The sequence below is a fragment of the Elgaria multicarinata genome, chromosome 1 (genome assembly GCF_023053635.1).
Source record: "Elgaria multicarinata webbii isolate HBS135686 ecotype San Diego chromosome 1, rElgMul1.1.pri, whole genome shotgun sequence".
In the NCBI taxonomy this organism is placed as follows: Eukaryota; Metazoa; Chordata; class Lepidosauria; order Squamata; family Anguidae; genus Elgaria; species Elgaria multicarinata.
Window position 1 is genome coordinate 206,087,980 of NC_086171.1, and position 144,179 is coordinate 206,232,158.

The window sequence follows — 144,179 nt, forward strand, 5'->3', positions numbered from 1 at the left end:
GGAGAGAGAGAGAGAGAGAGAGAGAGAGAGAGAGAGAGAGAGAGAGAGAGAGAGAGAGAGAGAGAGAGAGAGAGAGAGAGAGGCAGACACCATTCCTTTCAGGCTTGCAGAAATTCTCCCAGCCAAATTGCGGTGAGTGCATCTGCATTGTCCTTGTATTTAGCACTTGTCAGCCACACCAGTGTCTGCATAGTGGATGGAATGGGGAGGGGAGGTCCACTCAGGGCTGGCATCAGAACCTGGCATGCTTGGGCAGCTGCCAAGGGCCCAACATCCTGTCAGGGGCCCACTGCCCTGCCCTCCCCCTGAATTTGTACCCCACCCCCGGCTTGGCACCCCAAGCAGTGCCAGGGGGCTGGATCCAGCCACGCTTTTAATTTCCCACAATTTGCTTCACCTAGCATCATTGGAGTACCCTTGGGAATTAAAATGCTGGCAAGACCCAGCTGCCCAGTGCTACCACCACAGCCAGGGGGCACTGACAGAAGAGGGGGTCCACAGAGCACTCTCTGCCCAGGGGGTTGCTCCAACCAACCAGTAGCCAGCCCAAGGTCTGAAGATCCTGTCCAAAAGACACGATCTTTTGTGCCTTTGTTTTAATGTAGAATATTGGTTTGGCTTTTCAGTCCACCTTTTCCTTGAAAGAGGATAGCATTCAGATGCATAAATTATTATTATTATTATTATTATTATTATTATTATTATTATTATTCACAAAAAAGTCATTTTGACCGCAAAGTATTTCCCCAAATACCTCTTCTAGCACAACATGAGGTGGTGAAACCAATAATTTCTTAACTGCCCAGAGCACTTCAGCTATGGGGTGGAATAGAAAATGTAAATAATAATAATGAATCAATAATAATAATAATAATAATAAAAATAATAATGCATCCCTGGAAACTTCCAGTCTTCCATACCCTTAAGTATTCGGGGGGATTTCCCCTGAATGCATCTGAAACCAACCATCTCTGATCCCTGGAGAACTTCTGTCTTCACTCTTATCTCAGTGCCTGAGAAAAGCTGAATTTCCACCCTGCTGAATGGAAAAGTGTGCTGCAGGTGTGCTCTGCATTCAAAGGCATCTCTACCCTGAAGGGCTGGTTGTCCTTCATTTTTTATTTTATTTCTTTGTAAGTGGCCCTTGTTTTCTTGATTCTCTTCTGCCATCTGACCTTGATCACTTGCTCTCTTTGGCTCCCGAGAAGCTGTTATCCATCATCCAAGGTGTTCAGTCATTTGTCCTCTGCTATGACACATGAAGACCACCTCCTCTTTACTTATGCCTTTAGTTTCCAGTTTTGAATGCAGGGCAGTTCTCACAATGACATCTCAATGACATCACAGCGTGTTGTAGTGGCTAAAGTGTTGGACTGCGAGTCGGGAGATCTGGGTTCTAGTCCCCACTTGGCCATGGAAACCCACTGGGCGACTTTGGGCCAATCACAGACTCTCACCCCAAACCGACCTCACAGGGTTGTTGTTGTGAAGATAAAATGGAGAGGAAGAGATTATGTACGCCGCCTTGGATTCCTCAGAGGAAAAAAGGCAGGATATAAATGCAACAATAAAATAAATAAAATTAGACCTTCGATTTCCCCAATTGCAACTTTTTGCTGTTAGATGAATTAAAGGATTCTGCTGTAACAACATATCATAGCAGGAAAAGTGGCAAGTAGTTTGTTTCGCATTCCCCCTTCTACGAGCAATGCAAAGCTCAAGATGTAGCTTTAGAAAGGCACTTTTGCTTTTCAAGACAGAGTGCTGCATTTAAAGGAGTCTTTGTAAACTGTTTATTCTGTCACCCGAAATCTAACATATACCCCACGGCCAAATTCAGTCTGCTTATTGCATCTCTCTTCACATTTCGTTTCCGTAGTCACAAATCAGTTTTGGTCTTTTCCCACCTTGTAGGCATATGTGAGCCAAAGCAGTAGCCTAATTGAACATCCGTATCCACTATCTGTCACCAATTATCAGTCTCTGCAAAACCTAAAGGGAGAGGCCCAAATTTCATAACTGAACAGCTTGGGTAGAAAAGTATTGCAAAAGAGATGTCACTCAAGCATTTGGTCATTGTGCAGCTCATGCAAAATGCAGCGGCCAGATTGATAACAGGGACAAGAAGATCGGAACATATAACACCGATTCTGGCCCACTTGCAATGGCTGCCTGTATGTTTCCAGGCCCAATTCAGGGTGCTGGTTTTGACCTATAAAGCCTTACATGGCTTGGAACCCTAATACCTGATGGAGTGCTTCTCCCATCATGAACCTACCTGTACACTATGTTCATCATCTAAGGCCCTCCTTCAGATGCCTCTTCTGAGGAAGTCTCAGGAGATGGCAAGATGGGAGAAGGCCTTCTTGGTGGTGCCCCCTCCAGAGATGGAGAACCCACAACCTCTATAAGTAGACTATTCCACTGTTGTACAGATCTTACCAACAAGAACTTTTTCCTTATATTTAATTAGACTCTTCTTAAACGGTATTAATACATGTGTGGATTCTTCCCCTATATGGACTAGGACCAAACTACCTTCTTCCATAAAAATGTCCCTGGGTTTTAAGACCTTCTGGAGAGGTGCTTCTCAGAAAAGACCACCTCGAGCGCCCCCCTGCCACCCCTTTGCCTCTTAGCGCCCCTTACCTCTTAACGCCCCCTATGCAATCCAACCACCCCCAAGGGGGCAGTACCGCACACTTTGGGAACCACTGCTCTAACTTATACCCATTATTTCAGGTCCTAATTTCTGCAGCAATGGAAATAGTTCTTGACCGTCCATCTTCCCTGTGGCATCCTTTTATGTCCCTGAACACTGCCAACTCAGTGTAAGACAACTTCCTATATGCATAAGCCATGGGAATTTTGCTCTCTGTCCTAAATACAAAATTTACCCCAATATTCAGTTTTCTGGTACAGAAAACAAGGTGAAAGAATGGAAATGTATTTTAAAATGTGATCATGTTAAAGTCAATCATCAGGGCCTAAATGGAAATTTGGGGTTCTTCTGACATTATAAAAGCTGCAGCAGCAATTGTATGGGGAGAGAGAATTAGAAATCAAGGTGGAAGAACCTCTTTACCACTGTCCTGTTTCTTCATGTTGGCAGGTCAGAAAGTGGGAGGCCTGGTAGTTCTTCTCCCATTCCAGGACATCTTGGGAGCATGAAAGGGCTTTGGATCCAGCAGATGCACAGTCTCCCCCATGTGGAGGAATGAAGACATGACTGTCTGGTGCAACACAGATTCCATTTTGGATTTCTTCCATACTCAGTATGTCCACTGAACATCTATGGCATGCCCCTGGAATGCCTTCTTTTTGTGCTCTCCGGTGTCATTTTTCCCCCTGACATTGGACAAGCACCAGCTGCTGAATTTTCCACATGGAGGACGCTTGTGAGGTCAGGTCTCAATTGAGGAGGACAGATTTCTCTCACCATGCTCAAAGGGGGAGATCACACTGTGGCGTTACCCCACAATTGATAATCTTGTATATGTCTAGGTTAGTATGTCTGATAAGTATGGAATGTTAGAACTGAGAGGGTGTGGTTTATGATGTAATAGGGTGGGGGGAAAGAGTATATAAGGAGAGTGTTGGGCGTTTGAGTAGGGTGACCATATGGAAAGGAGGACTGGGCTCCTGTATCTTTAACAGTTGCATAGAAAAGGGAATTTCAGCAGGTGTCATTTGTATACATGGAGAACCTGGTGAAATTCCCTCTTCATCGCAACAGTTAAAGCTGCAGGAGCTACACTAGACTGACCAGATTTAAAAGAGGGCAGGACACCTGCAGCTTTAACTGGTGTGATGAAGAGGAAATTTCACTAGGTTCCCCATATATAAAAATGACACCTGCTAAAATTCCCTTTTCAATACAACTGTTAAAGATACAAGAGCCCTGTCCTCCTTTTCATATGGTCACCCTAAGTTTGAGTAGTATGAGTGTCAGAGTGTGAGAGAGTTGTTTATTTGTAGAGTAAGAAGAGTTTGGATTCTAGAGACTTACGATTGGTGCAAAGAGAGTGAGGTGGTTGGTGTGTGGAGAGTTTAGTTTAGGCAGGATTGAAAGAATTACATTTTTATTTAAAGCTTTTACATAACAATAAACTTATTATTATTTTGTTAGCTACCAAATACCACATGTCAGCTTGGCATTATTTACCTGCCTTATAGTTATTAAACACCCACTCCAGATTATACTGACAGTATATTTAGAGCAGATCCTATATTAAACCTGTTTCCCTCATAGCTAGGGGAAAGGTCTAAAATAACCCTCCGTCAGTTTTTCAAGAGGTGGTGCTTTGCCTGAGAAGGGTTTTTGTGACGGGCCTAGTGTAAGGGTCTGTTACGTCACACACACACCCAAAATCCTATGACTCCTGGGATAGCTTTCCAGGTAACATAAGACTGCATCTAAGAAAAGCATTTCTGTTTTTGTACCCTGATCCTACAGTACATAGTTGAGTCTTCTTTTAAGACGACAGAAGAGCGAGTATAAAATATTCCACTATACTGATTTCTCCAAGTTGCAGCTCACATGTTCTTTCACTAAAATGATTTCAGTTTGTCTTAAAAGTTCATCTGGGCAGGGCCGGTGCTACCATAGAGGCCACTCAGGCAGCCGCCTAGAGCGCCAAGGTAAGGGGGGCGCCGAACGCCACACCCGGAAGCCGCTCTCCCACAGCGGCTTTGAGAGGGCGGCTTCTGGGTACGCCGTTCCAAAGCCGCCCACTTGCCCCAGCATCCTGGCTTCGCTTCAGCTGGGCACCCACCCAGCCAAAGCAAAGCCACGCCTGCCCCCCCCCCACTCCAGCATCCTGGCTTTGCTTCGGTTGGGTGGGCGCCAAGCTGAAGCGAAGCCAGAATGCTGGGGGGGGGCGGGGGGGGCGGCTTTGGAACAGCATGCCTGAAAGTCGCTCTCCCAGAGTGGCTTCTAGCTGGGCACGCCATTCCAAAGCCACCCCACCCATGCTGGCTTCGCTTCGGCTGGGCAGGCGATATGGCATCCTGTGCCTAGGTACACTGGGGTGGGGGTGGGGTGGGGGTGGGTGAAAGCAGCTCAACTGCCTAGGGCTCAAAATATGTCAGGTTTTTAGCCTGTGTAAGTTTTTACTGGAACTAGAGTCCTAAGAAGGGTTAATTGGGATACTCATCTCAAGGCCTTGGAAAGAGGCCAGGATACGCAGGTGGAGGGTATCTGGGCAGAACAGCAAACTAGCTGATGCAATCCAGTGTTCACATTGCATGAGAACACTGTGATTGGTTCGCATCTGTATAAATATGTCATTGATAATGAATCAGTGTGGAGAGTTTACTGGAGTTTTGTTGGAGTGTTATTCTGAATTGTTCTCTGTATATACTTGTACAGTAAACTTAGATAAGTAGTTAAAAGAGCTACTGTGTCTGAGTCTTTCTTCTTCATTGGACTGTTCATTTGCTACTTGGATCCTCTGGTTCAGCTTGCGTTATTTGCACTCTGTGCATGCTCTGCTGATGTGAAACACATCACCCTCCTGACAAAATAGTCTGGCACCGGCCCTGCATCTGGGCTTCCTGTCTTTTCTCTTCCCCCACCGACCCAAATATCTGTTAATCGTGTCAACAATTGGCAAAGGATTCAGTGGAAACCTGTTAAGATGATAATGGGTTTAGAGGAAGAGCTGAAAAAATCAGTTATGTTTAGCCAAAGAAAAGCAGATTAGGAGTGAATGTTTATCCTTTCCAAATATTGCCTCAGATGTCAGAAATCATGGTGGGGGGGGGGGGGGAATTATTCATCTGATCTAAGAATAGAACAAGAAGCTTGATTCTACAAGAGGATAGTTTTAAGCTTAACTCAGGTTGGGGAAAGGTTCATAAGTGCAAATTCAGCAATGCACAAAAACTACCTAAGGACGTTGTTCATGATCTCTCCTTGAGGATTTTCAAGATAAGGTTGGATGGACATATGTCAGAGACGCTTTTGGCATAGGACTAGGCTCGAAATTCAGTTTTGGTCATGTAGGTTGGCCCACCAGGTCCGTGAGAGTGTTGGCATGGCATAGCGATGATGAGACTGAGTTATGAATCAAGTCGTTCTGGGAACAAATCTCACCTCTGCTGTGTCCTTGCTGGATGGCTTTAGGCACGCCAACGGCTACCTCAGTTTCTCCCCCCCCCCAAATAAATCTTCAGTATAGGAAGTAGCAATCACTTTACAGCAGTTTTCCCCTGATGCATTCCAGATGTGTTTGATTGCAACTCCCATCATTCCCTGCCAACATGACCACTGGCCCTGCTGACTGCAAATGATGGGAGTTGTAGCCCAACACATCTAAAAGGCACCTGGTTGGGAAAAGCTACCTTAGAAGGTTGTTGTAAGGATTGAACATAAGAAGAGCCATGCTGGATCAGACCAAAGGTCCATCTAGTCCAGCATTCTGTTCACACAGGAGCCAACCAGCTGTCCAACAGGGACCCACAGGCAAGATGTGATGCAACAGCACCCTCCCACCCATGTTCCCCAGCAAATGGTGTATACAAGCTTAAACTGCCTCTGATACTGGAGGTAACACAAAGCCATCAGGGCTAGCATCCATTGAGAGCCTTGCAACAAGATCATGCCTGAAAAGCACTTTGAACAGCTTGAAAGCACTCTAATAAATGTTAATTATGTTGTGTTATTAATGAGCATCCTAATTTGCCACTTTCCGCGTCAGATAAAACAGGGGTGAGGGGTGTCAAGCCATAGGCAGGCCACAATACTTGCGGGTGTTCAGGCTTGGGGAAAGGGATGATCACACAACATGTGTAGGTTATCCTATAGTGAAACTTTCCTTCAGTAAATATGTTGTAATCCAGGTGTTTTGTTACGTAGGAAGCTGCCTTTCAAGTTGTTTGTCCATCTAGAATCTCTCCAGGATTGCAGGCAATGGTTGGGAAGGTGAACTTAATGCAGATTTCTCCAACCTGGTGCCCCCCCCCCAAATGTGTTGGACCATGCTGACTGGGGGTACTGGAAGATGCGAGGGAGACTGGAGCAGGCAGGGACCATCAGAGCCTGCTTCAGTTGGAAACACACACACACACCCAGGGCTAATATCTTTACCTTGTGGGGAAGAAGGAGCTGTTGGTTTGCCCCTCCATTGGGAGATGAGAGGACGGAGCAGGGCCTTCCCACCAGCCTAAACAGTCTCCTTAATTTCTCCCTCTTCCCTCCCCATCCACTTTTCCTTGTGTTTCATGTCTTTTTTTTAGAATGTAAGCCTGAGGGTAGGGACTGTCTTCTTTATTGAAACATTGTAAGCCACTCCAAGAGCCTTTTGGCTGAGGTGCGGGATAAAAATACTCTAAATAAATAAATAATAAATAAATAAATAATACTGGGAGTTGTAGTCCAACATCAGGTTGGGAAAGGCCACCTTAATGAATGCACAATACTTATTCCTTGACTTATCTTAATTTTACCGTATGTATGTATTATTGCATTTATATCCTGCCTTATTTTTCCTCCAAGGAACCCAAGGCAGCATACATAATCTTCCTCCTCTCCATTTTATCCTCACTACAACAAACCTACCAAAGGTAGGTTGGGCTGAGAGTCTGTGACTGGCCCAAAGTCATCCAGTGAGCTTTTGTGGCTGAGTGGGGACTAGAACCCAGATTGCCCGACGCCTGGTCCAACACTCTAACCACTACACCACACTGTGCTTCCGATTCTGCCATCTCCATTAAAGCAGGATTCGGATTTGCAAATGGGGAAGTGGGAATGTAGCTCACCATTTTGTAGCTCACCATACTGACAAGCCTTCTCAAGATGGCTTACATAAAAAGGGGGGGAAATACAATTCTAATGAAATGCAATCATATTACGACAGCAGTTAACAACACATACCGAAAGCCAGCACAATTGTCTAAAATTAATCTAAATGGTCAAAAAGAAGCAATATAAAATCGAACAGCTTAAAATCAGCAGTGTTATAAGCCTAGGGTGACCATTTGAAAAGGAGGACAGGGCTCCTGTATCGTTAACAGTTGCATTGAAAAGGGAATTTCAGCAGGTGTCATTTGTATATATGGGGAACCTGGTGAAATTTCCTCTTCATCACGGCAGTTAAAGCTGCAGGTGACCTGCCCTCTGTTAAATCTGGTCACAGTATAGCTGCAGTATAGCGCCTGCAGCTTTAACTGTTGTGATGAAGAGGAAATTTCACCAGGTGCAATATGCATACAAATGACACCTGCTGACATTCCCTTTTCTATGTACCTGTTAAAGGTACAGGAGCCCTGTCCTCCTTTTCATATGGTCACCCTATATAAGCCATTAAAATGTTCAGCAGAACAACAACCAAAAGGCAGCTCAAAATGAACAGGTATTCAAAGCCCTTTTAAAATCTACCAATGACGAGGCCAAATGTATGTCCCTTCTAATTGATCTTAAAGAGGCTGATCTTAAGGCCCTGGCAGGTTCATGTGGGTGCAGGTGGCACTTCAGATAACCTAGCCCCAAACTAGATTATCTGAGGTCAATGCCAGTGATTTAAAATGAGCCCAGAAATGCACTGTTATTATTATTATTTATTTATTTATATAGCACCATCAATGTACATGGTTCTGTACAGAGTAAAACAGTAAATAGGCTTACTATTAGACCCTGCCGCATAGGCTTACATTCTAATAAAGTCATAGTAAAGCAATAAGGAGGGGGAGAGAATGCAAACAGGCACAGGGTAGGGTAAACAGGCACTGGGTAGGGTAAAACTAACAGTATAAAGTCAGAACAAAATCAAGTTTTAAAAGCTTTAGGAAAAAGAAAAGTTTTTAGCTGAGCTTTAAAAGCTGCGATTGAACTTGTAGTTCGCAAATGTTCTGGAAGAGCGTTCCAGGCGTAAGGGGCAGCAGAAGAAAATGGACGAAGCCGAGCAAGGGAAGTGGAGGCCCTTGGGCAGGCGAGAAGCATGGCATCAGAGGAGCGAAGAGCAAGAGCGGGGCGATAGTGTGAGATGAGAGAGGAGAGATAGGAAGGAGCTAGACAGTGAAAAGCTTTGTAGGTCAACAGGAGAAGTTTATATTGGATTCTGAAGTGAATTGGAAGCCAATGAAGAGATTTCAGAAGTGGAGTTACATGGTCAGAGCGGCGAGCCACCCAATCAATTCCACCCAATTCCACCCAATCAATTCCACTGGCAATCAATTCATCCAGTGCTATCCCAGTATAACCTGCTCAAACAAGCGCCTGGGTGGCCACTTTCTGGGCCATTTGACATTTCCAAATCATCTTTAAAAGCAGCCCCAAACAGAGTGATTCAGGGGGGATTCTACACGCCGTACTGAGGCCGCTTCCATGTGCCCCCAGTGCGGCCCCAAAGCGATCGTGTAACTTGCCTGGAGAAGAGACGAGGAAGAGGCGTCCTTGCCGCCGCCGCCACCCACCTACCTCTGACCCAGCCGGGTCGGAGAGCTCGCCCCGCCTTCTTCCACCGAGCTCTCCGTCCCGGCCGGTGAGAAAGTAGGTGGGTGGCGGCGGCAAGGACGCCTCTTCCTCGTCTCTTCTCCAGGCAAGTTACACAATCGCTTTGGGGCTGCACTGGGGGCACATGGAAGCGCCTTCAGTACGGCGTGTAGAATCCCCCCAGTGGTCCAGTTTGGCTGTCACTAGCACATAAAAACATAAGGAGAGCCATGCTGGATGAGACCAAGGGTCCATCTAGTTCACACAGTGGCCAACCAGCTGCAGACCAGGGAATCACAAGCAGGCCATGGTTCAACAGCATGGTGCAACAGCACGCACACACACGCATGTTCCCCAACAACTAGTGTATACAGGCTTACTGCCTCTAACACTGGGGGTGGTAGCCATTGATATAGCGTTCTTCTCCAAGGGGACTAGTTACATGGGTAACTGAAGCCAGTCCTTAGTGGCCTCCTAAATCACCCCTGATGCCCTTCTAAAAACAGTGGCTAAGTGTCATCATAAAAGGTAAAAGAGCTGGACTGCTCTGCTGGCCCCATCTTGCCCTGTGCAGCCTCATTTCCAAGTAAAACTGTTTATTATTTATTATTATTATTTAGCGTTTAGGCATTAAGGAACTGGCTGCTTTCTTGCCTTGCCCTTATGATACCGTCAGAGAAACTTTGCTTCAGCTGGTTCAGAACAGTTGTATTACTTCCACAAACTGCAGAAACAAAATCCCATGGTTAACCCGTGAATAAACAACTCCTAGCCAATGTCTAGGGTGACCATATGAAAAGGAGGATAGGGCTCCTGTATCTTTAACAGTAATATAGAAAAGGGAATTTCAGCAGGTGTCAATTGAAGAGAGTGAAATTCACTCTTCATCACATCAGTTAAAGCTGCAGAAGCCCTGCCCTCTTTTGTATCTGGCCACTCTACTATAGCTAGTGTAGCTTTAACTGTTGTGATGAAGAGGGAATTTCACCCACTTCAATTGACACCTGTTGCAGTTCCCTTTTCTAGATTACTGTTAAAGATACAGGAGCCCTGTCTTCCTTTTCATATGGTCACCCTAAGCCAATGCCTAAACAATTACATTTATGACTTTTACCTCTAACAAAAAAACAAAAAACAAAGATTATCTAAATGTTTTATAACTTCCTTCAGCCTGGATTCCTTTCAAGATTCGTATCTCAAAATGGCATTAAACTTTGCAAAGCCTGTTAACACTTTTCATTGTCAGGGGAATATACTCGACTTGTTCTAATTCTGCATACTAATTTGGGATTTCTTTGGACCAACTTTCTTTCTGTACCCCCAAGCCAGACATAGAACAAGAGGCCTGCAAAGTCCAGCCAAACAATTGTTGCTCTGAAATGTGTTGCAGCAAGCTTTCCACGAGTAGCTTTTTTATTTTTGTTATTCTACTAGCAAAAGAACCATCAAGCCTGATGGGTCAGGTAAGGAGGTGGATGGAAAGGCAATTGCCATGGGACCAGATCTGCTTTTCAAAGGCTGGCCTTGCCACCTCTTTTCCCCAAAATTGACATAGCCAGTGTCAGCACCAGAAAAATATATTTATTTGAAAGTGCAAAGTACATTTCAAATGGGATTGAACTTTGCAAGTCTTATTGATTTGTTGTTGGTTTTAAATTTCAAGGAAGCATGCTAAAGACTGCAGCCGTGATTTTATTTCCAGATTATGGTTCAGTTATAAGTTGGATATCAAAAGTGCCTTTTTATTGTAACTAAAGGGATCTAGCAATGTGGGAGTAGAACTGCTTGTCTGACACGGGGAGGAAACGCCTTCTAGGGGGACCATATGAAAAAGAGGACAGAGCTCCTGTATCTTTAACAGTTGCATAGAAAAGGGAGTTTCACAGGTGCCATTTATATGCAGGCAGCACCTGGTGAAATTCCCTCCATCACAACAGTTAAAGCTGCAGGAGTGCCCAGATTTTTTTTTAAAAAAAAAGAGGGCAGGGCTCCTGCAGCTTTAACTGTTGTCATGAAAAGGGAATTTCACTTCCATGCATACAAGTGACACATGCTGAAACTCCCTTTTCTACACAACTGCTACATATATAGGAGCCCTGTCCCCCTTTTCATATGGTCACCCTAGAAGGCATTTCCTCCTGGAGGAGAAGGCTATCAATGACGTCTAGACCTGGTGGCTATGTGCTACCTTCAGTATCAGAGGCAGGAAGCCTATATACATCAGTTGTTGGGGAACATGGGTAGGAGGGTGCTGTTGCCTCGTGTCCTGCTTGGGGATCCCTGTTCAACAGCCAGTTGGTCACTGTGTGGACAGAATGCTGGACTAGATGGACCCTTGCTCTGATCTAGGGTGACCATATGAAAAGGAGGACAGGGCTCCTGTATCTAACAGTTGCATGGGAAAGGGGATTTCAGCAGGTGTCATTTGTATATATGGAGAACCTGGTGAAATTCCCTCTTCATCACAACAGTTAAAGCTGCAGGAGCTATACTAGAGGGACCAGATTTAAAAGAGGACCTGCAGCTTTAACTGTGGTGATGAAGAGGGAATTTCACCAGGTTCCCCATATATACAAATGACACCTGCTGACATTCCCTTTTCTATGTACCTGTTAAAGGTACAGGAGCCCTGTCCTCCTTTTCATATGGTCACCCTAGTACAAGTGTTAAAAATACAGGAGCCCTGTCCTCCTTTCCATATAGTCACCGTAGTCTGATCCAGCACAGGTCTTTTTGTGTTCTTATGTTCTTAAGGTGGGATGCAAATGTAAGAGCTAAATTAATAAACATTTTGAGCTACTGGTGGCTGTCTAAACATCATTGTGTGTTTAAATTCACCCCAGGACTGGACCGAGGTGTGCGAGCCTGTTGTCTCCGTGGACCCATGATGTTCTCACCGACACTTTTAAGTTGCCCAATCACTCCCTTGTCTGCCTGCCTGCCCTCAGCTGCCCAGTGTTATCCTCTGACTCCCTAGAGAAGGAAATATCATGTTGCATGTTTGCTAGGAATGATTTATGTATGCAGATGGTGATGCACCTCCACTTACTGCTAATGATGTTCCTTCTCCCTCTAATACCCTTCCTCTCTGAAACAGTGTGTGTGATCAGCCAGCTTAATAAACCTCTCTCCCACTGTCAGACTTGATAAAACCGTGGCTTGTTTTTTCTATTAGCAAATCCAGCCAACTAATACCTTTACATTCCAAAGGGGTGGCGTCTGCTTCGGAGTATGTCACATCTCCTAAGTGTCTTAAAGTAATACTTGATGATATTTCCCCAACCAGGAAACAGACTGATGATATTACAAATACGATTACCTTTCCACAGGGCCCTTTGAAATGAGGGAATGACAACGCGAAGGGGCGGAGGGGGGGGGGGGGGTCTGGTCAGTTTCTTTTCCTTCCTGACAAAAAAGAAGAGGCTTGACTCCATCTGTTAAGCAATATCTTGATGGTTCTAATGCTGGACGATCGTTTATTTCCCAGTAAGTGAGGGAACAAAGAGATCTGAACACACGGGCTTTGGAAGAAGTGGGTTGTGTGATTTAACGCAAGTTTTATTTATTTTTTAAAGGTCATGGGGATGTAATAACCTGGAAAATGAAACAAATCTTTGAAACAGAGATTTGAGCCTTATTCAGTCAGTATAAAATTCTACCCAGGTGGTGATATGTGCGCTGACTCTGATCTTGCCTCAGAGGCAGCAAGCCTATGTACACCAGTTGCTGGGGAACATGGGTGAGAGGGTGGTCTTGTACCCATGTCCTGCTTGTGGTTCCCTGGTTGACAGATGATTGGCCACTGTGTGAACAGAGTGCTGGACTAGATAGTAGGGCTGTGCACTGCCTTGGGCCGAATCCCCAAAACCGAGGTGAGGCGGGCTGATTTCGGCCCACCTCGCCTCGGTTCTGAGTTGATTCCAGGTCAGCCCGAGGTGCCCCGAAGCTGATCGGCACCGAAGCTTCAGGGCACCTTGGGCCACTTTGGAGCAGATCTGGGCCGCTCTCCCTGTTCACCTGCCACCATCGCCGCTGCTGCCACTGCATTGCTCCTGCCACTGCTGCTGCAATGGTCATGCTGCCATCACCACTGCTACTGCATTGGTCATGTCGCCATCACCACTGCTGCATTGGTCCTGCCACCATCGCCGCCACCATTGCATCTCTCCTGCTGCCATCGCCGCCACCGCCGCATCGCTACTGTTGCCATTGCCACCGCCACATATGAGAACCAGGCTATGATTTTAAGATGTCACAGGGGCTCTGTTTAGTACCTCTATGGCCACAAACTACGGTGGCCATAGAGGTACTAATCAGAGCCCCCATGATATCTTAAAGTCATGGCCTGGTTCTGAGATGTGGCAGCGATGGCGGCAGGAGCGATGCAGTGGCGATGACGATGGCGGCAGGAGCAAGGCAGCAGCGGCAGCAGGAGCAAGGCAACAGCGGCAGCAGGAACAAGGTGGCAGCGATGGTGATAGGAGCGAGGAAGTGGCAGCAGGAGTGAGGCGATGGTGATGGTGGCAGGAGTGAGGCGGCTTGTGGAAGCCACTGCTCTATCTGCATGCAAAGGTAAAGGCATTGCTTGAATGGGTATGGGGTAGAATCATACAGAATCATACAGAATCATAGAATAGTAAAGTTGGAAGGGGGCTCTAAGGCCATCAAGTCCACCCCCTTGGTCAGTGCTGACCTGAGCTGGAAGAACCAGTTTTATGAGCATGTTCATGCCCCTCAAAATATGTACCTTGCTAGTTTGGGGCTAGTTTGGTGGGGGCACTCAAATGGGTATAAACATGTTCATTGGGGGGAGAAAAAAGGGGAAATGCACTTCCATTGCTGTGATAAATAGGCTGCTGATCGCTGTTTCACCCTGCTGTGCTGCCACAGTGAAAGAGTTGCAGTGATGGTATATTTGGAGATGCAGCAGAAATGCAAATCTGAATATCGAAGCTTACTTGAATGCATATTCCAACCCATCTTCAAATGTCCATTCCATTGCACATTCTGGCATAACTGTAAGGGTCATGTTATCTTTCACTGATGTCTCTCTCCCCCCCACCCCCAGCCAAATGTGATTGTCTACGTGGTGCCATCATATCCTCATGTTCAGCACATGATCCCTGATTGGCTGGGATCCCAGAGTGAAGAAGAAACCAGATCTGCCCATGAAGGAGATGCCAAGGCAGAGCAGACTGGGCTGTGATCAGCAACAAAAAGAAGATGAAAGACTGGAAAGCAAGGAGTTTTTCACAGAACATTTTGGCTTCTTCCAAACTGAGTTGTTCACCTTGAAATCAGGGGACTTACGCACAGCAGGTGGTGATGGGAACACCTGCCACTGCCACGCAGCTCCTTCATGTTCTCGTTGCCAGTGTCAGCACGTGCTTGTGCATAGTGGTGCCGGCAATGGAAATCCAAAATCTGGCCCAACTCGCACAAGTCAAGTCCAGCCAGCGCACAGACAAGTGAGCCAGAGTCTGGGAGAGCAAGCCACGAAAACCTTGGTGAAGTTGACCCCGCCTCCACCCACCCCCGGATGGATCTTATTGATGTAGGGTGGGATATAAATGTTTTAAATAAAATAAAATAAATAAATAAATTATTCCATCATCCCTCAGACAATGGTTATTCCATGATTTAAGTGAAGACTATTTCCCACTTTAAAACTTTTATCTACTTGTTTAATATTATTCTTCATTCATTCATAATCCTCATTATTTACACTACTAAAGGTGCAATCCTATGTATGTTTAGACAGAAAGAAGTCCTACAACTCCCAGCATTCCCCAGCAAGCATGAATGGGATTGCCCTTTAAGTGTCTTTCTAAGCAGGAGAACCCAATAGCCTCTGTAGCAGGAAGATCCTGGTTTGATTCAAAAATTCTTAGAGCCTTTTGCAACACTGACAAAATTGTTTATGTTCATGATTATTACATTCCCTTTCTTCGATGCTGTCTTCTTCTTCTTCTTCTCCCCCCACCCTTTCTTTTTTAACACCATGACGTTATATGTTTTATTCACTGACTTGGCTTCTACCGAACTTCTAACCTCATTATTTTCTTTAAAGTCTCCCGTTGCTTTCAGAAGTCATTTTAACCTGCTAGACCATCATTTATCAAACCATTCTTTGAAACTTCCTCTGTTTTGTTTTGGATGATGCAGCTTTACAAGCATCCATTCAAAGCTTTCTTGAGACCTAAAATAACAGTCCTTTGGTTCCAGAAGAGCATCCCTTTTTGGACCACCACCCCCTGCTATGACCTCCAGAAACTGACCCCTGTCCTCTTGCAGCCGCCACGGAAAGAACCACGGCAGCTGCTTTCAGGGACTGGCCGACGAGACCACATTACGCCAGTCCTTTTCCAGCTTCATTGGCTGCCAGTCCAGGTCCAGGCCCGATTCAAAGTGCTGGTATTAACATTTAAAGCCCTAAACGGCTTGGAGCCAGGCTATCTGAAGGAACGCCTCCTCCCATATGTACCTGCCCGGACCCTAAGGTCATCCTCAGGGGTCCTTCTCCGCGAGCCCCTGCCAAAGGAAGAGAGGCAGGTGGCTACCAGGAGGAGGGCCTTCTCTGCTGTGGCACCCCGGCTGTGGAATGAGCTCCCTAAGGAGGTTCGCTTGGCACCTACATTATATGCTTTTAGATGCCAGGTGAAGAGCTTTTTATTCTCCCAGCATTTTAACAGTCTATAAATAAATTTCAACTTGGTGTTTTGAATTTGTAATTTTGCATTGCTGCTGTTTTTATCTGGTTGAGCTTTTATATTGTATTTTATATTATGGTTTTATACTGTTGTTTCATACTTTGAATGTTTTTAATTTTTGTGAACCGCCCAGAGAGCTCCGGCTATAGGGCGGTATAGAAATGTAATAAATAAATAAATTTCTGAGGTCACAAAAGCAGCCTTGGAGAGGTCAAAAGGGGGCAGGGAGGAGAGGGGAAGAGAAAGGCCAGGATATGAGGAATTGTGTGGTCTCTTCAGCTCCAGTCTCACCCCTACCAGCATGCCCTCTTGAGACAGGCTCAGAGGCCCATCTAGAGACAAGCACAGAGAACGGAGACATGAAAATTGCTTCCATTGTTCTTTCTCCCTTGCTTGCAGCGCCTTGGCAGGGCCCAGGAGACACAGAAGCTTCTGAAATCAGAGGCTTCCATCTAGTAAGCTAACAGTTGGTTCACTCATTCAGGCAGAACGCCCAAAATGCTTGTGGCAGTTGTAGTGAGTAGGACACCAGAAGAAGAGCCATGCTGGATCAGAGTAAGGGTCCATCTAGTCCAGCACTCTGTTCACACAGTGGACCACCAGCTGTTGACCAGGGACCCACAAGCAGGGCATGAGTGCAACATCACCCTCCCACTCATGTTCCCCAGCAACTGGTTCCCCAGCAACTGCCTCTGATACAGGAAGTAGCTCAGCCGTCAGGACTAGTAGCCCATTGATAGCCTTCTCCTCCAGGAATTTATCCAATCCCCTTTTAAAGCCATCCAGATTGTTGGACATCATTACATCCTGTGGTACTGGATGATAAGTAATAGGGGTGGATCCATAGCTCAGTGGTTGAGCACATGCGTTGAGTGAAGAAGGTCCCAGAGTTCAATCACGGGCGTCTCCAACCCCCTCCCATCTGTGGTCTCCAGCAACAGGTGTATATAGGCTTATTAGAATCATAGAATCATACGCCAGCTGCGCCCCTTCTTAGACTCAGAAAACCTAAAGACGGTTATGCACGCACTGGTAACCTCAAGGCTTGACTTCTGCAATGCACTCTACATAGGGCTACCATTGTAACTAGTTCGGAAACTTCAACTAGTTCAAAACGTGGCAGCCAGGTTGGTCACCAGTACATCTAGGGGTGAACATATTACCCCAACATTAAAATCACTCCACTGGCTGCCAATTAGTTTCCGGGCAAAGTACGAAGTGTTGTTCATTACCTTTAAAGCCCTAAATGGTTTGGGTCCAGGTTACCTGCAAGATCGCCTTCTCCCATACAGTCTGCCCTGCACACTCAGGTCCTCTGGGGTGAACTTACTTCAGTCAGCTAAAACTAGTCTGACATCAGTTTCCCAGAGGACCTTTTCTTCTGTCGCCCCCAGATTGTGGAATGGCCTGCCGGAGGAGATTCATAAAATTAATTCTCTGTGTGATTTTAAGGCAGCTTTAAAGACTAGCCTTTTCCGGCAGGCCTATCCTGTTAAATGTTAAATCAAGAATTTTTAAGATGTATAGATTCCTGTTCTAATGTTGTTCCCCGCCTCGATCCAAAGGGAGAGGCGGGTAAGAAATAAATATATTATTATTGTTGTTGTTGTTGTTGTCTCTGATACTGGAAGCAGAAGTGGTCCTATATGCTCTGTATTAAATGCTTAAAGAGCTGTTTTCTCGTTCCTTAGAGTAGGCCTCTGCAGCCTTCTCATAAAGAGAGATATGTATCAGGCAAGCAGGCATCAATACACAGGAAAACAATTGCTAGTTGTCTGACGCTGATAAGGGTGTAATCCCTGAGTCAACACTTCAGCTGCCTAATTTCCTCGGTTTGCTTCACTGGGTTTCTTCACCCCCTGTGTTGGAGAGTTTGAATCTGTTAATCATAGGGCAGGTAACTCATTGTCTGCCTGCGATGCTTTGGGGCATACTCAGTGGAATTGGAAAATTGGTGGCCATTTCCTCTCCTGTTGCCAACACAGATAGAGGACATTTTGCTGGAGTGAGGTACAGAGTAGCAGCGTGTGTGTGCTCTCTCTTAGCCCCCACCCTGAGAAAAAATCTTTCTTTCGTTCTTTCTTTTCTTTCTTTCTTTTTTTCTCCTGGCCCCCGTCTATACGACAAAGGGATTGCTCCTCATTGAATATAAACCTGAATTTTCATTGACTCGAATCTAGGTAAAGGGTGTCACACTGCAGCAGCAACAGCGATTTATCTCCTGAATTACTTTTTTGTAGTGTAGTTGTTAATGCACACATGCGCATTATCGCATCTATGAGGCTATGGAGTAAAGATGAGCAAAGCTATACATTCTATCTGTGGAGCTCCGCAGTTTCATAGAAGAGGAAAAGCAAGTGGAGAAAGGAACGAGGCAGCAGAGGAGGATGAGAGAGGGGGGCTGAATCTCCTGTCTCTTGCTGCCCGTTCCCCCCTCTTAGTTTTCATTTTAAAAGCTGTATCTGCCTGTTCCCCATATAGGAGGAAAAGCAAGTGGGGAAAGGAATGAGGCAGCAGGCGAGGATGCGAGTGGGGGACTGAACACATCTTCTGTCTCTCGCTGCCCATTCCCCTCTCTTTGTTTTCATTTTAAAAGCTCCATCTCAATTCAACATGAAAATGGCGGGAAGGAAAGAGGCAGCCAGAGGACGTGATGGGAGGGAAGGCGGGTGGGAAGGCAATTCAAGAAAGACGCAGACAAACTGGAGCGTGTTCAGAGGAGGGCAACCAGGTCTGGAAACAAAGCCCTATGAAGAGAGACTATTTATTTATTTATTTATTTATTTATTACATTTTTATACCGCCCAATAGCCGAAGCTCTCTGGGTGGTTCACAAAAATTAAAATCATCATAAAACAACCAACAAGTTAAAAATACAAATACAAAATACAATATAAAAAGCACAACCAGGATAAAACCATGCAGCAAAATTGATATAAGGTTAAAATACCGAGTTAAAACAGTATAATTTAAATTTAAGTTAAAATTAAGTGTTAAAATACTGAGTGAATAAAAAGGTCTTCAGCTGGCGACGAAAGGAGTACAGTGTAGGCGCCAGGCGGACCTCTCTGGGGAGCTCATTCCACAACCGGGGTGCCACAGCGGAGAAAGCCCTCCTCTGAAAGAACTGGGCCTGTTTAGCCTGGAGAAGAGAAAATTGAGGGGAGACATGATAGCACGCTTCAAATACTTAAAAGGTTGTCACACAGAGGAGGGTCAGGATCTCTTCTCGATCCTCCCAGAGTGCAGGACACAGAATAACGGGCTCAAGTTAAAGGAAGCCAGATTCCAGCTGGACATCAGGAAAAACTTCCTGACTGTTAGAGCAGTATGACAATGGAATCAGTTACCTAGGGAGGTTGTGGGCTCTCCCACACTAGAGGCCTTCAAGAGGCAGCTGGACAAGCATCTGTCAGGGATGCTTTAGGGTGGATTCCTGCATTGAGCAGGGGGTTGGACTCGATGGCCTTGTAGGCCCCTTCCAACTCTACTATTCTATGATTCTATGATTCTATGAAATCAGCCAATCACTTTGTCCTGCCCTCAAAGTTACACCCACATGTCAAAATGCGATTTAACTCCACAGATCTGTGATGTGGTGCAAACTCGGACGTTGATCAAAAGTCGCAGTAAATCGCAAATGCAAATATGAGCATTATCGTGTGAAAAACCCGGTGCTGCGGCGAATGGATGGCTGCGTCATGTGTCCTAAAATGTGAATATGCGCATTTAGGTCAGGGTAAAGAAGCTGTATAGACATGCCCCTAGAGATATTGTGAGTGTGGCCTTAACTAGACCTAAGGTTTATCCCGGGATCATCCCTGGGTCATCCCTGTTCATGTAAATGACACACAGGGGACTCCGGGAGCAGGCAAGGACAACCCTGGGATGATCCCGGAATAAACCTTAGGTCTAGCTAAGGCCCCCGTGTGTGACAAAGGAGGCAGCAGCTGCCAGCAGGTAAGGGCATTCCTAACTGACTAGGAAGTATTATTCCATGCTACCTGTTATATCTAACCCTACTGTCCCTGTTTTGGGAGAAGATGTTTCAGGTAATCAATCAGAATCAGATTCAGAACTAAAAGACACAGCGCCAGACACCAGCCAGCCCATACCAGTGGGGAAGGAAGCTCTCACGGGCGATTCCCCAGCTGGAAGTCAGCCCTCTCCAGAGCTTATTTCCTCAAAGCCAAATCCTACACACTCAGTGGGAAGTGAGCTTTCTTCTGGAGGAGAGCATCCCAACAAGCTAGCTGATGCTAGGGTCCACCGGAAGCTCAAACACATGGAGCTGAAGGAAGGCGTGAGAAAGTCAGTTCGATTACGCCAGAACCTGCCTCCACACCAGGCTCTCCGAAGTTACAAGTGTTTGGAAAGTGGCTTCCTATTCTTCTTGAGTGGACAATTGTCTTGCTTAGTTTGTATAGTTTTGCCTAGGGAGACGTTTCCAAGAGGTTAGACTCTCTTCAGGTAGAAGAGATGTTAGTTGTTTAATAAAAGCTTTGTAGATTACTTAGCAAGCCTCGTCATTTGCCTTCCATCGGAAGCAGGAGTTTTCTGAGAAACACAACACTACCGTTCAGTTGTGGAAAGGCCTTGAACTGATTTTCATCACAAGCATGACAGGGTAGGGATAAAGACCAGGACTTTCCACAGCTCAGCTGACTTGCAGAGAGGTCCTGCTCTCTAAACATCCTGGCGCGCTGGACTGTGAAGCATAAGCCTTTCCATCCAACCTGCCACAGTGGATCTGCTGCAGGGCTGGGCAGTTCTGCAAAGGGGTGGGGTGAACAGTGTGTAGGTGTGTGGATGAATCTGGACATGGAGAAGGAGAGCAATCTCTAGTTTCCCCATGTCCTGGTCACTGGACTTCCGTGCTGCAGGTAGAGGAAAGAAGATGCCTCCTCCTCACAGCACAGCACAGTAACTCTGGGATCTAGACAGGGAGGATGGGGCTGCTTGTGTAATCTACTTGAAACAGAAGGAGCTGGAGGGCAGGCAGGACCTTATTTAGGATTTACAGTTTTGGAATTTCAACTCCCATGTGGTGTTGAAGGCAGATAAAAGATTTCAGAGTATTAGCCCTGCAATAATATAATTAATACAATATCAAAAATGCAAAAAAGAAAAAATGATTCTCCACCCCTTTGAATTGCTACTGTACACAATTAACAGTTCAATTTACCTTCTACAAGGTGATTAGAGCTTATAATTAAACAGAAATTCTTCTAATATTCAGCTTTCAGCAGAACTGGTTCTCTTTCTTTTTGCTGTTTCCTCTCTAGCCCTCCCTCTGAGTGAGAGTCCCACCCAAGGGACTAAACCATCTACTCCATAGGGGTTACACTTGCTCTCTTTCTCCTTGTCCAGATAACTTGACATCGATGTAAAAGCCAGAATGGACTCAAATAGCCTCTTGGTTTAAAAAAACAAAACAAAAAACCAACTATGCCAAAATCTGTGGCATGTGTTAGAGACTCTTGAAAACAATATTTTTAGGACTGAAACCCTTGCAATATATTGTTGTTGTTGTTGTTGTCATTCCCAAAATGCCCAGAACCCATACAGAACAGAACCAGGGGGGAGCTAAACTGGAAAGCTTAAACTTGTCTAGGAGTAAAGGCCTTGGGGGACTTCAGGTTGTGCATCCCTGCTATACACAAATACTATGCGTCTGCATTCACAATACAATAAATGACCACACATTGTGCATCTGCTTGCTCTGATCAATCCCCAGATCTCGCTGAGCTCCATGCATTGAGCCCAATTCTCGGCAACATCGCGATTATCAACGTCCGTGAAGGATGCTTGCTTTGTGCTGGAGGCCATTGCAAATTGGTTTTCTTAGACAACAGTAAAATAAGAAGTTAGCAAAAACAATGACTGAGAACAGTGGTTCTCAAAGGTTGTTTTTTTCCTCCCTGGACCACTTGAAAATTCTTCAATGGACCACTTGATAACACCCCTTATTTTTTTGTTCTACAAATCAAAGCACACACATAACTCACATTTTAATTTCAATGTCATCATCATCATCATCATCAAAAACCTGTGGCATATTATGTAAATAACAAGCCACGTCTCTGTGAAGGGCCCCTTTGACTGGTAAATGTTTAGGGAACAATTCATAGAGTGCACCAGTGCCATGGTTATGAAAATCACAGGACCTTAGCCAGGGCCTTGTTACTCTGTTCAATAATCTGGTCTGGTCAAAAAGTAGACTCAGTTCCTGTCATCGGAAAGGGAAGTTTGTTGAATAACATATATAACAAGTGATTCATCTATGGTCACAGAAAATGGGGCAATTTTTTAAAAAAGTTGGATATTATGAAGGAACAACTTCAGCTAGAATGTCGTTGGTGGGGAAATTCTCAGAAGTGGATATGTATTTTATCAGGCTTTAATTAAAAGTGAGGAGCAGATATAAAACAAAAGCAGCAGAACAAAAATAGACCAAACTACAGCCTTAGGCCTGACTGCAACCTTGGTGAAGCTAAGCAGGTCTAGGCCCGGTTAGTTTCTGGAAGGGTGACTACCTGGGAACTCCATGTACATCGATTCCTGCATTGAGCAGGGGGGTTTATTTATTTATTTATTTATTTATTTATTACATTTTTATACCGCCCAATAGCCAAAGGGTTGGACTCGATGGCCTTGTAGGCCCCTTCCAACTCTACTATTCTATGATTCTGGACAGGAAATTATGTAAGATTGGTGCCACAACCGAAAAAGCTCTGGTAGACACCTGCTGAGCTCTAGTTGAGGTTTTTCAGTTGTGGCACCAATCTCACATAATTTCCTCTCCAGAATCATAGAATAGTAGAGTTGGAAGGGGCCTACAAGGCCATCGAGTCCAACCCTTTGGCTATTGGGCGGTATAAAAATGTAATAAATAAATAAATAAATAAATAAATAAATAAATAAATAAATAAATAAACCCCCTTGCTCAATGCAGGAATCGATGTACATGGAGTTCCCAGGTAGTCATCCTTCCAGAAACTAACCAGGCCTAGACCTGCTTAGCTTCACCAAGGTTGCAGTCAGGCCTAAGGCTGTAGTTTGATCTATTTTTGTTCTGCTGCTTTTGTTTTATATCTGCTCCTCACTTTTAATTAAAGCCTGATAAAATACATATCCACTTCTGAGAATTTCCCCACCAACGACATTCTAGCTGAAGTCGTTCCTTCATAATATCCAACTTTTTAAAAAAATTGCCCCATTTTCTGTGACCATAGATGAATCACTTGTTATATATGTTATTCAACAAACTTCCCTTTCCCTTCCCAACAAGCTGTCTCTTACCAAACAGGGAGCCAGAAAGTATAGCTTCTTTAAAGAAAGTATAACTTCTATGCACAGATGTGGGTAAGGCACACTTATTTTTTTATGTGTGGGCTGTTAGCACCACTTGCTGTCCAAAGAAAGAAATGCCAGGAGATGGTTATATAATAATGACTCTATCTAGTTATATACTCTGACATTATTTTAAAGTGCCCAATTTGTTTTCACTGTCCTTCCTCTCTTTTTTAAATGCAGAAACGTTGGTTCCTGATTCATTCTTTGTATTAGAAACTCTGGCACCCAAGCAGAGCTGAAATAAAATAATTATAATTAAAAAAAAACTAGGTCGGCTATTTGAATTTACGTTCCTGTGAAGTTGCCATTTTTTCCTTGACAGAAGCTCTGCTCCTTTAACAAGTGGACAGCAGCACTCAGGACTAGACCTATTATTACAAGCACAATGCATTGAAGCAGGAGTGGGCAGTAAGTAGGTTTCCTGTTTCTTTAGACTTCAACTCCCAGAATTCCTGACCATTAGCCATGCTAGCAGGAGTTTCTGGGTGTTGGAGCCCAAAACCTCTCAAGATCTACCCTCTACCCAGTCCTGGGTTGATGACCATAAGGAAAGGAAGACAGGGTTCCTGTACCTTTAATAGTTGTATTGACAACATAATTCCACCAGGTGTCATTTGTATTCATGCAGCACCTGGTGAAATTTCCTCATCATCACAACAGTTAAAGCTGCAGGAGCCCTGCCCTCTTTTCTATCTGGCCACTCTAGTATAGCTCCAGCAGCTTTACCTGTTGTGATGAAGAGGGAAATTCACCTGGTGCTGCATGCATACAAATGACACTTGCTGAAATTCCCTTTTCTACACAACTTTTGAAGATACTGGAGCCCTGTCCTCCTTTCCATATGGTCACCCTAGATAAAAAATGTCTTCCTATCCACATTGATTTGAGGTGTCATGAAAGGGCAGCAAATTCTTATTTAGTTGTTTTAAATTATATCTGTAGCCCCAGAGAAAGGACTTGTAGGATTTTCTGTCTCAGGTGCCAAAATAACTTGGTCACCCTTACATCTTGACTTGGGTGGTATTTGCTGTTCCACCATCTCAGGCAGAAAAAAGATCTTTTGGGCCTGCCCTGGATATCTTCACATAACGTATCACTTAGGACTCAAAATGTGTACTACCAGGCCACCTTCGCTGCTGAACTGACAGACAAACATGCCAGCAAACTGAATGCTAGTTCTGTATCTTGGGCCTTCTGCCCCATATGGGGGAAATTAACAATGCCTGAGAAAGAAGATTCCCTCCACCAGGTATTTGGTTACAGGGAGCGTTGTTAATTTTTATCAGCCAGAGCAAGAGGAAATGGAAGAAGAGGCCAAGTGAAGAAATGTAATAAGGCCTGGGAATGTGGGGTGTGACAAGTAGGTAGGACTTGGAAAGGAGGGGGGAAAGAATGGGATACTATCGTTGCTCAGCAGGTAGAGGAACAAAGCGGAGAAAAACAGTTGAGGAGAAGCAGAGAAGGCCAAGACCAGCACTACCATTTGGCAAAGTGAGGCAGATGGCTCAGGTGGCAAATGCTGGCAGACAGCAACAAGATGTTGGGGGAGAGGACTGTGTGCCCCATGGCCTGCCCTGCACCTCCTAAACTAGCCTTCTGAATTCAGATGTCGTGAAAGATGGTGCCACATCTTCTGTGTTGATTTAACTGACAATCCTGTTGGCTTTTGTACGTGGAATGGGTGGCGGGGGTGCCATCTTGTTCTTCACCTCAGGCAGAAAAATGTTCCAGGTCTGCCCTGCCGAGGAGGGAAAGACGAGAGAAGGCAGCTGAGGAGAAAGACAAGAGAAGGCAGCAGAGTCCTGAATATAGAAAGAAAGAGAGAAGTAGAACAGCCCTCAGCCAGTGGGGAATGGGAAAACTCAACAGCAGAGGAGCCCCCAAAATGTGGAAGTGGCTGTCAATGTCCTAATAACTGTAACACTGGATTTGTAATCAGCTGTAATTTAAGGTTAAGGTTTGCTGTTAAGTGTGTGTGTGTGTGTGTGTGCGTGCGTGCGTGCGTGCGTGCGCGTGCGTGTGCATGTAAATAATCTGGCACCTGAGTTATTGCCAATCTGCCCTACTGATCTATTTCTATTAACAGTTCTATTAATAATTCTACTAATATTAATATTGTAGAAAAAGCTGAAATTATCAGAGAGATACAGCAGGGGGTGGCGAAAAGGAGCAAGTTTCCCAGGTAATGGGGGGGGGGAATGTTGGCAGTTGATGTGGAGGGAGGGGTAGAGAAGGAAGACCTGGAATGAGGGAGTAATGGCTGACAGATAAGGAAGCTAAAGAAAGTCTTCATGAGACAAAGAAGAAAGCAGGTGAAGAAGTCGAGAATAAGCACCTGAGACAGCGGAAGACCAAGCGTGAAAGATCTGACAGAGAAAGAAACAGTTACCGTTAACAGGCACAGCGTCTGTTCCTGAAAGAACCAAAGATCTGTGCAGTACATCAGGCCTGACTGAAGCTGAAGGGGTGACTTTTAGGGGTTCGTATTTTGTGAAGGGACACCTCCGCAGGTGGAGAGACAGAGCTGTAACAGACTCACTGTGGTATAAGTGTCACTGCTGTTGAAACTGTATTTATTTAAATGATAGAAGCACTTATTTATTCTGGCATCATTGTTCTATGTATTGACTTCCCTTTCTTTATTATCTGAATTCTGTACTTAGCCTTTCCTTTATTTTATACATTGGTGTCCACCTTGCCCTGTTGTTTAGACCTAATTACATTCCTAGGAAACTGAAGTTGACTACGATGTTTAATATTACACAGTTGAGAAAGGAGAAAGGGCCCTCTTCATCTCTGCGTGTCTCCCAGCCCTGAATCATGGCACATGGAGAAGTGGTACTAAGTGTGGGACCTCCTAGCCCTGCTCCACTTGTGTCTCCCTGTGTGTGTCTACATGTGTCGGTTGGGAAGGGGGAGAAGACCAAAGTCCCCACCCCACAGAGAAACAACCCCAGAAACTGCAAAGCTAGGGTGACCCTATGAAAAGGAGGACAGGGCTCCTGTATCTTTAACAGTTGTATTGAAAAGGGAATTTCAGCAGGTGTCATTTGTATATATGGAGAACCTGGTGAAATTCCCTCTTCATCACCACAATTAAAGCTGCAGAAGCTATACTAGAGTGACCAGATTTAAACGAGGGCAGGGCACCAGCAACTTTATCTGTTGTGTTGAAGAGGGAATTTCACCAGGTTCTCCATATATACAAATGACACCTGCTGAAATTTCCTTTTCCATGCAACTGTTAAAGATACAGGAGTCCTGTCCTCCTTTTCATATGGTCACCCTATGCAAAGCAGATGCAGAAACAGAGCCAGCTTCATTCTGCCATGACCCCTGCCACTTCTCTTTGCTTTCTTTAGGCATCCTCTGACCCTGTTCAGACAACACGCTAAACCATGCTGCTTAACCACAAAATGGTTAACAGAATGCTTAACCATGGTTTACGGTGTCACCTGACACAGGTTTTCCCTAACCATCTGCCCCGTTAACCACATTGTGGTTAGGCTCACTAAGGAAAACTTAACCACAAAAGGGTTAAAAGTGTTGTCTGCAAGCATTCCACATGTGGTTAGCATTAACCACAGCTGAACATGGTTAAGCTAACCAGAAAGATCAGAGTGTTGTCTGAACCAGGCCAATAGCCCCATTCAGACAACACACTAAACCATGCTGCTTAACCACAAAATGGTTAGCCATCAATACTAAACTCTGTGGCTTTTCTGCAGTGCACGCTCCTGGAACTTGATATCAGCTGAAGCATTTTCTACTAGAGTGACCATATGAAAAGGAGGACAGGGCTCCTGTATCTTTAACAGTTGCATAGAAAAGGGAATTTCAGCAATTGTCATTTGTCTATATGGAGAACCTGGTGAAATTCCCTCTTCATCACAACAGTTAAAGCTGCAGGAGCTATACTAGAGTGACCAGATTTAAAAGAGGGCAGGGCACCTGCAGCTTTAACTGTTGTGATGAAGAAGGAATTTCACCAGGTTCTCCATATATACAAATGACACCTGCAGAAATTCCCTTTCCAATACAACTGTTAAAGATACAGGACCCCTGTCCTCCTTTTCATATGGCCACCCTATTTCTACCCATTTTGTGACTTGCAACTTGCCACAGGAGGGAAGGCAGGTGAGAAGCCCCCATCAAGAGAGGTTTGGAGGGAAGTCGGGGATCTCCAAAGGTGACTGTAGCAATTGTTTGAACCTTTGGCTCCTACAATCACCTGGAGGCATAAGCGTGCGCAGCTCATTTCATTAGGATGTGCACCTGAAAGGCTGCAATTGCAGCAGAGAAGGGGAAAGCATGCTTTTGGGGCCTCCGGAAAGTGCATAGTTCCCCTGGGGATGCTAATGGTGGCCGCACTTTCCCGTCCTCCTTAAAAGCCCCAATTCAAGCAGTGGGGGTGCAGGAAAGTGGTGGTGGCCCTGGGAAATTAGGGTGTGCCTGGGCACACCCAGCACACCCTGTGTGCATGCCTATGCCTGGAGGCTTCTTGCCACCTGAAGTCTTCTTCAAAGCCTGCTACATCAATTAATACCACTTAATATGCCACGACACAGACTCTGAACAACAGGCCCGGCCACGGACACTCCCTGCTCAAGCCAAGCACCACCGCTTGATACTCCTGAGGCGAGGGACAAACACCGCCTTTCTCCAGACTATGTGGAGAAAGGGGTTAAATGGAGAATTTCAATAATAAAATAATGCGCTGTGAATTATATGTGCTGAGGTGAATTATTGTCAGAGTGGGTGTTAAATGAATAAACTTCAGATGATAAATGCCAAACAGATACGTGGGATATACCGGACCTTGGGATATCAGGCTGCAACGCTGTCTAGACTGGAAACCAAGCCCTTTGCAGTGCAGTCACTTAATACCCTATGAGACCCCATTACAAAATTATGCAAAACAACAGCAAGCCCCAATACATATTCACTTTGTTTAGTCTGCTGAACCCTAATATTACCTTTTCTATCCCCTGCCTGCATCCTTTTTCCCTTGCAGCTCTGCATCACAGGAAAGCCTTCCAGCTGACAGCCAATTCTCTTCACTCTTATTTTACATTCAAGCACCTCGTTCCAGCCTGGCTTTCCCCCAAAGACCCGCCTTTCCTTTCCCTTTCCTCCCCTACTGTATCTTGCTTCTAGCTTCCTATTCAAAGCACATAGGCCGCGCTTGCTTTATTTTTGTACAGTGCCTATCAAGTAGAGGTGCATGGTAAACCACAGTCAGACACCTAGTTTATATAGGTCACAGAATTCAGCTGCTTTATATATCTACTTCCCCACCACCACTTCCATAGGGTGACCATATGAAAAAGAGGACAGGGCTCCTATATCTTTAACAGTTGCATAGAAAGGGGAATTTCAGCAGGTGTCATTTGTATATATGGAGAACCTGGTGAAATTCCCTCTTCATCACAGCAGTTAAAGTGCAGGAGCTATACTAGAGTGACCAGATTTAAAAGAGGGCAGGGCACCTGCAGCTTTAACTGTTGTGATGAAGAGGAAATTTCCCCAGGTTCCCCATATATACAAATGACACCTGCTGAAATTCCCTTTTCCATGCAACTGTTAAAGATACAGGAACCCTGTCCTCCTTTTCATATGGTCACCCTAAAGACTTCCATCTCCTTCCATTAGAATTGCGCTCTAAGGTGGAACATTGGTGGTCACATCCATTTAATAAATTGCTATGAATGGTGCTGGTCCCTTTCCATTACTTAGTGCAGCTGCATGTTGCTCAGTCTTGTACCAACTTTGGTCAGGACATGGAATTTCCAAAATGGAAGGGAACAGGTGGGGTTGGGGTTAGGAATACTTGCACTGACATCCCAAGTTTATGCTTTGCATACAAGTATGGACATTAATACTTCTATTGTAAATCTTCCGGCGGGGTGGGTGGGGGGTGGCGTTATTGTTAAAATAAAATTACTTTAGCCCTCGCTATTGAAGGGAAGTATAACCAAAGTTGAAAGATACTGTATACATTTCTTTGGGAGTAAGTCCTTTTGATCTCAGTAGGGCTTACTTGTGGGTAAACATGCATAAGACCAGGCTGAAACATTGTACTGTCTCTTGGAGCTCAGACAGCTTTAGGGCACAGTCTTACGCATGTTTATAAAGAGAGAGAAATCCTATAGTTCCCAACGTTCCCCAGCCAGCTTGTATGACTTTTTCTCTGTCTAAACATGCTTAGGATTGCACCCTTACAGTACAATCCTTACAAATGGTTACTCAAAGTAATCTTCATTCCAGGCTTAAATTTCAACACCCTTCATGATGTCCTGCTCATCCCACTTACCTCTCCTCCAGGTACATTTGCCTCCATCTGAGGGCCATTCTGCCCACCTCTGCTCTGAACAGTGTGTATTCCCCAACATTGATACAAGGATAGAAATTGATATTGGGGAGAGGTCAGCATCTTGGAAAATATCACCTATTCTTTTGTATGTTTCTATCCATTAAGGCTGGGGTGGGCTTGTCGCTCTTGAAGGTTTTTGGCCTAAAACTCTTAAGAACATAAGAAGAGTTCTGCTAGATCAGACCAAGGGTCCATCTAGTCCAGCACTCTGTTCTCACAATGGCCAACCAGCTGTTTACCAGGTACCCACAAGCAGGACATGGTGCAACAGCACTCTCCCACCCATGTTTCCCAGCAACTGGTGTATATAAGCTTACTGCCTCTAATAATGGAGGTAACACATAGCCATCAGGGCTAGAAGCCATTGATAGCCTTCTCCTCCAGGAATTTATCCAACCCTCTTTTAAAGCCATCCAAATTGGTGGCCATTACTACATCTTGTGTTAGGAAATTCCATAGTTTAGCTATGCGCTGTGTGAAGAAGTCCTTCCTTTTATCTGTTCTGACTCTCCCACCACTCAAGCTTCATGGGATGACCCCGGATTCTCGTATTATGGGAGAGGGATAAAAGAGAGTGACCATATGAAAAGGAGGAGAGGGCGCCTGTATCTTTAATAGTTGTATTGAAGGGAGAATTTCAGCAGGTGTCATTTGTATATATGGAGAACCTGGTGAAATTCCCACTCCATCACAGCAGTTAAAGTGCAGGAGCTATACTAGAGTGACCAGATACTAAATATGACAGGGCTCCTGCAGCTTTAACTGTTGTGGTGAAGGGGGAATTTCACCAGGTGCTGCATGCATGCAAATGACACCTGCTGAAATTCCCTTTTCTACACAACTGTTAATGATACAGAAGCCCTGTCCTCCTTTTCATAAGGTCACCCTAGATAAAAATGTCTTCCTATCCACATTCTCCACACCATGCATATTCTGTACATCTCTATCAGGTCCTTCTGTTATCTCTCCTATCATCCATCACCACTGGCTATGCTAGCTAAGACCAAACATCTGGAGGGTCACACACTGCCCATCCCCGCCTTAAGGCAATGAACATACATTTGACAGCATGTAGACAGCGCCTGGTAAATCTCAGAAGCCAGTTTGTAGGGGACCGAGTAGGATTTCCATGCTCAGAAAGTAGGGTGTTGGAGTCTCCCATAGCTCCTGCGCTCGTCTGCGTTAGCAAAGGCAGAATTAATTATGAAATATGTTTATATATTTCATTTGCATAGCTACCACAAGATGTTGTGATGGCCACCATTTTGGATGGCTTTAAAAGGGGGTTGGATAAATTCCTGGAGAAGGCTATCAATGGCTACTAGCCCTGATGGTTATGTGCTACCTCCAGTAGCAGAAGCAGTAAACTTATATACATCAGTTGCTGGGGAACATGGGTGGGGGGTTGCTGTTGCACCATGTCCTGTTTGTGGGTCCCTAGTCAACAGCTGGTTGGCCACTGTGTGAACAGAGTGCTGGACTAGATGGACCCTCGGTCTGACCCACCATGTGCAGTTACATGTCAATATCCAATCAACTTGTGCCATTTTCTATTCCCCCAAGAGCTCAGGGAGGTATACATCGTGTCCTTTCCTCCCCATTTTGTTCTCTCAATAATTCAAGTAGGCTAGGCTGAGAAAGAGCAACTGGCCCAAAGTCACTCATTTAGCTTTTGTGACTTTGAAGGGATTTGCACTCAAGTCTTCATGGACTAGGTCCTACACTCTAACTGCTATGCCACTCTGGCTGAACATTAGATTTAGAATTAATTAAGCAAAGAACCTGTTTGCAAGTTTACATAACTGGCATAATTCATTCCAAGTGCAGAATTTCCTTGATGCACAATTTTGATTTGTCTTTTAATTTTAGGCACAGTGCACCTGGCTAATTGTAACTTTTCAACACTGCTTTAAAATCAAGGGGGAGTTTCCTGGAAGTTTTGTTTTGGTAGCTTTGCCAAAGTGGGAGAGGGTTAAATTAATCCAGAGATGGAAATACTTTTATAGAGCAAAAATACATACACAGATACAGATAAATTTGTTTTTAATAAAGGAGTTAATTTTCTTTCAATCCTATATAAAACAATAGCAATTAAAAACTTCATTTTTGAAAGTAAATATTTACATATGAACAAGGAACTGTGCAAAATTTACATGAAAAAAAAATGGAAAGACAGGATTTTTTTTCCCTAAAAGACAAAATAAAAAGGTGTAACAGTTTGTTGGGTGTTGATAAAAATACTGATCAGCATTCAGTTTACACACAAAAAGAGTTAAGGTGCAATCCACAGGAAACGCTTCTCACACAAGGCTCCGTTGAAATCAATGCCAGTTCATGTAAAGCTCCCTTCATTTCAATAGGATTTGCACAGGAAACGTTTACGGTGGCCCCTGCCCTTAAAATCTAACATGAGAGTTCACACAAAGAAAGCCGACATATTTACAGTCATAAAAGTACTATCAATAGACAATTTAATACAATAACCTCTGAAAATATAAAGAACCAATTAGTATATTTGTAATAAAAAAATAGGTACAAAGAGGGGAATTTTGCTCTGGACATCTTTAAAGTAAGCCCACAGCTTGCATACAGTCTTTTAGCAAAATAATTATAGTTTACATAGCCATTTTTTTTTAATGTTATGTGCCAAAAATTATGTACAATTACTGACAAAATACACCAATCATTTTTCAACACTTGATTTCACACTGAGAAACTGTCTTTTTGATGATTCCTCTTAACTTTGATTTTTATTTAATCTAAGCTTTCACTTCCGCTAAAAAACACAGTGCAAGTAAAATATATTTATGCTGAAAAGGTTTTTCTTTTTTTTTCTTTTTTCTTTTTTTGTTTTAAACTTTACAGCTTTACAAACTATAGCAAATAAAATGCATTTCTTTTTTTCCTTTTTTTTCTTCCTTTTTTTTTTTTTACAGATGCTGATAAAACATTCAGAAGTAACCCTCCTTTTGTGGGTCTTCAGAGTGGGTGGGGTGCCTCTAATAAGCGATTATAACGAGATTAAAAGAATTGAGGTTACGCTTAAAATTAAGTGTAAACTACAATTTGAACAATTTTGGGGCAGGAAAAGATAAATATTTTATTAAAATCAGTTTGCTTTGCTAACTGACTCCTTTTAAAAGCTAAAATAAAATGAGGTCATCTGCTGTAGGCATATACCTATATAATCGATTTAGTTAAGTAAAACTGAACTAAAATGCACAATTAATGTTGAAATTGCTACAGGATCTGACACAGAGTAGCTGGTTATTTGCTAAACGGTTCCATCAGTCTCTAATATGGCTTGTTTGGCAAGAAGGCCACTCAATCAAAGAGATGAGTTAAACTTTAAATTGTCCTCTTATCGTCTCCTCAGGCCTTTGCAAGTTTCCTTACGGTCAAAGAAAGGGTTCTCTTATACCAAAGAGTTTATGATAAATGGGAATAGAAAACGCTTCCTTGTACAGAGGTGGTTGTCTCAGAGTGGTCGTGGTTGTCTTCGATGGGGTGTGTATGTGTTGTTTTTTTAAACAGTATCCCATATGCTCGTTACAAAAAGGCGTAATCTGCAAATATATATAAAAAAAGTGTCCCCAGGTGTCTTCTCCGCCAAAAAATACCTTGATCTTCTCCACTTTTACTTAAGGAATGCTTTGTATAGCAATAATGAATGGCTTGTCTCTCGCTCATTTTCTAAACAAAATATGAGGTCCCTGAGGTTCACCCGCGTTATCCTTTGCCGTGTAAACTGCCTGGTCGTTCCAACTCCAGAGCTGCCTGGGACTGCGACGCTTGTACTGGATCCCTGCGAACAGAAAGAGAAGAAGTCATATTTTTATTTTATATATATATATATACACATCACAAACACACAATCTTTACACCACATATAATACATACAAACAAAGGTATACACAAAACTAGGGATGTGCTCTGCTTCTCTTCGGTTCAGAGAAGCAGGAGCGAGGCAGCCTAATTCGCCTCCAAAAAAGGCAGAGGCGAAGAGAGTCAGGGGGGCTGCGGATCAAGGCGAAGAGGATCGCCTCAATCCGGAGCGTCACCTGCAGTTAAGTGGGGGGGAGGGGGACTAATCTGGCGTTGCCGGCGCCGCCATCCATCAGGGAGGAGGGACACTTGCCTTCCTCCGTCGCAGGCTTCAATTGAGGCCCCGGTTGAAGCCAGAAGTGAAGGCCGAGGCCTCTTCCGGCTTCAACCGGGGCCTCAATTGAAGCCCGCGACGGAGGAAGGTAAGGGGGCGGGGTGGGTGGGTGGCTTATCTTGCACCGCCGCTGCCGCCGCCGTCCATATAGTGATGGCGGCGAAGCTGGATCTCGCTCCGCAGAGCGGGAGCGGGAGACAGGTGGAGCAGCGCGAAGAGGATTGGGCCCGATCCGGATTTTCCGGATCAGGCCACGAAGCGGATTGGGGGGTCCGTGCACACCCCTACACAAAACAACTACACTAAAATACAATTTAAAAAATTTAAGGATAAGGTTAAAGTATATTTTTGGCCCTCTTCATGCCAGAAATGCTAACTAACTTCTCAATTACTATTAATATGTTAATCAAATTCAATTCTTTCTTATGACTTATCTGAATCTCATACACTGGATTCACAGAATCATACTCCATTTCTCTCTAAATTCTTTAATTACAATTAATACATCAATCAAATTTACAAGAAGTCGTATTTCTTAAGGCCTCTGAAAGAATCCTTCATAATGCCAACTTCAGCCATGTAGCATATGGAGCATGGGAACAGGATAACATGAAATTCTGACAAGCTAGCTATATAGCTCAGTGAGAAACAGACACCCCCATAGGTTTCTCTGCATAAATGTATGGAACTGAATAAGTTCATCTAGCACAGCATTGTCTTCTCCAGCCTTCCCCAACGTAGTGCCATCCAGATGTATCAAACTACAACTCCCAGCATCCCCAGCCAGCATGGCCAATGGCCAGGGATTTATTTATTTTTATTTATTTATTTATTACACTTATATACTGCCCCCATAGCCAGAGCTCTCTGGGCGGTTTACAGAAATTCTAAAATTGAGATAAAAACAAGTATACAAAGTTTAAAATTTTAAAACACAGAACATACACACATAAAGCATTAAAAACCGTTAAAAAACTAAAACATGTGGGTAATTAAGATGTGCCGAGTGGGGACTAGAACCCAGATCTCCCGACTCCCAGTCCAACACCTTAGCCACTACACCACACTGGCTTAAGCTTTAAGCAGCTCCTCTGGTTTACTTTTGACTTTGAAAAAGAGTGCTATGGAAGCTTCAGTCCTTCCCATCTACATTACTATTCAAGACTATTATTTACTGTTTCTTCAGTAGCTTTCATTTCTTATCCCATTCATCCTTGAAACAACTGGATTAGGCAATTAGACTATAGGCCTCTCCGCCTGTATTTTCAAGGGCACAGCAGCTGATCCCTCTGGAAAACCCTCCCTCATGCAGTTTGGGAGGCAGAAAACGTAACATCCTTTAAACATCTCCTGAACACATACCTTTTCACACAGGCTCTCCCTGGACTTTTAACTTAGCTGGTTTTATATTGCCTTTTTTAAAAAAACAAAACTTTTAATGTTTTGAATTTATCTGATACGTTGAATTTTATGGTTTTAATTGTGCACTGCCCAGAAGAGAGCCTCGGCTAATGGGAGGTATAAAAAAAAAACGTAATAAAATAAATAAATAAATAAATAATCTAAGCCACCACTATCATGAGCATAAGTAGGCATGTGACAGGTTATAGCATACGCAACGCTCTATATGCAAGACTGACTTGGTCACACTTAGGTCCCATTGAAATCAATGCAAAAAGTTATGACGTAACTTTAAGTCCCACTGATCTCAGTGGGAATGAAGCAAAATGGACATAGCCTTGGTCCAACACATCATTCTTTGGCATGCCCCTTCAAAACACCAGTTCTGGACATTTACATCTCGATGTATTCACAGTTTCCCCTCTTCCCGCCCGTCACCGCACACACACTTGTGTTTGTGGCAATGTCAATCACACAAAAAGGCCCCTAAGACACAGGTGACCACTCAAGGTTATCTAAAAATTTCAACCGGGATATCCTATCTCAAAAACCAACACTATGCTACTATACACACACAACACTGCTTGCATATTGGTTGATTTTTTTATGTTACTTATTAAGATTATTTAAGATCCTGCACTTTCTATCTCAAAAGAGATACTAAAAAGCATCCTACAACACTAAAAAGTAAAAATAAATTCATAAAACATTAAATCCATTAAAATAGAATTAAAATGAAGAATGGGGGCAGCACGTAAAAAGCAAGTACAATTTTACAAAAAACCCTAAAAATTTCTAGTGTGGAAGACTGAATGCCTGCTGAAATTTAATGTGGCAGAGAAGGATAAATATTGTTATTGTTAGTGTGATGCTGCTCTGCCTTAGCATCTATGGGACATACATTTCTTTTATTCCATGCACAAAAAAATATTATGGGAACTGTAGTTTCCATACAGGTGTGTTGAGGGAGACTTTAAGACACATCCCAGGATTTTGAATCTTCAAGAGTAGGGGCAACCTGGTGTCCTCCAGATGTTTTAGACTACTACTTTCATAATCCCTGGCTGTGCTGGATGGGCGATATGGGAATTGTAGTCCAAAACATTTGGAGGGCACCAGGTTGCCTACTCCTGCTCTAGGGAGTTCCTTTAACATGCACTGGACATGGAATTCACTACCACAAGATATGGTGTTGGCCACCAATTTGAATGGCTTTAGAAGAGGGTTGGATAAATTCCTGGAGAAGGCTGTCAATGGCTACTAGTCCTGATGGCTATGTGCTACCTTTAGTATCAGAGGCAGTAAGCCTGTGGGCACCAGTTGTTGGGGAACATGGGTGGGAGGGTGCTGTTGCACCATGTCCTGCTTGTTTATCCCTGGCCGATGGCTGTTTGGCCACTGTATGAACAGAGTGCTGGACTAGATGGACCCTTGGTCTGATCCAGTTTGGCCCTTATGTTCTTAATACTAATATTTGCAGTACAGCAAGATAAATGATGCCACATCTACAGGAGAAGGAGAAATTTTAATATAAATTCTGCAATTACTGGATCCTTTTTTCTTTCCTTTTTTTGGTGGTAAGAATGGTTTGTGATGTTATCACATAACAAAGGCCTTCTTATGAGTTTATGCAAAGAACTTTAAAGGGGACAGAAAACATCTGGCACACTGCAAAAGGCTTAGCGTCCCACCTCCAAAGTTAGTTAACTTGTAGATGAATGAAAGGCTAACGGAATGCAACAACAACAGTCCATGAGATATTATAGAGACAGTGGAAAGCTATGTGTACAAGTTGGGTAAGGAACTAAATAAGGAAGGGACAGTGTTCTGCTTACAAATATCCAATGATATCAGAACCTATTAATGTAGCAAAGACATTGGAAACTTATGCTGATTGAGGCCAATGCATATGTGTTTATAAAAGCCACGAAAGAGCAAGGTGATCTTAAGGTAAAAACTGTTGCTCCAGGAAGGTACAAAATTTCCTCTCTATCTGCACCCTCCACCCTCAAAGTGGAGTTTCCAAATGTTTGGGGAATCCAAGTGTTGACTCAGCCACTTTCACTCAAGCCTAGGAAGGCTGTGTCATCCTCCCTCCTGGACACACTTGTGGTGATAGACAATGCTGAGTGTCAGTGAGCACCTGCTGAGTCTCAACAGTCATTTTGCTTCACTGAGGCCCCTCCATTAGCTTATAAGTATCATGAGGACAGATACAGCCTGCATTTCACCTTGAGGTGCAGGAAGGCCCAGTATCCAGAGAGGGGGACTTCACTCTGGAGACCTGGACTCAATCCAACCTCTTCTATGTATACATTGACTTGATACCAAAATATTGGGGGGGGGGGGGAATATGTGTTACACCCCCTGAAACTATATCACTTCAGTCATGCTTAAACCAACGTCAAGTACTTCTCACTGAATACTAGGTTAGGACATGTCTCCATGACCAGTTAGCTTTTGATCTGGGTGACTATTCTGACATTTGCCAGACATAGGGCTCATCTACACCAAGCAGGATATTCCACTATGAAAGCGGTCTATAAAAGGCAGGAGCCACACTGCTGCTTTATAGTGGTAATGAAGTGCACTGACAAGTGTTGGGGCCCATGACACATCTATACCAAGCAGGATATAACACTGTGAAAGTGGTATGAAAGCGGTACATGGTTTGTGTCATGGGCCCCAACAGTTGTCAGTGCGCTTCAATACTACCATATGACAGTAGTGTGGCTCCTACCTTTCATATACCTCTTTCATTGTGGAATATCCTGCTGGTGTAGATGAGCCCATAAAGTCTTTTATAAACACATGATACAGGACTTCCTGGGATTGCACAAGTTGAGAATATGGTACTTTTTGCAAATTAAGGGAGCTCTATAAATGAGAGGTAGCAGCAGACGCTTTGGTCTAGGATAAAAGTAAGTAGTCATGGAGTGGTGAATCTGAATTTGTTTATCAGTGTTATATTTGGTTAAACTCAACCTTTAAAGCAGGGAGGGGGGAAGGGGGTATAATCATGGCACAGCTACAGAAGTCGTATTCTAAACCCATGTACAGCCCACACGTATGGAAGCAGAGCGCACCATTGCTATGCAAAACGGTTATTAAGAGGTGAGTCTATTTCGGTACCAATGTTATACAATAGTAACAAAAATTACAACAAAAATAGGAGTGAATTATTTATGTCAAGACTAGGAATGAATGAGGATTTTGTTGTTGTTGTTGTTGTTATTATTATTAGCATTTTTATACCACCCAACAGCCAAAGCTCCCTGGGCAGGTCACAAAAACTAAAACCATTCAAAGTATAAAACAAACAGTATAAAAACATGATATAAAATACATTTTTTAATAAGAATTTACCCAAATCCCCCACATTTCCTCATAAATGGGATAGAAAGTGCTTGAGATTGGGCGGGGGGATCTCTAATACTGGAGAAAATGAAACCGATATGTTGGTCCATCCAGGCCCAGGACTTTCAGTGCTTAGCTCTTAAAAAACTGGGTTTGAATCCCAGTGTATTCAACCATTTTTGTGGTGCGGCATTAGGTTTGCCAGCTTTTTTTCCCCATCATAGGCTCCTCGGCTACATGGCAGGCAGCTTGGTCCTCTGCATGTTGTAAATACCTGTACCTATTGAATTTGGCAAGTGTAAATGGGCGAGAATTCTACTTCTGTTCGTTTTTGTTAAGAATTTACCAACATCCGCATATCTCTTCATATAGCAGATGAAAGGGCTTCAGGTTTAAATAATCTGAATGCAGAATAAAGGGAAACTGATAGATTCAGCCATCCCTAATCAGAACAGAAATGTGGTTTCCCAGTGCCTGATTCTCTGGGAAAATATGTGGAGAGGCAGTAATGAACTGTAACCAGCAGGTGGCATATATAGTCCAGAGAATCTGATTTTCCAAAAAAGAATCAAAGGAAGAACTATTAACATATGATGTTTGCCTTGAAAGATTGCTAATTGATGTGCAAGTTGAAGTTATAGTTTGTGCAAGTTTATTTATTTATTTATTTACAGTATTTATATCCCGCTCCCCATTCAAAATTTCAGAGCCGTGTACAAGATAAAATAAAATAAAAACAGAATGAAACACGTTAAAATAGATTTTAAAAGAAGCAAAATGTACAGTGAACCGTGGCTGGTCATTAAGGAAAAATTTCCTGGAATAATGACATTTCCAGGAGGCGCTGAAAAGAATACAAAGTTGGCGCCTGTCTGACCTCCAGAGACAGGGGTTTCCATAGGAGGGGGGCCACCACACTGAAGGCTGGTGGACTCCAATCGGAGGATGGTTCTAGGTGGAACCACCAGGAGCAGGCCCTCGGATGACCTCAGTGACCAGGCAGGTTGGTAGGGGAGAAGGAGCTCTCTCAGGTATCCTGGTCCCAAGTTGTTTAGAGCTTTGTACACAAGTACCAGAACCTTATACCTGGCTCGGTAGCGAATAGGCAGCCAGTGCAGTTCCCTCAGCAGAGGAGTTACAAGTTGGAAAGGGGCAGATCCTGACAACAGCCGAGCTGCAGCATTCTGCAGCTGCAGCACCTGGAGCAGCTTTAAGGGCAGCCCCATATAGAGCGCACTGCAGTAATCCAACCTTGAGGTTACCAACGCCTGTACCACGGTGGCCAAGCTATCCCTGTCCAGGAGAGGCCGTAGTTGGCGAACCAGCTGAAGCTGGAAAAAGGCACTCCGAGCCACCGTGGCCACTCGAGCCTCCAGCAACAGAGATGGGTCTAAGAGAACCCCCAAACTACAAACCTGATCTTTCAGAGGGAGTGGAACCCCATCCGGAACAGGCAATGAGCCTCTCTCTCAGACTAGGGAACCTCAATGCTATTTGTTTTAGCAGAGTCATCTTCAGGCATTTTGGAGAAACGGTGGGAATGTTTATTGCATTGTGATGCATCTTCCCTACTCCCCTCAATCTTCTACATTCCTGGTCCTCAGTACTCCCATCATCCAGTTCATAGGGGCATTAATGAGTTTCCTCACCCCACCTCTGGCTTCACAGAGAAGCCAAAGGTTCACATACCTCATCCATCTCTTCATGTTTAAACCCCTTGGCTTCAGGCAGGACCATGCACCCCATTCCACAATTTCATGGCTTCCTAACAGCATCAGATTCGTTCCCCTTATTTCACTTTCTGATGAAGCACAGCTTTCAAAAAGGAAATGGAACATCACAGTGGCTGCTGCAGTACAAACACTGCCTTAAGTTGCCAGCTTGTGGTATAATCAGTCCAGCACCTTCCATCAGAAGTCACCTTTCACTCCCCCCAGAGTGAACAAGAATTTCTTCCAGGAAATTCAGCTGCCAGACCTACTGGTTCCAGCCTACTGTGGCGCCAAGATGCACATGAGTGGTGAGATGCACATGAGTGGTGAGATAAGAGATCCCACGAGCTGGTGAATTCTTCATGTTCCCGCACTTACTGTGTTCAGGTGCACAGAATTGTGAAGCAGCTAGACTGCGTATCCTATACATGCCTGGCATATTGTAAGGAGCAAGGCAGAAAGAGGAAGGTAGTTTTCAGAAGACAGACGGCTGCATTCCTGTTGAGCAGACAGGTTGGCTGTTGCATGGCAATCCTTTGCATTTTTATCACAATATGTGTGGGACCACGAACAACTGCTCTGTGACATTTACTGTAGTGCCACCTAGATGGACTTAAAGAAAGCTAGGTAGGGAAATAAATAGTATTTCATCTTAGGCAAGTGGGATCTGATGTTCATGGCTAATCTTCTAATCAGAAGATTTTACAGCACAGATTCACTGGAAGCTTCTCCTGCACCAATGAAAAGAAATCAAGGATTTCTGTAAAACTTTTAACAGGCGTAATGTTGGTGGGCTTTGAGCCTTAGATCAAAGACGAAAAATCCACAATACAGATAAGATTAACAGCCTTAGTCAAATTGCCTAAAACGTCTGGATGATAAGTCTGAAGAAAGCCTTGTCAGAATATATTATTGCCAAAGCTTTCTGAAGATCGTAAAAAGGGGCTTGGAGAAGCCCCAAACTTCCCAAGAGCCAAGATTGATCATCCTTTCAGGAGCAAGAAACAAAAGTTGGGAGAAGAGGAAGACAGAGATGTTAAGGTAAGTTTTGGAAGCAAATTTAGGACAGTCCTGAACCTACATTCAACTCTGGAGAGCAAATCCTTGCCCGGATAGCATTAAAAGTAATAGAGCTTGTGCTCTAGCCAAAGCCAACTAAAGGGGTGCTACAGATACATCTTCCTTTTTCTTCAAGGACATCCACTCTAAAATTAACCTCAAGAGCAAAGTAGATCTAGGAACTTCCGAAATCTGTTTCAGAGGGAGTCTGACTTTGCCATGTGTTACCAAAGAGCTCAGGCCTTGCTGCTGTTTTAAGTATCTCATTAGCATCTCGTGTCCAGATATCTCCATTTTTCTGGGAAGGTTGAATCAAGCAAAGTCTTGTGGAACCAGGGCAAGATCACCCAAGATGTAGTCGCTGCCCTTATTTTACAGTGTATACTAGGAGTGGCACACCCTTCCATAAAAAGACGTATCAGGATTTCAGGTATATACTGATGCCTTACTCTATTTCAATCAAGCCATCGTGGTTGCACCCTTTTTGAACTGGCTGACCCAGAACTCTGATGAGGGAAAGCGCTATGCCAAAACCAATGCCACCATCAGTCAACACATTTAAAACTCATTCGCATCTGCTAAGGTTAGGGATCTACACCCAAAGGACCTACACTCGCCCTCAGTTCCCCCACTGGGGTTTCACAGAAGGACACTCTTGTGGTCCAGCACAAGGGGAAGCCCTCAGTCTGCAGCACTCAACCCCTCTCCATAAGAGAAGCCCCTTTCCCCTCCTGCTCTGAAAAAAGATAATATTTGCACTGTACTTTCTTTTCGCCAACTGCGATTTGCACGACTTCATCTGAAAACTCTTGCCCTCCCCTCTGCTTATTTGGCATCACTCATTCTTCCCTCTGACTCTCTCCATCTTCTCGTCTCCCCACCTCCCCGTAGATGTAATTAAATAGTTGCCAGTTCCATTTGAACGCCGCTCATGTATATTCTCTTTTTATTTTTGTAATGAACTATATACTTGCTTATGCTAATCTTTGGCTCTTCGTCTTTGTTGCCAGTTCCCCCATTTTAGAGAGGTCAGGTTTAGATCAGCTGCTTTTTCCCACTGGGGCATCCTAATTCCTGCTGCCCCCTACATGCAAGGCTAAAGATTATATTGAAAAATGTTCCTCCTGTACACACAAACAAGGTGAACAAAGGTATGCAGCAAAACCTGAGAACTCAGGATCTCTCCTGTCCCTACATACCAAGTTCTCAAACATTTGCGTAGGCCATGAAATGGGGTGAAGTTTCAGGGAGGAAGCAGAATCTATTCCCCAACCCCACTGCCATTTCCCTCGGCAAGAGCTGCTGCTGATTTTGGATGTTACCCTGTGTGTGGCTTAAGGAGCAGGTCAAATGGCATGTTCTATTACCCTTCAAATGCCAGCACTGAAGCAAAACCCCACCCACAGTTCCTTGCACATAACCTGCACTGCACATGAAGATTCATAGAATCATAGAATAGCAGAGTTGGAAGGGGGCTACAAGGCCATCGAGTCCAATCCCCTGCTCAATGCAGGAATCCACCTTAAAGCATCCCTGACAGATGGTTGTCCAGCTGCCTCTTGAAGGCCTCTAGTGTGGGAGAGACCACAACCTCCCTAGGTAACTGATTCCATTGTGCCACTGCTCTAACAGTCAGGAAGTTTTTCCTGATGTCCAGCCAGAATCTGGCTTCCTTTAACTTGAGCCTGTTATTCTGTGTCCTGCACTCTGGGAGGATCGAGAAGAGATCCTGGCCCTCCTCTGTGTGACAACATTTCAAGTATTTGAAGAGTGCAATCATGTCTCCCCTCAATCTTCTCTTCTCCAGGCTAAACATGCCCAGTTCTTTCAGTCTCTCTTCATAGGGCTTTGTTTCCAGACCCCTGATCATCCTGGTTGCCCTCCTCTGAACACGCTCCAGCTTGTCTGCGTCCTTCTTGAATTGTGGAGCCCAGAACTGGACGCAGTACTCTAGATGAGGCCTAACCAGGGCCGAACCAGTACCTCACGTGATTTGGAATCTATACTTCTATTAATGCAGCCCAAAATAGCATTTGCCTTTCTTGCAGCCATATCACACTGTTGGCTCATATTCAGCTTGTAATCTACAACAATTCCAAGATCCTTCTCGTTTGTAGTATTGCTGAGCCAAGTATCCCCCCATCTTGTAACTGTGCCTTTGGTTTCTATTTCCTAAATGAACTGCACACAAGAATCTATCCCGGCTCATCTCTTAGCAGATAATGATGCAAGGTTGGCAGATGGTTTAGAAGCAGGAGTACAGTTCAAAAAGCTTGAGAAACACTGACTGCCATATATACGAGGAAGCTGGAAGCTTCCAGGCAGGTCTTGGGGGCATACTCCTACTGCAATTTCAATGCCTTTTTCAAGGGCTACCTACTCTCATGGTATGAGTAGGGTAACCATAAGAAAAAGAGAACAGAGCTCCTCTATTTTAACAGTTACATAGAAAACGGAATGTTAGCAGGTGTCATTTGTATGCATGCAGCACCTGGTGAAATTCCCTCTTCATCACAACAGTTAAAGCTGCAGGAGCCCTGCCCTCTTTTGTATCTGACAGCAAAACAAGAGGAGTCCTTACTATACATAAGCAAGCAGAGTTGACTGAAGAAGTATCGACATGCATATTGTAATCCGGAGTTGCCGTTTTAGCATTCTGGACATTGTCTTGTTCACTTACAGCAAATACATTTGCTTCTATTTCAAGTTCTACAATTTTTACAATGTTTAATGTTTTAACACATATTTGTAATATTTATGTCATATGTGATATATAATTTGTTTCTCAATACAGCTATGATTTGTACAGTTCTTTTTGCAGTGTGTACCATTTGTACAGGTCCTATCTGCTTTGCTCCCTTTTGTACCTGGTCAAGAGGGCAGAGCTCCTGCAGCTTTAACCATTGTGATGAAGAAGGAATTTCATCAGGTTCTACATGCACACAAGTGACCCCTGCTGAAATTAGCTATGACCCATTCAATGAAATATGGTCTCCTTTTCTCGATTACATCAATGGTACAGATGTGGCATCCAACTCTGGTTTAACAAATCTTCCTCTGACCACAGTAAATTGAAGGAAACAAGCTCGGTTCGGCATCTACAGAAATCGTGTTTGTGTATTTATTAGAAACGCTGTCTGACTTGTATATTTTTATATATATTTTTAACTTTTTAAAAACTGCTTTGTTAAATAGAGTTTAATAAATATTATAAAAAAAAAAATCCCCTTTCTATGAAACTGTTAAAGATTCAGGAGCCCTGTCCTCCTTTCCATATGGTCACCCTACTCATAGGACCTGAAACTGTGGATCATGAGGAGCATCCTGTTTGGCTGCTCCTACTCAGAGAAAGGAACTCTTCATCACTCCTTCGTCAACCGGGTCATGGCCAAGAAAGCACAGGTGAGTACCATATTATGGGAACCTCTACATATGCAGGGGATCTTGCCATAATATATTTAGAAGCTTCCTCAAAAACGCTCAAGCAACCAAATTCACACAGTAAGAGCAAACACTTGATTTGCCAAGATAAAAAGTGGGTCCTTCGTGTTCCTCTAATATTGAAAATTATGTCCACATGTTAATTATGCAATTGCACAGGAGAGATTTTTCTTGGCTTTTGCTGCTCTTGTTTTTAGCGTTTTGTTTAGTAGCTAAACAGATAATGAATTTCTCCCTCATTTTGTATTATTAATATTCAACATTCCTTGAACCTTAGCATGCCAATCTGAGCCAACTATTTTGGCAGCTTTTGTTTTCACTGCAAACCCCGAAGACACGTGTACACTTAGAGAGACGAGGAAAGATCCGTTTAACTGCAACAGCAGCCGCACAGCTGCGAGTCAATTAGATCCAAAGCAGCTGGTTCTTAATTAAGCAAACAAAAGCTTCGATTCAGGAAGTCTGCAGTTGATTTGGCCATCCAGCAACTGATTAATCTAAGATAACTAAATTAATCAGAGTTCGCTGAAGTGAAAACAAGATGTCCTGCAGGAAATAAAAACAAATTCCTGGTCTTAAAGGGAATGCGAAGCTCAATGTTGATGCAAGCGTTTGTAGGCGGGCGTGCACATGAATCCACGCACACATTAAGCAGCCCACACAGCACTTAAAAACAACTTTGGTTAAATATGCAGCAACCCTCTGTTCAAACGAAAGTTGCTTTCAGATATTACATAAGGAGCAGCAGCAATGCAGCCCAGCGTAACAATCAGCGATCCATCGCAGGAGAGAAGTATTGATGACAGGGCTTTTTGGTATGATGCACTTGGGCGGCGGGGAGGGGCATGTAAAAATACAGCTCTCCCTGGCATGTACATTGCTGGGTGACAACATGGGGCATACGGACACAGGTTTCCATGATTATTTGTAAGGCATGCAGAAGTCCTTTTCTTTGGCATACACAGAACCACTGACCCTTAACAGATTTACTAGAAAAGAGGGGTGTAGCTGCTCCCACCCCCAGCAACACAGTCTGGGAATGAACTTTATTGTTCAAGGTCCAAAGAGCAAAGAAATGGGGTGAGTGCCTTGCATTTTAATCCTTCCTTTCCCCCACTTAAGGGAAGTGGGAGAGGGTGACAGTCCTGTTTCCATTCCTTTATGCTAGGGGGGGGGCATATAGAAAGGAGGACTGGACTCCTGTATCTTTAAGTTATTTATTATTATTATTTGCATTTTTATGCCACCCAATAGCCGAAGCTCCCTGGGCGGTTCACAACAACTAAAACCATTCAAAGCATAAAACAAACAGTATAAAAAGATGATATAAAATACACATTAAAAACTGATTAAAAACATACCATACATGATTAAAGGAAAAAGAGATTTCAGCAGGTGCCCTTTGTATGCATGAAGCACCTGGTGAAATTCCCTCTTCATCACAACAGTGAAAGCTGCAGCAGCCCTGCCCTCTTTTGTATCTGGTCAAGAGGGCAGAGCTCCTGCAGCTTTAACTGTTGTGCATGGAAATGCCTGGAAATTACACTTGCTGAAATTCGCTTTTCTATACAATTGCTAAAGATACAGAAGCCCTATCCTCCTTTCCATATGGCCACCCTACTTTATACTGCTAGGAATGAGGGCAGCGATTAACAAGGTGATTACATTATAGCCTCCTTTCCATACTAGGTTGGTAGGAGTGCAATAGGAAGGACAGCAGTCATTAATAAACCCACTTCACCTGTAGCTCAAGGTATGTCCCCTCCCCACTTACATACTCAAGACTAAACATGTCCCCAGTGTGGCATACAGCTAAAAAAAAAGCCAACTCTAATTAGACAATTGAGATCCAGTAATTTATTCTGATCCATAAAGTCCGGCACTAAGAGGTTTTATGCTGAAATCCTAGACACACTTACTTAGAAGTAAGCCCCACTGAGCATAGTTTACTTTCCTCTGAGTAAACATGCCTAGGATTGTGCTGCATATCAATCAGTCTTGGACACCGTGATGCTCCACTTTTTGATCAGAGGTATTTTATTAACTGTATTGTATTTAATTTTTATTAGTACTTTTTTATGTCACTTCAGGTGCTACTATTTCCAAGAATGCAACTAACATGTTTTAGAAAAAATAAAATAAAGCTTAAGCTTCATAGAATCATAGAATAGCAGAGTTGGAAGGGGCCTACAAGGCCATCGAGTCCAACCCCCTGCTCAATGCAGGAATCCACCCTAAAGCATCCCCGACAGATGCTTGTCCAGCTGCCTCTTGAAGGCCTCTAGTGTGGGAGAGCCCACAACCTCCCTAGGCAACTGATTCCATTGTCGTACTGCTCTAACAGTCAGGAAGTTTTCCCTGACGTCCAGCTGGAATCTGGCTTCCTTTAACTTGAGCCCGTTATTCCGTGTCCTGCACTCTGGGAGGATCGAGAAGAGATCCTGGCCCTCCTCTGTGTGACAACCTTTTAAGTATTTGAAGAGTGCTATCATGTCTCCCCTCAAATTTAACTCAATTTCACTGTCTCCATGGCTTTGTAACTATGGCCCCAGTGATTTCAAGGTCAATGTCCTATACAGTATTTGTACTTGGAGTAGGTGGTAGTTCAAACCTAGGTAGATGCCTCATGGATGTCTAAAATTCTAAGCAAGACATATAAAATATTTACCAGCAACAATATAAACACACCAACCATACTTTTATCATATATATGTTACACGAGCTTGCATTTCCTACTGGAGAGCATTTTGCTGTGATATTTCAATATTTATTTATTTATTGCATTTATATACCACCCCACAGCCGAAGCTCTCTGTGCAGTTTATGAGGTTGTCAGCTTATGTTCCTCCCAAAGATTTTGCATCTTCAACATGCAGGAATCCAGTAGGTCTCCAGGACAAAAAGTCTGCATCAGTTGAATTTCTTCCTCTCTCTAGACCCTCTATCAGGATGGGGATGGTGGATATTTTGTGACTGGCCATTTGAAAGAATTGGACTCGATGGCCTTATAGGCCCCTTCCAACTCTACTATTCTATGATAGAATAGTAGAGGAAGGAAGTGAGGCAGGTGGCTACTAGGAGGAGGGCTTTCTCTGCTGTGGCACCCCAGTTGTGGAACGAGCTCCCCAGAGAGGTCTGCCTAGCGCCTACACTGTACTGCTTTCGTCGCCAGCTGAAGACCTTTTTATTCACTCAGTATTTTAACACTTAATTTTAACTTAAATTTAAATTTTACTGTTTTAACTCTGTATTTTAAACTTATATCAATTTTGCTGTGTGGTTTTATCCTGGTTGCGCTATACTGTATTTCGTAATTGTGTTTTTAACCTGTTGGGTGTTTTATTGTGGTTTTAATTTCTGTGAACCGCCCAGAGAGCTTCCGCTATTGGGCGGTATAAAAATCTAATAAATAAATAAAATAAATAAAATAAATATGATTCTACTATTCTCATGGAAACCTACAATATGACAAAGCATAATTTCTTCAAGAACTAAATATATAGAAGCAGCCCGTTATGTTATTGTCTTCTATGCTACAAGCCTTCCCCAACCTGGTGTTCTCTAAATGTTTTGGACTACTAGTCCCAAACATCTGGAGGGCACTAGGTTGGGGAAGGCTGTACTATAACAGTACAGAAAACAAACGGTCAGAAATGCCTGCTTTTATATGACTATCAATTTCCCGTGAGGCATCTGGAATTGCAAACTAAATATATCAAGGCTCCGCCCTGTTTGCTTTAAGAGAACTACAACTGTTTGTTATCAAGCATTCCAGAAGTCACATCTCACCCACCCACACATGAAATGCCAACTTCATTTCCTGTCTTATCTCAAAGAACGAAAAAGAAAAAGCTTGCGCCGTTAAGGAAACACAGATGAAGAAGCAATCTCTACTCCGATTCATCTTGAAGTTATCAGTCTTAAACACATTTGGATAATCTTAAAGGTAAAGCCCCTTAAAATGGTCTAGCTGTCAAAACTTAAGACACGCACAGTTATAGGGGATGGAAATGGCATTTTAAAGACATTTGAAAATATGTAACAAAATCCACTAAGGGTAATTAGAAGATGAAGGGGCACCTTGGGGAATCCTGAAGCATACAAACAATCTACTGTATGAATTCCTAGAACACTGGCACAGGGAGGTGAGCTCCATCGAGTGTGGCAAGGGTAATTCTAACTCTCATTTTTTTTTCACAAGTGAAAGCGGTTTCGAACAAGAAGCGTGCTTTTAATTTTAATTTGTGGGGTGGGGATATGCCTGGGCTATTAGAAGTCTGAATTTCAACAGTGCACATATATATGTATATACATATACAAAGGCAGTATTGTACCTCTGTCCCTGAACCAGAGCCTGGAGAGTCCACTTTCCTCTTTTTTCTGGGCCCTATTGCGGCCAATGCAGTTAAGTTGGCGTCCCTCTGTCTCATTTGTGCTAGTTCTTGTTGTTGCATCTGTGTGTGGCAAAAACAGAAAGTTACAATTTCCTTTTGCGTTTTAGTTCTCTCTTATGCCTCTTGGAAAGCAGTCATTATTACATAGTTGAAAATATGATGAAGAGTGTTAAAATATAGCTGAAAACATACCTCCTTGGCCTTTTGTTTCAACCTAAGCTGCTCTGGATCTTCTTGTCTAGATCGAGACTGTTTTGGTAAAGAAAGGAGTGGAAGGAATTGCAGGAAGGGGGGAGAACAAAAAAAATAAAGGTGAGATTAAAGCAGAAACATTTTGTTTCACTGAGTTTAGCTACACTTTAAGTTTTACATTTTAATTATCTTGAATATATAGATAAATATCGTACATTCTTATATTGTTAGCCTTTGCATTTTAATTATCTTGAATAAATAGATAAATACCGTACATTCTTATATTGTTAGCCTTAAATGCAATGGGCTACCTTGAGCCTTAAGAATAGATCTTAAGAGCATACATTTGAAATGTGTTACACCATTGGTGCAGAGGTGGGGGTGGGGTGGGGTGGCAGACTTGATAAAAACCAAATCCCCAGACCCCCACCAACCCAAACACATTCTCCTAGCCCAAGGAAGCTCTGGTCTAGCTTTATTTAAGAAGGAGAAAACAGTCTGAATGAGGGTTTTTGTGGTGGTCTTGCTCCTCCATCAAGGCCCTAGTAATTCATTCCTTTTCTGGCTTCCAGATTGCTTCACATGCACTGAAAATAAAGCCTTATTATCCTCAAACAAATTCTGGAACCGAAAGAGAGCCAAATCAGCCCCATACTTTAGGACTGGGGCAGGCTGCTGGTGTCTCCCTTATATACACACTTGCAAACCATACTTCCTTTAAGGAGCCCAGGGTGGTGAATATGGTCTGTTTTTTTATCCTCATATCAACCCCTGCCAGGTTGGTTAGGCTGAGACAAAGTGATTGATCCAAAGTCATCCATTGAGCGTTGTGGTGACTGTCAATTCAAATCCAGTGACTCTCTTGTTTTAAAAGGACTTTGTGCCTTTACACGGTGAATACAGGAGGTTCCGCACTGTTACTTTTGTGCCTGGCTCTATAAAATGCATTTACCTCTTAAAACAGGGCCCAAGCATTGGGGTGTGTGGGAGGGTATACTTTACCATGGGGCAGAGATCCAGAGGGGCTGGTTATGAAAACTTACTTCCCAGTATCTATGTATCTATTGTCCAGATCTTGTGGGATTAGCTGGAGCCAAATCAGAGTCCCTGTTAAGCAACTTTCCGATCAATGAGTTACTGGCCTTCGCCCTTATTTATTTATATATTTATTTATTAGATTTATATACCGTCCCATAGCCAAAGCTCTCTGGGCGGTTTACAGCAGTTAAAAACAGTGAGCATTAAAAAAGTATGCAAAATTTTAAACCATCAAAAATATAAAAACAACGGTATCCGTTTTAAAAACAACAGTTCCGGGGTCTGTTAAAAAACAAACAAGCTTAGCGTTGTTAAATGCTGTTAAATGCCTAGGAGAAGAGAAAAGTCTTGACCTGGCGCCAAAAAGATAACGTAACTTTAGAACAGAGTGTGCTTGTGAAGTTAAACCAGGACTTGTAGTTTGAGCTGCAGAGAGGTGTGTGCTTCCCTATGTGACAAGCTCTCTGAAAAACTACCAGCCCCAGAGTTCCTTGTGGATAGGCAGGAGGGCAGGCCAGAGCACCATCATAATCAGGGATATTGATCCCAGGGGCAGTGGGAGCCAATACTGCTGGTAGGATCTATAAACCCCAAACATATGTGAGCAAATATTTAGTTTCTCAAGTTCCCTCATACACACGTGTACCTCATACTGCCATGTCTGGCTATAAATTTAAAAAACATCAGCCAGAAATGTAAGGAGGTTAAACAATGGGAACTTAAAGAAACTAAAGGATACCAATCAAGCATTCAGTTTTTCATGATTTTGCAAGTACAACAGAAACTTTTCTTTCAGGACTCATGAGATTATATATATGAGGTGGAATCATGGTATTTGTGTGGGAGGGCGTCCATATTATAAGTTTGAACTGCCCCCCCCCAAAAAAAAAACATGTTGAGGCACTATTTGCAAGGTGTTTTCTTCTCTTTCCCCTTTCCTTAGAACAGGAGACCAGGTTCATCAGCCATCAAGAACCAATAAAGTTGTGAACTGCCATATAATTCAATCTCCTTGTCAAAGCATTTTCCACTTAAATTTCACTTTGCCTGAGGGTCAAAGGATTACAATAGCTAGAGTGACCATATGAAAAGGAGGACAGGGCTCCTGTATCTTTAACAGTAATGTAGAAAAGGGAATTTCAGCAGGTGTCAATTGAAAAGGGTGAAATTCCCTCTTCATCACAACAGTTAAAGTTGCAGAAGCCCTGCCCTCTTTTGTATCTGGTCACTCTACTATAGCTAGTGTAGCTTTAACTGTTGTGATGAAGAGGGAAGTTCACCCTCTTCAATTGACACCTGCTGAAATTCCCTTTTCTACATTACTGTTAAAGATACAGGAGCCCTGTCCTCCTTTTCATATGGTCACCCTAACAATAGCATAAATGAATGCCAATACATAGAGTTATAGTTACAAGCTGGGATCCAAGAACCTCCCTCTGACATGGGAAAGCGCTTCCATGTACACCAGGGTTTCCCAGTTGATTTTGTCAGAGCCCAGCTCCACATGCTGCTGAAGATTATTCCAAAACGTTGCAGAATGGCTTCTGGATGGTGCAGGATGCTGACACACAATTAGGAGGGGAATAGTGTAGCCCTACTATGTGTATGCAACTCCATACGTAGCCCTTTACTGGCACTGGACTGAGGCTAGTGTTCAAAAGGGCAACATCACACTGTGTTAGTGTCTCCCATCTGATTCCAAGGCCCGCAGAACAGAAGAACCTTTGTCCTTTCAACGCTAAGTGCGACACTTTGTCAACCTATTAGGGGTAAACCCCCAAAGCACTTGCCTTTGCTGCGCGCATTAAAATTTCCCTTTCTTGTTCATCTTTCCGCTGTTTTTCTATTTGATCAAGTTGTTCAAAGAATTTGAGCTGCGCCCGAACGTCACTTGCTGGCTCGTATCTTTCATCGTCCTGAAAAATGCGATAAAATGCTTTTCATTAGAAATTCGGGGTGGGAGGGAGGGATCACAAAGCCGCTCACTTGTACGATGTAGCTAAAAAGAAAAGAAAAATATACGCTCAAAATGTTCATTCAATCGTCTTCAAACAGCAAGTTAATCTTTAAACCCATATACCTGGCTGAATGATTTTTAAAAAAAAATCCATTTTTTTCTATGATCCCATAACGGTACAACTTTTAAGTAATATTTTCAACTAACTTCTTTTTCAAAGGAGATTTCTTTTTAAAAAAGCAGTTATTTGGTGCATGGGATTCTATCAAGTCAGCTCAACACGTACCCAACATTTATCCTTCCTTTTTTCTTAGTTTCCCTCCTTCCAGAGCTCAGTGTTAGGGAACAAAGGAAAGGGGCCAGAAGGGTAATGCTGCCCTCATGGGCCCAGGAGGATTTTCACCCCAACACTAGTCAGGGTACCTTAGTGGGCTCCAAAAAAGAGGTCCAATATGCATTGGTGCCTACAGGTACCAGATTGCTTACCCCTGCACGAGCAAGTCACAGGCTCAATTAAGACACAATGGGCTCAAGTTAAAGGAAGCCAGATTCCGGCTGGACATCAGGAAAAACGGTGCGACGGTGGAATCAGTTACCTAGGGAGGTTGTGGGCTCTCCCACACTAGAGGCCTTCAAGAGGCAGCTGGACAAGCATCTGTCAAGGATGCTTTAGGGTGGATTCCTGCATTGAGCAGGGGGTTGGACTTGATGGCCTTGTAGGCCCCTTCCAACTCTGCTATTCTATGATTCTATGATAATAACAAACCATGATTTGAAATTATGAGTAGCGGTGAGACTCAGATTTGTGCATTCCCTCTTCTCCTTCCCCGTTCCTTCACACACCAGGAGGAGGAAGCTAGGAGCTTTCTGCTTCTAGTTATTATTAATAATTATTACCATTATTTATATAGCGCCATCAACGTTCATGGTGCTGTACAGACTACCATTTCACTCAAATGCAACAAACTATGGTTTGTCCTCAAACCAGAATCAGAACATGACGTGCACTTAAGTCTCCCTGGAAGTTTAAAAGGGGAGGGAAATTCAGATTATTTGTTTATTTATTTATTTATCACCATCAATGTACATGGTGCTGTACATAGTAAAAGAATAAAACAGCAACACCCTGCCACATAGGCTTACGTTCTAATAAAATCATAATAAAGCAATCAGAGAGGTAAGAGAATGCACCAAATAGGCTCAGAGAACAATAAAACTAACAGTGTAAAAGTAAGAACAGAGTCAAGCTCTAAAAGCTGTAGAAAAAAGAAAAGTTTTCAATTGAGCTTTAAAAATAGTAATTGTTTATAGTCAGCCTCCCCAATTTTTTCTGCACTGCACATTTTCTTAATGTCCTGAATAAGTATGTCTGATTTCTTACCATATCTGCGAGAATCTGCATGCTTTTAACTTTGAAACTTAACAAACTGTCCTGAATGGGCCACCCAGAAGCTAAACCTAATTAACGGCTGTTTTAAGCCACCATTTCTATTTGCAAATGCGTGATTTATTAATTTAATAAAAGCCATCGAACCCTCTGAAAGTCACTGAGAGTTTAACTTGATAGCAGGTTTCAGTAACTCAGACTAGGCATTTCCCTTCTTGCCCGTGGAATTGATGTGCACATTTCACAGTAAAGGAGCAGCCTTGGCAGAGTTATTAAATATAAAACCTAGTTGTTTTCTTCCCATACTGCCTCCACTGCACCTACAAAGACCTTGATGCCTTTGTTCATCAGACAAGGCTCCCTATGAGGACAGCTGCAAAAGCTGCTAGTCACTGGCCAGAGGAAAAACTCCTAGGAATGCATCTAAACCTATTTAGCCAGAGCTCAAAAGAATCAAATATTGCCCAACACCCTCACAATAAAGAAGACAGTTACCTTGTAAGAAATATTCTTTTGCTGGGCAGTCTCCGATACCTTTTCGACCAGGTTTTGTAACCTTTGTTGCGTCGCGTGCGATACATAACTAACTACATCGGGGTGGATTTCCATTATTCCATGCTTTTTACCTGAGTTTCCAAGAAAAGTGAAGGCATTGTGTAAGAAACCCAAACATCCATTGCTAATGCAGAGCCAGGTTCACATAAGCAGTTGCATGACTTGATTCCTCATCACTTCACTTGCAGGTGAATGTGTAAGCTGACTCCATTGAAAAGCACTGGGTTCAAGGAATTCTGAAAGTTCTCCCAGCGGCGTTTGACCCATGATGGTCCATTCACACATGCATATCATCACTTGATACTGCAGGCACCCAAGCAATGGACTGACAAGCACAAACCAGCCCCTACAAATACGTTGCACAACTGTGACTTACAAATCAGGAAGCAATCTCTTGAGTAACGTGTTTTTCTCAAATATAACTCTGCAGTTTCTAATAGACTATGCACCTAGGCAGGTTATATTCTAGAGTTCTAGTGCCAAGAGGATTCTGCTCTTACTAAAAGCTGTGTTCTACTTAGCTGTGATGTTATTTAAAATTATTTCTATTGCTCATGTGTGTGCATGCACACGCTCAAAGTGCTTTATCCTCAAATCTTTATTGCACAGCCAAAGGCCATCATTCAATAGTACAATAAAAAAGGTAGGGCATACCAACTGAAACATAATTAAACATAAACTAATATCTTAATCCTTTACTATATCCATTATCTTTAACCATGGAAACAACTATAACAAAAGTGACTAAAGTAGGCCCCTACCCATCTATAATTGACAGTCCCCTACTATCCAACAGTTTTCTCATCCTCCTTCATTGCTCTAAATCATATTGGCAGGCAGTCGTATGAAATCCAGGCCAATCCTTTTTAACGGACAAAACCACAACTAGAACACTAGCCAGTTCAAAGAGATTTATGATCGCCATTGTGCTCCTTTTAGCAAAACAACCGTGTGAGGTAGGTCACTATGATCCCCGTTTTAGAGATGGACAACTGCACTCAGAGACAGATAAACCCAACGCTACACAGGGGGATAAGGGCAATGCAGGAGTTTAAACCCAGATCTCCTAGTTCCAAGCTCATAATTCTGCCACATGGTGACTAGAGTTGAAAAAGCTGAGAGTGTATGCCATCTGCTTACTACAGGCAATTGCTTTTGCTAGCCGAGAGAGAGAGAGAGAGAGAGAGAGAGAGAGAGAGAGATGGTAGTCATCAGCCATATCACCAATTGGGCCATTACAATGGCATAGTCATTCCCACACTCAAAATTACCATTTATTTGCTGACACGGCAGCTCACAGGTTCAGAATTGCAACACAGCAACAACACAGGAGAAACACATGACTATTTCAACAGGTCTGATGTCAATTTGCCCTGAACTTTTAGGTCTCTTTCAGAATCAGATGTTCATCTGAGATTTTTTTAAACGTTAACCTAAAAGTTAACTGTGTGAATGTCATAAAGACTAGTTTGGAAATGTAGAAGTACACTTAGGAGAGAGCAAAGATTAGCTGCAGCTCCCCATCAAGCACAGATTCATCAGCAAGCCTGGGTAACATATAGAACAACCCAACATAGACAAGACTAAAGGAACTTTCTACCAAGGGCTCTCACTGGTGTAATCTGCCTGTCTGTCAAGTTACACATAGGAGCAACCCACCTATTTCTAATATCCTTCTTTGCAAAGGTGCTGGGAGAAGAAAGGTTTCGTCTTTACATGATCTTGTTAACGTGCCCACCAATTCAGAATTCGTGGCCAATATACGTGCACTCTCTTCTGAAAGGTTAACTCCTGCCATCGATGCAACATCGTTAATATCGTCATCATCCCTTCAGAAACAGAAAACATTCGAGTCAACATAAATCTTTTCTCACATGGAATTAAAAAACACACACCAAGAATTTGCAAAGCAGTTTTGCAAGACCAAATTAAAAATAGATATCTATCTAGTCTCTTTCGGCAGGCCAACCCAAATGAATTTTAAACCTAAGAATTTTAAGATGCTGTGATTGATATTTTAATATTGTATTGATTTTATACGCTCTTTTAACTAATTTTATGTATTATATTGTATTTAGTGTTGTTACCTGCCTCAATACAGAGGGAGAGGCGGGTAATAAATATATTATATTATTATTTTTATTATTATTATTACTATATATTCCTACTCCACATAAAATATGAATTCAATTTTCACCTTCACTGGCCTGATTCACACATCACAAGAAGCCACAATTTTTTTAAATCGTTGGTTGTCATGACCGAGGCTGGTGTGTGCTGTGCGATCATTCACATTGCAAGTGGAAGCGACTAAGGCCTTAGCTAGACCAGGTGAAATCCCGGGGCAAACCCCAGGATCGTCCCTGTGCACCCACATGACACACAGGGGATCCCGGGATCAGGGAGGGATGATTCCCTCCCTTGCCCCGGGATCTCGTCCTCCCCTTTGAGCCCGCTTTTTCCATGGTCCCAGGCTGAGCCCAAGACCACGGAATGTACGGCCCGTTGCTGCGGAGCCGGGAGCCACGCACAAGGCACAGCGTTCCTCAGGAATGCTGTGCCCACTGGGGGTAGGGTGGGGGGAGCGGGAAAAGTAATTAAAATTTTAGAAAAACCTTACCTTTAGCGCACGAGAGTTTGTGCGCTCCTTCCTCTTAAAAAAAAAAAAAAGGTGGTCGCGACGCCTCACTTCCTGAGGTCATCACGCCTCACGTGGAAACGGAGGAGGGATCTCGCGTTAATCACAATGCAAGAACTTCCTTCCTCCATCGCGGACTATGAGGTAGGTCTAGCTAAGGCCTAAATAAACCAAGGATGTTCTGCCCTGGGTAGCTTAGTGTTGCATCCAAGCCCAATTCTCTAGCTTGTCTCTCCCCCAAAAAGCCAGAATTCTAGGACTATTCTTCTGGCTTGTCAGTGGAGAGGCAAGCCATAGGTCTGGGTTCGAACACAATGCTAAGGAACGGAGCATCCATGGGTTGTTTAGATGCTCCCACTTGCAGCTGGAGCAATCTGGCAGCATGCAACACCATTTAAAAAAATTTAATTGATTTTAAAAACAGATTGATTTAAAGATTGATTGAAATTTAAAACATTTTAAAAATTGTGGGTTGTTGTGATGTGTGAAAGAGGCCACTGTCTCACTGAAATGGGATGCTGAGAAAGCGACATTAACCAGAGAAAACGACCAAGTAAGTATCCATTATAGACACAGGTGTGTTCCCTAGCATGTCCCCCCACCCTCATCCAATTCTCCTCCTGCAAGTCTTTTTGCACAAACGCACAATTCCATGGGATTACTTACCTAAAAGAACCTCCCCCAGGTTCTTTGAGTTTATTTTTTTGAGCGGCGGCAGCTTGGGTTGAGAGAGTAGAAAGAGCTTTGGTTCCAGGTAATACTGTCTGTTTTACCACAGGGACTGCAAGAAAAGGGAATCAAGGTAGATGCTCTATATGCAGTATTATCACATGAAAACGTGCAGAACAGGCCATGCAAAATAAGGGAACCTGTGCAAATTTGCTCACTGTGCGTGGTTTACGGGGTGCAAATTTGCTCATTATGCGTGGTTTATGTAGGTAACAGAATCCAGCTTAATTTGGGACAGTACTAAGAGGAAAGGGAATTAAGTACAGAGTACACACTGCCCGTCCTAAGGATCTTTCACTAGTTATGCTTGCTCAGAAAGACAATGGACAATGTGCACAGCGTGTTGATAGCTCCAGATCCAATTCTTTAGCAAGACATTTCTCGTGCAAGTTTTCTCCATTCAAGAATCCAGCTAAAAGCATCTCTCCCCGAAACCAGTCGTGTTCCAACGAAGGGTGCTTGCCTTCACACATTATTTCCCAGCTGCAATTTTATGACGAGGCACTAGATGGTGCTTTGGTATTTTATAAAATATCCCATCATCATAATTAGGGGTGACTGGGAATTACATCTCAGCTTGCAAAAATGACTCAGAAATGCCCCGTTTGCAACCCCAAACACAAAAAGGAGTGCATGTTCTCCAAAAACGTTGTCAAATCCCTGAATTTGGGTTCAAAAAATGGACACATTCGCACTTCAGAACGGAGGGAAAGTGTGCACTTTTGAAACACGCACATAGAAATGCACACTTTTCCCATTTGAACAAACCGATGAAATGGGTCACAAACAAGAGCGGGCGTGACCAAACCATGCCTTGAAGTTCTCCCCTGCCTAATCCTACTAGGAATGCTCCCCTCTTACCTGTCTGAAGTTGGTTCAGCTGAATTTGTTGAGGAGTAGTAAGCATAATACGGTTGTGTGGTGGCCGCAAGGCCACCATCGGGGTCTGTGTCAACGTCACCTGCGGAGGCCTAATCAACGTGCCTGGTTTTTGAGGTTGCTGGATAACCTGGAAATATTTGGAGAGACAGTACTCATCTTACTAAATTGGGCGAGGGTAAGAAGGCTGTTAAAAGAGCCGATAAGGAAGACAGCACTCAAATTTGCTTGAGAGTAGTTAGAAAAGTGGTTCCCAAACTTTTTCAGGTCACCGCCCCCTTGGTTCCACAAACTCATGCCCAGTGCCCCCTACCCTACCCTATAAAAATCATTATTCAGAATAGCGCTTTTCAACGACCCACTAAGGAAGATAATAACAAACAGTAACAATTAATTGAATACCGTATTTCTTCGATTGTAAGACACCATCAATTGTAAGACGCACACTAATTTCAATACCACTAACAGAAAAAAAGCTTTGATTCTAAGAATAATAATTGCACCCGCGATTCTAAGACGCACCCCATTTTTAGAGATGTTTATATGGGAGGAAAAGTGCGTCTTAGAATTGAAGAAATACGGTATTTATTCAAAATCCAATTAAATTTTTTAGTTTATTCAATTAAACATAATTGATGAACTTGATCCAGTGATATCATCTTTTCAAAGTCTGATAGTCATTTAGCAAGAATATTAGATATCACATTTAGTAACTAGGGTAGAGTACCCACTATTCTGTAAATTCTTAATGTGATGGGCTTCTTAAACGGTATTAATACATGTGTGGATTCTTCCCCTATATGGCTTGGGACCAAACTACCTTCTCCCATAAAAATGTCCCTGGGTTTTCAGACCTTCTGGAGAGACGCTTCTCGGAAAAGACCACCTCAAGCACCCCCCTGCCGCCCCCTTGCCTCTTAACGCCCCCCTATGCAATCCCACCGCTCCCAAGGGGGCAGTACCGCCCACTTTGGGAACCACTGAGTTAGAACAACGAAGTGTCCTGTGGCACCTTAAAGATGAACTGTTAGTCCTGAAGGTGCCACAAGACGCTGTTGTTGTTTTGGCTGCAACAGATGAACACGGATATCCTTCTGGGAACTGAGAGTAGCTGGGGTTGACTAAGTATGGCTACTTCAACCTATTTTGCTTCTGGAGCTCTTCAAACATGCAGCTAGTCTCTCAAATTAAAACACGAAGTTGGAGAGATCAAACTTAAAATTAATGGGGTATGCAGGCCTACAAGCTGCACGGGCATCCCTGATGTGTTTTATGGAGCCCTGGAGTAAATTCCCACATGAATTTATGCTGCATGCACTCGGCAGAGACTCTGGGTGTGTTTGGACGCATGCACAGGGAGGAGACACCGTCATGGCTTCTCACCCACCCCACCCTCTCCATTTGCATAATCCCCATGATACAGCGCAGGTTGCCATGTTGTCTGAATCTGGCACCTGGCGCAGCAGAGATAAATCCGTACCCGCTCTTCAACCCCTCCTGCACATTGTGGGTTGTAGGGTAAGTACGAAGCCTCCCCCCTCCCCGGCGCCTCATGCCAGCTTCGGACAACGCACCAAGCAACCTGTGCTGCATCACAAGGAATGATGCAAATGGTGGTCGCACAGGGGTCTGGGGGTGGGGGAAACACAATGGCTTATTCCCCCTGCACGATCGTCCAAACCCAGTGTCCTTGTTTCATGATACTACTGAAGCCCTTCATAGTCAGTGAGGTCCCTGCGCCATACTTTGGTGGCAGGAGTCAGCAGAAGCTTCTCCCCTTGTAATGCATGATTTAAATGCATCCTCTCTGGCCTTGCCACAAACCCGCCATCCTTTGTAGAACCTGAGCAGAGGCTGCTTCTGGAACACCGGCGGTGGGCCGAAGAATTACTATAAGAAGAGTGTCCCTGCAGGTTCAAGAGCTGACCACCCCCACAGTTCAATAGATGAAGAGAAACAGATTCGTCTTTCAAACAAGAGGTGACAGCAGGCAAGGTCAGGGACTCAAAACAAAAGGTTTCAATCTTAATACACTTTTAAAACCAAATTAAAGAATAAAGAACTGCCTTACTTTTATTAAGAATATAGTCTCCTTTCAAAATGTCGCCAACACAATAATCGCCTCGCAATTCATTTAGTACATTGTTCTGTTTGTTTTATTTATTTATTTATTTATTTCATTTTTATATCGCCCAATAGCCGAAGCTCTCTGTTTCATTTAGTGGCCAGCCAAATCCTTATTGGAAACCCACAATCAATGGCTAGCCCATACTGCTTGCCTCTAGCATATGGCAATCAGTGTTATACTACCTCTGGACGTATACTATTCTTACCTGCTACAGTTAATTATCGCTGACAAACCTATTCCCCATTAACTTTTTTTTTTTAAACCATCTATGCCAGAACTCCTCTTGTGCCAACGAATCTATTAAGATGGTTTTGTACTATATGGAGCACTGCTTCCTTTCATTTTTATCCTGGGCTGCTAATAAATTAAATTAAATTTCATCTTCAGAGGGCATGTAAAAAGGTAACCCTCATCCAAAGTCTGAAGACCAGAAAATTATTGCTAGAATAAGGCCACATATAACTAGACATTATATGCAAATAATGTGTAATATACCCCCCGATTGTCTGTCTTTTCTTTTCTTTTCTTGGGAGGGGCACATGAAGCAGAGAAGAGGTTTGGGAAGGGTGGGGGAGGAATCCTCATCCACCACTTTTCCACTCCAAATCACTGCCCCCCCAGCTACTTTCCCCTTCCAAATACACCTTTGGAACACAGCTGTTTTTCTGCTTCACATGGTCCCCTCCCAAAGAGGCATTTCCTGGCATGGGGGAGCATTGTCGTGTGAACGTCTAATTTGGTCCTGAACCCGCATGAAATGCTAATAAGGTATCTGTTTTGCATTTATGACACGCTGCCGGCTAGCTTTAGGAAGGAAAAGGTTCCATTTTCTGGGAGAGCAACAACAGTATTAATTCATTTTGGTTTACACACCACCTGCGTGGGCTGCCCTTGCTTGCCAACCCCAACTTGCGTCGGCTGTGTTAGACTGATGACTGGCTGCTGTAAGGTACTTGTTACGGTGGCCGTGGTCTTTCCCGCTGTACGCTGAACTGAGCCACTCAGCATCACGGCCGTTAAAGCAGTGGTAGGCTGCGTCGTGGGCTGCTGATGCTGGCTTTGCTGAATGAAAGCCGCCGAGTCTGGAGTCAGCTGTCTCAAGGCAGGTAAGCTCCGCTGTAAGAAGGAAAGAGGAATTGGCATGATACTTCTCGGCATTAAATGCTAATAAAATTCAAAATGCTTACCCGGAAAAAATACATATGCAGCGATTACCCCAGTAAGAAATCTGAAACATGTAGTAGTCCCATGAAACATACTACTGGACAGATGGTATGCTACACAGTCAAGAATCAGAAGTTATCTAAAGTCTGTTATCTGGAGATAAAAATCCATGCCTGGGTGAACAAGGTAACCCGGGATATATTTGCCATATTTCCTCCTTCCTTTGTTGAATCATTCATAGGAAACAGTGTCTCTCTGTGGAACAGTGAACTCTATCCAACCAGGCTACAATTTTTCATAAGAGAGGTGAATCAATAGCCCCTGATTGTGCCAGTGTTATCTTTCAACTCACTTCCACCACCAGTTCACAACAACGAGAATGGGTGTAACGTAGGAGCTAGGAGTGCTACATGTGAACCTGGCTGTCTCAAGTTCAAATCTCACTTCTGCCATGAACTCAATAGGTGGCCATACGCAAGCTACACAAACCCTGCACTAGGGGATAACTGGCTGATCAGACTTAAGTGCTTTCCCTTGCTGAGCACTGAGAAAGAGAGCCTTTTTCAGTGCTAAGCAGGAAAAACATTTATATTCAGTATAACTATTTGTGAAATATTGCTAGGCAACAAGACACTTTATTACTTGTAGGCAGCAATGAAATTGCCAATTAGTAACTACTTTGGGAATCTTGATATACTACCTACAAGCATTAATTTTGAACAATTAATAGTATAATGGTATCAATTCATCTTATTAATTTTGTTGTAGAAGACTCTAACATAATAATAAATAGCAAATCATCTGTGTACAAAGCCATTTTTTACTCAACCTGCACATGCACAAAGCCGAAAAAACTCTAACTTACTTAAGGTGAATATCTTGCCATTGGTGATTTATGCATTACATAGTATTCCTTTATATATTTCCCTAACATATTTTCAAAAACTTTATGCATTATTTTGGAAGCTTATGGGGGTGGTGTATAAAACTATTTGGTACCGCTTTCTGGCTGGAAGGTCTTAGGATCTAAGTATATTAAAGAGTAATGAAAGGCTCCACTAACAATTTTAGCAGCCGCAGAGACTTGGAATGCATCAGCTGCAGTTTGATCCATATTGTCATGCTAAATTAATTTTATGGGAGAATCCAGTTTTGAAAATAGAGATTATATGGAGGAGTTGGGCCAATGATGGAATTAATACTTTAGGTCAGGTAACATGTTTGGATGACTAATTTTACCATTTTACCATTTTCAGTATTGCGGATATCGTTTGCCATCTAGTGCTGGTTGGCAATACATTCAGCTTCAGCCTTTGTTGGAGGCTACTGCATATATAAGCCATCAGCAATGAGTGCTTCTGCAGTTCCTGCATTGCTGGAGGAATTAATTGGCTCCTTACAGAAAGGTAAGCCTGCAATAGCTGTTTATAAAAGTCTTTTGGAATGCAGTGAAGTAGATGTTCAGAAGGTTAGAAATCAACAGAATAAGGAACTGGAATGCTCTATACAGTGTAATCAATGGAATGTTGCCTTAGATTCCATATGTATTATTTCGGTGGATTTAAAACGAAGACTTGATTCAACAAAAAAGCAATGTTTCGCATATTCTGGACACCACAGAGGTGTGTTAAGAAGAAGCTGGCTAGCTCAGTTAAGATGCTGGTGATGTAATGAAGACAATGCCTCATTGAGGCATATGATGTGGACATGTCCTGTAGTGCCTTTTTGGTTGGAACTTATTGCTCATATAAATTTTGTTCTTGAAATAGCAGATCTGCGTCCACTTTTGCTGTCCATCTATTCATCCCCAGATGTGGGGATGAATAGATGGACAGCAAAAGTGAATTCTGAGCACCCTGGCAGTTGCAAAGTTACCATCTGTCAGGGATGCTTTAGGGTGGATTCCTGCATTGAGCAGGGGGTTGGACTCGATGGCCTTGTAGGCCCCCTCCAACTCTGCTATTCTATGATTCTATGATTCTACTTCAATCTTAGAAGGAAAAACACCCACCACCTACCACACAATGGACTGAAGATCTCACTGCTCTTGTTATATTGGAGTGTATCTCCTACAACAGTCAAAGTAGTATGGATGCTTACTGAGATATATGGACTGCTTATATTAATGTATATATTTGAAATGGAAGTGTTAAATCCTTTCTTTCCCCTTCTGTGCTTTATGATATGTTTCTCTCCCCCTCCCATTTTTTGCTTCTTGTTGAAGTTGTATTGTAAATAAAAACATTTTTTTAAAAGCAGGGGAAAGCACTTATCTCGGATCAGCTGCTGATACATGCCAGAGGGGGCAGGGCCAGGGGAAAAAACTATTGGACCAGATGGGAAACCCCACAGGCCCTACCAGGCCCATGGTCAGAGGTTCCCTATCCCTCTATAAAGCACTACAGATATTCAAATTGTTATTCATATTGATTAAAGCCTTGAACATGTCAACAACAACAAAAAACCTCAGAAACTTTGGGTTCAAGATTGCTGTCCCAGGATACCTGTTCATCTAAACAGCCTCAAAGACTGAGGCCTAGTTCTCACTAAGATGCAAACTTGTGTCTGAATTGTACTACCTCAGATACAGGAGGAAGCTCACAAGACTGGCTCCTCCCTACAAAAAGTAACCCCTGCACATATCTGGAAGAAAGCTAAGCTCAAACCAATATCCCTAATGTGCTAGTTTACTATTCCGTGGTATGGACGAGCAATTCGATCATGTGAATTCTTGTGGTTTGCAGGTACAGCCAAAACACAGGTTTTCCACCACAGTGAGGACTAGGCCAGAGTCATACATTTCCCCCCCCTCCCCAAAGCATGGTAATTTCTGCTCCCACCCTAAAATGAGAATCACAAAAATCCCTTCATTACTGAGTTCCATATAGATATCACAATGGCATGTCCATGATCATCACCGCACACCAGGGAAAGGTAACTATACAAAGCCGTATGAACAATGTGCAATAGACATGAATCAGAACACCAAAACGTCATGTATAGTGTGTCGGTATCCATTTATGTATCCAAAATTCTTCACGAGAACAGACGTTTTGCTAATCCCACACACAGAGACACAAATACCCAACACATCCTGACCATGCTCACTACGACCACAAGAATGTCCTCCCAATTCCATTGGGATCTAGTAATATGATATGGAGGAGACCAGGTAAGACCAACCCCCTCCCTGCCTCACTTCCCTCAAGCCTTGCTGCTGCCACTGTCAACAAACCACCTGGATCAACCTCTCCCTCACATCTTATGCATCTTTAGGGAATACACAAATGCTTACTATATGAGGTTAATAAAATGATTAATAAAATGACTAGCTACCATAATTCACTATTATTCCAGAATGGCTTGACTAACCATGCATTATTCTTCATCATTAAATGTCTTGCTTTCACAGCACCCACATGCACAGTCCAACAGTTATTTAACTAATCCCTTTTGATGCACAAGGTGTGGTACAAAAGGGCATTATGGCTATATTTTTATGCCGAAGCTCTGTAGGAGAGCCGAAGCTCTCTAGGAGGCTCACAATATTTAAGACAACACAATACAGATGATAAAATATAATATTTAAACGTTTAAAACTTTAAAACTACAATATAAAAATAATAACTGAACAGAAGCTGGCAGCGGTGCAAAAATTTAAAATACAATACCCAATATAAAACCCACCGAAAAGCTAAAAGAAAAAAAATATTCACATGGCACTGCAACAAGCACAATGTAGGCACCAGGAGAACCTGTCTGGCATGCTCATTCCACAACCAGGGTGCCACAGCAGAAAAGGCCCTCCTCTTAGTAGCCATGCACCTCACTTCCTTTGGTGGGAGCTCACGGGAGAAGGACCGCTGTAGCTGATCTTAGGGTCTGAGCTTCTTTGCATAGTTCAAATCTAGTGCACTGAACCTTTCTATTCTTTGCACCTCCTGCCAATACTTTACGTCACCTTTTTATTCTCTCAGTATTTTAACATTTAATTTTAACTTAAATTTAAATTTTACTGTTCTAACTGTATTTTAATCTTATACCAATTTTGCTGCGTGGTTTTATCCTGGTTGTGCTTTTTATACTGTATTTTGTATTTGTGCTTTTAACCTGTTGGCTGTTTTATTATGGTTTTGATTTTTGTGAACCGCCCAGAGAGCTTCGGCTATTGGGCGGTATAAAAATGTAATAAATAAATAAAGTTAAGTTGGAGTGGCACGCATCTCTCACCGCTCCCAAAATGACAACCATATTTGGGAATCTACCTCAAGCTAGGGGAAAGCTCATCCTCAAAAAGAAAAGGAAAAAATCTACAATCTCTGACCCTGATTGCACAGGCTTGTCAGGAAAGCTCGAGGCACTGACATCTGACAAGGAGTCTCTTATGAGCATGCACGTTATCTTTTTCGTGTGGATTCCCCAGGTTAGTCTGGAGATACTGTGGATTTTAACACAATTTCAGCAGGAATCAAAGAAAAATAGAAATGTATCCTGCACTGTAGTTAAACCCAACACTATCCTGCAATTATAAATACCGTATTTCTTCGATTGCAAGACGCACACTAATTTCAGTACCACCAACAGAAAAAAAAAACCCTAAGACACACCTGCGATTCTAAGACACACCCCATTTTTAAAGATGTTTATATGGGGAAAAAAGTGCGTCTTAGAATCGAAGAAATAGGGTAATCCCTAGGATTTCTTTATAGAACTGCTATCTGAAAATCACAGCATGTGGCTTTGCATCAAGCTTGTATATGCATATGTGCGCATACCTTACATATACAACGTAACATCTGACATGGCATATGCGCATACCCTAAATTCCTAGAATTCTTGACTACGCACCTTTCTATTTAAAGAAAAGACAGTTGGGAATGAACATATGTGTGAATAAATGCAGCAGCCAGGTTGGTCAAGGGGCTCCCAAAGTGGTCTTCTATCACTTTGGTGCTTCAAGAGCTCCATTGGCTGCCAGTGGCTGCTAGGATGCACTACAAGGTCTTGTTGACCATGTATAAAGCCCTGCATTGCTTGGGTCCTGGATACCTGAGCACTCGCCTTTCTCCTGTGTCTCACCATTGGCAGACTCGTTCTCAGGAGCAGGGTGCCCTGATGGTCCCCTGCTACAAATTGGAATGTGCGGGGGCCAGGGCTTTTTCAGTGGCTGGCCCCCGGTTATGGAATAATGTGCCATTGGAGATTAGACAGGCTCCCACTCTCAATTGCTTCAAACGCCTTTGTAAGGTGTTTTTATTTTCACAAGAGTTTGGGGAGGGGGTGGTTTAAATTGGGTTGAGGGCTTTTAATGGTTTGAGGGTGAGGGTTTTAATGGAATTGTTTTATATGTTATTGTAAAGTGCCTCGATGCCAGAAATGGTGAAGCAGCGCTATAAAAATGCTTTAAATAAAAAAATAAATAAATACCCTGCATCACACAGTATGCTCTCACAACATAGGCTGCAGCGTCTCACCTGGTGTGCAGGATTTCCAGACAACAATTGTGTATACTAGCCCCTTTATTCATTTACAACGTTTATATACCACTCCACATCTAAACAGATTCCAGAGCAGTTCAACATATTTCAGAATAGTTCAATATTCTGTTTACAGTTCTTCACAAAGCTCTGGACTCCATGATCAGTTACTAAATCGCCAAATCTCCCTACGATTCCTCTAAAATCTTACAAAGGAACAGAGAAAGAGAGAAGAATTGATATTCTAGTAGTCAGACAGTCATGCTTACTATTCTAAACCAATACGATTTTTAACAAAATCTCTTGCATGTAGCTTCTTTACTGAGAAGGGCAGGGACAATCACTACAAGAGCTGGAACAAGAATGAAGGGGTATTATTACCTTCAAGAAAGGCACAAGGTAAGGTTGAGGTAAAGAATTAAGTTCCCGGTACAGCCTGCTGGTGAAATCTTCTGCTTCAATTTTTCCATCCTGTGGAATACATTTCAGATTCAGAATCTCTACATAATGAACGATGGACATTAAGGTTTCATACATTTAAAATACTAGGAAATCTGTTAACATGATTTTTTATCAGATAAATTTTTAAAAAAACTAACATTTATTTAAGGCATTTTCCAAAAAGGAAGCTACAAATCCAAATTAAAAATATGAACCTCACTGCTACTAGCAAGTCCACCTAAACTCATTAAAATCCATCTGATCTGCTGTTATTTTCTATGCTCACACAGCTCACATGTGCTTTTCCTTTTTTTATAAGAATAGAATAGACATTTCACTTTTGCTTCAGAATAAATCATAGTTCCATGTCATGTTTGGACTCAAGGAACTGTGATATGTTCCATTTAAGTTGTTAAAAACAAACCAAGGTTAAACCGCGGTTTTAGATCCTGGTTTGTTAAGTAACTTCGGTGAGAACAAACCACAGTTCACTGAACCTGGATGCAAAGCAAAAATGTGGTTTGTTCTTCAGCGAAAGAAGAACCTTTCACTCTGCTCCTCTTGTGCACAAAGGAGGTGTAGAGGAAAGAAGCTTACCACAGCTCATTCCCAATCACTTATGCCTTGGTTTAGGTAATCATCTGAACCAATCCTGCATTCGTCTTACCAGCAAGTTCTGGACTAGTTCTTTCACATTAGCTGCAGTCTCTGTGGACTGCTTTCCAGAAGAGGCCAGTTTTATTAATGTTGAGAGAAAATTCTTGCATTTCTTCACATTTTCCATGGTTTCCTGTTGGAGGGAAAGATAGGAAAGCAGTCTTAAAAATGGAATTTATTTGAATTCTGCTTGAGCATTCTAGAACCCAGGTCAATCCCACCATTTGGCAACTCTGCTATTCAAACATGGATGTTCTGTGCATACACAGAAACATGCACTTAAGGTAGCATTGGGAGAAGTTTGGCTTCCTGAGAATCCCAGCCTTTTTTCCTTTCTTTTTTTAAATGGACCATGTTTCTAGCCCTTATTACCACAAAGATAGGCCTGATGGTGTGCAGGCAAGGAATCTTAGTAGATGAATAAGCTTTCCAGCAGTTAAGTGGGGAGAGGGCTGGGGAGGTTTCAGAGCCCTGCACAGCTCTTTGCTCCTCCCTACATCGTTGGGAGTAGAATGTATGTATGTAGTATTGCATTTATATCCCGCCTTTTTTCCTCCAAGGAACCCAAGGCGACGTACATAATCCTCCTCCTCTCCAGTTTATCCTCACAACAACAACAACCCTGGGAGGTGGGTTGGGCTGAGAGTCTGTGATTGGTCCAGCGTCACCCAGAGGGTTTCCAAAGCTGAGTGGGGACTAGAACCCGGATCTCCCAACTACACCACACTGGCTAAATACACTGAATTGTGTCTAACAGGCAAAAATATGCAAAGTGCAATTTGAATACTTTACATGGGTCACAAAATTCAGCTTTTCTTGGGCTCAGAAGTTAGGTTTCTTTGGTGCAGAACCTTTATGTATTAAATTTATTTTCACACGGCATGTTTGCAGCCCGGTAATATTTACCATAACTCCCACAAACAGTCACAGGATCACAGCATAACCAACTCACTTAGGCAGTTTCGTACTCATTAGGGATATCACGGACAGAAACATTGTGCCAGTGGAGTAATCAGCACGCCCCACACTGAGCATTTATTTGATAGCAATTAATGGCTTCTTCTCTTGGGGAGCTGGAAAGATTTAGGGTTTTGACTTGCAGCAAACAGTCATCAGGATCTTACTGTGGTCGTGGTTGAGGTCGCTGTAGCTCCTTGCACCGTCCTCTGAGGCGTTCCAGTCTGCACAGCCGTTGCCGTTCCTAACGCTGTCGTTTGTGCAGGACTGCCCAGAACAATCTGAGGCTGCAACATACACAGATATTAAGCGATTATACAGAGAGCCACAAACAAAGAGAGAAGGTCTTGTCATCAGAGCGTCCTCCACAACAGTGTTACAACATGCGCCAAAAGAAGAAGAAGAAAAAAGATACCTGCTCTGGTACCCACTTGATGCCGTTTAATGAAACGACCACCAGGTGGCACAAAGCCCTGTACATTCAAAACTGAAAACTCTGGATGTTGATTAAAGAAAGCATGTGTTTTGCTTAAAAGGTAGAAGGCAGTAGAACATTGTACAAAGATGAGAATTAAATGGGCTATACTCCTGCTAGTACAGCCACACAAAACTGTTTCACTTCTGCGTCTTAAGATTTGATTTTATACAACCAATTATTAAAGGGGTACTGTGCACATGAACAGAACAGCCAGGATCTCTTCTCGATCCTCCCAGAGTGCAGGACACGGAACAACAGGCTCAAGTTAAAGGAAGCCAGATTCCAGCTGGACATCAGGAAAAGCTTCCTGACTGTTAGAGCAGTACGACAATGGAATCAGTTACCTAGGGAGGTTGTGGGCTCTCCCACACTGGAAGCATTCAAGAGGCAGCTGGACAACCATCTGTCAGGGATGCTTTAGGGTGGATTCCTGCATTGAGCAGGGAGTTGGACTTGATGGCCTTGTAGGCCCTTTCCAACTCTGCTGTTCAATGACTGTATGATTCTATGAAGAGATTAATCAGAGGGGGGATTGTCTTTTGTTTACACGCTACATCAGTAGCACAAGAGGGTGGCATCCAATCAATGAAAGTCAAGGAGGAATTCGAATAACAGGTACAAATGAAAATGTTTCAAGTTGTTAAAAGCTCTAATTCAAAAGGTGGGGCGGACCCAAAGGTCTTAAGGGAAAGTGTAGACTCTACAAAAGAAAGCTCTTCACTGCACCCCACTGTCCAATAGCTATCAAAAGTCTAAAGAACTAATTCACAAGGATTAATCCAAACCAATAGCAACAACAGATGCATTAAGAGGACTGAGAAGATAGAAGGTAGGGGGAGAGAGAGAGAGATGTACACGATGAACCTACTTTAACAAGGTGATAGAACTATTACAACACACATCATAGTTATTGGAGTATGACTACATTAAGGCACAAGAAACTGACAGGGGGACAGGCCACAAATTAATGATTTTTCACTGTTATATTTCAGTGAGTTTCAAGTTTTCTACCATTAGGATATCCTACCCAATTAAATCTGTCTGTCATGGACAATGACCAAGTACACTGCAGAGGTTTCTGGGGTATGGCTAGTATCTACCCTGTTTGCATGGAATGCTAGCTAGGTTGGTGCCTAGCCATTGCCCCATTTAATCTGAGAATGCTCTCTAGAAAGAGCCCAACTATCCTGTGAGGCAGGATTCATGGAGGATAAGGCAATCAATGGCTATTTGTCATGATGGCTGTATATTACCTCCAATATCAGTGGCAGTTTGCCTCTAAATACTAGTTGCAGGGGAAGTTTACTCTAAGTAGGACTTCTGTCAGATTATACCCAGTATGCTGGACTAGATAGGTCTTTGTTCCAATCCAGTAGGCTCTTGTTATGCTCATTGCAGGGGAAGAATATTAATGGCAGACAAAGTATCTTTCAGGGAAGCTAATCCACCATTGCCAATAGTCATGTGAAAGTACCACTGTTAAATTTCCAAGAAGCCCAAGATTCCCTTGAACAGTGTTGTGAAACCAAAAGCCCCATAATGTTTGATAAGGCTCATGCACATACTTTGGAGGATGCCCCAATGAAATCAGTGGGGTTTACTTCTGATTAAACATGCATGAGAGTGTGGTAGAAAACAGGTTGTTCACAGCTGAGGATGAGGAATCTGGTTGTTTTGCATCTCAATCTGCCATTCCCATAAAAATGAAGCCTGCAACTTGGGACTAATTGCCCACTTCAGCACTAGAAGGTATAACATGCCGTTCTTGAGAAACTCACCTGAACTACGGGCGGCCTCTGTAACGTGGTTGTGGGTTGGACAGTTGTCTGTGCCTGAGACACTTGCTTGATTATAGTGGTCGGTGCCACCTGCCGTGCAATTATAGGCGTTCCAGGAGCCTGCAAAAAGAATCCCAGGTAAATTTGTCAAGAAGTAAATTTGCCCAGCTTAACCCAGCATTCCGAGAAAGTTGCACACACACAATAATCTAGAAGGAAAAATAACAGCACTTTAGGAAAGGTGGCTTAAATTTAACTTCTTGTTAAATTTAACTTAGTATTTATTTATTTGTGGAATTTAAACCCTCTTTCAATGGCCAATTGGCATTCCCAGAACAAATTACAAAAGCAGAAAGAAACAAATATTACAAAAACATCTAAAACAAACCAATAAAAACTCACCATAGCATAAGCAAGTTAAAAACATTAAAAGATCAGAAATGACTGGGAAAACAGGAAGGACTTTACCCGGCACCAAAGTGCTTAACCTTGGGTCATTTTCCCACTCAAAACAGCATTCACACATCCCAAACTGCTTTTCTGCCTGCCCTCGAGAAGGAGATATATCTTTTCCATCTGCAGGTAGAAAAGTAGCTTGGGTGGGGTAGGGTGCAATTCTGAGCAGAAGCACAACCGGAGAGGACAGGGTCAAAGCAACGGCTGTCCTTCCACTCCCCTTTTATCCCCTCCTGACTGCAGCTTCCTTTGGCTGCTTTTTATTTAAAAAAAAAGGGGGGGGGAAGAAAAAAGATACAATTGAGTAGACTGTTGCATGCATCATCCATGTAATAACTACTTTGGGCCTTAGTCAAGACCCTTAAAATCTCACAATTCCTTCTAAACCTTACTTCTTCTAAAGCAAGGGTCTGTTATTAGATTCATGCCAAGTCACATGTTCAGCCATCTTGCTTTAAGGACTAGTTCTGAGAGTGATATTAACATGAATTTGACCTCCATCTAACCACTAAAACGTGGGTCAAGATCTATGTAAAAGTCTGCCACAGACCTCAGTTTAATTTTTGAAGAGAGAGAGTTAGTTCTAGGTGGGAATTCCAATAGCTGAGCTGGGATTTTTAATAACACAACTATCAGCTTTTTCACATAGGTCCTGAGCGCATACACACAGACGTGCACACACACACACGAACCCAGAGAGAGTAAGACATTCAGACACACACTTTCCCATTCTTTGGCAGTCCTTCCCAAAACGAAAAATTGGATGCTATATTGAAATACACAAATAATATTATGCACGTGTATTAAACAAATCTTTGCATATTTAGGGCATTACGTTCAGCTATGGAATTTAATTTCAAGCCACTTTCAACACAATGGCTGAGGCTCTAGGGTCGAAAGAAAATGCAGAGGGCATAAACAGGCACTGCTTTCTTTCAGTAATAAAGGCTTCACTCCATATCTAAAGCAGAGTTGGGAAAAGTGTAGCATCTGATCCCTGAAAGAGAAGACGGCCAGGGGCTTAAGAATCCTGTTACAGAACAAATGTAGAATAGGGACGTAGCAAGCACACAGAATACATTGTGGGGCATATCGGGCTAGAGGCTCAAACCTCTGGAGGCAGCCAGCTGAGATACCCTCAAATGTTAAAAAAAAGATATATTTTACTTACATTTCTCAGTGAACTGACCTGCACAGTCGAGAGCTGGACCGGAGAAGCACTGGTGGGTGTGGCAGGGCGAGGAGTCATGGTAGTTTGAGGCTGGGACTGTGCATGTGCTTGGGCCTGCATCTGCGCTAAAGCATGTTGAGGGATCACCAATAACTGACCATTCTCGCTACGCACAAGGACCATGCCTAAGGAGAAGGAAAAAGAGGAAGCACCCATCAGGAACAGCTTGGGAAATAGAAAGTTATTCCAGACTCAAAAGCAATTTAGATTGTAAGCCTATGCGGCAGGGTCTTGCTATTTACTGTGTTATCTGTACAGCACCATGTACATTGATGGTGCTATATAAATAAATAATAATAATAATAATAATAATAAGATGCAACTCAGTTATCATTCACTGAAACAAGTGAATCCACAGCACTTCCAAGTTAAAAGAACGTCCCCAACCTGCTGTTCCCTGGCTATTTTGGATTACAACTCCTAGGACTCCTGACCTCTGGCCATGCTGGCTGACACCAATAGGAGTTAAAGTTCTCAACATTTATTTTATTTATTTATTTTTCATTTATTTATTACATTTATATACTGCCCCATAGCCGAAGCTCTATGGAGGGCATGAGGTTGGGGAAGGCTGAAACAGACGTTCCTGGGCTACATGGGCCAGTGATCTGGATCATTATAAGGCAGCTTCATATAAAGTAATTTGTTCAGAGCAAGGGAGAAAAGGTGTTGCATTTCACTTTCTATCTTGGAGCAAAGCGGTATTTAGTTAGGTATTTAAATGTATCTTGAATCCTCAGAACAGGTAACAACAACAACAAGCAGGCATGTAAACCACGTGAAAATATAATAATGCAGAGTCAAATTCAAGCCCATTCTTGCAGCAGCAGCAGGGAGTATTTCTTCAGTGAGGCTACTGCTGTGGTAGGTTGGCCTTAGTCTACATGTTATGCCACAGGCCAATGCAAGCAGTCCCTGTCAGTATCGTGCAGGAGTTCCTAGCCCAGAAAAACCTTCACTGTTCCTCTCCCAGTCTGAGCAAGATTATACAACATATCATTTCAACTAGCTTTGGCTTTTTCCTTACAGCAATGCCATTGTGAAAGGGGTGGGGGGGTAAGGAAGAGAACAGAACTGGCAAAGAAATCTACAGACCTGGCTTAAAGAAATGAAGGTGCATGCTACAAGGGGCAGGACACAATTCCCCAAGGCACCGAAAAACATTTGAAGGACCATGAAGACCCCTTAGCTGCAAAGTCATCCACAAACTGAAATTTGTGTGTGTGTGTGTTAACTTGCACATGTGAATCCTACCCTTCTTCCATGAAACCCAGGGCAGTATATATGAGAGCCATTCAGTTTGAACCTCACAACTTTGTGAAACGGTTTATTTATTTATTACATTTATATACCGCCCCATAGCTGAAGCTCTCTGGGTGGTTTAGGCCAATGAATGGCTCAAAAGTCCCATAGGGCTTTTCCCCTCTCCCAAGGAATCTGAATCCAGATCTCCTCAACTCAAGTCTAACATTATTTTCAACCACACTGTGCTGGATTTCACACTGAGTTACATATCTTGAAGAACTATTCAGCTTTTCCCATGTTACTCCCTTCTGAATACAACAGCAGAAGGGGGGAAAAACTGCTATTAAGCACAATTTCTATTTGACCAGCCTTAAAAGCCGCCAGCCAATTAAACACAGCTTTAGTCAGAAATGGGAGCACAAATTGTCTAACTTCTAAATTAATTTTCCATAACACATTTAGTCACAAAAGTGGTTATAAAAACCGTAACTGGCCTCCAGTGCATCTGTAGCAGACGGTGCAGCACTGAATTACATCCCAAAAGAAAAATAAAACGGAGGCAAATAAGGCAACTGTTCCCTGCTTAGCCACACATATCTACACTCTTAACCCATTATATCACCTATGATATAATGGAATTGTTGTTTTTAAATGGATATTGTTGTTTTTAAATGGATACTGTAGTTTTTATGTTTTTTAAATTTTTGTATACTTTTAATGTTTACTATTTTTAATTGTTGTAAACCACCCAGAGTGCTTCGGCTGTGGGGCGGTATATAAATGTAATTAAATAAATAAATAAATACATAAATATGATGGGGAGAGGGCTGAAAAACTAAACCTACAAGTACTGGCCTCAACTCTTATGAGCAGGACTAGGATAACAGAAAATGTAATATACTTAGGGTGCAATCCTATGCATGTTTAGACAGGAAAATGCCCTACAAACTGGCTCCTCAGGCTGGCCGGGGAATGCTAGAAATCGTAGGGACATTTTTCTGTCTAAACATGCATAGGATTGCACCCTTAGTCAAGTATTCATTCACTATAACTCATTAAAGAATAGGGCTAGTTCAGATAGGCACATTCATCTCTTGCTCACTCACAGGTATGAATGAAACATGACATAAACAGACTGAACTCTCACATAACCTCAAAACACAATGCATTTCAGCTACGTGAGTTCACACATTCAGCCATGAGTGTGGCTCCTAAATAGGTTAGTTTGGGTTAGGGAGAGTATTGGTTTAAATGGGAAAACCAGGTATGTGACAATGAATTTGGTATCATGAGGATCTCTGCTTTCACTTTTAAAAACATTTGTAATCTATTTGCTGTGCTCACACATAACACTAGGCCAAGGATTATATTAACCATAGTTTTGTTTCCTTAATCATGAATTGTCTTGCAGATCAGCAAACAAACCACAGATTGTTCCCCTATTTCTAGTTTGTTTCTCTCTTGCCCATTTTGTCAACCTTCAGAGACATTTCATTTTCAGAATGCTCATGCAGGCGTCCTTGTTTCAAGGCAAACAACAAAGGTTTGATTTAAATATCCTATATTATTGCATTTATATCCTGCCTTTTTTCCTCCAAGGAACTCAAGGCAGCGTACATAATCCTCCTTCTCTCCACTTTTATCCTCGCAACAACCACCCTGTGAGGTAGGCTGGGCTGAGAGTCTGTGACTGGCCCAAAGTCACCCAGTGGGTTTCCATGGCTGAGTGGGGACTAGAACCCAGATCTCCCGACTCCCAGTCCAACACTCTAGCCACTTCACTGCACTGGCTCTCAAGATTTCCTTCCCCATGATTTGCCTAATTTCTCCTAAATAAGACCGTGGTCTTAATTTACGTAACAAATAAATGTCACATAATCCAGGTTTTCTTGGCACAGGATTCTTATTCTGTCCTGACTAGGTAGGAGGAAAACATAAGTACTGCCCACATACTTCTGGCAGTAGCTACATCATTTAAGCATATGTCTTCTCTGTTCTTAACTGGAATGGAAATGTGGCTGAACACCACTCCCAAGCCCTGACAGTACTTTAACCAATGACTGCCATCCCATTCTACTAGTCCAAGATACTCCCCTACAATTCATCACATGTGCTAGTTAGTCAACCCAATCCCTGAAGGACCTTAGCTCACCCATTTATCAGAGGTGATAATTGATGCCAATTAGGAAGCAAGGAGGCATTAATCATTCTAGTTGAGTCAATACTTTGAAGCTGTAGCCATGTGTTTATCGAGTCATTCAATGGTCAAGAGATGTGCCATGTTTATATCTGTCTTCACGGAGCAGCAGAGAAGCCATCAGCTCAATTAGTTTTATAGACTGTAAAAACGATAACTACATTTGTTGCTGCTATTTGGATGAAACTGAACATTTAGGCATAAACTACATACCTTGATCAAAGGTCATTTGGGGAATATAAACTGGAAGGTCTAAGCTAGTACCATCACCACCACTCTACCCCGGTGATATGCAATTAACATGCCATGCATGGTATGTTGTATGATTGTGATGATGTCAAGCCACTAACAATAGATGTGGAACTCTAAAATTTCTTGAATAAGCATAACATACAAATACTACAATTAGCCTGTTGGAAGTTCAGGGAAAGGTTGTAGAAATGAAGAGATTTGAAAACCAATGGATCAAGGGTTTGTATCCTTTTCTTAGCCTAACCATTTAGAACACAGCACCAGTACATCCTTAGGGTTATCTCTGCAACCATGAAGGCTTGACACTTAGAAGATGACAAAGTCTGCTCCAATTTGAAGGATTTCTAAGAAGCTCAGGTTCAACACAAAAGTAGCATGAGGATAGTACTCCAGGGAGCTCACACCCTTCATTCTGACTCTCCCACCACCACTACTTTCCAGGACAATTATGAATGAATAGTTTTTGAAGGCAATTTCAATACTATATCAAAAAAGGCAGATACTCTTTACGAATGGAATTGACAGGACAAATACTCTTTAACACTGGCAATTGACAGCAGAATCCTATGCATGTTTACTCAAAAAATAAGTCCACTACCAAGCAATTGTGCACGGGATTGCATCACTGATATAGGTAATTTTCTAGAACATGTTTACCAGCTTTTTTAGAACAGACATTTACTGCAGCTGTTTCAGCAAAAATTAAAAGCCATCCCTTTTAATAAGGGCATGATACAGCCAACGGTAAGCACTTTTAAGTCCCATCAGTCTTAATGGAAATGATAAGCACGTTCTTAAATGTTTATCACTGAAATCATAGGGATTTAGAAATGCCTACAGCAGAGCAACAAATCAAGTGTTAATATAAAAACGTAAGTGCACCTCACTCCAGAACTCAGTATTTTTAATCCGGCATGTAAATATGAAATAGTTAAACAAACAAACAATTTCTGCTCACTCTCTGACACACTCTTTTTCACTTTTATTTTTTATTTAAAATTATTTTTAGGTGGCATTTAAGGTTGGAATGCACATTCTTGCATTCATTAAGCCTAGAAAGAAACAGTGAATCAGCATAGATCTTCAACACACTCAGAACTGAAAACAAACACCTGCTGCTCTTGAAATTATATATCAAGTACCACTTTCAAAAACTGGTCACCAACACTGAGGCTTCAGAGGGAAATTAGCAATAGTACAGAAGTGAATGAAACAGAAAACATAAATGGCCTCCAGGTAGAAAGTACAGCAAACCCAGGGTACATAATAAATTCAGAGTATTTACAACTCAGTATCTATCCTGTGCTTTTCAGACTTTCTGTTCTGTCATCTGTTCTGCTCAGGATTCCTCTCGGCGTTAACCATGAAATCCCTGTGGCCCTGTTTAGAAGACACCTTAAACCACAACTTTAACAAAACCGGGCTGTGTTCAGAAGACACCTTAAACCACAGCTTTAACCATTGTGACTAAGGCAAAAAGGCTTATTCACCATGGTTAAAACCATGGTTAAGGTGTATTCTGAACATGGCCTGGCTTTCTGGCTTAACCACCATGGTTAAAGCCGTGGTTTAAGGTTTCTTCTGAACGGGGCCAGAGTTTTGTAGAGAGTTCTGGGCATATTCTAGCATGCATGCTGCCCACTTCAAGCTTACTCTGAGCCTGCAGAGGTTCACCATCGCCCTGCATGAACTGAGAGTATGCCCTAAAAGCTATCCTATCCCCCCCTGCACAAATCAGTGGTGGCAAACAAGGGTGTTTGTTCTCCTTTAATGAACTTTTCTTTGAGGAGCCCATGGATTCCTCAAAACAGAGTCTGAAAACCACTGGTTGAAGCATTTCAGAACACGGCTACGTATACATCCAGTCCCTGCTATATGCAAAGTGCATTAGCTGCCTGCAACTGAGCGCCGGAATGCAGTAACAACTATAATATTTTAATCTGGATCCCAGTAAGTGGTTTAGATCACAATTCTAAACCAATATAGTCAGTGTAAGTGAACTCAGTGGGATTTACTTTTGAGTCAACACACTAAGGATTGCACTACAAGAGATGGTGATGCTGCAATTCTAATTTTGGTACACATTCCATTTTAACAGGCTATTGAAAACATAATTCACCTTTCCTGTACTAATTTGCTTTAAAAAGAAACTTAAGTTGTCTTTAATTTCACCTTGATCTGAGACACTTCTCTCTTTATAAAATTATTTCAAAATTACCACATTGTTACAAAACAGCTGAACATGAATGAATAGGTAGCTAAATTTGACAACAATATATTTTTGCAAGTCAAAACAAAGCTCTTTTCCTGGACTGTTTCTTGAAGAGAATGTACATAGCCTGGGACCCCGCCCCCCCTTGATGCTATAAAATAGTGTTAACAACATTAATAATTACAGAACCCGCTACCTACTTCAAACAGTGCTATAGAAGATCAATTGGGCTATAATCTTGCAACAGCATGACATTAAATTTAAAGGGTCTGAAACTACTCATAAACTAAGGATTAGTTGCTGTTGCTATAAGAATAAATTACAGAAACATTCGAAGTTCCACCAAACATGATCATCCACTCAAGAAAGAGGTCTGGGTATGGATATCTTGCCATTGTGGAACTGCACTGCTGACAGAATTCTAGAAAGGCACTGAACAATTGCATGACACAGAAAATCATTGCCATATTAGCCCAAGATAATTTGGAACAATTTACACCTTTTTTTTTTCCAAGTGAAGCAGTCACCAGTACTCAAAAATGGTCTTATGAATGTACATGCTGTATGTTAAGATGCAAAATAGATAATATTTTGTACTGGACCCTAAAATAGTGACCTACCACGTATATATATTTTTAAATGAAATTATAACAAAACAAAAAAGAAGAAAAATTACAAAGATGAAGACAAATAGAACATAACAAAAAGTATATCCATTCACAATAACTACAGTATTCACAACACCATTGATTAAAAACAGAGCAAAAACTTAACACCTATTTCAAATATATACGTTAATATAAGCAGTTCATATAACTAAATAAGCATTCAGATGAAACTGACAACTGTATGATATACATTCAGAAACAGCAAGATCTTAAAAAAATTAAATGATAGGTGGTGGAGTGTGTTTAGTGTTCTCTTTACAACTAAAAGGGCTTTCAAAGTCCATTTTTTATTGACTATCTCTTAATCCCCACATCACTGGGATATAAAACTGCATGAACATCTGCATTATCACTGTTTTTTTCTAGAACAAAATGTGTACAGGTAATGACTTCCAACCAAACAGAAGCCACCACAAGGCATGCTCACATCGTATGCCTGAACGGCACATTGCCCACATTACATCTGTGTGCCATGTTCTTCTCCAAGCTTCTGCCTCTTCATTTACCTTCCCATAACTATGGCCCTGTATCTTTCTATAATGTTCACTGTGGCAGCTGCTGCTGGTCCTGGACTAAAAACATTTATAGTTGTAAACAACTCTTCTTCTCTATGTAACTGCAGATCGTTTATTTATTTATGTCCCACTTTTCAGTCAAGACTGACTCCCAAAAGCAACTTACATTGATAATCCATCAGAAGATGCAATTTAAGTAAGTCAGTGTAGCAAAGATAAGCAGTCTTGACTTCTGCCTTTCGATGAGTGCTGCACAACCCCCCAAATTAGCATGTACCCATGCCCCCAAACTCAACTGTTACCCTTTAGGGGAAATGCTTTTAACAAACATACTGGAAACAATCTTGACCACTGTAATCCTCAGAACTACAGTGGGAAGAAATGTTAGCAACAAAGCCAACCGCAGGCATTACATTTTCAAGTTTTAGGATTAACTCAAAGAAGACAGAAGAAGAGTTGCAAGTAAAATAGAACCAAGACAGAAGGTCATTGCTAGAACAGACAGGCTAACTATGGTGAGAATAAGCTCAGGCCTACCTAGTCTAAATTATGTTTATGCCTATGATGACAGAAGTTAGAAACAGTTGTGATCTGAATTATTCAAGGGGCAGAAGCCTAATCAGAATGCTCTAAATCTGAGAGGAAGACCAGCCCAAAAACCAACAGGTTGAGGAAGTGAAAATACAATTGAATCATTTGAAAATGACCAACTGAAGTACAGCAATACATCTAGAATAGCAGACAGGTCACAGCTATTGAATATGCATCTAAGCAAAGTACAAAGAAAGTTAATTAAAGTTGACATTGACTACCTAACTTATTACCTTCATCCATCTCATGCTATCATTTTAGTACATAAATATGTTTGTATTCCCTCTCTCTCTATAAATGCACACATTTAAAAAGTAAAGCTTCCTTATAGAAATATGGTGAGATTTATTAATTGCTAAAAGCTGGTCACATGCAGATTTCAACACCAAATTTCAACTTCAGCCCTCTTGTATATACATTCATACTTCTCATCTTTTGGCATATAGTTAAGTCTTTATCCTTAGTTGTATATCTATAATGTAATGTACAGACTGCATTCAGACAACACGATAGTCAATGATGGGATAATAATCTAGGGGGTACTCCTCACACAACATGATAATAATCAACCATGGTATAGATTAGGATCAGCGTTGAGTTGACTATTAATCCTCCCTCAGTCCTTCTGCTAGTATCCCATCAGTCATTGCTGCCAAAAATCTACCCTGCCTGCCGGACTACAGCCGCCGCCGATATGACTGCTCTTGCCTTGCAACTCCGTGGCTGAGGAAATGGCCAATGGTGCCCTCCACACAATATGATAACTGACAGTGCTTCAAATAGCCAACTCTAGACAATGGCTGAGTTCGGACAAAGCACTAATCAATGGTTGTTTCCTATTCTGTTCCTATCCCCCCCCCCCCCAGTTGATTAGCGTGTCATCCGAACTCAGCCAATATTGGTTATTTACGTTGGTTATTTCAGCCAAATAAGGAATCGTTGGTTAAAAAACTCCCTCGACACAACACGATAACCCATGGTGAGTTAAACACCAACCGTTGACTATTTAATCCACCACTGATTACTGTGTTATCTGAACCCAGCCACTATCTTAGGGCTGCAATCTTAGGCACACATACCTAAAAATAAGTCCCACTGAACACAGGACGTGCTTAGGATTGGGCTATAAATCTAGGAATTCAGCACCAAATCATTTAGGCAGCAGATTTACTTTATCTATACTTCCTTAGGAGTAAAGCCCACTGGAATCAATAAGACTGTTTCTGAGTAAGCATGCATAGATAGGATATTTAAAAAAACTGTTATCCACAAATCCCTTCTCTGACCTCCATTCTCTCAAAAAATAATATCCAGATATACCACTCCTTTAAAAAAAAAAAAACATCCATTACTTTGACTCTCCTATTAGCTTTTTATCAGAAATTCCCAGAAGACATATTTACTATTTGTAGTACTTAATGATTATTTAAATGCAAGACATTCAGCCAACAGTCTCAGGACCTGTACATGTGTGTTACAAATATATTTGCCAAATTAAAGGCATAAGCACTAATATACCCTTTTCAGCTCCATTTTTAATGCAACCTTATGGGGAAAAGGTTTTTAATTAGTTATCAAATTGATTATTTTCATTAGAATGAAGCAGACACAGTGGAGACTTTAAAAAGCCTTAGTCTCCATTAAGCCAATATATTATCTCATGTGTAAAAAACCATTACCCAAACTGGTCAAGAATGATGCTTCATTTTAATTCTAGAAGTTACCTTTACATACGTCACAACAATTCTCATATTTTCCTTGCTGTAAGTCACTTGCGGCATTGTCTAAAACACCTCTATTCATCATTTTCCCAAAACAATACATTAGAAGAGCAACATCTGAAGAGAAGTAAAGGACTGCAATCATTTTTTCAATAAATAAATAAATACTGAGCTATCTGGCTTTCTAGACCCCTAACGATCTACATTCATGTGTCTCAGGCTCTCCAAGAAAGTGTTGCTACATCCTAAAATATAATTAATTATGAAATGAAATTTTGGACTTTAGCCTTTACAGATTGGCTCCCACTAGTTCAGCAAGAAGATGATATACATGAAGGACAGTTCTTTCATTCCCCTTTCAGAATATCTGGGGGGAAATGTGATGGTGCTCTAACAAACATTCTTGTGCAGCTCTCTACATTCCAGTAGAAAACGTCTACAAAGTCTTCTGTCTTTAACATCAACTGAACTTACATTAGTCAAAGTTCAGTACAAAACATTCTTGTGTGGTACACAATCCACCAGCAAGCAAAATGAAAGACAAACTCAAACGTTATGACACCCCCTACATGGAGGCTGTCAAATTATGTTTCTGCTTTGTGGCACCTCCAAACTACCGAGAAGGCAGAAGAATTATATAAACTCACAGCCATATTGATTAGCCTTGATCACATGGAGTGACACCACATCCGCACCAGCAACCATTAGGAATGTTCAGTACTGGCACAAACATTCTACAATGCAGCAGGCTAGTCCACATGGTACATGTAGCTTGCAAATATTATCATTCTTTTGGCAGCAAACACATGCCTGGTAAAATATTTCAATCAGCCATAAGCATAGCAGTTGGCCATGCTTCACTTGAGTGGTACAGTACAGGACCAGAAGCATAGACCTATCCCTGGAAAGTCAGGCATCAGTTCCTCACAGGAAACACACCACAGTTTGCACAAACCGCACTGGTTCTGCATGTCCCTGTCAGCCACATTTTCATGCACGGGACCAACACCGTGCCCAAATATCACAATGACATACTGGACTTTGACGCAACAAGCTAAGCTTATTTTACACGATTCTTAAGAATGTACAAGATATCTACGGAACTTTCTCCTGATGTTCACGATCATATCTCGGCATGTCTCTCAGATATCTCAGCCTGGCTGCTTCATCGTCGTCTGAAACTTAATATGGCAAAGACTGAATTGCTTGTTTTTCCGCCTAAACCTTCTCCTCGTCTCTCATTCTCTCTCACTGTCAATGATGTTACGCTTACTCCGGTCAAGGAAGCTCGTAGTCTTGGCTTCATATTTGACTCATTGCTCTCCTTTATTCCTCATATTGAGGCAGTAGCTAAATCCTGTCGTTTTTTCCTATATAATATTGCCAGGATTCGATCATTTCTGTCTATCTCTTCTGCCAAGACGCTTGTTCATGCACTGGTTATTTCTCGGTTGGACTACTGCAACCTTCTTCTCTCTGGCCTTCCTTCGTCTCACATCAGTCCACTGGTTTCTGTCCACCACTCCGCCGCTAAGATCATCTTCCTGGCTCGCCGCTCTGACCATGTTACTCCACTTCTGAAATCTCTTCATTGGCTTCCAATTCACTTCAGAATCCAATATAAACTTCTCCTGTCGACCTTCAAAGCTTTCCACGGTCTAGCTCCTTCCTATCTCCCCTCTCTCATCTCACACTATTGCCCCGCTCATCCTCTTCGCTCCTCTGATGCCATGTTTCTCGCCTGCCCAAGGGCCTCTACTTCCCTTGCTCGGCTTCGTCCATTTTCCTCTGCTGCCCCTTACGCCTGGAACGCTCTTCCAGAACATCTGAGATCCACAAGTTCAATCACAGCTTTTAAAGCTCAGCTAAACACTTTTCTTTTTCCTAAAGCTTTTAAAACTTTATGTTGTTTGGACTTTACACTGTTAGTTTTACCCTACCCTGTGCCTGTTTACCCTACCCTGTGCCTGTTTACATTCTCTTCCCCTCCTTATTGCTTTACTATGATTTATTAGATTGTAAGCCTATGCGGCAGGGTCTTGCTATTTACTGTTTTACTCTGTACAGCACCATGTACATTGATGGTGCTATATAAATAAATAAATAAATAAATAAATAAATAAATAATAATAATAATAATAATGAAATGGTTGTGAATTGGTTGTTATTAGGTCTGTGAACAAAGTTATGGTGCTTGATTTTCATTCTTCTCTTTCCACTCAATAAGCTGAATATTTTTCTGAAATTTTTTTGTTCGTTTCAAAGCAGTTTGGAAACAACTTCCATAAGCAAGATTATGTGGGTCAAGATTATATAGCCAGTCCAATAGGATGTGCAATTCCACAGGAGCATCAATGAAGGGCTAAACAATTGAAGTTAACTGATAAAAAAAGTAATATTTCAGGAGCACAGAAAGTAAACTGAAAAGCAGGCTAGTTTGGGGATGGAGGAAATGAAAGTAAAAATGTGACTGCAGTTTAGGTTCAGGCCATATGATACCTTGGAAGTCTTTAACAGCTGTCTCTCAGGACACCTTGAGGAGAAAAGCAGGCAAACTACAGGATCAATGCTAAAAGGAACGAATAACAGCAATGGCAAGTACTTTGGGAGGATGAGAGAAGATGAAGAATCATCCCTTCTGCCTATCAGAAGCATCACACTCCAGTATACAGTCCAAGGAAACTAGATTCAAATGGGTTGGAGGGTAACCCCACACAAACACACCTCTATCCAACAGCTGGAGAGAGGACATGCCAATTATTCTGCACCCACAAAAAATAACCAGTTTTGAAAAGAAGGGGCTAGTGTAGGGACACTAGTCAGCTTCTAAATAATACTCTTTCTTCATGTTTCGCCTGCCAAATTCCTTCACTAAGACCCCAATTTCCCCAGCTGTCATCTTCCCCTGTTCTCAAGAGCTTCTGCAGCCTTTTGCAGCCTCCTACCTCCCACCAAAAAGCATGCTCACCACATGCCACTGCTTTTCCCACATGCCACAACCACCATCTACCACCATTCTACCAGCCGCAAGTCTGCTTTTCTCCTAGCCATAGATCATCACTATCCAACCCACAAGCTTTGCCCTTACTTGTACAAATTTGGCAAGTTGTACTCCTGAGCTGCTAATTTAAATGGAATTTAGAAGAGACTCATGCTGTGGCACACTAGAGCAGGGACAGGTAAGCCCCCCTCCTCCCCACTTTTGTTTTGCTAAAGGCATCACTTCATCAAACTGAAAATGGTTCAAATTTGTGTTTCATGTTCCTGTAGCACACTGGACAATCCACAGACTTCTGACAGGATTGCCATAGAGTTTTGTCTACCATGCCTGACCTGTCAGTGCTGATTCACAAGAAAATGGAAGGCTTAGATCAAGCTCCTCAATGTTCTACATAATTACTAAAAATAGCATCTCAGACATTGAACAACGTGTCCATATATATATATATATATATATATATATATTGAGATCAGAAATGTAAAGGGGATTTGAAAACTCTAAAGTCTAAAATGAAAGATAAATACATCATAAAATATCAGACTGAAGCCACTGAAATTACCACTCATTAACCCAGCTTTTAAAAACAAATAGTTAACAACCTCAAGTTTTCCTTCTGGGCATTGATTTAGGATATTCCAACACTGTTTCATATATGACATGACAGCAAATTTGGATTTGCCTTTGAATGTACAGCTGGCAGAGAACAGTGTTAGCCTAGCAATGTTAGTGTTAGCTTACATCATCTTCAAACTGATCACAGCTTACAGGAGGAAATTATAAAGGGTGGAGAAGGGGAAAAATCCACCCCTCTTCCAAAATAGTCTTAGCTTGAGTCTGCAGTGCTAAGTGACCTCTGTGTAGTACAACTTCCTTCCAGAGGTTTTTGTTTTAATGCCCCTCAAGAGGTGTTAGAACTACAGTTTGCGTTTCTTAAATTCCTCTGCCAAGCTAAAACTGCCTTGCTAGAATATTTCCTCAATGTTAGCTACAAGCACTTTAATTATGATTTCTGGTAAAATATCCCTGCTTAGATGACAAAGCATCTAGTAGCTCAGTTTGTCGTAATGACCCTCCTCCTCAGCAAGCAGACAAAGTCCTATAATCTTGGACTAGGGCGATCCACGTTTAAATGCTTTCCCAATGATGAAGCACCTTTTATAACACTAGGCCAAACAAAGGAACATAAGAGTAGCCACACTGGATCAGACCAAACGCCTACGTAGCTCAGCACTCCGTTCGCAAAGTTTGAGTGTTTGGACAATTCCGTGTACGCAGGGGCGGGGCAGAAACTACAATGGCTTCTTTTACCAATGTGATCGTCTGAACCCTGCCTTTATTTATGCACTGTGTGAAGAGGTACTTCCTTCCTTTTATCTATCCTGAATCTCCCAGTGTTCAACTTCACTAAATGACCCAGGGTTCTAGTATTATGAAGGAGAGAGATCCTTTTTCTCCACATCATGCATAATTTTATACACCTCTATTATGTCTCCCTTACTCACCCTTTTTTTAAGCTAAAAACTTCAAATGTTGTCATCTTTCCCTATAGTAGAATTGCTCCAGTCCTTAATAATTTCAGTTGCCCTCTTCGGCACACTTTCCAGCTCTGCAATATCTTTTTTGAGGTGTGGTGACCAGAACTGTACACAGCATGCCAAATATCACTACACCAAAGTAGTAATGTGCCTTCAAATCACTTTCGACTTATGGTGACCCTATGAACCAATGATCTCTATTCGCATCTGTTTTAACACACCCTATTCAGATCTTGCAACTTCATGTCCGTATTCTCTTTTACGGAGTCAATCCATCTCTTATTAGGTCTTCCTCTTTTCCTTCTATCTTCTGTTTTTCCTAGCATTATTGTCTTTTCTAATGAGTCATTTCTTCTCATTATATGTCCAAAGTAGGATCGCCTCAATTTCAACTTTTTCACTTCTAATGAGAATTCTTTAGCCACTACACTTTAGCTACTACACCACACTGTCTCTTATTTATTTTATCATTTATCTTATCTTTTATTTATCTTTTTCACAGTCCACAGTATCCACAAAACTCTCCTCCAGCATCACATTTCAAATGAGTTGATCTTCCTCCTACCCACTTTTTTCATTGTCCAACTTTCGCATCCATACATGGAGATCAGAAATACCATGGTCTGAATTATCCTGACTGATTAGGATAAAACAACAACAACATACCACCCATCAACTATCTTGCTTTAATACATAGGCTTAACAATGATAGAGTGATGTTCCTTTAAGTATGTATGTATGTATTTATTTATTTATTACACTTATATACCGCTCCCATAGCCAGGGCTCTCTGGGCGGTTTATAGAAATTCTAAAATTGAGATAAAAACAAATATACAAAATTTAAAACTCTAAAACACAGAACATACACACATAAAGCATTAAAAACGATTAAAAACTAAACATGTGGGTGATTAAGATGTGCCGCCATATGCCTGGGCAAAGAGGAAAGTCTTAACCTGGCGCCGGAAAGCTAGCAGCGTTGGTGCCAGGCGAGCCTCGTCAGGGAGATCATTCCACAGTCTGGGGGCCACCACCGAAAAGGCCCTATCCCTCGTTGCCGCACTCCGAGCCTCTCTCGGAGTAGGCTTCCGGAGGAGGACCTTAGATGTTGAACGTAGTGACTAGGTATATTCACGTCGGGAGAGGCGTTCCGTCAGGTATTGTGGTCCCAAGCCGTGTAAGGCTTTATAGGTCAAAACCAGCACCTTGAATTGGGCTCGGAAACATACAGGCAGCCAGTGCAAGTGGACCAGAGCAGGTGTTATATGGTCAAACCTTCTGGTTCCCGAAATCAATCTGGCCGCTGCATTTTGCACGAGCTGCAGCTTCCGAACCGTCTTCAAAGGCAGCCCTACGCAGAGTGCATTGCAGTAATCTAACTTGGAGGTTACCAGAGCATGGACAACTGAAGCCAGGTTATCCCTGTCTAGATAGGGGCGTAGCTGGGCCACCAACCGGAGTTTGTAGAAGGCACTCCATGCCACTGAGGTCACCTGAGCCTCAAGTGACAATGATGGATCTAAAAGAACCCCCAAGCTACGAACCTGCTCCTTCAGGGTGAGTGCAATCTCATCCAGAACCGGTAGAACACCCCCCATCCTGTCAGCGGAATCACCTACTAACAGCATCTCAGTCTTGTCTGGATTGAGTTTGTTTATTAGCCCTCATCCAGTCCATTGTCGCAGCCAGGCACCGGTTCAACACATCCACAGCTTCTCCTGCTGAAGATGAAAAGGGGAAATAGAGCTGTGTGTCGTCAGCATACTGATGACAGCACACTCCAAAGCTCCGGATGACCGCACCCAGCGGCTTCATGTAAATGTTAAACAACATGGGGGACAAAACCGACCCCTGCGGGACCCCATACTTGAGAGCCCACGGGGCCGAGTAATGTTCCCCAAGCACCATCTTCTGTATCCGACCCGCCAAATTAGAGCGGAACCACTGCAGAGCAGTACCTCCCACTCCCAGCTCAGCGAGTCGTTCCAGAAGGATACCATGGTCAATGGTATCAAAAGCCGCTGAGAGGTTGAGGAGAATCAACAGAGTCACACTCCCTCTCCTGTCTTTCTCCCGACATAGGTCATCATACAGGGCGACCAAGGCTGTTTCCGTGCCAAAACCAGGCCTGAAGCCCGACTGAAATGGATCCAGATAATCAGTCTCATCCAAGAGTGTCTGGAGCTGGCCCGCAACCACCCGCTCAAGGACCTAAGTACTAGTCAGGGCCTAAGCTATTTAGGGCTTATACATCAACATCAGCACCTTGAGTTGGGATCAATGACAAATGGACATCTAGTGCAACTCTTTAAAGACCAGTGTTATATGGGCAAACACAGGCAAACCAGGTCAACACCAGTGTGGTTGCATTTTGCACAAGCTGCAAGCCGTTTCAAGTGCAGCTCCATATAGAGGCATTGCAACAGTCTAACTGGGAGCTTACCAGGGCATGAATTATGGGGCCAGGCTATCCCTTTCAGGAATGGGATTAGCTGGCAAACCAACCATAACTGGGAAAAATACTCTCAGCTAGTGCAGCAATTTGAGCCTCCATTAACAAAGTAGAATCAGGGAGTATCCCGAGACTATGCATCTGGACTGCAACCCCATCCAGAGCAGGCCTTTCCCCGAGAACCTGATCCACAGTACTTCTGCCTTGTTGGGATTCAACTTCAGTTTGCTGCCCCTCATGCAACCTATCACTGCCTGTAAGCACTGATCAACCACCTGCACAATTTCACCTGATTCCACAGAAAGAACAGAGAACTGGCTGTCATCAGCATACTAATGTCACCTCACCCAAAATCATCTGATGAGAACACCAAACTGTTTCATATAAATGTTAAATAATTCGGGGAACAAGATGGAACCCTGCAAGACCCCACAGCACAGCTGCTAAGGGACCAAGCAGAAGTCCCCCATCAGTATTTTTGAGGCCAGCCCCAGAGATAGGAGCAGAACCACTTAACACTGTGCCTCCAGCTCCCAATCCACAGAGCTGCTCCAGAAGGATACCATGGTTGATGGTACCAAACATTGCCAAGAGATCAAGGAGAATTAACAGGGCCATGCTCCTGTCCCTCTCCTTGCACAAGCCATTAATCAGGGCAACTGAACCTGTTTCAGTGCCAAAACTAGTACTGAAACCAGACTGAAATGGCTCTAGATAATCCTCTTTGTTAATTTTTTTATTACTTTTCTATACTGCCGAATAGCCAAAGCTCTTCCAAGAGCACCTAAAGCTAGTTGCTCACTACCCTCTTAAGCTCCTTGCCCCCCAAAAAGGGGTATTTGCAGCTGGGCAGTAGCTGTCACAGACACATCTGGGTCCAGGGTGGGCTTCTTGACGATCCAGCAACCTGATTTATAAATCCAGTAACATCCTTGCTGTCAGTTTTAAACTTTGATCTTTTCTACCAGCTACTGCAAAACTTAACTGTTTCCTATTTCTCCATTACAGATCTACTTTCTGGGCAGTTAGGCTGTAATTTTGTGTATAGAATTCCATAGAGATATCCCAATCCTAATGAGGGAGTTTCAGTATAAATATTTTATTATTTATGAATATATTTATTACATTCTTATCCTGCCCTTCCTCCAGAGAACTCAGGCCTGAGTAGATGGCTCTCCTCCCCCATATTTTATCCTCACCGCAATCTGAGATGCAGTGACTAGCACAAGGTCCATCACTGAGCCTTCATGGCAGAATGAAATTTGAACCAAGATCTCCTCAGTCCAAATCACATACTCTGTTCCACTACACCACCCAGAGAGCTTTGTGAACTGCCCAGAGAGTGGTTTGTTTAAATAAACAAACAAACACCTCACTGGATCCCATACAGAATGCTTTCCTCATTCAGTTCAGTGGAGGAAGTAGATGCACGCAATCTTTGCCATGTGAACTAAGCTTCCTGCGATACAGATCCTGTCATGCCTCTTTTGGAGGAATCCTCTTCAAAGGACAACCTATTGCTACCTGAGCCAAACATCTCAGAGAAATAGCCTACTTCCTGGGACTGTGAGGCATGTCAGGGAGATCCTGGATCCCCAAGAGAAAAAGTATCTCAACCATGAGGCATCGAGAGCACATTTTCTGATTTGGCGGCAGAAGCTGAGTTATCGCCTAGTCCTAAAGGTACAGGCTGGATCAGCCACTGGTTGAATAAGTGCCTGACTCAAGAATAAGACTTTTCGTGAATAAAGGGTTACTCATGAGCAAGACTCTGCTCATAAGCAGACCGTTCCTCAGGTGAGTGAAGGCCAGCACCTGTGTCTTGGCAGGGCTCTGAACACTCAAGCTTAAAAGCCTTCAGTTCAGAGAGCTGCGGGAATTACTGCTTTGCATGGAGAAGGTTCAATCCCCAACAACTCCAGATAGGGTTCAGAAAGAATCCTGCCTGAAACCCTGGACAGCCACTGAGAGTCAGTATTGACAATACTGAGCTAGACGGACAAGTGGTATAAGACAGCTTGCTATGCTCTTATGACCACAAATGGTGGCTATGATCACAAAAATTGGGATCCATGCTCCAGCTCCCACATTTGAATTCCCTAGCTACCTTGCTCTCTGTGGGATCCTGTGTGCTTTTAACCTTTGGGCTGTCTTTGGACCTTGCTCTCATTATTCACCTTTGCTGGTTTCTAGCCTCTCTGTCTGCAGAACACCTGAAGCAGGACAGATCCCATATAATTTGTATGAGACCATAGACTTTGTATTTCTGGGCGCAAAGATTACTGCAGACGCTGACTGCAGCCAGGAAATCAGAAGACGTTTACTTCTTGGAAGGAGAGCAATGACAAATCTTGGTAAAATAGTTAAGAGCAGAGACACCACACTGACAACAAAGGTCCGCATAGTTAAAGCAATGGTATTCCCCGTAGTAACCTATGGCTGCGAGAGCTGGACCATAAGGAAGGCTGAGTGAAGGAAGATAGATGCTTTTGAACTGTGGTGTTGGAGGAAAATCCTGAGAATGCCTTGGACCGCAAGAAGATCAAACCAGTCCATACTCCAGGAAATAAAGCCAGACTGCTCACTTGAGGGAATGGTAGTAAAGGCAAAACTGAAGGACTTTGGCCACATAATGAGAAGACAGGATACCCTGGAGAAGAGGCTGATGCTAGGGAAAGTGGAAGGCAAAAGGAAGAGGGGCCGACCAAGGGCAAGATGGAGGGATGATATTCTGGAGGTGACAGACTTGACCTTGGAGGAGCTAGGGGTGGCGACAGCCGACAGAAAGCTCTGGCGTGGGCTGGTCCATGAAGTCACGAAGAGTCGGAAGCGACTGAACGAATAAACAACAATTAATGAATATGGAGTTAGAGACAGAGCTGTGAGGGTCCAGAAAAAGTGGTTTAAAAAATAGGAAGAAATTAGAAAGAAAACTGTTCCCCCCCCCCAAATGCTTTTGGACTACAGGAAAGTATGTGACAGGGGATAATCCCCCCCCTTCTTTTCTCCCCTGAACCTTCACACTCTGGTTGAGCAGTGAAAGAGCCAGAGTTTTCAAATTATGAAGAGCTACAATAAGTTAGCTAGAAATTGGGTAAATGAATGGGCAACAAAAACAGCAAATGAGATTCAAGATAAACGTATAGTGATGCACACAGGGGCAATAAATAAATAAATCCAAACTTCACATACACAATGAAAAGGTCGAACTTTTCCTTGAAACGAACTAAGAAAGAGATTTTGAAGTCATGGTGAACAGCTCAATGAAAACAAACTGAGCATGTGGCAAGATGCAAAAAAGGCAAATACCAAGCTAGGGATTATTAGGAAAAGAACTGAAAACAAAACTGCCACAACCATAATGCCTTTACATCAAGCTTTTCATACATTTGTGTCATTTGGAATACTATGGGTCATTCTGGTCAACCGATAGCAGAAATGTTACTGAAGAAGCGGAAAAGGTGCTGGAAGAGGGTAACAAAAATTGGGAGAAGGCGAAAGCACTTTCCTTATGAGAAAAGCAATCTTGTTTGTAGCTCTTCAGTTCAGAAACATTAATAAAATTATGCAAGGTACAGAGAAAGTGAATTGAGAACTTTTTTTTCCTTCCTCTTCTATAAACTGCCCAGAGAGCCTCAGCTATGCGGCAGTATACAAATGGTAATAAATCATAATAAATAAATAATAAAAACAGAACATAGGTGATTGACTACAGATTCAAGACAGCTTATTAATTTACACAATTCAGTGCTTTAAGAATTGGTAATGGCTACTAGCTTAAATGGCTTATAGACAAATTCAGAGAGGAAAGATCTACCAATTGCTATTAATTATGGTGTGTATAGGGAACCACCATGTTCAAAAGCTTACAAACTGGGCGATGTCTATGCCATTAAGTACCAGTTGCTGGGAGAGGGGAAACAAAAGGGCAGTGCTTTTGCCCTCATGACCTGCTAGAGGAATCTAATTGGCCACTTTAGGGAACAGTTGCGGGGTGGATTTTGATGTGATCCAGCAATGCTCTTCCGATGTTCTTACTAATCTAGAGGTTGAATAGGGTAACTGTCAAATTAACTTCAATGAACGATAGACCACAGACACAATCCAGTGCTCCAAGCACTGTAGATTCAGACAAATATCTACATTTCACAGAGAAAATTGCACAATTTGACAGAATGTAGGATAGTCATAGTCTGTGCAACAGCTGATTGTGGCCTATTTAGTGAGAATATCCTAGTGCCGAACTGTCCAGGTACAAAATAGTTATGCACGTGTAGTTCAGTAGGTTTCAAATGGACCTACAAAGCATATAGCTGAGAGCAGGTTTTCAAGTCAAGATTTAAAGCTGAGTGACAAGTGTCTGCAAGATCAAGGCTCTACTTCCTCCAGCTGCAATAGAGTTTTTAAAAAGCAATTAAATGTACCAGTGGTGTATGTAATTGTAAATAAGACCTATTCACTTTAAGTCCTTTAGCCTCTAAACTTTTTTGTTGCTTCTATTCTACTCCAAATGCCTACATAAGGGTTTTCTCATCTTCCCCTATCCTATTTTCAACCTGAAAATTAAAGTCTTGGTATTTACAGCAGACATTTAAGGGGGAAATAATGAATTGCACATTGCACTTCATTGTTCACTCAGCTACTTATGGTTTTATATCATCCTGCTTCGCTTAGCTGTGCAATGATATTTCTGTTGTTTGATTTTTGGTAGTTGAGCTGGTACAAAATCAGTTAATTTTAGGCTAACTTTGTCAAAAGCTTAAATTTAAATATGATGCCAATGATTTTAATGGTTCAAACTGTTCAAGAAAACAAGGAAAGAATTAAGACCCTGGCCAGCAACTAGTAGAAGGCAGGGGGTAACATGCCAGTACCCCCCACCCTCCTTTTGAAAAGAATGGGAAGAAAATGCTTTGATTTGCTAAATAAAGCAATTCAGACCACCACCTTATGCATGTTTAAACAGAAAAATGTCCTTCAACTCCTAGCAGGCCCCAACCAGCATGGTCTAAACAAGCATAGGATTGCACCCTAAAACAGCCTTGTTTTGGATACTCATCTGGTCATTATAGGACACTAGGAAATTCACTCAGGCAAATGAGCAGGCTACCTCTGGCAGCCTACTATATTTCTAGACTGGGTGTGGAGGAGGGAGCTGTGCCCCCTCCTCACCCAGCCTAGAAATATAAACAAACAGTACATGCTTGTTTACTTGATGGACCCTGTTCAGACAACACGCTAAGACATGGTGGTTAAGCATTCTGAGCTAAACATTTTGGCTTAGCATGTCATGTGAACCATTCCTAACCATGGTGGCTAAATAACCATGATTTGCTGCGAAAGGGTTAGAGGCCTCCATGGCTTAGAGTGTCATATGAACAGGCCCATGATCTACATTTGGAATGTAGCACAAGCAAGTAACATTGAATGTCTTAGAGTATCAACATCTTCCCCCCCCCCCTTTAACTACTTTTATTTACATAAAACTGCATCAATGGTCTCAAAATAGCCAGATTTCAAAATATTACCTTTGTTCAGTTGCAGCACATAAACATTTTAAGTTGATAGTGAGGCATAGTTTCATGTCAAAGAAACCATTTTTTCAGAGGACAGGAAGCTGCCAGTAAATGCAAAATTGTTGTGCTAACGAGTTTGACTTGTTACAATTAAAAAGAGCCCTTCTGGGTTAGACAAAAGTCCATCTAGTTCAGCATCTTGTTTCTAATAATAGCAAGCCAGACATTTCCAGGAAGCCTGTATACAGGGCATGAAATAAACAGCATACACCACCTTTATATGCCCCCAACAACAGATATTCATGAGTATTCTACGCAGGTAGGCAACGTAGTGCCCGTGATCATCAATCCAATCCACCGGATACTTTTCTTGGAGCCTGCCAAGGTAATCTACCCTTTTTACTTTAAAAAACATCAACAACATATATTTTCTTAGTGGCAGCTGGGATTGCTGTGAAATAGGTTTCTGTTGGTGCTGAAACATGCACGTTCAAAGGAGTTGCATACTGTGATGGGTCACAGAACCCACCTCTGCCTTTTGGTGCGGGTTACCTGTCCTTTGTCATGCCTCCCATGGCAGCCATTTTGTGGTAGTGCACAGAACAGTTCTTCTAATCGCTAAATGTGCCCATGGCCCCAAAAGTTTGCCTACCCGTTATGCTGGGTTTATTGCCCCAATGAAGGTTCCATTTATCTATCATGTCTAATAGGACTAACAATGGCTATATTTCATTAATTTGTCTAACCTCTTTTAAAAGTAATTAAGCTAGTGGTCATGAGTAGTTTAATGGCTAGCCCGCATCCTATGGCAGTAAATTTCACATATTAACTATGCACTGAATGAAATAGTGCTTCCTTTGTCTATCTGATTATTTTCATTGAGTAGTACCTGGTATTATGAGAGAAGCCCTTCTATGTAACTTCCCCATACCATTCATAATTTTAGAAACCACTATCTTGATTTTAACTTGTCATTTTTTTCCAAAATAAAATAAAAATCCCTGATATTTTAACCTTATTTCATAGGAAAGGTGGGTGGCAACCAGAGACAGGACTTTTTCGGTAGAAGCACTCCACATACGGAGTACCTTCCCCAGAACTGGCCCCCAATTTATGGAATATCTTCCCTTTTAAAGATAGCTCTATTCTACACCAACATAATCCCCTGCGTGTGCTTGCACACTGATACCGTTGAGATACTTGATCTATATAAATCAGTGGTTTGCTTCCCTGTTTGGTTAGAAATGTATTTTTTTCCTTCATGACCAAAAGAAAATATATTTAATTCGTGGATTTTATAGCAAAATAAACTGTAGTACAAGAAGCTCACAATTTTGTGCCATTTTAGCTGGCCTTAATAGAGGTATTACTATTATACTGTGTACTGGGTTATTTCTACAAAAGGAGCTGGTGTGTACGCATGTGCACGCCTGCGTGATTGTGTGCGTGCTTTGCCCAAATTAACTGAAGCTTGAAAGTGACAAGATGTACATACTATTTCAGCCTAGTATAGACATTTAACTGTACTTAAGTGGCCTATTGTGGTTTTGCTCTAACTGTGATAATCGTCTACACTGATTCAGGTTAATCAAATCTAAACCTAAGTGAAGCTGGCATCCATTTTTCATGTAGGCAACCCTTAGCTTTAACTCCAAGAAGAACTAAAGCCTGCAGAGGAAATAGTTTTGACTTTTTAAAGCTGTGATGATATCCTATGGTTTGCAAGTCCACCCTACCTACTATAATGCCTGTTATTTGTAAAAAACATTATGAAGGGCTACTGCAAATTATTAGGTGTTGTCAGGACTCAAGCCCATAGCAACTCTTGAGCTAGTGAAATGAACACCTGAACCAACACAGATCTGCCACACGAACCAAGGAAGTACATTTGCACCAATTGACCAGAACACGCAAAACTCCCTGTTTGCTCTGTAGCGTGAACAACTAGAAAGACCTGCTTTTGCCACGCTACAGATCAGGCCTATGCTTCATCCTGCCCTTAAATGCACAGGACCCAGGTCTGAGAGTGTACGTTTGCAATGTTATAAATCAGTTCAGTGTTGGTAGAAGTGCCTCTAGGACGCTGCCACATGCCCTCTCCAGTCGATTCTGACCTATACGCAACAATTTTGCAAAGCACCAATATGAATATCTGGCGATGGAGGCTGCTGGTCCTGGAGCAACACATGTTGGATTAGATTACCACAGCTGCTTTACTTTATCCTCTGCACTTTTACTGTGCAACAGCTGATGGCATCACACAACTGTGCCTGGATAGCATACACCCTAGCCCAGAGATGGATTTGCATCCTATTTCCCCACCACCCAACGTAGAGTGAAGCCAGGATCAGAACCCCCAACATATGCCAGCTGCTAGATACAACCATCATCCCCAGTCCCCACAGCAGGCTCCTGTGTGAGGATCAGTCCTTTTGAGATTGGGTACATACTTCTTCAGATTCCTTTAGAGTCCAAGATGAAACATAGATGGCCCCAATTCAGAAAAATGTGCAGGAAGAGTGGTAGATATAATGAGTTTTCTTCTTTAAAAAACAGAACAGAACAGCAGCCTCCCACAGTGAGCCACATGAGAAGCACCTGTTTCTGTACCTTCAAGTTTCAAAAGAAATTCTCTTAATTGGGAAGAGGGGGCAATGCCACTGCACACAAAAGAAATTAAAAGGCCTTGGTGCATGTATGCAAGTCCACCCAGAAACAAACAGAAGCTTGGTGGATCAGAACCACTGATTTTATCTAATGAGAAGCTTTGCCAACTATGACATAGATCTCAGTTTTGTATTCTTTCTTTCAGCAGTTTGTGACACCTTACTTCAGGATTATTCTATTTTATCCTAACACCACCACTGCGAGATAAATTACACACACACAGAGAGAGAGAGAGAGAGAGAGAGAGAGAGAGAGAGAGAGAGAGAGAGAGAGAGAGAGAGATTAGCTGAAGATCACCCAGTAAACATTTCATGGCTGAGCAGGAATTTGAAACTTGGTCTTCCTGGTCTAGTCTAGAGCCCAAGTAATTTTCTCTATACATTATATGATATAGGCACAATTCCAACTCTGGTTTTGTCATATTTTGTCACCACCGTTTTAGTGTTTTCAAAATTACTCTAAAACCATCTATTCTTAGGGCATAGTGAGGGATGCATGTCTGGAGTACACTTTTCAAATGAATAGTATGACAATGAGCTACTTTTATAGTTGCTTGACTTAAAACAAATTACATTTAAATAATATTTTAGAGAGAGCACAATTAGCAGTAAGCACCAATGGAATACACAGAAGCCGGTAACAGGAATAAACTTTTGAACTTACAATTTGGGGAGTGTAAGAAGTGCAATGCCATTTCAATATTCAGCGTTCTATTAATATTTTGGATACCATTTACATCTCAAGAAATAAACAAATTCCTCATAACACATACATAGACATTTAGGTCAATGGCTAAACCTATCAAGGGCACCCACTATATGGGTATACAACACTCAAAAGCCACATTTCTTAGCCAGTGACACATGTATTCTGAGCTAAATGGGGGGGGGGGGTCCAGATTGTGTGCTAAAAGGAAACACCAAACTACGCAGTCAGTAGATTTTCAAAAAGAAAAGGGGGGAAAAACTAGCATAGCTTCAACACTTTCTTCTACCCTGCCTGCAAACTTATTCATTAGGAGGGACCTGAAGCTGGGTCCCCAAAGTCCAAGGGAGCCGCTTCTCCTCGTCCCCACCACACATCCTTGTTGTCACTATCCTCGGTCATCTGTCTGTCGATCCTTAAAGCTGAGGAAGGAATCTGGAATAGCCCCATTCATGCTACTCTTTGGGGAAAAACAGCAATGCAGCTCTCTGGTGGCTGAGAAGCTCCTCTCGTGTTCTCTCTCATTCCTTAATGGCATTTTCAGTTGGCAGAAGAAGCACATTCAGCCACCATATCAGTGGCACTACGGTTTGCTTGACAGAGCAGCATGGGTAGAGCTAAAACAGCCCTCTCCCAGCTGTAAAGGTTTGGGATACTAACTGAAATGGTGCCATAGCAGTGGAAATGATAGCGGCAGGCAGCAATAAGCTGTGGAATGTAAGGGAAAGAGTGAAGAAGGGGAGTGGAGGTGAACCCCGTGTGTCTCAGAACCCAGACATTTTACTTGCAGGGTCTTAATAACTCCTCACTGCTCACAATCAGAGAGGTGCTTTTTCAACCTTTGTATTTAGAACCAGACAAGGCACCTGCAAAAAAAAAAAAATGTCCCAGTTCATTGTGCCTGCCTGCCAGCCAGCCCTTCTTTCGGGATACTCCATTCCATTCCCACTCACATGTTTTCTGTCCCCCCTTCCCCCAACATCATCTAGCATTCCCTTCCACAAACCCTGAGGTTCCCCCAAGCCTGCTGATACCTCTCTCTTATGCATAGATTGTGCTGTGTTGAATAAGGATCCAAACTTGGAGAATGGGTTCACTATTTAGATGTAGAATGATCTCCACATTGGCCATCAAGGCCATATGGGAGTCTGGGGTTCTCCTTTCTTTTTGGGAAGAGACCATAACTCAGTGGAAGAGTGCATACTTTGCCTGTAGAAGATCCCAGGTCCAATTCCCTGCATCTCTACTTAAAAATGGATCTCTGGAAATATGGTTGGAAAGACCATGGAGCACTGCTGACTAGTAGACAGTAATGGGCAAAATAATGCAAGGTAAGTCAACTTAATGTCTAAGGCACTAAGGTTCATCCCACTGCCTCACTCCAGACCTTTTTCAGATACTACCCACACATTCACAAAATTGTCTAGACAACTAAACAATGGTTAGAAATCCGCCCTCTCCATATTTACCAATATGACATCTGAGGTATTGTAAAATAGCCAATTTTGCACATGGAAAGCACACACAGCCCTACTTATAATTCAAAAACAAATGGTGTTGTGAACTGCCCAGAGAGCTTTGGCTATTGGGCAATATAGAAAAGTAATAAATAAACAAGCACTACCAGATAGTCACTAGCAACAGGCAAATAGTATTCCTGAACTTGCAAGCAAGAACTGAAGTAACCGAGACATCAACGACATGGATATTTTATGCAATTAGTACCTGCACCTTGAAGAGTGTGAGATGGGAGAGCTCATTCACTAGCTGAGAAGCAACAAATTCTTCCCTATCTCTTGCTTAGATGAACAGGACCTTAACATTCTTGGTGAAAGAGAGATGGGAGGAAGGAAACCTTGTGTGCCATATGCAGCATGTACTAATTTCACACATTGCTCTCAAGAGCTCTGATGTTCCTGACAGAAGACTGGAATGAGAGAGCTCTTGACTTATAGTCTTATCACCTGAAAATGCTTTCATAAGATCTTATGACAATGTGAATATTTCAGGGGAAAGTTACCTTGTGGTAACACTTCCAACTCAGAACAAGCTCTAAGGATAAACTCCAGAATTGAAGACCACTAAATAATAAAATGCATCCTGTGATTCTTGGTGCTCCATAGTCCAATGGACATCATGTCCAAAGGAAAGGTAGACTCATCTGTGACACAGGGTGCAAGCTCTCTGCACACAAGGGAGCATTCAGGAAGGGGAAGCTTGGAATTAAGTCCAATGTCCACCTTCTTCACAGGCAATACACCCTCCTCCATCACACCTGCTCTCTATTCCCTCACACAGCATAGAATCTTCAAGACAGATTTGTGCACTCACTGGTGTGTTAACTGACAACATAAAACATTTCTATCACTCAGCTTATCCCACTTTTACCTATCCAAATTAGGCCAATATTCACAGTATAAGCACTTTCATAGATACATCTTTACTAACAAATATTCCCCCTGACATTAACTAGAATACTCATTGAATAACGAGTTATCAACATTTCCATGTCAGTTAATAATCAGTTGAAACCTGGCCTAGAAGTATATCATATTCAGGTATTTCTCATCAATAAAACTAGCATACCTTCAGTATACAACATAGGTTCATGATTTATTTGTAATAGTGACTAGGCCGCAGTAGTCTTACTTAAGAGCATATTTAAATACCTAGGTGTTATCTCAAAACTGTAGTCTTTATGAGCCAAGCCTAGAGGGAAAAATTTACTCTCACCTCTTAAAAAACCTTAGGTGTGTGACAAAGAATAGAGGCATCAATATGTTTACATGTTAATGCTTTCACTTAACATTGAAATTTTCCATTCTCCTGTTGTGTCCAAAGCCTGCAAGACCTGAATCAGATATAAACAGAGACTTCTTACTTAACCTACAGGTATGGAGCTCAACTATTTGAACATAGTTTTACCAAGAAAGAGTAAAGTGAAGAGATGTCTGAACGTATGTAGTAGTAACCAAGACAGTTAATGACACTGAAATGAATGTGTTTACGTGATGGGGGTCGATCCCTTAATCGTGGTTAAGAGAACAAGAGTAGGCTATGGGCTACCACACTTTCTACCTAGTGCAAATTCTCCTTGCTCATAGTCACCTACCTAAACTGTGGTTAGAACAAACTAGTTCCCTACTTAAATAGGATTTGCTAACCAGCTTCAAACCCTGGCTAAGAGACGAACATGGTGGTTTTTATACCAATTAATGTGGATGGGGGAATCTGTACCAAAAAGAGTAAACAAGAAGAGCACCATCATGGTTAAGAGATGATTTCCATTACGTCTGCACCAGCCCAAAGTAGTTGACTACATAAAAGGTCAAATACCATGATAACTACTTTGCCCTCTTTGCCCTAGTTTCCTAAATTACCTGAGGAAATTAAGGATAATATAACCAAGGTCATGTTCTAACAAGCAGTTATTTCAATTTAACAAAACTATAGCAAATTTTAACTCCTCTCCTATTACCTTCAAAGAGGACTCTAAACTGAAGAAGTTAGCAAAAAGTCCAGGTGCAGAACATGGTTACTGTAGAGTCCTTTCCCATCCATCCCTTTCCAGTATGCCCCTGCCCACCATAAAGATGACTACTTCCTCCCCTAGGAAACAACTCTCCATGGCAGCCACTCAGCAAGATTAGTGCAGCAAAAGAATGGAACCTAATAATTATAGAAAAAATAGACAGTTCATGGAATTGTTAGCCTGCCTTTAGTCATGGCAATGCTGGTCCACAGAACTTTTATGCAAGGTCAATCAATCTAGGGGTAATTGAGGACATTAACAAAGTAGCTTGTAAAGGGACCTAAAGGATGATATATCTTTAGAACTTACATTCAATGTCCATTCTGTGATCTAAACAAAATAAACCTGGGGATTCAATCCAGCTATCAAAAGACCATTCACAGGCGGCATTCAGACATAACATTAAACCATAGTTTAAGTTATGAGAACAAGCATAACCTCAGCGCAGTTTGCACACTCATACCTTACCCTTCCTCCACCAGCATGTCTGTGAGATAAGATGCTTTTGCTTTAATTTTAGATTAACTACTATTCAACATGTCATCTGAATGCTAAACTGCAGATCGCTATGGTTAGTGATAACAAGCCATCTTTATTAACTATGTTTTTGTTTGTTTCCACTAATCATAGTTAAGATTAACCAGTTTGTGGCTCTTTGACAACACGACAGCCCACAGTGTGCAAGGCTGCAGAGTGTGCGAGGCACATGCGGCTGCCATTTTGAATATGCAACTTTGCTCAGGGGCTATCATGTTGTGAGAATACAGAAAGTGTGGGTTATGCAAGGGTACTGCAGCTCATCGTGAGTTAAATTACCCGCAGCAAGCTGCAGTGCGTAGTCCAAGCCCGATCTCTGTGACAAATCCAGATACCCACTCTGTCCCCATATCTACTCTTGCAACATTACAGGACCTAATATTAGCATCCACAACATCAGGGGTTCATACAATACTGATCTTCCAGTGTGATATATTCCATCATTTCCCAGTATTGAATTCTGCATAGGACAAACAGACTAATCTCTACACTAAATAAATGGACACAGATCAAGACAGTAGAAACAGCAATATTCAAAAATGGGTACAGGAACATTTCAACCTCCCTGGACACTCGGTCTCTGACCTTAAGGTTCTTGAACAAATTAATTTCATGGGCAAATTTCAATGCAAAACAGCAGAACTACATTTCATCAAGAGGTTCAACTCTATTTCCTGTGGCTTGATTAGGGAAGTGTTGTCCAAATCTGGTTAGTATCTGGATTCAGACAAGACAGCAAGCTGCAGCTAATCAAAACAGAAGCAAATGCCCCTGAACTCTTTTTCATGACCACACTGGAGAAGGGTGCATAACTCTGGGAGAGGCTACACTTTTTTATGCTAAACTGTAGTTCAACATTACATCTGAATCAATCCACTAATATACATCTACTACAGAGCTAGCAGAAATGAGCTTATTTATTTATTGCAGTTGTTTAAATCCCACCTTTTAGGATAAAAATTCTGAAGGCAGCTTACAATTAACATTAGTGAAAATGCATTAATAAAATCACAATAAAATTATCTCACAGGGAACCAAACTGAACCTGAACCAGAAACTGGAAGAAATCTTTATTTAGTTTTCTGAACTGAATCAGAACCTGAACTATTATCTGAAAGTCTGTTTCACCTGAACAGAACTGGAAAAGAGCGGGGGGGGGGGGGGGCGGGGGGGAGATCAGGTTGCCAGTTCAGAATAAGAGTTCAACCAAAACATCTGATGTGCTACACTCACTGGGTCCAGCAGAACCAGAATGAACACATAAAATAAAACCAATAGCTGAGAGGATTTATGTAGAAGCTTCTATACTCTACCCTCTTCAAGGGCTAACCCTGGGAGGCATATTTCTCCTTTGGGAGAGAGGTTTGGTCAACGCACAGGTTACAACATGGAAGGGATACAACACATATATGAGGTGATTCAACAATACAATAGATAGGACACAGTCTTTACACAATCAGTACAATGAAGTCATATATGTAAATGTTAAATGAAGTAGGAATAGGTTTGAAATAGGGAATATTGTGTGAACCCAAAATTGGGGCAGGAACAAAGGAAATAACACTACAGAAAGACACAAAAGGATGAACAAGTATGAATACAAATCTTGATGGCAGCTGTGAAACACCTAAGGGTGCCTGAAGCAGAACTGAACCAAAAATTGATGGGTTGACTCCCATCTTCTGTGGAGCAGGGGCAGTCAAACTGGAGGAGGCCCCTGGCATTAGCCTGGGCAGCATGTTGAGGTGAAACAACTCAATTTCATTTCCCTGCCCAGACAGTTGAGCCTCCCTGGACAGGACCACTCAGCGGCTTTGAGCTCACAGAGCTAACCCATCACCCTTTCCAAGAAAGGCTGATAACTCACACACTCTAGTACAAAATGAATACACTAAACAAAAATCAATTTTAATAATGACTATTGTAAAATCCTGCAATAGTTGAGGTAAATGGGCAGAATGTTCAGCTTCTTGTCAGAGATACGTAATGCAGTTGTGTTGACATTTAGCTATTAAGCTCATTCCTTTCTGCAGACCTCCACATTTTACACCGTGTCCCAGGAACGCTGGTGGTCTTCTGTTTGATACCGTCCCACATGGAGAGGAGCCTGCCACAGGAGCACCTCATGGGTGATTTCTGTACATTCATTTATTTACTTGTTCAAGTATTTCTATACTGCTTTCCAGGGCAGAACATTTCAAAGGAATTCTTGGGAAGATACTGGAGACTCTTCAGCCCTATGAGATATAGCCAGTCCTGATAGAGAGTTCCTGTGGGCACTGCAATCAAATCGGATCCCTGCCCTTGCACCATTTGCTATCTTGAGTTAAGTGCCAAGTATCAAACAGAAAAGGCGAACAAGCTGCTGTTCTCATGCCTTGTAATTTCTACCAGAACAGTGTTTGGAGCACTCTGGAAGACTGTACACATTACAACTGCCACATCAAAGCAACTTTATGTACTTCCACATGCAACCCTTACCCAGTTTCTTTGTGAGGGGAGGATGGGAATCTCATTATTTTTCTACACAGGTCAGAGTATCTGCTATTGTGAGAGAACCTTTACTATCCTGTCCTCCTTCCCATCTAGGCCCTACTTTGGAAATACTAATTATAATAAAAGCAATATGTCCAGAAACCGCCATTTGTCATCCATTATCATGAAAATAACATGCAACTTATTACTATTTCTAATCATTACATTTGGAAAATACTCAAACTGCAGCCCTTTCATCTTAAGGTACAATTTCTGACACACCTGAATGCTGAAAACTTTGCCCACCCCCCAGTATAAAAGAGTGTATAAGAGCAAGGAGGTTTAGATCAATGTTATTCACCTCAAGGTTTGCGGGGCCACTGGCAGCCCTCCAACACTCCCAGTACAGCTCCACATGGCCAGCCCCTCTCCTTGCCTTTCTCTCTTCTTGCTCCCCCCTCTTCTGGCAATGACTGTTTCACAAAAAAAAGCCCTGCCCCTTCCTACCCAATTTCCCATCCCTGCTGCTTACTCCCCCATCTGTTTTGGTCCATGATGCTGTCACGCCTTGCCAGTTCCAGCTCTCATGCATTCGTACTAAGTGAACAGGCACCCGGGAGTTAGCCAGTGAGATGAAAACAGGAATCTTCCAGCCCAGCAGTGAGGGCCAGTGGGCCAGTTATCATGGAAGTGGACAGCTAAGCCAATGAGTGTTGGTGGAAAGGTATGAGGAAGAAGATATCCTCCTGGAGGACAGGATGGTCAGGTAGAAGAAATTTAGATGGAGGGTGAAGGTACAAGATACTAGACCATTTTGCCTTCAATGGCAATAGAGTTATATCCACACCCCTTTTTTTGGTTTTATTTTGAGAGAGGTAGCTGGGGCTTGCCTTTGCAGATACAGTCTGTCTATCTCTTTTAAAATAAAATGTATCTTTTTAGCCTTCTTGGTGCATAAGACAAGGAATTTTTTTAAAACAAAATATTAGGGAGGGGAGGACTTATGCCTCTGTTCGTTTGGCAAATCATAGGTCAGAATGAGTTTCTAGAGAAGGTTGGTTTTATAAACTAATTTGTTTTAAGAGTTATAAGCTGATGAAAGCAGATGTGTAGAGAAAGCTCATTTGTTTTGGTGCTTTATTGAAGGCTATCCAGAGTGTGTGGAAGCATCTCATTGGCCACTGTGGGAACAGAATGGTGGACTAGAGAGGCCTCTGGTTTGGTCTGGCCGAGCGTGTCTTATGTTCCTTATATGATGCTGCTTCTTGAGCTGCATTTTAATTATAGGATGTACAAACAAATGACAAGAATGCCCATTAAGAACAATGGGAGCTCTCTGAAGGTAGTTGTACATGGAGGAAATGCATCAAATACACCAAAGGTAAACAAACAAGAGAAATAGGAAGAAAAATGGGGGCAGACTGTATTTTGCATTCCAAAAATCCCCCCAAAATGGATAGATTCTTAATTACATTTATTCTGTGTTAATTTAATTAAATAGTAGTTAATGTCGCTCTCTCATATAAGTTTGGTGTGTGGTGTGTGTGTTTCTCCTAAAGTGGCTCCCACTTGGAAAATAATGCAGCTCGCTAATTTAGATATTACTTACAGACTGAAGATTTGGAATGATACAACAGGTTGAATTAAAAAAGCAGACTTCATACCCCGGATTTTCCCTGCACCTGTTTGTGGTCACTACTGATGTGGCTCACAGGTGGAGAAACTCACATAGAGACCTAATTCGCATGGCACTACAGTCCGGCATGGCTTAATTTACCCATGGGGGGTTGCCACATTGTGCCAGGCTCCCATGGGCACCCAGCTTGCGGTGGCCAGGGCTGCTTGAGAGTGAGACCACCCTCAAATAACCATGGCTTGTTTAAAAAAAAACCCAGAGATACCTGGAACAACGCAACAGCTCCTGCAGATAAAGTAAGCCACCGGGGAGGGGGGTGTCATGCGAACCAGAGAGTTCACTTTGGGGTATAGCCAGCAGATGGAAAACTCTAGGTTTGCAGAACCTAGAACTAACTCCACATGTCTTAAAAATTCATCTCACATGTCAACAAATCACCCCAACACGCCTTAGCTCCCACCTACTTACAAGTTTCTTTAATGCTCAGGGGCAACTAAAAAGTTTTGAAAGTATTTCTTAAACAGTTAAAATATGCTTCAGTTGTTTCAAATGAGTTCACAACCTCCTTAGCTACTACACAACAGCTTATAAGAGTGCTTTCTCACACTGTATGACCAGTGTGGTCATTACAGTATTGGACTAAGACTGGGAAGGCACAGATTCAAACCCCCACTTTGCCATAAAGCTACTCAGAAGTTCCACTGAGTTCACTGGGACTTCCTCTCAAGTAAGTGTGATGTAGGGCCAATTACTGACTTTGCATCGCACTTGAATAAAAAGAGAGAGAGGCTACCTATGCCACCTTGAGCCCTTTGGGGAAAAGACAGCATTAAAATATAATAAATCATTTCAGTTACAAAACCAAACATTTCAGTTACAAAAAGCATAACTACTGCATTAGCTCACAGAGAAAGGCAAACAGGATTCGAAGAAGATTCTGATACTTTTCATATCACTTGACAGAGAAACAATTTTCTAAAAGTTGAGCAGCAAGAAATTCTGTTCATCTGAACAGAAGAGTTCTATGCAACTTGACAGCTCATCACTCTCCCCATCCAAGACAATGCATCATAGAAACGATTTTGAAGCCAAACATGGTACACTTTTTAAATTGCCATGCCTCATCATTTCAGAAATCAATGAACTCTGGTGTAATATTAAATCCTCCAATATAGCATCAAGAAAGTTGCTGCTGTCCACATACTCATGCTTGATTCACACCTTTTTTTAAAAAAATACCTGGCATAGCAATACCATGGAGCTTAAAGAAATCTATCAGAGAATCACCAACAGCTACAGTCTGTTCACAAATTATATGCATAGCATTTACCACTGGGGGTATATTAGTTTGACCTCAGGGTATTTTCTCCCTGTTGCTCATTAAAGTAAATGAGTAAGTTCCCATTTACTTCAGCTACTAATTTGAGGTAGGCTTCCTGCTATCAAGAGACAAATGAGGAGAAGCTTCTGAGACTGCAATACTATAGCACTTACCTGGGAGTAAAACCCATTAAACTCAACAGAACCTATTTCTGAGTAGACATGTATAGGATTAGGCTGTTAAGCCTCCTTTTCTGCATTCCTGTACAACAAAGGTTGCTGCCTCCACCAGTATTACTCCCTCGCAGATCCCAGTATATGGAAAGTCTCCTGCTTGTATGGTCCTTAACAAGCCCTTAGGAAGAACCATGTGGCCAAACGCCTGCACATGTCCCAGGAATGGTATGGGAATAATGGCAAAGGCAGTAACAACCATGAAGATATAAGTAGAGGAAAATACAGCAGCCAAGAGGTAACAGATACACAGGTACAGAATGACTTCATAGACACGGCTGGCATTCTTTAGAATGGTTTGCCAGTTTTGAAACAGATGTCTTGCCTCCCTTGCTTAAGAAAAGACAAAACATATAAAACAGAAGTCATAAATAACTAAGAACGTTACTCATCTAATTTATCAGGGAAATACCAGGATCGATGTGTGTGGGGTGAGCGTGGGTGGGAGCAATGAGCATTATAGGTAACAGATTCAACCAGAAAGGTTTACAAAGTAGCAGCTCCCCATTTCCCTTTAAGAATTTAGTCAACACAGGAGCCCACATTAGATAAGCAGTAATAACACCTCCATGAGAAGTAGCACCCATTTTTCTTGACGGTAGCTCACATTTTTCTTGATTTGAAACAAAATACAGGCTGCCTACATACGTTCTTCTAGTCTCAGCCATCACTTCCTCTGCTATGCCAAGTACCCACAAACGAATTGGTTTTTACATGCTAGAATTTTTATAAGTGCTTTGTTTAATCCAACTGGAATAGGGAGAGTTGGCGTGGGGGAGGAGAAAGGTGGTGCCGAAATCAGAGTAAACTATCCTGTTCACACTGTATTGTAGTCCCACAAAAAGGTTTAACTTTAGAAACATAGGAAGCGACCTTAAACTGAGTTAGACCACTGGTCCGTATAGCTCATTATTGTTGACAATGACTAGCAATAGCTCTCCGAAGTTTCCGGCAGGAGATTTTCCAGGCCTACCTGGAGATGAAGGGAAGTGAACCTTTGACCTTCTACATGAATTCTACCACTGAGCCTAGCACCTTTTGCATGTTCCTGATTGTGGGCACTGTTTCATGTGGTACCTTTTGTGCATCAAAACTGTACTTCATACAACTTCGAATGTCCAAATGAGACGCTGAGTTGCTATTTGGTGTAACCAAATACATCTTTTAACTAGCTTTTCTTCCTAAACTACCCAAAGACATTACATTCACAAACATTCTTTGTTCATTGCCGAAAGATATTTGCAACACCTAGAAGCCACTCAGTGTTTAGAAGCCGATGCATTACTGAGTTGATAAAATAGTTAGGCCTCAGAATAAAACCATTAGGAGATCAAGAGATCAGATGCCTCATCTCTTTGTAGATCTGTCTTTGATAGCAAGAAAATGTGAACTTTTTTTTTTTTTTTTAAGTAGCACATTTTTCTTTGGTGGACAATAGTTAAAATTCGTTACATGGAAAAATAAGCTTCTAGTTATTATTCAGTCATCTCTGTGCATGACTCTTTACAGAATAATTTAAGGAAAAAAGACAGATACCTAAACTAAATAGCTTACAATTGAAGCATTGAGGGTGAGGAAGACAATTGCAGACAAGGGAAGAAAAGAGCAGGGCAGATTCAAGATAAAAGGAAAGGATTACAGACAAACTGTGTTAACTATACCTAGGTTTTGTTTTAGGTGGGGATGTTATAAACTAAGGCAGAGGTGGACAACTTGTAGCACTCCAGATATTGGACTACAACCCCCATCAGCCCCAGCCAGCATACCCAGTGGTGAGGGATGATAGGAAGCACGCTCCAATAATATCTGGAGGGCCATAAATTGCCCACCCTTGGACCAAGAGGTTAAGTCAAAGGCTCCATGCAAGTGTTTCTGGAGAGACTTCAAGGCAGAGGGAGAAACTAGGATGAAAGGGAACTGCTGCTTAAGGGTGCGAGAGACTTTACAGCAACTCAGTCCAAATTAAACCATGATAGTGTGTTTTTAAAACACAGCATTCCTCACAGACACTGTCATTTAAATCAGGTCTCCTTACTTACATGTGCAAGAGCAATCCATGGGCCAGGCATAAATCATGCTTCCATGCAAACACTGCACAGTGACCCATTTTATTAGCTGGGTTAACTGTGAGTTGTTTAACCCATGATTAACCTACATTGTCCGGATTCAGACATCACGTAGCAACCCCCAATCTGCCTCATCAGAGGTTAGGTAGTCAAAAAGGCTGTGGAATATGGCTTAATTAACCCACTATTTGCCACTTTTATGTGTGAATGGGCCCAGAGCAACTGAGTGCCTAGTTTAAATCAGTTGCATGCTTTTCTTACATGCTCAGCATCACGTTTAAATTAGGCCTGAGGGTGATAGAGTTGGAAGAGGCAAGGGAATGGTGAGAAATAATGGGAAGAATATAGAACACTATAGGACCCACTTTTGTGAAAATGTAGTTGTATTGGAGCTTCCAATAAGAATGAACCAATAAACAAACTGTTTTCCATCAGAGGTAGCAGCATACTGCTAGTTTCACTATCCCATAATAAAATATTCCAATACTTTAGAGTCCAATTCTTCAGATTGTTCACTACTTGGGATATGTAAGAAATGCTTTCTCCTCTGGAGTACACAAATGCCAGCTGTTGAATTCATAATGAACTGAAGTCTCTAAGCCTATTGTACTCTCAGAAGAGACTGCAGATATGTGGGGACACTCAATCACAGCCCTAGATGTAAGGCAGCTTTTTGGGAAACTGAGCCTTAATACTACTTTGTATACATTTATGGATATACCTTGTGCATCGAAGGCATGATGTGCAAAGTCCAGGGATTTACAGCATTACTTGCCTCCCTCAAGTATCCCTGCACTTTTGCACTTACAAAAACTTCAGCAAAGAAGCATGGAGCTATCCCCTACAATAGGCAGTATTACATTAAACCTCATCTGTACAACATAGTAGCTCTCAATCATATTAAATCACTTCATCCAGATTATAGTGGGAAAGCAGGAACCAATAAGTCACTTTGTGCCAGACTCTTGACAATTGAAAACGCAAATAGTGTAAGCAAATCAGCTAAACTCCCTGATATAAGAGAAGGTGAAACACTCACAAAACAACAGGCAACTTTGATCTGATTATCAAATAGATGCCATATGAAGCAAGCCTTGATATATAGCAAGCCTTGATGGAAAAGAAAATTACATCAAGATATTGGGGTGCAGTGCACTTCCTAAGGAGAGATTCCATTTTTTACAAACCAAATTCTTCTTCTTAAATGTATCCAACTATTTGAAACTAATTAAGTTCTTTTCACCTATGACTTCTTTATGAATATTTTTCCAGAATTTAATCACCTCTAGTTGCTAGAAATAGCTTCTGATTTGCATTTTAGATTTATGGGTAATTAGCAGCAATTATTCCTTGGACCTACATGCAGGCTCAATCACTGCCTTTTTACACCCCTCAAATTTCAATTGAGTTTTGCACTTTATTTGGAAAACTGAGAGAATTCTCAATATTGTTGTTTCCCCTGCCAGCCAATCACCTCTTCAGCACTTTTAAGTACTTGCCCCACTCTAGCCAGAAATGCACTCAATCCACCCAGTTTGAATTAGCTGTATCTCCCACATTTATCCATACACTTATCAGCCAATACTTATCTGTTGTTCAACTAGGCAAAATAGCTACAGCTTTTCCCCGGTCTGAATCTCAACCCTATCCTTACCTTAGCCAGAGTTTCAATGTCTTCCAAGGGAGCAGGTGCTCTACATTATGAAACTCGGTAATAATTCATGTCTCAGTAAAATAAGCATCTTAGCCTGGTAATACGTATGCATGTAAAATTCCCCATAAGATTTTCGGCACAATAATCAACCAGGACAGAGCAAAAGACGACTTCCAATACTAAGGATTCCTGCAACTGGGGGTTCACTCTGTGTACAGTACAAGAGTTGCACCTGAATGATGTGTAGCCTGATCCCGTGCATGTTTACTCAGCAGTAAAGCCCTTTCCCAAATAAGGATGAACAGGACTACAGCCTTAAATTTCCTCTTACCACATAGAGGTGGGGAGGTTTGATTTTAGACGTGACCACAAGTCCAAATGTTCTAGAGAGCAAACCACACGTTAGGTCATGACTTGGAGCACATTTTTGCAAGCTCTCAACATTTTAAATAAAAAAACTCACGTTAAGAAGGCATTGGTAGCCATATGCAACAGTTAAGACAGATCTTTCTTCTGCAACACCATTTCACATTTCAGTTGGCAACTAGGGGTTGGGGAAGATTTCAACAACGGTGGCAGCAAAGTTCTAGCAAAGTTCTCAGCAAAAACTTTGAGATAAAATAATGTGTCTTTTAAGAGCATTTGTATGAATTTTTTGTACCTCATAATAACTACAAAAATGATGCCAACGCAAAGAGTCACACTCTGTTTAGGTAAAGGGATTTGCGCTTTTGGCATGCACAAGAACGTAAGAAGTGCCCTGCTGGATCAAAGGTCCACCTTGTCCAGCACTCTTTTTCTAACAGCAGGCAACCAGATGCTCCCAGGGAGCTCTTAAATAGGGCATAAAAACAGCAGCCATCCTCTACTGACTTAGGCATACCTCTTCTGAAAACTCCTGCACTGCTGAACCTTTTTCCTTTCCAAAGCCATTCTTAAAAGCTAGGGGCCATCAACACATCTTGTGTTAGGAAAATCAATAAGTTCATCATGCACTGTCCACCCCTAGTACATAAGCCCAATTTCATTTGTTTTAATTTGATTTGGGCCAGAAATATAGGTGGCTCCTAAGGAATAATTAGGTGTGGTCTAAAATATAGATCACCATCACTCCAGTTAAAGTGATCCTTGCTCCAACCCTAAATGGCAACCCTGCAATCCTTTCACCAGTATGAAGCATCAGTCCTTTTAGCAGTTAGCCAATATATTCCATAAAAATAATTAACGTTGTGAAATAATATGAAGTCAAAACCTTTGAGGAGGCAGGCTAAATACCCTCCCCGCCCCTTCAAATTAAGAAAATAATAAAGAGTAGGTATTAAGCTGGTATGGAACGCTTTCTGTGCAATTCAAGACTGCCTTGAACCACAAGCATAATTAAGCTTACTATGCAGAACCTTTCTGTCCAATGCAAATACCCAAAGTTTTCTGAATAACTAGCCGGCCTTTATAGAAGACCTGACAGACAGCCTTCAAAGAACGAAGGATCAACTACTGTATATGAAATGCTATGGTATTAGACTATTGGTCTATTTTTATGTGATAAACACATCAATCTAAGCATTTTGCCTAGTACGTTTCAAGCAAGATATTGGTTTTACTACTCAAAGATCCACTGAAATGAAGCACACGAAACATACGCACCCCATTGATTTCATTAGGTAGTAATAATAAAAATTTAATTAGATGTGCTTTGTGCAGCAATAATGCCACTTCGCAATAAAGCTTTTTTTTGGGGGGGGGGGGAATAATATCTCACTATAAGTGTCAGTTACTGCTACAGATACTCATAGGCATGTGGAATCCAGGTAGTATTAGCAGGTGTAAGGCTCTGAGACAGGCAGTTCAGATTAGTGCCATCATGTTTCCACAACCCAAAAGAACATCAGCCAGAGATGTATCTCTGCGAAGGACTGACAACGTCTCTAGATGCAAGAGGATTGCCCCTGTAATATTCAGCAAGAGCAGGAAGCTAGACACATCATGTTTACTATTAATTAAAACATTTCAAGTAAAAGGTCACAAAATTAAAGGTATTGAAGCCTAGGGTATACTACCATTGAGATCACAGGGGTGGGGAAAGCAGAATGAAATTAATCCAGCCCTATTGGGACTTGGACTATAGAAGCTCCTAGCCACACTGCATCTCAGTACCAAAACATGATCTCAGCTACTACATGTGCTGCAGCACTACACACAACAGAATGAAGTGAGGACAGAATGAGACTGGAATGTTACACCAGACATGCCAGTTGTAAACCCTCAAGGGCTTTAGCACAGCATCTGTGGGTCAATTTAATCAAGAATAAAAGAAAGCAGATTTGCTCCCAAATTGTACTTGCTTTTTGCTGCTTCTGTGGCAACAGTGGCAGGCTGAAACAGAGGAGAACAAGTAGGAAGGTGCTAGGACAAATCCTAGGATAGGTCATCTTCACCTAGCACATTTCTATAGCATTTTGTTGGACTGTAGGTTTGCTGCGTTGCCTGCTTAACACTCAAGTAAAAAAAATCTACCTAGTGGTGCATGCTTTTATAGGGGTCTACGTCATCATGCTTTGGTCTCTTGGGAAAACAAACTGTGCAAGGATATCACATGCCACTCTGGAATCAATATGATTTACAGTTGTCTGTCATACAACCACTGTGTAATCTTAAGAATCTACGCTTTCATATCTTTAACAGAGCTGTGTTTCTAGTCTTCATGTTTGCCAAGATAAATCTGAAGGGAAAAGTACTTATGGATTAGAAAAACAGTAAGAAAAAGTTCAATCAAAGCTTTTAAAAACTATTTTTAAATTCTGATCAGTTGTAAACAACTTCTATTTTTCACCTTTTTGGAGAACAATTTCATATTAAGAATGCAGGGAAAGAAATGCAAAGTGTCCATCAACTGGTTCCAGCATGCTACCTGCATAATGCCAACCACCAGCAACAAGAATATGCAGATCAAACACCTGTAACCCAATTTCCAAAGAGGCCCTCGCAGCACAAAGGGCCCAACCCTGCATTATAGCAAAATCCAGACCATTTTACTCCTTTTAAGCAACAGATACGAATACCAAAAGAAGAAGAAAAGAAGAAAAAGCTCCCTCCAACCATTCCTTACCTGGTGGCAACTGAAAATTCTGAATATTTGTTGGATTCTGAGGAGGCTGAGGCAGACGTGGTGCTAAAACTGTGGGAGTCAAAGTTGCTCTGATTCCACTTGTAGTTGCCGTCGGAGTCCTTGGTAGGCTCTGCGCCACTGTATTGGCTGCACCCTTAGCCAAGCCTGTGGGGGTACTTGGAGGCGCAGGAGGTACCCCACCAGGATTAGGGGCTACGTTGGGCAGGCCAGCTTGCATAGTTTGCCCAATGATCATATTACCCCCTGTAGTACTGGGCTGCCCACCAGCAGCCAGAGTTTGCTGCTGGGTTACCGCCTGCACAATAGTTTTAGGAGACTCCGATTTGATGACCTGCGTGGTGGGTGCAGCCGGTACACCAGCGCCTGGCTGGCTGTTCACAAGAGAGGTCTGGAGGGAAACACCAGACCCCACGGTGGCTGCAGCAACAGCAGCAGCAGGAAAACTTCCCACACTGATGGTTGAATTGATCACAGTATTGCTCCCGTTCTGGGTGGCTGCGGCCACTGTGGGTCCCGCTGTGTGAATGGGTGGCCTCACCAATGCTACAGTCGGCCCTCCAGCCCCAATGCTTGGGGGTTGTTGCGAGATCACCGTAGGAGAGGGCGAAGAGGCGGAGGACACCCCAGTGCCAAGGAAAGAAGTCTGGATGACGGTACTTGGAGCAGATGGCAAGACGGCGTTAACCGTGTTGACTTTCCCCACATTTCCAGGTCCATTATTAACAAGAGGGGTGACGGCGGGGACAACGGCAGGGTTCGCTGTTACAGGAGTGGCTGAGAAAGAAGCGTGAGAATTCATCACCACATTACTCCCATTTAGAGTCTGCACCGCCGTTGTGCCAATTTTACCATTCCTGGTAGATAAAGCTGTCGCCATGGTGCTGATGACCACTGATTTGCCCTGGCTGAGGGTCCCTGGGGTGACAGCAGCTTCAGATCCACCTTGGACTGTTGCAGTGGTGCTGGTGCTGGTTGTGGTGGCCCCATCCAAAGTAGAACCCTGGGACCTGGCGTTATGATTGATTACACTCCCTTGCACTCCACCAGTTCCTGCAAATAAAACAAATGAGGTTAAATGGCAAGAACACACGATATAAGAGAGAAGCCAAGGAGGTCCGTGGCCAGACGAACCAAGGAGAGACCACCTTTTCATGTGCCAAACCACTTCCATTCTCTAAGGTGAAACAAGTGGGAAAAGGTGAAAATATTAAATCGTACTGGAGAAATTAAGAGGTTCATCCCACTGTTCCCCTTATTGGCGACTGCTGCAGTTAATGACCAAAGCCTCCTGCAATTCAATGATAATAATAAAATTAAGTGGCACAAACACAGCAAAAATAAGCTCATAAGGGAGGTATTTCTTTTTGCCTCTTTGGAAGCTATAGCGCTATGTTTGATAACATCCTATTGCAAGCCTGCTCTTGCAGCTGCGGGGGGGGGGGGGGGAGAGAGATGGGAGGCAGCCAGAGGAAAGTACATAGGGAGAAGCCCCAAGGTCTCTAACCCTTCCATTTGATCCCCTCATCTGATATACAAAAATCTAGTAGCTATACATTTCTTGGCTAATGGAAGAACATGAAAAAGTGGGGCTGAACAAGAACTGTCAGACTGATGATACAAGAGAAGAGGTTACAAAGCAGCGTTAGAGGACTTCATCCTCCCTCTTAAACACACACGCATTAAACCCTGCTGTTTTGATTGCTGCCCCTACAAAGAAAAGCAAATAATAACAAAGACACTTCTTTTGCACCCAGAAAAACCACTGTCCCTAGCAAAGTCTGGCCTTATGACTTGCACCACCTCTGACTCTCCAGGCCCTGCAGTTAGTAAACACAAATAGGAGGACTATAATCAGAAAGATAGTGTCACACAAATCAGGGCAAGGGGAGGGTTTGTCTTCTGATATCCCCCTGCACTAACCTGGTGTCATGACAGGCAACAGTGTCCTCGTAATATTTCAAGAACATGAGAGCAAGGAGGGAGGAATTATACAGGGAGGAAGGAGAGTACAAATATTGGGGGGGGAGAAAAGCACTGATCCCCCCCCCTTTTAAAATGCCTACCCGTGCAATGAAAGGCAGGATCTACAATCCCCCCACAGTCCACCGTCTTCCTGTAAGGGGGAAAACATTCACAGCTGGACTGTCATCTCTCCCAACCCCACATGCAAGAGGGGTTATGCTCCGATTCTCTGCATACCAGAGTCTGGCATATTGTTTAAGGTGAAAGGAGAAAAGCAAAACGTTGGAGTATAACCCTACAACAAGGGAAGGAAAGCAGCCAAACAGACCGGTATTTGCAAAGAGATTTTTTTTTTAAAGGGTCCCTGACCCTCAAGTCCCCCCATCACTTCCTCTTCTCAGGGGAAGCTGGTGTTATCATTAATAACATCCCCCCTCCTCACACTTCAGCAACAGAGTGGGGAGGGTAAAGAAGAATTCAGACAGCTACAGAAAAAAAGCATTATAAATGGGGAGGGGAGGGGAATCTCCCCTGTAAACAAGACAATTTCTTATTTCTACCACAAGGAAGGGGGTGGAGAAAGGGGGAAGAAGGTACAGAAGTCAAATGATAAGGATCTTTCCTCCTGATCCTCAGGAGCACCTCAAATACTCCAGCTATCAGGAAGACTGGGAAATGACATAATTAAAACCAAATACTGAGGTGAAGAGGAGAATCCTAAGGAGGAAAACTATCCCCCCACACGCACTGATCACATAAAAAAAAACCAAATCCATTTTCACTCTAGATGTAGTAGAAGGAGGAGGGGGAGACAGTCCCAGCCAAAAATAGTGCGTTTTCTTTAGGGGGGCAGAGGGGGCTGGCATTCTAGGAAGGCCTCCCTTGTCTTTCCCCCAACCCTATGCCACCCCCTTGCATACTCCAAATCCTTACCAAAACAACAACGAATATGGGAAGATTTGTGGGGGGGGGGGGAGGTTAAAGAGAGAAGAGAAAGAAAGGGGGGAGGCAAGCGAGAGATCAAGGAGGGAGGCAAGCAGTCGTGGCTTAAGAAAGGGGGGAGGCAAGAGGGAAAGGGGAGGCCCCTGTTCCTGAGGAGGAGGAGGAGGTGGCAGCCCCCCTTTCCCCCCTCTTGCCTCGCCAGGTTACCTGGCTTGGTGATCTCTGGGCCACTGAGTCCCATCTTGACGGCGGCGGCGGCGGCGGTAGTGGTGGTGGTGCTGCTGCTGCTGCCGGTGGTGCCGCTGCCGGGGCTCTCTGTTTGGACATTAGCATTGCCTCCTACTACTACTCCTCCAGGACTAGGGCTTGGGCTGCTGCTGCTGCTGCTGCTCACAACATGGTTCCCCAGCAGCCCCCCAGCGGCCCTGAGGGTCTCCTGCGCATTGTGGTGCTGGTGGTGGTGGCCTGAGGCCGCCAGCTGAGACTCCAGGGAGCCCACTAGGTCGCTTACCACCTTCTCATCCACCTCAGTATTCAGCAAAACCTCATCCAGCAGATCCGAACCCGCCGCCATCTTTTTTTTGGAGGGTTCCTGTGAGCAGCTCCCTCCCGCCCGCCGGCCCCCCCTCCCTCTCACTCCTCCCTCTTCCCTCCTCCTCCTCCTCCTCCTCCACTTCCCCCCCCTTTCCCTCACTCACTCATTTTACACATACACTGATCTCCCCTCCCGCCTCTGCTTTCCCGACTGAGCATGCGCGCAGACCGCTCGGCGAAGGGGGGCCGAGGCATCACATCAGCGGCCGGAGAGGGATTCCGCCGGCTCCTGATTGGTCGCCGGCTTGTTATAAAAGCTCGGGCAAATGGCTGCGAGCGCTTAGTGAGGGAACGGGCGGCGGCGGGCCCGGCTGTGGCCTAGTCGAAGGGGAGGGGAAGCGGGAAGGCGCGTCGAGGACCGGGGGTGGGCAGGAGGGGGGAATGGAGAGGGGTTTGTGATGAATTGAGCGTGAGGGCGGAGGCGGCACGGCAGACCGCCGTCGCCGCCTCAGAGGCAGAAGCCGCCGCCGCAGTTCTTTGTCTGGTGAAGCCCAAAATGGCTGCATATTCCTCCGCCGCGGCGGCGCCTGCTGCTGTTACTCTGCCTGCCTGCGCGCCTCGGTCTCCCTCGCTGGATTGAGCCTGAAGGGCGCCCCACACCTGTGCCAGCTGCTGTAACCGATATATCCGAGGGGAGGGGAGGCGGGGATTGGGTGGCTGAGGGAAAAGAGGCCCGGGCGGGAGGCAACAGGCCGGCTACCAAAGCTCCGCCGCTACTGTGGCGGCGGGTTGCTCGACCCGGCCATGGTGGCTGCTGAGGGAGCGCTCGCTCCACTCCGCCGCCGCCGCCTGTCTGTGGCTAAGAAGGCCTCGTCGCGCCGCGTAGCTCTACTAGCCAAGCGCCCTCCTCCACTTTTGCCCTGGGATGCCGGGAGAGGAGGTCACGCTCTCGTCGCGCCCTTGAAGAGACGGGCCTGAGTTCGCTTATATATATTTATTTATTTATTTACATATACGGATGCCCATCCCCGTTTAATTCTCTCGTCGCCCCACCCCGTTTGTCCCAAGAGTTTGGCCGCCGGTTATGTCACACAACCCAGATACGCGCCTTTCTCAGCGCCCCCTTCCCTCGTAAGCTATTTGTCCTCTCGCTTGTCATCTTGAATAACCTCCCCCAGGCTCCCAAAAGCACTTTTCTATATACCCGTCCGCAATATACAAGTCTTTTTCAAAGGCTTTCGCGGTTTTAACTTGCTTTTTAGTGTCAAAATAGTGTCGTCTCCCGCCTTTTTCAAGCGTTCCGCCGCTTCCTTTGCTCCGTCCTACGAGGTCGTCAGACTTTACACTTCAAACCGCCTTCATCTGTTAGGAGGTTCTTATGTATAATTCACACAACCTCTCTCTCTACATACTGGCCTGCGAACAGCTGTATATGAATATTCTTATTGCAGCCGCGTCCGACCTTCTGTTTCACATTGGTACTGGAGTGAAAAACACATTCACTTTTCTGTGTTAAAAATACAAGTGTTCCTTTATTACAAAAAAGGAAGGATAGGTGTGCTAAAAGTGTGAAGAGGCAGTTTATACTCAAGCCCCAAATTTTGGGAGAAGGGAAAACGGCTTTGTATCTACATAAGATTATTTCTGAAGCTGGTTTTATTTTGGCATTTGCTAGCTTCAGCATTCTCCACTTCTTTTCCTCCTAATGTCAGCCTGGCCTAACTTGTTCAGAATTTTCTCCCAAACCTTTTAAAGGGTGACAAGTGATCCCTCTGCATTACAAAACCATCTTTATTAATGGGCTCTTTTAACATTGTGATTAGTCTACAGCCTAAAATTGCCTGTTAAGATAGCCTGTCTCTTTCCTTTCCCCCAAATTGGCAGAGATGCAATATCAGTATATTGCAAAACAAGATCAATTGTAAATAGGACCTTTCAAAATTCTCTTTGTATTCTTTGTCCTTTTTTAAAATGAATCTGAGAAACATCTACTTTCAGGCTGTAGTAGTCACTATTTCCCTTGCAGCGATATCTTATGTTGCCATTGCCCTTTATTAATTATTTCTCTGTTTAGCCCACCTCATCCTGAGGGCTCAGGATGGGTGGTGATACTTTATTCTATAATTTATACTTCTAATGAGACTTCTAAAATGGTGGAACTTAGAGGGGAAGGAAGATGTCTACTAATCATTACCCCACCCACACCAAAAGAAAAAAACAATGCAAAGATAGATAGATATATTTAACTTATCAAATAGGCTCTTGAACAATGGAGATTCTTTCCAGTTCTAAGACAGGGAGAGAGGAATTATACTGTTTTCTAAATTTAAGTAGTTACAAGACTAAGCTTCCTGTTGCCATCAGTGTCAGTGCATGGCAGGGGTTTCAAATGCCTGTCTAGGCAACTAGAGGGGGGGGTCTATGCACTCTGCAGCAAGTAACTGGGTTTAATTCCCAATTAAGGATTGGCTGACAAAGTAAGGAAAATGGAAAACATTTGTGGAAGCTACTAACTGATGTGTTGGATTTTTTTTTGGACATAATCTTGCATTTGGATTTAGGAAATTACAAACTGACAGTCCTCTATAATCAAGCCATGTAAATGCATGGGAAGCAGGAGGGATTTGTATATTACAGCCTTTGGAGTGAAAGGTTGGCGGGGGATAGAAAACGGCTATTCAAATTGCTCTATTCTTGAAAGTTCAGCAGCAAAAGGTGGGGAAAGATGATGCCTTGCTTGAAGTGATATAACCAACAAATATTAATGCATAGTGTGGGGGGAGGCATGTCCCAGAAAATCCCAGAGATCTCGATCAACCTGCTTCATTCTTTGAATGCCTTCTTCAGATAGAGGGAGGAACTATCAAGTCCTTGATTCTAAGCACAACTACAAGAGCTAGTGTCCATACAATATATAACCTTTCTCAGGTGCCAAAACAAAAAATATCCTAGTCATAGATATAAGGCTCTTAATGTCAGTTCCATGTCCTCTGTCAAGCTATTGTCACTCTCTGTAAATAGTATTCCTTGTAATCTGGCCACTTTGAACTCTACCCCACCCTCCTTGTCATTTGGCTAACTGGACATTTTTCTTAGTAATTGCTGCCCTCAAAACAGGCTGTAGAGATCTCCTGTTGAATAAAATAAAAGGAATGAAGCTTAGCTATGGCAGAAATGTAACAAAATAGTGATAAGAGGAGGTATGCTACTTACCAAAGTCCAGGTTGACAGGAAACAATAGTTGCAAGTTATCGGTTGTTCCTGCCATGTTGTACTTCAGCTTCCTTATTTATGCTTCCTTTTACCTTTGTCCTGTCTGCCTCTCTTGCAGCAAAACTACTAGTGAGCATAATTGGCTCCAACCAAGCAAAAGTCGTGCTACTTCTATAATCTGTACAGCAAATAGAATAGTTAGCACTACAGTCTTAAACACTTCCTTGAGGCAAAAAAGCATTGTTTATATAACACAAATTATCCCACAAACAAACCAATCCTAGCCTTCTTTCCAAAGAAGTTCCACTAATTTCAGTGGCATTTGCTTGCTACGATGAGTGCTTAAGACTGCTGACCAAGAGGCAGGCCACTTTCAAGTTTAGAGGTGGGCACAAAGTAGAGAGTGTTTCATGGCTGGTCCACTAGCGCATTACTGATAGGCCATTTACTGCAGGGATGGGGAACCTCTGGCACACCAGACCTCCTTGTGTTCCTCCAAGCCCTGCCAGCTAATGAAATCCCTGCTTTTATCTGAAATTGGAAATAATTTCAGATAAATTATTTCTGGTGGGGATGTGGGCAGTGGGGGATTCAGTTGCTAGGAGGAGTGGCTACTTCTTCCCATGCTAGCCAAGTCCTTTCACATGGCAAACCAATGCAGAACAGTCCGGGGACCGTGGGCAAAATTGGGATAACTGGGCAAACAGTTACCCCGCAAAAAAAATGGAGGGGTCGTCCCTGGTTGCCCCCACGATCCTTTGTGCATCATGTGGACTCACAGGTACAACCTAGGGAAGACTCCAGGATAAAAATCTGGTATAAACATGCCCAAAGTAAAAATGGTCAGTGAGCAGGCCAATGATGCCTTGGGTGTGTGATCACACCCACTGATATCCTCCAGCTCAGAGAGCATTATGTAGGCAGTTCAGGCTCCCACCCATTTTTGGTTCTGCACCCCAGACTTCGTGCTTGCTAATTGCTGGGGTTCTTGCAAAAGAAAGCTCTTCTGTGTGAACCTTGGTTTGATACAGCAAGGCACTTCCTGAGTGTGCACTCCTGCTTTGTAGATACATTGTTGGGCCATGGGATTCTATCTAGTTTAAAAAAACAAACTAAACACCACTAGTAAGCCCATCCCAGGCTTATTTGAAGGCAATTCCTTCAAAGTATAGGTAGGTTGTTTTAACACAGCATCAGCTCACAGTTTAAGGACTGCTTCACATGAGGAGATGTTCGTGTATGCTTTACCTAAAAATGTAAATACAGTAACATTTGCAAACATGTCATATAAATGCATTTATTAGGGAACCAGATTTGTTACGAAGTTTACATGGAGTGGCAAACCTAGATTTGCTGAAGTACAATTGCTTAAACATTTCTTAAAACAATTGCAGGTGAAATATTTATCTTACTACGCTATCCTTAAAGGTGTGTGTTGGGCTCAAATTCTGTTCCTAGGTTCATTGTTTCTATGTTCTCCTTCCATATTAGCCTTCCGAAGCTGTAAAAATGAAAATGTTGCAAATATATGTGGTTGCTTTTTCTAGATAAAATTAAATCAGAGACTAACCATTTATTGCACCAGAGGCACTTCCAACGCCCTGTGCTACACACCTGAAGTGATGATGTAGCAGCATGTGCTACTGTCTGTTGACTTGCTTGTCAGTGGTGGGTGACATGGCCTCTTCTTCCCTTATCCTGCGGGTAGCCTACATGGCAATGGAATCAGAAGCGATTCCTGTTCATATCTGGATTTTCTTGAAATTGCTTTAGTCCGTCATGGCACATGAAGCAAGAAAAGCAGAGTACACAGAACTTGAAACTTCATGGTTGGGTGCGTGGAGTCAGGGAAGAGAGTTGAATGTCATCAAGCCCAGAGCTGCCACTCAGCTTGTTTCAAACCCCAGTCCAGTCTCCCCACAGTTGCTGTGCTCCTATGAATGGGAACTGCAGGCTAGATACTCACTGGGAAAGCAACTACTTTGCAATTCTGGAGGCTTTATAAATGAAAAGGGCGTCACGGTGTTATATAGGCACAATTTGACTTCTGATTTTTTCCACAGGCCAAATATATAACCCTATTTTTTCTTAATCTACCATTACAAAAATCCTGATTCCCTTCTTTCTTTTATCTTACATTTTTCTTCTCAATCATTGAATACACAGATAAATAACTCATTTTTTTCGTGTTCTTGCAAAAAGTCTATAAACGGTTTACATTCTGTTAAAAACATAGATGTTGACATTTCTCTAATTATTGATGTAAGTTTTGTCATCTCTGCCAACTCCAGCATCTTCAATAGCCAGTCCTCCATTGTGGGTACTATTAAACCCCTTTCCATTTTTGTGCATATAATAAACTTGCCGTCGTTATCATATATAAAAATAGTGTCCCATAGTTCTTTTTCATCTGATCTTCCATCAGAGCCAACAGGAAGTATTCCAGTTTCAATTGTACATTAGTTTTCAGAATCTGAATTAAAGCATGAATTTGTGTCCAAGAGTTTTTGCTGTTTTACAAGTCCACCACATATGATAAAACATCCCTTCTTGTTCTTCACATGTCCAACAATTTCCTGAAGCACCTTTATACATTTTTGCCAGTTTTGAAGGATACATATACCATCTACACATCATCTTATAAAAATTTTCTTTAAGACTAGAGCTTAATGTAAATTTTAAACCTTTTAACCACATATTTTCCCATTAATCCATTAATATATTATATCCAAAATTCTGACCCCATTAACAATGATATTCCTATATATGTACTTTTTTTTTCTTTACATGATGTATTTTCTGTTCTGTTTTGTTGATGTACACAATAAAAAGGGGGAGATGAATGAAAAAGGCAGACTAGATATTCTGCTTGGCGAAAGCTACAAATGCGCAATTGTGGAGTGTAGAAATAGCGCCTTAGCGGTTTTATGAATTGGAAAGGCAGGTTAGTTGGGAAAAAGAGTAAATGGGGAAGGGACAGCAGCACCCTTTGACCAGGTCACTGCCAGGTCACAGAGGCATGCGGAGGATTTAATGCAGAGTGATGGGGCATACTGCAGTGGAACCACCTGGGAGCCACTTTAAGTGAAAAATACAGATTTAAAGGGCTTTCAGAATATGTGGCTTTACAAGAGGGAAGCTGCTGGTTAGCTGTGGATTGGTGACAATGTCATGTGTTGCAGAGGACCTCAAATTCCTCTTCCTCCACACTAAATTTCTGGTGTCAGGTGGCTCCTGGCAATGTGGAGCTGCTGGGACATAGCTTATTCCCTCACCACCTACATAACATGATATGTCTTGGAGTGCTACTCCCTACTGCCACCCACATGCCAGTGTTAACTCAGATTCTGGGAGTGGTGATGCTGGTCCAGAAGAGGGGCCACCATGTGGTGTCATCCCCCATAGCTCAGGTGTTATTGTATTAAGCCTAGCTTGCTACACAGGACGGAGCCATACTCTCCGCATAATGAAGCCTTGGAGTTGATCTACACATACAGAGCTACACTATGCAAAATGAGACAGTAGAATTCTAGACTACCATTTCAGACTGTGGTGGGTGGGTTCATAGTTGTTGTTTTTTTAATGCTTTCCCACATAGGAAGCTCCTCCATGTAGCAAATCGAGGAAAAAGTAAGTTAAACCTCTCTGATGTCTTAGTTTACTACATTCAGGGGGAATGTTATTAAAAATGCAGTTCCCCACCTGAAATGATACAGCCCAAGGTTACGCATTAAAAAGCTGAAAATGTAAGAGTGGCCCAAACTTAAAAGTTGGCTTTATCTATCTGGTTCTGTTCTCTTGGATTTAAGCTCCATATAGCAGAATTGTTCAAGGAGGAAATAATTAAAATTGTACATATTTTCCAATCCATGGCTTCTTCTTTGTGAAAGTGGGATTGAACTGCATTCATTCATAGAAATTCTCCAAATCGGTTTTTGCTAGTCTTAAAAATGTGAGAACTCCAAGAGCCAGGTTACAGGCTGGCCACAACCCTAACACAGAGTTCAGCGTGCTTATTCTTATAAAAAATAATGGAGTTAAGCATGCTTAACTCAGTGTTAGATGGTGGCCTTGTTTGTTTATTTCAATTGTGCGTCCTTTAATTTGATAAGTAATTTCTGTAAAATCTTGTCCAAGTCAACATTTTTACAAATGAATTGGATGAGGTGGTAGAACACCTGCTTATCACATTTTCAGATGACAGAAAGCTAGAAGGTATAGCCAACACCATAGAAGTCAAAATCAAGATTCAAAAAACTCTAGACAGGCTGGAACGTTTGGCTGAATCTAACAAGATGAGATTAAACAGAGAGAAATGTAAAGTCTTGCATTTAGGTACAAAAAACCCCAAAGTCACAAGTGTAGGATGAGGGAGACCTGGCTTGGCAACAGTGCATGTGAAAAGGACCTAGGTGTCTTAATGGATCACAAGCTGAATATGAGCCAGCCTTGTGATGTAACAGCTAAGAAAGCTAATGCAATCTTTGGCTGCTTTTACAGAAGCACAGTGTTCAGATCATGGGAAGGAATAGTTCCCTTCTATTCTCCATTAGTCAGGCCACTTTTGGAGTATGGTGCCTAGTTCTGGATGCCCCATTTTATGACAGATATTGACAAGTTGGAGCACGTGCAGAGAAGAACAACCAGATGGTGAGGGGGTCTTGAAACCAAGTCCTATGAGGAACGGTTGAAAGAGTAATCTGAAGAAAAGAAGTGGCATTCAGATATCTAAAGGCTATCATGCAGAAGATGGAGCAGACTTGACCTCTGTTGCTCCTAAGGGCAGTACTAGAAGCAATGGATGGAAATTGCAGGTAAGCAGATTTTGACTTTATATTAAAAGAAACTTCCTAATAGTGGGAAATGTTTACCAATGGAACAGATTACCTCAGGAGGTTGTTGATCCTCCTTCACTGGAGGCATTTAAGCAGAAGCTGGATGGCCATCTGTCAGGGATGCTGTGTAGCCAACACTGAGCAAGGGGATGGACTAATTGATCTCCGAGGTCCTTTCCAATTCTGAGTCTATAATAATTTGATAAGAATTCTATTTTAAAGCTAAATGTTTTTCGTTTGTGTTCTTTTGTTTCAGCCAATGGTTTTAAATTTTAATTCTTAACTATCCTGAGCTTTCAGAAAAGAACTTTAAATAGTTGACAATCATCTAATTAAGCTTTCCCATTGATACAACTGCTTACTACATGGAAGTCATTCCAATTTATGGAGAAGGACTAGAGCTCAATAGCAGAGCACCTGCTTTGCATCTACAAGACCCCCAAGTTCAATCCCTGATATCTCCACCTAAATGCCTTTCAGGTACCAATTTTGGAAAGATCTCTGCCTGAGATCTTAGACAGCCACAGCTACTTCATAGAATCATAGAATTCTGGAATTGGAAGGGATCGCAAGGATCATTTAGCCAACCCTCTGCAATGTACAGGAAAAATCATTAAACCATCCATGAGAGGTGGCTGTCCAGCCTCTTTTTTAAAACCTCCAAAGATGGAGAACCCACAACCTCTATAGGGAGACTGTTCCACTGTTGTACAGATCTTACCATCAAGAAGTTTTTCCATATAATTAATCAGAATCTAGGTAGCTCTAACTTAAACCCATTATTTCGGGTCCTAACTTATGTGGCAATGGAAAAAAGTTCTTGACCGTCCATCTTCCCTGTGGCATCCTTTTATGTCCCTAAACACTGCCAACTCAGTGTAAGACAACTTCCTATATGCATAAGCCATGGGAACTTTGCTCTCTGACCTAATCGAAATCTAGGTTGCTGTAACTTACACCCATTATTTCAGGTCCTAATTTCTGTGGCAATGGAAAATACTTCTTGACCATCTTGACACTGCTTACATGTTTCCCCTCAGTCTGAACATCCCAAGTTCCTTCAGACTGTCCTCATAGGGCACGTCCTGAAGTCCCTGTATCATCTTTGTTGCCCTCCTCTGAACCTGTTCTAATCTATCACTGTCCTTCTGGAAATGTGGTGCCCAGAATCATACACAATACTTAAAACTAGGCAACCCTGGACTACATGGACCAATGGTCTGATTCTGTATAAGACAGTTTCATAGCTTTTCATAATTCTTAGTTTTTATTCTTAGAATTCAGATGACTTTACAACAAAATTTTAATGATTGCTTAAATCAACCATGTTCATGAACGCCTTTTGTGTAAAGGAGAGTTTCTGCATGCATTTTTTTCACCAATTGGTGACTGCAATATCAAGTGATTGCTTACATGGGCAATACAGCCTTCACACACCCAATGACACTGACAGAGCTGTAATCTCTAATATAGAACTTTACAACATTTAGCCATAGCACTGTTTCCTTATTTATTTGATTTGTACCTGCCTTTCTACTAATAAAAATGTCACTCGAGGCAGCTATATGTACATACCAAATGCCCTGCAGCCATGTTATTCCGTTGAAGTTGGGGAAAAAGTCCTATTTTGGACTAATGTTGTGATATAAACTTTTGTGGACTACATCTAGAAGCCACTTCATTGAAAGCCTGAAATATTATCCTCAGTTGTCAAATATCTACTGTTTGAGGATAACATTTGATGCATTTGATGAAGTTGAATATAGGCCACAAAAGTGTGTGCCATAATATGTTAATCTTCAGGGTCCCACAAGAATCTTCATTGCTTTTTATAAAGATTTTGTCATCGTTCCTATGTCATCTCAGTATACAATAGAGGAATAGAAGCATGTTTCTTCTTCGTGTGAAAATGTTCGGAAGACTAATGTATGTGTTCTACAACCCCAGGCCTTGTTGCCTAATTGTTAAAGCTGGGTCAGAGAGTATACTCAACCATCTTACATTGGTCAATTTAAGCCCCACAATAGCTAGCACTTTTTGTACAGTTTCCTGAAGGTTGTTTTATCTAGAAAAGCTTTATCCAGAAAACATTGAAGCACATCACAGAAAATACATGCTTAACAAGAGTGGGATTTGGATATTACTGAATTTAATGTTGGCTGTGGGGTCAAGGGAGCGTTCCCCATTATGGGACCCACTCCCAGATGTATTGAATTGCAACTCCCAGAATTCCCAGGCAGCACGGCCATGTTGGCTGGAAATTCTGGGAGCTGCAGTTCAAGACGTCTGGAGGACCCTATATTGGGGAAAGCTGGGTTAATTGTTACTCTTCAACATAAGCTACCACTGCAATATCTGAGGCTGTTGATTTAAAATGTTGTTAAAGCTGCCTTGCTCCCCTTAGAGTAACCAGGTCTGGCTCTGTAAACTGCCTTGGTTGGGAAACCACCTAAAAACTATCTGTAAACTGCTTTGAGCTTTTACTCCAGATATGAAATAATATTTGCATCTGTATTTGGAGTGAGTATGTTCAGGAGTGTGTGTGCATGCGTGAACATGTGTGTTGACAAACTTTGTTGTCAAACTTTGAGTTACAGTTGGAAAGATGTGCATTGAATTGCAACATACACACCAGATATTGAATTTTGGAAGTTTGGTAAGACTTCAGATTCATGTCAAATTCCATGTGATGTAGTAGTAGAGGGCAAAAGCCACTGATCATAATAAAGCAAATAAAATAGAAGTTTTATTTATACTCCACACAAGTAAAAACACATCTTTCTCACCTGTGGAGAGTTTTGAAAGTGTGGTTTGGGCTAGTGACAGCCAACCTTGTTCCATTCTTCCACCTCTTAAGGCCTGAATAGGTTTAGCTATTCAGGTATGAGGCTGCCCTGAGCTGGCAGTGCAGGGCTTCCTACACTGAGCAAGGAGGTGGACTCGATGCCCCCTTCCAATTCTATGATCTTATGGGGGGAGAGAGAGGTTCTGAGTTGCAGATCTGACAGCTGACATCTAGCCAATTTCGTACCTAAAAGAAACATAAAACCTATGCTGGATCAGACCAAAGGCCTATCTAGACCCCATAGCCAACCAGAGACCCAAAGCCCACGAGTAAGTCATCAATGAAACAGCGCGCACACACACTCATGTTCTCCAGCAACTGGCATACAGCTGGTTTCAAAGGTGAAAGCACAGGTCTAGTTATCATCCAGCCTGAATTGTGCTTTCAAGCCTTTCTACTGGGAAGCTAGTTAAGATTCAGCAATCTGGCCCATAGGCCATAGGATCGCCATCCCTGATCTGAGGAAAGGAGACAAAGTGAAGTATTGTGGCATAGTCCTAAGACACAAAGCTAGTGGACTTCTCAATGCTGCTGATACTATTGTATAGCAACCCAATTCTCCATAGCAATATTTGTCTGATTTTGCTTGCTGCTAAACTGTCATGGAGATATGTAGAGTGCCAGCTGACACTATTCTAATTCAAGGCATTGCAAAAACATTGAGTTCACAATTATAATAAATCAGACAACTTGAACTGCAAGTGAGATCCCAACCTTGTTAGTAAGCAGCTGCTACCAATGTTTTTATCACATCATGGATTCAAGGCTCTTGTGCTACAGTCTGAGATGTTTAGAGCTTGGATTTCTCTTCAAGGGACAACTGCAGCATGAGCTGCTACAGTGAGAAGCACATACTTGAAGAGAGGATATGTTCTAGGCAAAAGAAGGAGACCCTTCTAATTGCGACAGCAATTTGATTATCACAGTCAATTCTTGTCAAACATTATTAGATATGTGCTGTGCCAACGTCCAGATTCCCCAGTATGTTTTCATACTTTGATTTGAATGAAAGGAAAAATAAGTTGCAGGAACCATGGAGACTTGAAAAGATGTCTAGCACCAGTGAGAAACTTTGTGCTGTACAGAAACTTCGTGCTGATCACAGAGTGGCTTTAGTTTCTGAAGCGGTCAAATTTTCAAATATTTGTCAACATTAAGCGACATGTTAGTAAACCCAGATTTGCCACCTTATGACAGAGAACAGTCAATTCTGTCTCCCTGTGGAAAGTATCAGTGTAGAAACTAATATATATTCTTGATTTATACTGTAGGCCAGTAGCAAATTAGAATTCTTTAGGAGTGAAACTATGGATTAGATTGAGCTGTAGTGCTACATGTCCATTTAAGTTTAGAATACTTATGCTAGTCTACATACCAATAATTTGGAAGCTTCTGGATAATAGGATCTTCTGTGTGCAAGTGCTTCAATAGTAACAAAAGAGCTTGATTTTGCAAAGCTCAAAGACCTCAATATGTCCAATAGGAAGAATTTCATTAATACAAATAGCAGAATTAGGTGTCTTGTAAAAATGGTGTATAGATAAGAGACAACTGGAGCAATTTCAGAAAATTTAAAAAAGCTTCCTGAAACTGAGTAAGTTATATTTTCCTTATTTTTATTATAAAATACTGAATATATATTGAAGAATATCTCTGGACACCTGACTGTATAGGAACAAATGTATTTGTAACTATGGGAGAGGGGAAAACAAGATCATGTATGAATCAAAACTTGTTGAGGTAGCGAACGAAGCATTTGTATGATAAAACCATATATGAAGTACAAAGTTTATTCCCCTCCTTTCCCCACCTACTGGATTGCCCGCTTTTTTACCTGTGAGATCATCTGAGCTGAGTTTGCTACTGTGACCTTGTAAAGCAGCCACCATGGTTCTTTCCACAGCAGCTGTGATAGGGTGGATGAATGTGCATAGGGAGGGAGGGATCCACAATGTTGGATGCCCCCTCCTGAGGTCATAGGAGGGTCTACAGCAGCCTTTCTCAACCTGGGGCGCTCCAGATGTGTTGGACTACAACTCCCAGAATGCCCCAGCCAGCTCTGCTGGCTGGGGCATTCTGGGAGATGCAGTCCAACACATCTGGAGTGCCCCAGGTTGAGAACCACTGGTCTACAGCCTCAGGACAGGGAATCTGAAATACCCTATGGTCCCTGAGACATAAGATTGTCCTGCCCACCTAAAGATAAAATTCCATAATGCTAGTTTCCAGTTTTTATATGTGGTTGTTAACCAAACCTAAGATAAACCATACAAGGCAAAAAGAAGAAGAACAAGCTGCAACTTATTTTTTTCAAATTTTATTTTATTTTTAATTTTTTGAAAATTAACACTCTACTTTCTCCCCCACCCCCCTACACACGATAGTCCAAGCATTCAGTAATTATAACAAATCACAGCAGAAAAATACAAAATACATTATTCACATGAACCAGAGAGACTGATATGCTACAGGCAAAGTGTTATGAAATTGGGTGTTACCAACATACATAATAAATTGAGACCAATCCATAGTGAATGTATTGTGTTCCCTACTTCCTTTTGCCAATTATAACTTGTTTGTTAATTGTTCAGATCAAGCAATCTTCCAAACCTGAGTCCACCAGGCATTCAATGAAACCCCTTTTAGGTCCTTCCAAAATTGAGCAATGAATGACCAGTCTGGCTGCCTCCAACAAAAATCCAGCCAATGGCTTAAAGGAGCAGTTTTTGTAGTTTCCCAGAAATAGTCCTAAAAGTGCCAACTCTGGTGTTCTCTCCAACTGCTGTCCAAGTATCTTATCAATTTCACCAAAGACTTCAGTCCAAAACTTTGCCAATTTTACACAGGACCACCACATATGCTGGGTGGTACCTGGTTCCTTACGTCCCCTCCAGCACAATCTTGTCAATTCCTGGTAAATGTGTGCTAAACGAACAGGGGTTATGTACCATTTTTTTAGAACCAAACCTAAGATAAACCATACGAGGGGATTTTTTTTAAAAAAATGAACAAGGTGCAACTTTTTGTAATAACAAAAACAACCACCTTCAGACCCGCCCTTTTTTCCTCTCTTGTGAAGAACCCAAGGCAGCTTACATGATTCTCCCCCTCTCTGTTTTACCCTCACAACAACCCTGTGAGGTAGTCAGTGACTTGTCTAAAGTCACCCAGTAAGCTTTACGGCTGAGTGGGGACTACAACCTGAATCTCCCAAGTACCAGTCCAACACTCCAACCACTACACTTACATCAGCTGTGAGTCTTAGCTAATGCCATTAAATAGCAACTCTTCTCAAAATCTCCACATCCTTATTGAAAGGCAAAGAAAGTGTCTTATCACAAACTGACACTAAGCAGGATGTGACACTTTGAAAGTAGATTGAAAACGGTGTGTCAAATGTGTCCTGGGCCCCAACTGTTTTCAATACCATTATAAACCCTTATAAAGCAGTAGTGTAGACCTTGCCCAGGATTTGCCTTTTGAAAGCTACAGGGAGGTGAGGGGGCGGGAAGGAGGAATCAGGCAACTATTATGTTTGGACTCCTATAGTCATGTTGTGATGGAACAGAAAGTGAAATAAAACTTTCCGATCAAATTGAACTTTTGACTATACATGTGTAGGATCAAGCTGCACATTGTCTAAGGTGGCTCAGTGCCCAATGGGAACCAAGTGCAATGACCCTTGGTCAAACTTACCCGAGTTTGTTCTTTAATCTGCCATCAAAAACAAAATAAATATTTGGGCAAGGCGGTTGACATTCTGCTAGAATTTCATGGTTTTGCAGAGTTCCATCCTCTCCTGACCAACACTTTAATGGCTTCTATTTTTACACTTTCGATCATTGCTCAAAAGATTTCAAATTCTTTTAAAATCTGAATCTTGTGTACCTGTGTAGCACAGCAGAACATTTAAGTATATTGGTAGAAGCAGAAGGATCAAACTGAGATGTGCGATTGATAAAAATAGATTTATCCTTAGGAAATCAAATCAGTTGGAATTTAAAAGGTGAAAGTTTATGTAATTTATATTTAAAAAAAACGTCCATACTTTGTGGTGTTAAATCATTACAGAATTGTGCCAGTAAGACAGAGTAACCATTACAGAATTCTTAAGAGTTAAATAAAGGCTGTTTCCAAAACTGGATCCAAGACAACAAGAACATATTGTGTTTTTTTCACAACACATAGGAATCTATTTGACAAGCAGAAGGTTCTCCGTAGCTGAAGAATCTCTCAGAAAATCTTCCACCTGCAGCTCCTTCTCCATCCATCTGGAGGGATGAGCGTGGAAACTGGACTTCGTCATCAGTTGCAAGGGCCCAGAAGACTCTGCTGTAATGCCCCTATATATCCCTATTATAATTATTCCTTTGGGTACATTTAATTAGAAGTTGTTTTGTGAGCCAATCTTGGCTCAAAAGCTGGGTATTTGTATACCAAATCAAGAAGTCCCACCCTTTATTAGGGAAACTGCCATCCATCTTGATGGTTGGACCAATTAATGTTTTACAAATTGTAGAGACTGCTAATGACAGGGTTTTTGAAAAAGCATTCAGGAAGCTTATTCTAATATGGGATTTCCATTCTCTGTACCACTGAACGTTGTTTCAAATTAAGCACTCTAATTGTTGATCCTTTAACTCAGGAATGGGCAACTGCTGGTCTTCCCGAGGTGGTTGGACTCCAGTTCCTATCATCCCTGAGCATTGACCATGCTGGCTAGCGCTGATGAAGTCCAACAACCTCTGATGGAACAGAAGGTGCCTGAGCTAGTCCAGAGAGTACAAAATCTCTAAGTTATATCTCCTAAGTGTTAGTCTGGCAAGAAATTGGAAATTTCCGTAGAGCATTTCAAGATAATTAAAGGTGAACAGGCAACCAGAAACCAGAAAGTTTGGGGAAAGTGGGAAAGCAATACTTGCAGTGTGGTTAGAATAAATAAATGACTCCTAGTAGCACGTGCGGTTTATACATTTTTATAGATTTAAACATTTTAAAAATTCTAAAATTCAAAATTTTATAGTTTTAAAATATTTTAACCTATGTATATGCAGATTTTAAAAGGTGAAACGTTTCAGCATAAAAACCCCACTTGAGTTTGATTAGATAAAGAATACACAAAGCCATTAAGGAAGCCATCAAATGCCCTCCAGACAGCGTCTGGGGAGGGGAAGCATAAGATAGTTTGGTTTCCTGGCTCTGACTTCAGGGCTCCATCCTCAGAGCAAGGAAACTGCTCTCCCTGCCTGCCCCCTGCCCCCATAACGACCACAGAGAGAACCGCACCAGCTACCTCTCCGTGCCTGGGAAATGGAGAACAGAGATAGAGAAAAGAGAGCATTCTAGTGGGTGGGGGGGGGGAGGAGACCAGGTGGCTGCACTATGACCTCTCCTATGGCTACCCCAGTTCCATTCCCTCCCCCCTCCAAAGTGCCTCTGCTAGACAGGCGAAATCACCCATCTAGCAGAAATGCAGAGCAGCTGGAGCCTGGAGATGAAGATTGCCAGATTCATCACAACCTGATTTTTATCCTCTCGCGTAGAGACAGTTCTCTTCAGTCTTTTAAAATGAAAGGCCATGCTGGCAGATTATTATTATTATTTATTTATATAGCACCATCAATGTACATGGTGCTGTACAGAGTAAAACAGTAAATAGCAAGACCCTGCCGCATAGGCTTACATTCTAATAAAATCATAGTAAAGCAATAAGGAGGGGAAGAGAATGTAAACAGGCACAGGGTAGGGTAAAACTAACAGTGTAAAGTCCAAACAACATCAAGTTTTAAAAGCTTTAGGAAAAAGAAAGGTTTTTAGCTGAGCTTTAAAAGCTGCGGTTGAACTTGTAGTTCTCAAATGTTCTGGAAGAGCGTTCCAGGCGTAAGGGGCAGCAGAAGAAAATGGACGAAGCCGAGCAAGGGAAGTAGAGACCCTTGGGCAGGCGAGAAACATGGCATCAGAGGAGTGAAGAGCACGAGCGGGGCAATAGTGTGAGATGAGAGAGGAGAGATAGGAAGGAGCTAGACAGTGAAAAGTTTTGTAGGTCAACAAGAGAAGTTTATATTGGATTCTGAAGTGAATTGGAAGCCAATGAAGAGATTTCAGCAGTGGAATAACATGGTCAGAGCGGCGAGCCAAGAAGATGATCTTAGCAGCAGAGTGGTGAACAGAAACCAACGGACTGATGTGAGAAGAAGGTTGCAGTAGTCCAACCGAGAAATAACCAATGCATGAACAAGAGTCTTGGCAGAAGAGACGGACAAAAATGATCGAATCCTGGCAATATTATACAGGAAAAAACGACAGGATTTAGCTACTGCCTCAATATGAGGAATAAAGGAGAGCGAGGAATCAAATATAAAGCCAAGACTATGAGCTTCCTTGACTGGAGTAAGTGTAACATCATTGACAGTAAGAGAGAATGAGAGATGAGGAGAAGGTTTAGGAGGTTTAGATGATGGCACATTGATCATCCATCCCTGGGAAAATTCTGGAGCAGATTATAAAGAAGTCAATCTGTAAAACACCTTGAAATCAATGCAGTGATCACTAGAAGCCAACATGGATTTGTCAGGAACAAGTCCTGTTAGACTAATTTGATCTCATTTTTTGATCGGGTAACCTCCCTTGTGGACTGTGGGAATGCTGTGGATGTCATATATCTTGACTTCAGCAAAGCTTTTGACAAAGTGCCCCATGATATTCTGATTAACAAACTAGCTAAAAGTGGGCTAGATGTAACAACTATTAGGTGGATTCACAGCTGGCTACAGAATCGGACTCAAAGAGTACTTATCAATGGAACCTTCTCAAACTGGGGAGAGGCAACGAGTGAGGTACCGCAGGGATCAGTCCTGGGCCCAGTGCTCTCCAACATTTTTATTAATGATTTGGACGAGGAGGTGCAGGGAACACTTATCAAATTTGCAGATGCCACCAAATTGGGTGGGATAGCTAATACCCTGGAAGACAGAAACAAACTTCAAAGTGATCTTGATAGGCTGGAGTGCTGGGCTGAAAACAACAGAATGAAATTTAATAGGGATAAATGCCAAGTTCTACATGTAGGAAATAGAAACCAAAGGGGGATACTTGGCTCAGCAATACTACAAACGAGAAGGATCTTGGAATTGTTGTAGATCGCAAGCTGAATATGAGCCAACAGTGCAATATGTTTGCAAGAAAGGCAAGTGCTATTTTGGGTTACATTAATAGAAGTATAGCTTCCAAATCACGTGAGGTACTGGTTCCTCTCTATTCGGCCCTGGTTAGGCCTCATCTAGAGTATTGCGTCCAGTTCTGGGCTCCACAATTCAAGAAGGATGCAGACAAGCTGTAGCGTGTTTAGAGGAGGGCAACCAGGATGATCAGGGGTCTGGAAACAAAGCCCTATGAAGAGAGACTGAAAGAACTGGGCATGTTTAGCCTGGAGAAGAGAAGATTGAGGGGAGACATGATAGCACTCTTCAAATACTTAAAAGGTTGTCACACAGAGGAGGGCCAGGATCTCTTTTCGATCATCCCAGAGTGCAGGACACAGAATAACGAGCTCAAGTTAAAGGAAGCCAGATTCCAGCTGGACATCAGGAAAAACTTCCTGTTTGTTAGAGCAGTACAACAATGGAATCAGTTGCCTGGTGAGGTTGTGGCCTCTCCCACACTAGAGGCCTTCAAGAGGCAGCTGGACAACCATCTGTCAGAGATGCTTTAGGGTGGATTCCTGCATTGAGCAGAGGGTTGGACTACGACGGCCTTGTAGGCCCCTTCCAACTCTGCTATTCTATGACTCTATGATCACACCAGAGGATGTAAAGGAAAACAAGCCCTTGACACTATGTTATTCAATCCTACAATAGTCTTGCCCAGGTATGGGGACGCAGTTGCCGTTAGGATATGTTCCAGGCAGGGTCGGTCTGTGTGAATGTCTTTGTTTGCTGTTTCCTTGAAAGTGGTATATAGCCACTTCACACTGATGGACTATCTGTAAGCAAAGTCAATACCTGTATAAGAGAAGCATCATTTTACATTTTTGGTAGTAGATCCTTGGAAGGTTTTAGTTGGGAGATCCAGCACAGCCCATTATACTTCAAACACAGACACTTAAAATATTATTTTTGAGTATTCTTATACAATGGATCTTCTCATGAAAGTAAAGTTAAGCTCATTTATTTGTGACATTGTTTTCAAGCCAGTGCTTGCTGCTATGCATAAATAGCAGGAACTGAGACTACAATCATACATACCTGGGTGTAAGCCCCATGGAACACAGTGAGCTTTTCTATAAGAGGCTGTTGGGTCTTAATCTGCTGTATGTACTTTCCGTTTTGTTGCAGAATTGAGATCTGAACACTGCACAGAGAGTATTTCTATCCTGATTTTCCAATACATAGCCTCTAAGTGGCACTGTGGCATAGTGGAATAGCACAATTACAGAAGTGGAAAACATTTTCTTTCACTTCCACAAATGTTAATACCTTTTCCCTGCTTTAAAAAAAAAAAAGCTCTCAGAAAATGCTATTAAAAACAAGTAAAAATGTTGTAGGTTTCTTAGCTAGGGCCACCTCTACGCTAGATACCATTTTCATCATCATTGCCCACAAAGAAATAGGGGGGTAAATGCATCCTGTTTTGGAAACCACCAAAGACTGCTTTTTCACAGAAATCCCTGCACCTGTTCATCCGAAGTTTGTCAGGCTTCATCCACTCAGAAGGGGCAAGTATGCCTGCAAATTTCATCCAATTCTCACAAGAATTTTTTTTAAAAAAAACATGTACTGGCATTTCACTTTAAAAAAAAAACCCAATCCAAATTTACCCACTCTATTGACTCATTCAGAGTCTGCTAAGAATTACCAGAGAGCTTCGGCTTTGGGGTGGTATATAAATGTAATCAATAATAATTTATTTATTATTTATTTATTGCACTTATATGCCGCTCCCATAGCCAGGGCTCTCTGGGCAGTTTAATAATAATAATAATAATTAATAATAATAATAATTGTAATTTACTTTCATCTTCCTTCCCTTTTCCTTTTCTAATGTGTCTGTTACATTGTGATATGTGAGAATCATAGAATAGTAAAGTTGGAAGGGGCCTATAAGGCAATCGAGTCCAACCCCCTGTTCAATGCAGGAATCCACATTAAAGCATATCTGACATCTGGCTGTCCAGTTGCGTCTTGAAGGCCTCTAGTGTGGGAGAGACCACTTCCTCCCTAGGTCGTTGGTTCCACTGTCGTACTGCTCTAACTCTCAGGAAATTTTTCCTGATGACCAGCAGGAATCTGACTTCCTCTAACTTGAGCCCATTAGTCCATGTTCTGCTCTCTGGGATGATTGAAGGAACTCTTTTACCCCTTATTATAAGTATATTATTATGGGCAGTATCCAGTGCAACACTACCAGTAACATAGTTTATGCTAGCCAACATAATTTATCTGTAGCACAATGCTAATTGTGCTTGCTGGCACAATAAGTTTCCCTGGAAAACCCATTATGCCAGCAAACACTATCGGCATTGTGCTAGAGATTGTTCTGACACATGCAATTTATGTTAGCAATAGTGTCGCATTGGATACTGCCTTATAATCGTCGTCATCATCATTACTGATAATACTGGTATCCCAGTGCAGATGATCTAAGATCTGTATATAATAACTGTGTGGTAGGAAAAATGGGATTGTGCTGCTATCTCTAGGTGGTCAAACACCTAGATAATACACTTCATCCAAAAGCACTGGAACTTCAACTGCCACCCCCAACCCCTCAAGCACCTTTCTCAAAAAGGAGATATTCCTTTTCGCTCCTGCTGCCTGGAGCAATGGCATGCTGTCAGGGGCTGCAGCAGCTGGAGGGCAGCCAGAGCATTAGAACGTAAGAGCCATGCTAGATCAGACCAAGGGTCCATCTAATTGTTATAACCTTCTGGGTCCAAAGATACTTTTTTTAAAAACAACAACTGCCCTCTTCAAGGCTGATGGTGCCAACCACTCTTGCAAAGAAGCATTAACCACCACTCGAGCCAAAATGGACAAGGGTCTAGCATACATGTGGTCACCTGAACCCCTCCAAGCACTATGTCCATATCCTCAAGATGCACCAACTGAATCTAATCCCATAAAACCAGAACAGATGGTACTCTGGAAGCCTGGACATCTCCACAGGAACTGTATTAATAATGGTGTCAAGTACAGCACAAATATGAGCAATTTGCAGAGCAATCTTATCACAGCAGGCCTCTGAGAGCTCCCCGATGTCCCCACCAGGGTCTGATTGTAATAATCCATTTACCACCCAAAATTCTGCAAGGACACAATGGCGGCAGCAAAGTAAGACTGCGTTGCCATCATCACTGCCACAGTGGTGGGGATGATTCTCTTTTCTGTCCTTTTGTCTTAACCTGCGTATATTCAATATTTGACTGTGGATGAAACCATGATACAGGTTTGCCTTGCCTTTGAGAAGCTGCTCTTCAAACACTCTATCTCACTGGGAAGCCTAGCACAATAATTATCATGCTTAAAATGCCTGTCATTATCCACTGCCCTTTTAAAACTAATTATAATTACACATCACTGCCGTTCAGTATCCTTAAAAAAGAATAGTTAATCCCCCAGATGTACATAGGTTAGGTACTCCAGCCTGTTTCCACCCACACAGCATGCACGTTCACTCCTGCTTTCACTCTCACCTGCCAACTTTTTATTTATTTAGTAATGCATACCTTTTCCTAATTCTGGTGGGGTATCCAGATATTAGAGAGCAGCTTTCTGTAGCACCAGTAAGACAAATCTTCTGTGAAACTATAGAAATAGCCCTCTTATTGCATCTCTTTTGTTTTTGTCCCTTGTTTCAGTACAAACTTTTGTGCTGGAATTCCCATTCACACATGCTTCCTCCTCATGGAATTTCAGGCTTGGCTATTTCCCCTGCTCCTTAAAATACTGCTGAATTCAAACCATTAGATCTGTGTCTCAAATACACACCAGATTAGATCAGACATGTCCAAAGCTGCAGAGAGGGTGATCCCTGAGAGAGAGCAATGAAATACCCCAACTCTGGGATTGTATAAAGGAGCCAGCTGTAGGGTTTGCTAGAAGTAAGTAGCAAAAGAAATCAGAAAGGTAATTAGGAGTCTAGCTGCATTGTGAAAATTAATCTCAAACCTGTATTTGTTCCTTCATCCCAGCAGTACACAAGGCAGGCTCAGGTGCAATCTGAACCCATAATGTGACCAGGTAGAACATAAATTGAATGGCTGAAACCTTCTCCATATTTCATCTTAAGACAATGACATGGCTTCAACATGAAGTCAGACGTTTTAGGTTTTCTCTCTCTCTCTCTCTCTCTCCAACCCCACCTGCTTTTAGTTACATCTTACTTGATTAAGAGATCTCAAAAACCTGAACATTTTTGTGATCTTTCTACTGCTGGCCTAATAAAGGTATTGCCCTACAACAGAACTTAATAAAACACACATTTTTAAAGTTTCAGTAAATAAGGCAATCATGAGGAGCACAGGCAATTGCTCGTACAAGAAACACAGATCACTCACAAGATTTTCCTGGTAGTGGTCCTAGTTTTTGGAACACTTTGCCCATGAGGGGCAGCCTGAGCTCAAGTCTGAGGAATTTCTGTGTCAAATTAGATGTGAAGTTACACCAGTGTGTACAATGAAGAGATTCCCACCCACCCCAAAAAAACAAATATTAGCTTCAGAAGAGGGATTTTCTTCAGGCCCACATAAGGGAGGAAAGGGCTAAATAACCCCACCACACCAGCTCTGATACTGATAATTACCAGCCTCCTCCCCCCATCTGGTGTTATTTCCATTTTTAAAAATTTCACTTTAAATGCAAAGCCACATTTAGTCATGTCTGGTTTGGCTCATAAAAGAAAATGCAAGGTGAGATTGTTTCTGGAAGCCCTTAGGGCTCTTTTGTTCTGTTTGATTTCTATATAGCTCCTTCAATACAAAGATTGCCAGGATGTTTACAGTAAAACATACATTATATTATTATTATTATTATTATTATTATTATTATTATTATTATTAATAATAATAATGGCCATCTTTCAGGGCAGATGCCCAATTAAAACAACAACATAAAACAACAAATTAGTCAGCTGAGTAAAAGCAGTAATAAAACTAGATAATAAAACACCTCAGACAGTAAAAGCTCAGAAAAATAAGATCTTTACCTGGTGCTGGAAAGATATTAATGTAGGTGTCAGGCAAGCCTCTCTGAGGAGAGTTTCAGAAGCGGATGTAAAAACCCTGACTGTGGTTAGAAATAATAATTCCCCCTGATATGTGGGGCGTCTGTGTTGTTTACTTACAGGGTTGTTTGTACATGATGGAGCATTCAAAAATGACATCCCTTGTCTGCAGAAGCATATTTTGGACTTCTTCCCATCAAATGTTTTTGAAGAGATATTATGAGCATGGAAAATGACGATACTAATTCATACTAAGATCTGCTTGATCATAGACCATAAAGGAAGTAACTCTGAGGGCCTATATACAACAGAAAGTGACTGGTGTGTATATGTGTGTGTAATAAGTATTTCTATCCCTGAAGTGGCTTAGAGTGGCTTAACAGTGATTAACAGGAAGCGGTTTGGAACAAGGATTCAAATACTCAAGGGATGGAAGTATGGAGATGACAGGACCCTTTCAGAAATAGTCCTAGTTGGTAACATCAGAGGATCACCACACCCAAGGCAGTTTTCCATTTCCATTGCTATGCAAATGGAAATTTTATACTGTTAGTTTTACCGTACCCTGTGCCTGTTTGGTGCATTCTCTTCCCCTCCTTATTGTTTTATTATGATTTTATTAGAATGTAAGCCTATGCGGCAGGGTCTTGCTATTTACTGTTTTACTCTGTACAGCACCATGTACATTGATGGTGCTATATAAATAAATAAATAAATAAATAATAATAATAATGCAAACCTGAAGGCTTTTGGCGCCTCACATACCACATGACATCATTGCAATCATGTCACATGGCAGAAACCATAAACATGCACAGTGAAGCTTAGAACTACAGAACCGAAGCCCTAATGTGCACTGTGCCCTGTCCGGATTGTTCAAGTTCTTTCTACACGCATAGTGAAATCCTCTGTGGGTTTGGCACATCTGAGTCACTATGTAAGGTCCAGCAGGAATGTGTGTCTCAAAATTCACTTGTGGATTTCAGGAAAAAAAACATCTGGTTCCATTAGTCGAGATTGTTGTGGAACCCAGCACATACATCAACTCTTTGAACTATGCCATGTGATCCAGGCTGGGAATCACTGCTTCATTCCCAAGAGAAGTTGTCTGTCTATGCAGCAAAACGTTCAGATCTTTTAGCTTATCAAATCAAGAAAAAACTCTGTTCCCACAATTTTTCATTTTTTATCTACCTTCTAATCCTCCCTTTGCTATTACCTTCAGGTATTTGTTCTTTATCACTAGACAGTAAATTGATACAGATAAAATGAACATCTAAATCCTTTCACTAGTTTTTGTCATCTGCGTGAACTTAATGAACTCCACTGCACTCTAGCATGTTTAATAAGAGCCAGTTGGTGTAGCCAGTGTGGTGTAGTGGCTAAAGTGTCAGACTGGGAGTCAGAAGATCTAGGTTCTAGTCCCCACTCAGCCATGGAAAACCACTGGGTGACTTTGGGCCAGTCACACACTCTCAGACCAACCCACCTCTCAGGGTGGTTGTTGGAAGGATAAAATGGAGAGGAGGAAGAGGATTATGTACGCCGCCTTGGGTTCCTTGGAAGAAAAAAGGCAGGATATAAATGCAATAATAAATAAAATTTAAAAATTCATATGTTACTAATAGTACATGAAAGTAACTTGAAATGGTCTCCCTATGGTGGCAGCTTCATCCATGTGGACTCTCCATACTGTTCCCAGAAATTAATGGGGGTGGAATTTACATTGTCCAACACAAGTGGGCCAGTTCAAATTTCAGTGTCTGCATAGAGCAGCAGCTTCTAAGTATATGACAGCATAGGATGATTATTTAATGCATCAGCTCAACTGTTTGTGGTTACCACTGATACTTAGTTATTTTATGAGGTGTTCGCATTTTAGTAGAGAATTGTTTTAGCTGTTTTAAATGTGTGTATTTTGTTGTTGTAAGTTGCTTTGAGTCTCTTTTAAGAAAGGTGTCTAAGAAATCTAAGATGATTTAATGTTTGGAGTATGTCAGCTGGTTCATACATACTGGTACACTATTAGAATATACATTACATTTCATTTGTTACATTTCTGTACTGCCCAAGGCTCTTGGCAGTTTGCAAAGATTAAAACCGTATAAACACAATGTAATACCATAATATAATACCATTAACATACGAAATACAAAAGCAATTTTAAGCTATCAACAATATCAATCCCAGGACCTATGAATGGGATGTCAGATAGGCAATTTCAAATGAAGT

The 144,179-nt window shown here is 42.3% G+C and overlaps 1 protein-coding gene across 1 annotated transcript; it reads right to left on the reverse strand.

Moving 5' to 3' along the window:
* Positions 1-31,898: 31,898 nt before the first annotated feature.
* TAF4 (TATA-box binding protein associated factor 4) lies at positions 31,899-118,876 on the reverse strand. Its single transcript, XM_063146804.1, has 16 exons — positions 118,509-118,876; positions 115,377-116,447; positions 73,478-73,662; positions 71,851-71,970; positions 69,762-69,881; positions 68,648-68,770; positions 67,921-68,010; positions 61,772-62,014; positions 58,753-58,900; positions 57,829-57,943; positions 56,184-56,353; positions 54,465-54,595; positions 52,416-52,541; positions 49,588-49,644; positions 49,336-49,455; positions 31,899-33,677 (listed from the first exon to the last, which is right to left on the reverse strand). Exons 1-16 carry the CDS (start codon positions 118,873-118,875, stop codon positions 33,510-33,512), a joined length of 3,354 nt encoding a protein of 1,117 aa, XP_063002874.1. The 5' UTR covers position 118,876; the 3' UTR covers positions 31,899-33,509.
* Positions 118,877-144,179: the final 25,303 nt, after the last annotated feature.

Excerpts from the sequence above, each read along its gene's own strand:
- TAF4 (XM_063146804.1), bottom strand. The coding sequence starts at position 118,875 with ATGGCGGCGGGTTCGGATCTGCTGGATGAGGTTTTGCTGAATACTGAG. Across the intron at positions 69,882-71,850 it reads AGAGGCCGCCCGTAGTTCAG|CCTCAGATTGTTCTGGGCAG; the intron begins GTGAGTTTCTCA and ends TGTATGTTGCAG. Across the intron at positions 62,015-67,920 it reads ACCTTGTGCCTTTCTTGAAG|CGGAGCTTACCTGCCTTGAG; the intron begins GTAATAATACCC and ends TCCTTCTTACAG.